A 144,179-nucleotide genomic window follows, 5' to 3' on the forward strand; every position below is an offset into this window, starting at 1 on the left:
ATTTTTATTACAATTATTGCATTTATAAACAATCTCAAAGTCTTCATACAAATACAATATAAATAATGTATATAAGTATATACAGTCATTTCATTTAATTGAATTATAGTGATATATATGAAGATATGTTCAAACAATTCTCTTCTTCAAATCAATTCTTACTATTAAAAATGCAATTATGACTAATAATGCTGGGAACATTACATGCAAAATTCTTTAATACTCTGATACTCTTGAACATGTGAACAAATTTTTGTAAATACTTTTTTGTTTTATGCATACACACCTCTTCAAAAAGTTGTCTGGCAAAATTATCTGGTAGGAACATCTACTCAAGGACTGGAGCAATTTTGTGATGATGGAGAGTGGGGCTTGGGGCTGTTAGACAATGTTAGAGGTATTCTTTTCACTAGAACTTTTGCAATGTTATATACGGCCTCTTGCCAGATCCTGTCAGAAGATACTTGGTTTCAGACCTAAAGTCCCCAAACCATTGATATTAAGTCTGTCTGATATCCAAAATTAGTTAATACTGAATCTTGTCTAATATCCAAACCTAGTCATCAACCTTTCTATCAGTCCAGAGGTAAATCAGGAATCAAAGGGACAAAATGATGGTAAATATGAGCAGAGTTTATTGTAGGTTTTTAATTGCATCTTTCTCCATGCTTAGTTGGACTTTGTCTGATGAGTAAAGCTCAAGAAATGTTAATATACCAAAGCAAGAGGAATGTAAAATTACTGCTTCACAAGAACATCCTGTGACATTGGAAAGCTTCAAATGGAGACATTCACTCTTATCTCTAACTTACTTGTGAAGACAATACAGCATACAACCTAAAACAGAATCAAAGTATAATTATATGAATTGAAAAGTAATTCATTAATAATGAGTGTTAAATGAAATGATTAACTATTAATAATGAGAGATAGAGAGAGAAAAAAACATTATTGACGTGAATTAAGCACAACACAGATGTATGTGAGCTCTCTCACAGCTACACAGGTTGCCATTTTAAAACTCTGATAAGATCCTTAGATCCTTCAGGGCTAAGAGTAGAACTTTGTATTGGACCTTTGTAGACCTATGTCAGAAATCCTAGCGACATCCCTAGTCCACATCATCATTAACCCTGTAGAGTCTGTAGTGTTTTTTGAGTTCTGGAAATGTTTTGACATTTGCACTTATTTAAAGTCTCAATGAATTCAACAAACTTTAGGCTACAATAATATGTGGGGAACACGTATGTTCACAATTGTACTTTTGAGAAAATCTAGATTAAACATGGCTATTAAAATAAAAGTAAAAAAAAAAAAAAAAAGCTTCACTGATAAATAGATAAATTAGTAAAATATTATAAGCTACTCCCAGCCTTTGGCCACTGATCAGCAGCATTTTTTCAAATTTTGTACACCCCTAAAATCCTATACAGCTTAAATGCATTATAGACATAACAACATGACTTTGTAAAGCTGATTTGAAACAATGTGTACTATTAAAAGCACTGAAAGGAAATTCTCTTATATCATGTACTCTTTTATATTATGAACTGCTATTAAGACACCTTAGATACGGGGAATACTGGGTTATAGTTTCTGTTTGTGTGTCTCTGTGCTATCAAATACCTATGATGAATGTATTCATTTAATTACCTCTTTGAATAAGCTGATCAACTGCCATCTTTATTATAGCTGAGACATGTATTTTCTATATCTTGAAGAGACTTATTTTCGTAGTGTGCTGTGTTTTGTCTAAATCTGTCTAGCACCTGCATAAGTAGAAATCCGCCTTCTACGCAATGCTGTTATCAATGTGTATAAAAACTCCTGCTCTAGACGAAATAAACGGGAAGTCTCTGTGAATAGCATGTGTCAGTGTGTGTTCATTTAGACTCCTCCAGGCGCGCCTGAACTCTCTGTGGTAAATCACACTTTCTAGCTCATAGCAGCACAGAACTAAGAGTTAAGTGAAATAAAAGGCTGTAAAGGGCTGACGGAGGTCTGGAAGACATAATCTGAGAGTCCTTGGATACATGGAAATCTAACAATTTGGTGTCAGAAGTGAGATACTCCGGACCAGGGTAAGTGTTTTTCTGTCTTCCCTGGTGCGGTGTATCCCGAACCCGTTGTGGTATAATTTATAATTATAACTGAGTGATTATCTCTGTCTGTCGATAATCTGTACTCTGGTCCGCTGTAACGTCATGTCTGCCTAATAATTGTGTTTATAAACTGTAGTATATTACGTAGAATTTGCAAGACCGTCTGTGTGGTTAACCTTAGATTGTTGTATTAGTATTATTGTGTTACTGTGCGTGTTGTTTTCCAAGTATGGGAGGGTCTCCGTCCACCACGGCTCCCCAGTCTCCTGGAATGACACCCCGAGACTGGATAGAAGCCGTGTTAGGCGGATTATATACGGTTCCATATTTAGATTGCTTACATGGCTGGTCAGAGGCATGCTCGCTGCAGCTCCAAATCATTTCACTCCGTGGTTCTTTTGAGCCGCGTGTATTTGCTCAGATCAAACGAATGATTTATGACAGGGAAAGTGATCCGGATTGGGATTATGAATATATGTCAAAATGTTATATGGAATGGCTTCTCCTACTCCCATTATGGAATAAACATTATAATTTAAAGGACAAACTACCTAAGGCGTTCCATGTGAATGATAACACACCTCGCGCACCACCATGTAGAACTAAAGTTCCGCTTACGTATGCCACGACTACGCGGAAAAAACCCACATTTTTGTCCGCTCCACAAGTACCTCGTAAATCTCATGCTAAACTCCCCCCACACACCCAGCGCGAGCGCTGTCCTGTCGTGCTCATCTCCAGTTGACCGGTCCTGATTATCGTTTAGGCACATCATGTCATTATAGTAAGAAACCTGGCCACTGGGCTCATGACTGTCGTGCTAAAAAACGAGATCAGCAGCAAGGGAGAGGTCAAGGTGGCCGTGGTCGTGGTTTTATGGTAAGAGGTGGCCTGCAGTATTTTCCTGCACAATCTGTCCCATATTATCAGCCTGGTCAATATCAGCCCGCTCCTCATATGTATGGCCCACCTCCCGTCCCCGCTGCTGCAGGGATGGCGAGGTCCCAACCAAACCATCAGTCAGATACGTTTCCACCACCACCTCCTGTACAGCAGGATTATTATTACCACAATCAATAGGGATGCCCACAGAGCTCTTGTATCCCAGTGTGCTGATCATACTTAAACATACCTTTTAATTCTAATTCTCTGTGTTTCCCTGTTTGGAAACTGAATGAAAGTGTTTTGAATTCCATGATGACGTTAATCTAAACACAGAGCGAGGGAGAGAGAGCGCGCGAGAGAGGGAGAAACGTGTGTGCTCTGTTGCTGCTCTCGCGGACAGAACGGCGTGCTGAAGGATGACGAACAGCTCCTTAACAGACCGTACCAACTGGTGGGAGGAGAAGAAGGGCACATTAACTGTAGTAGTTACGTCATTTTAACGCAAACGAAAGACTTTCTTATTATTTCCATTATATATAATATTCAGGGACTGTTATGAATATGAGTAAAAATTATTATAACGTTTGAATCATGAATTAATTTTCATGCATGAATCCGTAAATATGCCGGAGTGTCCTTTTAATCTCTTAGCGACTTAATGAGCACACTGCATCTCACACTTGCATTCTCGGGCTCTAAATTTCTACACCTCTGCTTGTGGAAACGGCAGTAAATTATCCTAAATCTCCTAAATCAGCTGTTCAATGTGTCTCACTTTCTCTGTTCTCTCACAAGGACTCAAGGTTACAGACTCTGCCTAACTTTCTGTGGGCAGACCACAAGGACGAGGTTTGGACATGTGTAGTGTGTTCCTTATCAGGCTAAATCAAAACATTCTCATCTTGTGTATGTAAAACAATATCCCTTATCTGAATCGAAAGCCTGTGAAAGATGTTATTGTTAATTCTCTGTTACAGCAAGGCGTTTTGAAGCCCTGTGTAGGCCCGTATAACACGCCTGTTAATCCTGTTCCCACGCCTGATGGCACGTGACGATTTACACAAGACCTCAGGCGGATCAAGTTGTAATACTGATTTCTCCTATTGTCCTGATGTGTCTTCTATTATTACATTAATACCTTCACACCATGCATGGTTTAACGTGGTGGATTTGTGTTCTGCCTTTTCAGTCTTCAGCCACTATTCGCATTCACGCATAGGGGACGCCAGCTGACCTGGACACGCCTGCCACAGGGCTACGTTGACCCCGTGTTTTCTCGTGTGGTGAGACTCCTTGCAAGATCTCCATGACAACGCCCGTGTACTACAATACAGGACAATCTCCTTATCACTGCTGAGTAAGAAGCTGCTGGACTGCAACCTTGAGACTGGTAGAACATCTGGCTCACAAACTATTCAAGGTTTCACGTACAAAATGGCGACTATGTAAAACAGAAGTCAAATATTTTTGTTTTCTCTTATCAAAAGGACAGAGAAGGCTGTCGGACGATCGGATATTGGGGTTGTGATGACTTCTCAGCTGCCCGCTACAAAACATGCAGTGCATGCAGTGGCTGGGAGTGCTCTGTTGGTAGCAGATGCAGAACGATTGCTTTTGTCACATCCTTTGGTGTTGCACACGGCTCATCAGGTGAAACAAGTATTATCCAACATTGAAACACAACATTGGTTATGAGTCCAAAATGCAAAATTTTAAGTAATGTTTAGTCAAGATTACTTGATTGTTTAAGTAAAGACATCATTAGGGTCTACAGTGAAGGGTCACAGTGGTAGCTTGGCAGTACTGGGGCTTGAACCCCCAACCTTCTGACCGGGAACCCAGATGACATTAACTGTTAAGACACTCCACCATCATAGTTTTAATCTCATTCACATTTTTTTTACTTAACTTTATCATTGCATATCAAACATACAATTTGTTTTAAATGCAATAACAATATCAAGGAGTAGAAAATCTACCATATTTTTCACATTCATAACCAAAGTTTTACAAAATTCACTAGGTGAAGATTAAGTAATAATCACAGTAGAAAACCAACACTGAAAGGTAAGCATTTTGTCATTTATTTCTTGCAGCAGCAGATCAAAGGATTTAATCTCATCATTTGGAAATCACTCACTGCTGCTGAGGATGGTCCCGTATGGACCGCCTGAAGATCATTGAGATTACTGAGTGTGGTACCACTTAACAACATTTATTTTAGTTCATGGTTGTCCAAAATTTAAGAACAGATAACATCTTTATGATAACTTTATATCTAATGATGCTGCAGTTCTTTTGAGAAAGTGTTTATCGCATCATGTCCTCATTCTCAGTGTGTCAATGTGCTTGTGTCGCAGAAGATTTCTGTTTGTCCTAAAACTCCTCCCACATTGTTAGCAGTGATGCGGTTTCTCTCCTGTGTGAATGCGCTGATGTTTATGGAGACTGTCCTCTCGATTAAAACTCTTCCCACACTCTGAACAGTGATACGGTTTATTTCCTGTGTGAATGAGCTGGTGTCGTTGGAGAATACTCATCTGTGTAAAACTCTTCCCACATTCTGAACAGTGATACGGTTTATTTCCTGTGTGGATGCGCTGGTGTCGTTGGAGATTAATCAATTGTACAAAACTCTTCCCACACTGTGAGCATTGATACGGTTTCTCTCCTGTGTGAATGCGCTGGTGTCGTTTGAGAATACTCATCTGTATAAAACTCTTCCCACACTGTGAGCATTGATACGGTTTCGCTCCCGTGTGAATGCGCAGGTGTTGTTGGAGCTGACCGTGGGTGTTAAAACTCTTCCCACATTGTGAACAGTAATACGGTTTCGCTCCTGTGTGAATGCGCTGGTGTCGTTGGAGTGTGTCCGCTCGATTAAAACTCTTTCCACACACTAAGCAGTGATACGGTTTCTCTCCGGTGTGAATGCGCAGATGGTTATGGAGAGAAGCCTTTCTATAGAAACTTTTCCCACACTGTGAGCAGTGATATGGTTTATCTCCTGTGTGAATGCGCTGATGGTTATGGAGATAATCCTTTTTACTGAAACTCTTCCCACACAATGAGCAGTGGTGAATTTCTTGTTTAATTGGTTTGGGAGAGGTGTTCATGTGGGAAATATCAGATGAGATTTGGCGATGATTGGAGCTCTCTGAGGGTTCGACATCCTCACATTTAATTTCATCTGATTTCATCCCAGTTGGATCTCTTGATATTCTTGTGGAGGTAAACTTACACTGCATATGCAACACAGCAGGAGAACACCTGCAACAGGACAGCAGTCATGCCTGGATCAGGAAAAAAAGACAAAGATGTCAGTGGTTCAATATTTTCAAAAAGTAAATCACATTGCTTTAATTTTAAGCTGAATTTAAGAGTTAAATAAGAGCTTTCCTGTGTGGACCCTGACTTGTGCATTCTGGAGGGGATTTCGGAAGTGCAAAAGAGATTAGTCACTCAGGGCGAACAGTAGCTGCTAACTGATGCTTGCTTGATGTTTAGTTGAAACCAGTTTTAGCATCGGCTGTCAGATAGGAGCTGTAACTGCGTTCCCTTGTTGCTATGAGCTGTTTACATGTTTCTAGATTAAACCGATTCAGTCATTCATATTCAGTTTCTGTCAGGAGTCACTCGTTAATGATTTGTGAGTTTGTTTTGGTAATTAAAGAGGAATGCTCAGCTGTGAAGCACTCCCACCACAGTACTTTAGAATTGGGAAAACGCATCAGTGGAAGCATCAGCCCTCGTGTGAAGCCCTTGTTGTGTGAAGGCCGAGCTTGTGACCTGTGAGAGTCCACTGAGCAAGGACACCGACATCACACCATTCACACCGCTAAGTAGCACTTTTTTCCTCTCTCTACACTTCATCAAAAAAAAAAAAAAAAAAGACAATTAGTACTTTGTCGCTCCTGCTCAGGCTTTTATGACGGCCTGAATTCTTTGAGGTGAAAAATGACTTCATCACTAAACCTATTTTCTATCACTGCAATGAGAAAAATGATTAAGATTTCAGTGTACACCTGTGCACTGACTGGTGAGGTCTCCCCTGGTCCTTTACCTGACATGAAACCCAATCTCACATGTTTCATTAGAACGGCACCAGACAAAAGTTCCAGCATTGAACATCACTTTCATCCAGTCATTCTCTTTAGACCACTGGAACTGTTTTTTCTTCTGTTTAGGTGTTAGTGCTGGTTTTTGTTTGGCTTTTCTATATGTAAATCCCATTTAATTCAGACGATTTCTTACAGTTCCATTACAAACACTGACTCCTGTTTCCCCCATTTGTTTTTCATTTGTTTTGTTGTGCATTTTCTATTTTCAAGGTCTACTGTTTTGAGTTTTCTATCCTGACATTTGCAGTCTTCCTTGGTCTACTCATATGTTTTCCTTTTATAAGTTTTTAATTTCTTCTGTTTTTCTGCATCTCTCACAATAAATAGTTTTAGATCTTAAAACAAAATACAACATAAAACAAAGGCAATCTGAGTAAACACACAACACAGTTTTTATTTATTTATTTTACTGAAAGAAAAAGTTATCCAACACCTATCAGTCTTTCACTTACTTCTAGGACTAGGACTTACTCCTGTGCTTTGGATCTTTGACTTTCAGTTGAGTTTCAGTTTACGGACTGAACGTCGTATGTGTTGGATTAATTTCTTGAAGGAGTTTTTAAATCCTTTCCATTGTTTCCATAGACGACTCTCTTGTTGAGGCAATGTTTCCTTTCAAAAAGTCCAAGGTTCAGGCCTGTAAGCGCTCTCTTTTAACTGCAGACTCATTTGCATTTTTAGACTTTAGACTGCTTTTAGTGCTGGTATTTGTTTTAGAAATGCAAATTACAATGTGATTCCATCATTTTCTCCTCTATTTGATCTGGAAAATAACGGGAAAACTGGTATAAACGGGACAATCCAGAGCTAGGTCTGCGTTACTTGTTTTGAATACACTCGGGGGACTTCTTTACCTCCCCGTGTGTAACGCGCTCCAATCCGTGGATTATCCCTTACTAAACCAGCTTTACTTTAAAGAATTTACCTTGATCTTTACAGCAGAACGCAGTTAACCTCCTCAAATACACCCACAACGGATCAGATGGAACTGTGGAGGTAAAACCCTGTCAGAAATATTTGAATGTAAAGATGCTTAGTAGAGTCGGAGAGCTCAGATCATCAATCAGCAAAACTGCCGCACGTCTTCTTCTATTTCTGTGAATGTGTGGCGGAACGCGACCTAGACGCTCACAGCGACACCTACTGGAGCATTGTATTAGTGCTCCTAATCACCATAACAACAGAAGGCTGTTTTGCTAATATATCCCCAGCTAGCAAGCAGGTACCGATCCACTGGATCATATTAGTCGGTCGGGACCACTGCAGGTCCACACGCAGACCAAATTAACGCTGATTTCAATCAATCAGTCAATTTTTATTTCTATAGCACATTTAAAAACAACAAATGTTGACAAAAGTGCTTCGCATAATAGCATAAACGGATCATATACATGTACATTTATTCATTTAGCAGACGCTTTTATCCAAACGCTTTTATCCACTTACAAATGAGGATAAGCGATATATCAAGCAGAGAACAATACAAGCAGTGCTGCTGAACAAGATCTTTTAATTGAGTTCCAGAAGAAGCAAAGTGCGCAGAGTAAAGGTGTAAGTGCAGAAATATATATATATATATATATATATATATATATATATATATATATATATATATATATATATATATATATATATATATTGTGTGTGTGTGTGTGTTGTAAGTTTGTGCTATTAATAAGTAAAGTTCCTGCAACGGATTATCTTTGTTGTGTGATTCTTTTCACGCCTCCACGGACACTTATAAGCCAAGTCGAAAGCACAACAGTATGTCTGAGTTATTGTAAAACATGTCAGTTCTTGTTGCCAGCAGGTGGCGCTATGAATATAACGGAACATTGGCATGTAGATATCCTCAGGCCATTATTCGATTGAACATTGTATGCTTGAGTTATAACAACTTCCTGTTTAATAGCAGTAACAGCACGCTTTACCACTTAGCTAAGTGTTGCTAGAATGTTCTAACATGTTTCTAGCATGTTGCTTCCATGTTTAGAATTTGCTGGCATACTTTTATATGTTGCTATTAATACATTAGTGTAAAACATGTCACTTCCTGTTGCCAGCAGGTGGCGGTATAATGAATGAATAATGGTATGTAGATGTCTTCAGGGCAGAATTCGTATCAAAGATGTGAAGTTTGGTGAAGATTGAACATTATGTCTGAGTTAGTGTAAAATATGTCACTTCCTGTTGCCAGTATGTGGCGCTGAGAAAAATCTAAATGCTGCCTTCCTGTTGACTTTAGGGCATGGGTTTAAGAGAAGTTTTTGTACGTATTGGCATGTTTGACATGTTTACTGAATTTCGTACATGTAGGTGAAACGCAGCGCGAGGTGCACATCTGTGAAGTTCTGTAGGTGGCGCTATCGAGCCATTTTGCCACACTCCATTCTGGAACCCCTATCAGATGTAAATTTTCACCGGTTCTGACGCATCTGCAAAGTTTCGTGAGTTTTCGGGTATGTTTAAGCCAGGGGTGTCCAATCTGATCCGGAAAGGGCCGGGTGTGGGTGCAGGTTTTCATTCCAACCAAGCAGAAGCCACATCAAAGGAAGACCAGGGCGAGCTATTTTAGTGAATCATGATTTTGAGTTCAGAACTCTTGAAATCTTAAGTTTGTGTATTTTGTAGGTAAATAAGTTAAACTAACTTATATTTTTGAGATATGAGCCCAAAATGCAAAATGTTAAGTAATGTTTAGTCAAGATTACTTGATTGTTTAAGTAAAGACATCATTAGGGTCTACAGTGAAGGGTCACAGTGGTGGGTCACAGTGGTAGCTCGGCAGTACTGGGGCTTGAACCCCCAACCTTCTGATCAGGAACCCAGATGACATTAACTGTTAAGACACCCCACCATCATAGTTTTAATCTCATTCACATTTTTTCCCCCGTCCAGTAGCTTAACTTTCTCATTGCATATCAAATATACAATTTGTTTTAAATGCAATAACAATATCAGCGAGTAGGAAATCTACCATATTTTTCACATTCATAACCAAAGTTTTACAAAATTCACTAGGTGAAGGTTAAGTAATAATCACAGTAGAAAATCAACACAGAAAGGTAAGCATTTTATCATTTATTTCTTGCAGTAGCAGATCAAAGGATTTAATCTCATCATTTGGAAATCACTCACTGCTGCTGAGGATGGTCCCGTATGGACCGCCTGAAGATCACTGAGATTACTGAGTGTGGTACCACTTAACAACATTTATTTTAGTTCATGGTTGTCCAAAAGTGTAACAATTATTCAGCAGTTATTTAACAATTCTGTCTTAGATTTCCAAAATTTAACAACAAATAACATCTTTATGATAACTTTATATCTAATGATGACGTGATAAACACTCTCTCAAGAACTGCAGCATGTTCTCATTCTCAGGTGTGTCTTGTGTCACAGAAAATTTCTGTTTGTACTAAAACTCCTCCCACATTGTTAGCAGTGATACGGTTTCTCTCCTGTGTGAATGCGCTGATGTTTATGGAGAGAACTCAACTGTTTAAAACTCCTCCCACATTGAGAACAGTAATACGGTTTCTCTCCTGTGTGAACGCGCTGATGGTTATGGAGACTGTCCTCTCGATTAAAACTCTTCCCACACTCTGAACAGTGATACGGTTTATTTCCTGTGTGAATGCGCTGGTGTCGCTGGAGATTAATCAATTGTACAAAACTCTTCCCACACTGTGAGCATTGATATGGTTTCTCTCCTGTGTGAATGCGCTGGTGTCGTTTGAGAATACTCATCTGTGTAAAACTCTTCCCACAGTATGAGCAGTGATACGGTTTCGCTCCTGTGTGAATGCGCAGGTGTTGTTGGAGCTGACCGTGGGTGTTAAAACTCCTCCCACATTGTGAACAGTAATACGGTTTTGCTCCTGTGTGAATGCGCTGGTGTCGTTGGAGTGTGTCTGCTCGATTAAAACTCTTTCCACACTCTAAGCAGTGATACGGTTTCTCTCCGGTGTGAATGCGCAGATGGTTATGGAGAGAAGCCTTTCTATAGAAACTCTTTCCACACTGTGAGCAGTGATACGGTTTCTCTCCTGTGTGAATGCGCTGATGGTTATGGAGATAATCCTTTTTACTGAAACTCTTCCCACACAATGAGCAGTGGTGAATTTCTTGTTTAATTGGTTTGGGAGAGGTGTTCATGTGGGAAATATCAGATGAGATTTGGCGATGATTGGAGCTCTCTGAGGGTTCGACATCCTCACATTTAATTTCATCTGATTTCATCCCAGTTGGATCTCTTGATATTCTTGTGGAAGTAAACTTACACAGCATATGCAAGACAGTAGGAGAACACCTGCAACAGGACAGCAGTAATGCCTGGATCAGGAAAAAAAAGACAAAGATGTCAGTGGTTCAATATTTTCAAAAAGTAAATCACATTGCTTTAATTTTAAGCTGAATTTAAGAGTTAAATAAGAGCTTTCCTGTCTGGAACCTGACTTGTGCATTCTGGAGGGGATTTTGGAAGTGCAAAAGAGATTAGTCACTCAGGGCAAACAGTAGCTGCTAATTGTTGCTTGCTTGATGTTTCGTTGAAACCAGTTTTAGCATCGGCTGTCAGATAGGAGCTGTAACTGCGCTCCCTTGTTGCTATGAGCTGTTTACACGTTGCTAGATTAAACCGATTCAGTTATTCATATTCAGTTTCTGCCAGGAGTCACTCGTTAATGATTCGAGTTTATTTTGGTAATTAAAGAGGCATGCTCAGGTGTGAAGCGCTCCCACCACAGTACTTTAGAATTAGGAAAACGCATCAGTGGAAGCATCAGCCCTCGTCTGAAGCCCTTGTTGTGTGAAGGCCGAGCTTGTGACCTGTGAGTCTACCTGTGTGAGTCCACTGAGCAAGGACACCGACATCACACCATTCACACCGCTAAGTAGCACTTTTTTCCTCTCTCTACACTTCATCAAAAAAAAGAAAAAGACAATTAGTACTTTGTTGCTCCTGCTCAGGCTTTTATGACGGCCTGAATTCTTTGAGGTGAAAAATGACTTCATCACTAAACCTATTTTCTATCACTGCAATGAGAAAAATGATCAAGATTTCAGTGTACACTTGTGCACTGACTGGTGAGGTCTCCCCTGGTCCTTTACCTGACATGAAACCCAATCTCACATGTTTCATTAGAACGGCACCAGACAAAAGTTCCAGCATCATCTCCTTGTCCAACACAGATTCGTGATTCATCACTGAACATTACTTTCATCCAATCATTCTCTTTAGACCACTGGAACTGTGTTTTCTTCTGTTTAGGTGGTAGTGCCAGTTTTTTTTGGGCTTTTCTATATGTAAATCCCATTTAATTCAGACAATTTCTTACAGTTCCGTCACAAACACTGACTCCTGTTTCCCCCATTTGTTTTTCATTTGTTTTGTTATGCATTTTCTATTTTCAAGGCATATTGCTTTGAGTTTTCTATCCTGACATTTGCAGTCTTCCTTGGTCTACCCATATGATTTCCTTTTATAAGTTTCCCATTTTGTTTATACAGTGCTGTGAAAAAGTATTTGCCCCATCCTAATTTCTTGTTTTTCCCCACATCTCTCACAATAAATAGTTTTAGATCTTCAAACAAAATACAACATAAAACAAAGGCAATCTGAGTAAACACACAATACAGTTTTTATTTATTTATTTTACTGAAAGAAAAAGTTATCCAACACCTATCAGTCTTTCACTTACTTCTAGGACTAGGACTTACTCCTGTGCTTTGGATCTTTGACTTTCAGTTGAGTTTCAGTTTACGGACTGAACGTCGTATGTGTTGGATTAATTTCTTGAAGGAGTTTTTAAATCCTTTCCATTGTTTCCATAGACAACTCTCTTGTTGAAGCCATGCTTCCTTTCAAAAAGTCCAAGGTTCAGGCCTGTAAGCGCTCTCTTTTAACTGCAGACTCATTTGCATTTTTAGATTTTAGACTACTTTTAGTGCTGGAATTTGTTTTAGAAATGCAAATTACAATGTGATTCCATCATTTTCTCCTCTATTTGATCTGGAAAATAACGGGATAACTGGTATAAACGGGATAATCCAGAGCTAGGTGTGCGTTACTTGTTTTGAATACACTCGGGAACTTCTTTACCTCCACGTGTGTAACGCGCTCCTATCCGTGGATTATCCCTTACTAAACCAGCCTTACTTTAATGAACTTACCTTGATCTTTACAGCAGAACGCAGTTAACCTCCTCAAATATACCCACAACGGATTAGATATAACTGTGGAGGTAAAACCCTGTCAGAAATATTTGAATGTAAAGATGATTAGTAGTCGGAGAGCTCAGCTCATCAATCAGCAAAACTGCCGCGCGTCTTCTTCTATTTCTGTGAATGTGTGGCGGAACGTGACCTAGACGCTCACAGTGACACCTCCTGGAGCATTGTATTAGTGCTCCTAATCACCATAACAACAGAAGGCTGTTTTGCTAATATAGCCCCAGACAGCAAGCAGGTACCGTTCCACTGGATCATATTCATCGGTCGGAACCACTGCTGGTCCACACGCAGACCAAATTAACGCTGACTTCAATCAATTAATCAATTATTATTTCTATAGCACATTTAAAAACACGTCGACCATGAAAAGTTTGCACTCAAGTCTCCATCAGTGAACACTGGATAAATTCAAGAAAACAGACTTCATGTAAAAACTGTTCTAACTGGACCTGATTTGTTGAATAAGTTTTGGGCAAAATCCCAGACCTCCATTTTAATTTTCATTTCCTAAAAAAAAATCAGAACAATTGCTTATTATTGACATGACCTTGTGCTAACACATTAGCATATCAAATCCTGACTTCTTAATAACAAAGTACACCATTTATTTTAGTTCATGGTTGTCCAAAGGTGTAACAATTATTCAGCAATTATTTAACAATTCTGTCTTAGAATTCCTAAATATAGGAACAGTTAAAATCTTTATGATAACTTTATTAACATCATTAGATATAAACACGTTCTCAAAACAACTACAGCATGTCCTCATTCTCAGGTGTGTCAATGTGCTTGTGTTGCTGAAAATTTCTGCTCGTACTAAAACTCCTCCCACATTGTTAGCAGTGATATGGTTTATTTCCTGTGTGAATGCGCTGGTGTTGTTTTAGATTACTCCTCTGTGAAAAACTCTTCCCACATTGTGAGCACTGATACGGTTTCTCTCCTGTGTGAACACGCAGGTGTTGTTGGAGATGACTCTGGCAAGTAAAACCCTTTCTACACTGTGAACAGTAATACGGTTTTTCTCCTGTGTGAATTCGTTGGTGTAATTGGAGACTGTCCTCTCGAGTAAAACTCTTTCCACATTGTAAGCAGTGATATGGTTTATCTCCTGTGTGAATGCGCTGATGTTTATGGAGCGAACTTGATTGTGTAAAACTCTTCCCACACTGTAAGCAGCAAAATGGCTTCTCTCCTGTGTGAATGTGTTGGTGTAATTGGAGACTGTCCTCTCGAGTGAAACTCTTTCCACACTCTAAGCAGTGATATGGCTTCTCTCCTGTGTGAATGCGCTGATGTCGCTGGAGAGAACTCTGGATAGTAAAACTCTTCCCACACTGTGAGCAGTTATATGGTTTATTTCCTGTGTGAATGTGCTGGTGTCTCTGGAGAGAATTCAATTGTGTGAAACTCTTCCCACACTGTGAACAGCAATACGGCTTCTCTCCTGTGTGAATCCGTTGGTGTTGTTTGAGATAACTCTTTTTACTGAAACTCTTCCCACACAATGAGCAGTGGTGAATTTCTTGTTTAATTGGTTTGGGAGAGGTGTTCATGTGGGAAATATCAGATGAGCTTTGGTGATGATTGGAGTTCTCTGAGGGTTCGACATCCTCACATTTAATTTCATCTGATTTCATCCCAGTTGGATCTCTTGATATTCTTGTGGAGGTAAATTTACACAGCATATGCAAGACAGCAGGAGAACACTTGCAACAGGACAGTAGTCATGCCTGGATCAGGAAAAAAAAAAGACAAAGATGTCAGTGGTTCAATATTTTCAAAAAGTAAAATCACATAGTTTTAATTTTAAGCTGAATTTAAGAGTTAAATAAGAGCTTTCCTGACTGGAACCTGACGTGCATTCTGGAGGGGATTTCGGAAGTGCAAAAGAGATTACTCACTCAGGGCGAACAGTAGCTGCTAACTGTTGCTTGCTTGATGTTTAGTTGAAACCAGTTTTAGCATTGGCTGTCAGACAGGAGCTGTAACTGCGCTCCCTTGTTGCTATGAGCTGTTTACACATTGCTAGATTAAACCGATTCAGTTATTCATATTCAGTTTCTGCCAGGAGTCACTCGTTAATGATTTGTGAGTTTGTTTTGCTTGAGTAGTCGCTGTGCTCTTGGAGGAATTTTGGAAGGTCGGCCACTTCTGGGAAGGTTCACTACAGTGCTGATTTTTTCCATATTGAGACAACGGCGCTCACTGTGGTATGTTGGAGTCCTAGAGCCTTTGAAATAGTTTTGTAACCCTTCCCAGACTGATGTATTTCAATCACCTTCCTAATCATTTCTGGAATTTCTTTCAACTTTGGCACAGTGTTACTCAGTAAGACTTTTTAACCAATTGCATGCTGCTGAAAAAGTTCAAGGTAAATGTTGATTTAATTGAACAGGGTTTGTTGGGTCTAGTCCAGCTGAACACCATTATCAATGCAGTTTCATAGATTTGGGGAATTAGTAACTACGAGGGCAAATACATTTTCACACAAGCCCAGTTGGTGTTGGATAACTTTTTTGCTTCAATAACAATTATCCAATAACATAAAAATCCAATAGCGACAATTATTGAAAAACTGCATTTTGTCTTTCCTCAAGTTGTTTTCGTTTTATCTCAGTTTTTATAATTTAGTAGGAGATATACAAAAAACAGGAGAAATCAATAGGGGCAAATACTTTTTCACAGCACTGTACTTGCACCAAATTTTAGACACAGCTGACTAGGAACAAACACCTTTTGCCACACTCCGTGTTGGATTTCCTTCTTGAAGGAGCTTTACAATTCTTTCCATTGTTTCTGGAATATAACGGGATAACTGGTATAAACTGGATAATCCAGAGCTAGGTGTGCGTTACATGTTTTGAATGCACTCGAGGACTTCTTTACCTCCACGTGTGTAACGCGCTCCTATCCGTGGATTATCCCTTACTAAACCAGCCTTACTTTAATGAACTTACCTTCATCTTTACAGCAGAACGCAGTTAACCTCCTCAAATACACCCACAACGGATTAGATGGAACTGTGGAGGTAAAATCCTGTCAGAAATATTTGAATGTAAAGATGATTAGTAGAGTCGGAGAGCTTAGATCATCAATCAGCAAAACTGCCGCATGTCTTCTTCTATTTCTGTGAATGTGTGGGGGAACGCGACCTAGACGCTCACAGCGACACCTACTGGAGCATTGTATTAGTGCTCCTAATCACCATAACAACAGAAGGCTGTTTTGCTAATATGGCCCCAACTATAGCCTCAACTAGCAAGCAGATACCGGTCCACTGGATCATTTTAGTCGGTCGGAACCACTGCTGGTCCACACGCAGACCAAATTAACGCTGACTTCAATTAATCAATTATTATTTCTATAGCACATTTAAAAACACGTTGACCAAAATGCTTCACATAATAGCATAAACGGATCACATACGAGGAGACAAGGGACAACATCTAAAGAAGATAAATTCTTTAGCCCGCTAGCATCACCTACCGCTAGCCTTGTTTACGTTTCACATTTCTCACTTACCGCTGTTCTGTTTTTAAAAAAAATAACAAATATGTCTGCTGTCTCTCCGGTTTTGAGTGCAGATGAGGACTCGCTCGAGCTTCACATGGTGCGGCTGGAACTGGAGGAAGTGGAGAAGCAGATCCGCGGCCTACTCGACAAGCAGGCCCAGCTGCTGGAGCGACAAACTGCGCTGGAAACATCTTGTGCCTCTGCCCACATATCCAAGGTAAGCACACAGCGTGGTATTTCCACTCCCAGCCCCTCTACGCCATGTGTTTCTCTGTGCAGGGACCGTGCACCTAGGACTTTCCCAGCCGTGGTCTCCGTCACGCCGGCGCCAACACACATCGGGTGAACCAGCGGCGAAAGGCGCGGGCTGGACCCTCTCCACCTCCGGTGTTCGAGATTCCAACCAGGAACCGCTTCGCCCCTCTCCGCCAGACCAGACCCAACGCTGTGATCGTCGGGGACTCCATTGTGCGGAACGTCCGTGTAGCCTCATCTAAAGGTAAGGTGCGCACACACTGTTTTTCTGGTGCTTGTGTCCTTGATGTCGCTGCGCAGGTATCCGGGATCCTGAAGAAGGACAAGTGCATTGGAGCGGTTGTGCTGCACGCGGGGACGAACGACACCAGGCTGCGGCAGACGGAGGTTCTGAAGAGGGACTTCTCCAGCCTGATCGAGACGGTACGAGGCAGATCACCCACCGCGAAGATCATCGTCTCTGGACCTCTTCCCACATACAGACGTGGAGCAGAAAAGTTCAGTAGACTTCTAGCATTAAATGATTGGTTAGTCTCTTGGTGTAATGAGCAGAATCTGGTGTTTGTCAATAACTGGAATCTGTTCTGGGAGCGTCCTAGGTTGTTTCGTCCTGATGGCCTGCACCCCAGCAGCCTTGGAGCGGAACTGCTTTCAGACAACATTTCCAAGGCGCTACACTCCAAGTGACTGCCTACCGTAAGTACATCTTCCAATAATAACATTCAGTATAATCAATGTTCAGTTAAAAATCCGGCAAAGGTAATACATACTATAGAGACTGTGTCTGTTCCCCGAGCTATACAAATATATAGAAAATCTCGGAAAGTCTATCTTCGTAACCTAATTAACATAAAATTAAATCATATTGAATGCACAGCCAGCACTTTTGATCTGAGGCTAGGACTATTAAACATTAGATCTCTTGCGTCTAAGGCTCTTATTGTTAACGACATCATTACTGATCAAGAATGTAATTTAATGTGTTTAACAGAAACTTGGATTAAACCAAAAAGAGTACATAGCATTAAATGAAGCCAGTCCTCCTGAATACAGTTATGTACATCAGCCTCGTTCAACTGGTAGAGGAGGAGGTGTTGGACTCATCCATAGTCATAATTATCTTTTTTCTCCCTCTCTCCTTTCGCCGAGCCCCACACGAATTTATGGAGATACTAGAGATCCAGATCCTTTCTGCCTCTGGATGGAGCTCAAATCTTCTTTAATTCCAGACTGCTGGGACTACGGCTGCTCTTAACACCATACAGACTTCATATAAATCCATAATGAACTTTTTCACAATATCTGTTGTTACCCAGATGAGGATGGGTTCCCTTCTGAGTCGGGTTCCTCTCAAGGTTTCTTCCTCTTAAAACATCTTGGGGAGTTTTTCCTTGCCACCGTCGCCACTCAGTGGCTTGCTCAGTTGGGATAAATTCACACCTTTAATATCTATATACCATGTTGATATTTCTGTAAAGCTGCTTTGAGACAATGTCTATTGTAAAAAGCGCTATACAAATAAAATTGAATTGAATTGAATTGAATTGAAATCCATAGTAAAAATATAGTCGTCACACAAAAACCTAAGCATAAATTTAATTCTTTTGAAATTCTTTATACCAGTATAAGTTATATAGCCACAAAAAATAAGTCAATTCCTCTAATTATTATTTACAGACCCCCAGGGCCATATACTGAATTTCTTAGTGAATTTGCAGACTTTGTCTCAAACCTGGTTGTGTCTGTAGATAAAGCATTAATCGTCGGAGACTTTAATATTCATTTTGATAACCTGGAAGACCCTCTAAGATTAGCGGTTGTGCCCATCTTAGATTCAGTAGGGATTAATCAGAACGTAATCGGGCCTACTCATAATGGTGGTCACACTCTTGACCTCATACTAACATACGGACTAAGTATAGAAAATATTATCATTTTTCCGCAGTCTGAAGTTGTCTCAGACCATTATCTTATCTCGTTCATAATACGTATCGATCATAATATTTCCACCTCGCCTCACTACCGCATAAAACGTACCTACACATCAGCTACTGCACCGAGCTTCATAAATAACCTCACAGAAACATCAATTAGATTTGGATCACCGTCAGATCACACAGAACTCGATCAGGCGACTGAAAGCTTGGAGTCAACACTCCGCTACACGCTAGATAGAGTGGCTCCACTCAAAAGGAAAATAATTAGAGAAAAAAAATTAGCACCCTGGTATAACGATCAAACGCGAACCTTAAAACAGACAACTCGACAATTAGAACGTAAATGGCTTCAAGCCAAACTGGTGATATTTCAAACTGCATGGAAGGAGAGCCTACTGAAATATAGGAAATCTCTTGGCGATGCTAGAAAAATATATTTCTCCACCTTAATAGGAGACAACAAAAACAATTCTAGATTCCTTTTCAACACAGTAGCAAAATTAACTAGGAATAAAACCACTACAGAGAGAAACACTCAATCATTACATAGCAGTGAAGATTTCATGAAATTTTTCATTGATAAGGTTGAAAATATTAGACGTGAAATACAGGCCATTAAATTAAAACTGGACGGTACTGTAACAAACCCATTACATGACAATGTAGCAATATCAGATCAATGTTTAGAGTGTTTTGCTCCTCTTAGAGAGACCGAACTAGCTACATTAATCTCTTCAGCCAATTCATCAACTTGCATACTAGATCCCGTACCTACATGTTTGTTTAAACAGATTTGTCCAGGAGTAATTGAACCACTTCTAAATATAATCAATTCTTCCCTAAGCACTGGCTATGTACCTAAATCACTTAAATTAGCAGTTATTAAACCCTTGATTAAAAAACCTGATCTTGACCCGTCTCAATTGTCCAACTATAGACCAATATCAAATCTCCCCTTCATCTCTAAGATTTTAGAAAAGGTTGTAGCAAAGCAGTTATGCTCGTACTTCGATAAGAATAACATTCATGAAATGTATCAGTCAGGATTTAGACCTCATCATAGCACAGAGACAGCGTTAGTTAAAGTAGTAAATGACCTTCTACTGACTTACGATCAGGGTTGTGTCTTGCTGCTTGTGTTACTCGACCTTAGTGCAGCTTTTGATACTATAGATCACACTATTCTACTTGATAGATTAGAAAATGTTGTTGGTATTAAGGGAACAGTCCTCTCCTGGCTCAGGTCTTATCTGACCGATCGTTATCAGTTCGTAGATGTAAATGGTGATTTCTCCATGCGTACTGAGGTTACTTTTGGAGTTCCACAGGGTTCTGTTTTAGGCCCACTGCTCTTTACTTTATATATGCTACCCCTAGGACAAATTATTCGTAAACATGGAATTAGCTTCCACTGTTATGCTGATGATACACAGTTGTATGTTTCAGTGAAGCCAGAGGACAGACAGAAGCTTAGTAAAGTTGAGGATTGTGTAAAGGACATTAGACATTGGATGTTAATTAACTTCCTTCTACTTAATTCTGATAAAACAGAAATACTTTTATTAGGCCCACGTGTAGCTAGAAGTATTCTTTCTGATCACATGGTTACTCTGGATGGTCTTTCTGTTTCATCATGTACAGCAGTTAAAGACCTTGGAGTAATTATTGACTCCAGCCTATCATTTGATGCTCATGTAGATAATATTACTAGGATAGCCTTCTTTCATCTCAGAAATATTTCTAAAATAAGAAACATATTGTCACTACATGATGCGGAAATACTAGTTCATGCATTCGTCACCTCTAGATTAGATTACTGTAATGCCATACTGTCTGGATGTTCCAGTAGGAATATAAATAAGCTCCAGTTAGTCCAGAATGCAGCTGCTAGAGTCCTAACTAGAACTAGAAGATACGACCATATCACAATGATATTATCAATACTGCATTGGCTCCCAGTAAAATCTCGCATTAATTATAAAATACTTTTATTAACCTATAAAGCACTAAATGGTCTCGTGCCACAATATCTAAGCGACCTTTTGGTTTCATATGATCCGCCACGCCTACTTAGGTCAAAAGATGCAGGCTATTTGACAGTACCTCGAATAGTGAAGGCTACAGCAGGGGGAAGAGCTTTCTCTTATAGAGCCCCACAGTTATGGAACAGTCTTCCTATTAGTGTTCGGGACTCAGACACAGTCTCAGTGTTTAAGTCTAAGCTTAAAACGTATTTGTTTACTCAAGCCTACCCTGACTAGATTCTGTTCTACTACTTCGCGGTCATAATTATCTTTTTTCTCCCTCTCTCCTTTCGCCGAGCCCCACACGAATTTATGGAGATACTAGAGATCCAGATCCTTTCTGCCTCTGGATGGAGCTCAAATCTTCTTTAATTCCAGACTGCTGGGACTACGGCTGCTCCTAACGCCATACAGACTTCATATAAATCCATAATGAACTTTTTCACACTAACTGTTGTTACCCAGATGAGGATGGGTTCCCTTCTGAGTCAGGTTCCTCTCAAGGTTTCTTCCTCTGAAAACATCTTAGGGAGTTTTTCCTTGCCACCGTCGCCACTCAGTGGCTTGCTCAGTTGGGATAAATTCGCACCTTTAATATCTGTATACCATGTTGATATTTCTGTAAAGCTGCTTTGAGACAATGTCTATTGTAAAAAGCGCTATACGAATAAAATTGAATTGAATAGAATAAATTAACAATTCATTAATTCATTTAAAATTAAATGCACTTACCTAGTTGTGTTTTTTTTGTTTTTTTTAAGAAGAAGAAGTCTATATTTTATACATTACAGCACAATGAAATGTTTTCTTTGCATATCTCACAGTACCCCTGGAGCAGGGGGAGTTAATGGTTTTACTCAAGGGCCACAGTGGTAGCTCGGCAGTACTGGGGCTTGAACCCCAACCTTCTGATCAGGAACCCAGATGAAATTAACTGTGTGGTACCACTTAACAACCATGAAGATGGTTTTGTATCTCAATTCATATGAACAGTTATGCTATGATAGCTTTAGATCTGCAATTACCACGAACAGTTTGCACTCAAGTCTCCATCAGTGAACACTGGATAAGTTCAAGAAAACAGACTTCATGTAAAAACTGTTCTAACTGGACCTGGTTCGTTGAATAAGTTTTGGGCAAAATCCCAGACCTCCCTTTTAATTTTCATTTCCTAAAAAAATCAGAACAATTGTTTAATATTATTCACATGACCTTGTGTTAACACATATTCGCATATCAAATCCTGACTTCTTAATTAAAAAAGTATACCATTTATTTTAGTTCATGGTTGTCCAAAGGTATAACAATTATTCAGCAATTATTTAACAATTCTGTCTTAGAATTCCACAATTTAGGAACAGATAAAATCTTTATGATAACTTTATTTTTATTGCATCATCATTAGATATAAACACGTTCTCAAAACAACTACAGCATGTCCTCATTCCCAGGTGTGTCAATGTGCTTATGTAACTGAAAATGTCTGTTTGTACTAAAACTCCTCCCACATTGTTAGCAGTGAAGCGGTTTTTGTCCTGTGTGAATGCGCTGGTGTTGTTTGAGATTACCCCTCTGTGAAAAACTCTTCCCACATTGAGAGCACTGATATGGTTTCTCTCCTGTGTGAACGCGCAGGTGTTGTTTGAGATGACATCTCTGTATAAAACTCTTCCCACAGTATAAGCACTGATACGGTTTCTCTCCTGTGTGAATGCGTTGGTGTAATTGTAGACTGTCGTCTCGAGTGAAACTCTTTCCACACTCTAAGCAGTGATACGGTTTATCTCCTGTGTGAATGCGCTGATGTTTACGGAGAGAACCCCACTGTGTAAAACTCTTCCCACAGTGTGAACAGTAATACGGTTTCTCTCCGGTGTGAACGTGTTGGTGTAAATGGAGACTGTCCTTTTGAGTAAAACTCTTTCCACACTGTAAACAGTGATATGGTTTATCTCCTGTGTGAATGCGCTGATGTTTACGGAGAGAACCCCACTGTGTAAAACACTTCTCACAGTGTGAACAGTAATACGGTTTCTCTCCTCTGTGAATGCGTTGGTGTAATTGGAGATTGTCATATCGAGTGAAGTTCTTTCCACACTCTAAGCAGTGATACGGTTTCTCTCCTGTGTGAATGCGCTGATGTTTATGGAGAGAACTCAATTGTGTAAAACGCTTCCCACATTGTGAACAGTAATATGGCTTTTCTCCTGTGTGAACGCGGTGATGTTTATGGAGACTGTCTTCTTGAGTAAAACTCTTTCCACACTCTAAGCAGTCATACGGCTTCTCTCCTGTGTGAATGCGCTGATGTCGCTGAAGAGAACTTTGGATAGCAAAACTCTTCCCACACTGTGAGCAGTTATATGGTTTATCTCCTGTGTGAATGCGCTGGTGTCTCTGGAGAGAATTCAATTGTGTGAAACTCTTTCCACACTGTGAACAGCAATACGGCTTCTCTCCTGTGTGAATCCGTTGGTGTTGTTTGAGATAACCCTTTTTACTGAAACTCTTCCCACACAATGAGCAGTGGTGAATTTCTTGTTTAATTGGTTTGGGAGAGTTGTTCATGTGGGAAATATTAGATGAGCTTTGGTGATGATTGGAGCTCTCTGAGGGTTCGACATCCTCACATTTAATTTCATCTGATTTCATCCCAGTTGGATCTCTTGATATTCTTGTGGAGGTAAACTTACACTGCATATGCAAGACAGCAGAAGAACACCTGCAACAGGACAGCAGTCATGCCTGGATCAGGAAAAAGACAAAGATGTCAGTGGTTCAATATTTTCAAAAAGTAAATCCCATTGCTTTAATTTTAAGCTGAATTTAAGAGTTAAATAAGAGCTTTCCTGTATGGAACTCAACGAATTCAACAGCCTGTCATCAATTATTCCTTACTTATTTCTGGAAAATCTAAATTGTCTGTCATTTTGTTTGTTGTTCGCTCAGTGTGCTGTGGTGAACAGCAGGCTAAATTTTCCGTTATTTCAGTTAACTCGGCGAAGTGATCTGGAACTGTAAAGTGGTCAAGACCTGACTGGATCTACTTCAGCTGTGCATTTACTGAAAAACAACTACACGCCTCAGGACGCCTGTCAGCCAATCAGAATCGAGAATTCAACAGCGTTGCGGTATAAAACAGTAAACACTACAGATAGTTCCGGTCCGTTTAATCACCGTTCTAAATTAATGCGCTGCCTATAAACAACTGTAAACGGGATAATCCAGAGGTAGGTGTGCGTTACATGTTTTTAATACACTCGGGGACTTCTTTACCTCCACGTCGTGTAACGCGCTCCTATCCGTGGATTATCCCTTACTAAACCAGCCTTACTTTAATGAACTTACCTCGATCTTTACAGCAGAACGCAGTTAACCTCCTCAAATACACCCACAACGGATCAGATGGAACTGTGGAGGTAAAACCCTGTCAGAAATATTTGAATGTAAAGATGATTAGTAGAGTCGGAGAGCTCAGATCATCAATCAGCAAAACTGCCGCACGTCTTCTTCTATTTCTGTGAATGTGTGTCGGAACGCGACCTTGACGCTCACAGCGACACATACTGGAGCATTGTATTAGTGCTCCTAATCACCATAACAACAGAAGGCTGTTTTGCTAATATAGCCCCAGCTAGCAAGCAGGTACCGGTCCACTAGATCATATTAGTCGGTTGGAACCACTGCTGGTCCACACGCAGAGCAAATTAACGCCGACGACTGAATAAATTAACAATTCGTTCATTTGTTTATAAATTAAATGTCCTTACATAGGTTTAATCTCATCCGGAGATTTTTATCCAGTAATTTTACTTTCTCGTCGCGTATCGAATATAGACTATAAATCTTTTTGAAAGTTAGTAACAGCAATAACAGGGAGCAGAAATTCTAACATATTTTCCAAATTCATAACCAATGTTTTTCAGAATTCACTAGGAAAAGATTGAGTAATAACCACAATAGAAAGCCAGCATTGAAAGTTAAGCAGTTTATAATTTATTTCTTGGAGCAGATCACGATTTTTAAAATCTCCCAGTCTAACTCAGAATTAAAATGAATAAGTTCACTAAATAAAATTCTATTTACTGTGTGCCTGAGTAGCGTTCTGTCTATCACAATCGACCTTATTCCCCTGCTTCTTAAGATGCTTCATGAAAACAACAACAACGAACACATAAATAAATGAAATGCAAAATGTACTGATTTTGAAATACTGAAATGCAAAACTTATTGATTGTGGTTGTGTGTACTGAACCAGACTGAAGGATTAAAGGCTCAGGAAACCTTTTTAGGTGTTTTGAGTTAATTATCTGATTAGAGTCTTCTCAGGTCGACATTTCTCTATTATAAACTCTTTATTCTAATATTTTGAGATATTGAATTTTTGATTTCTGTGAGCTGTAAGCCGTAATCATCAAGATTAAAAGAAAAAAAAGGCTTGAAATATTTCACTTTATGTGTAATGAATCTAGAATATATGAAAGTTCCATTTTTGATTAAATTAAGGTTAAAAAAACGAAATTTTCCATCTATCCATCCATCTTCTACCTCTTACTCCTTTTCAGGGTCACGGGGAACCTGGAGCCTATCCCAGGAAGCATCGGGCACAACGTGGGGTACACCCTGGACAGGGTGCCAGTCCATTGCAGGGCACAACGAACTTTTCCATGATATTCTAATTTTTTCTTTAGATGTACTTACATATGATTTGAACTAATGGTATGTGTATTTATACTGTATATTTTGTTACAGTAGCACATTAGAATACATTGTCAGCAAAACTAAGTTTAACTGTCCCAAATTTTGGGATTGATGTCCAAATATACCTCACTTCACCCTATATACAGTCAGGTTTATAAATATATGGACAAGTTATTGTTATTTTAGCTGTCTACCACAGTATACTGGAGTTGAAATTAAATAATGAATATGTGCTCAAAAATCAGACTTTTATTTGGATTTCCATCCAAATTATGAAGGTTGTAAGAATTACAGTACTTTTTATATTCAATTCAATTCAATTCAATTTTATTTGTATAGCGCTTTTTACAATAGACATTGTCTCAAAGCAGCTTTACAGAAATATCAACACGGTATACAGATATTAAAGGTGTGAATGAGTAAATGAGCACCAATTAGTCTAGGACTGGTCATCCCAGCAAATTCATCCCAAGAGCAGACCGTCTGATGCAAAAACAAGTCTCCAAGAACCCCAAAATTTCCATCACAGGATCTGCTGGTAAATCTTGAAAATGTTGCTTTTCAGGAGAAGTACCTCATACCAACTGTGAAGCAGTATGCATTCATTGATTCAACTATGAATTCTGCATCATATCAAAGAGTGCTTGAATATAATATGAAGCCATCTGTCCAAAAGTCCTAAGCACACGAGCAAATCCACCAAGGAATGGCTCAAAAAGAAGAAATGGAGGGTTATGGAATGGCCTAGTCAAAGCCAAGATGTGAACCCCATTCAAATGTTGTGAGAGGTTTTGAAACTGGCAGTAAATTCTCAAACATCTTGCAGCTGAAAAAATATTGTATGGAAGAGTGGTCAAAACTTCCAGCAAGGTGCACAATTATGCAAAACACCTAAAAGAAGTTATTTCTGCTAAAGGGGGCAATATAAGCTTCAGAGGCCAAGGGTGTACTTACTTTTTCCACAGAAGAATATCACATCTATTCTTTTGAATAAATGATTGAAAAAGCGAATTTTTCTCATGGTTATGTTCAAATATATCAACTTTTTAATAGATACTGTTTCAAAGATGATCAAATGTTTGCTTGTCCAAATATGCCAAAAACACCAACAATTTGCATGGGGTGTGCTTATTCTTTCCACATGACTGTAATTGCATGTCTGGTCAAATCCTGACTTCTTAATTAACAAAGTGTACCATTTATTTTAGTTCATGGTTGTCCAACGTTTTAACAATTATTCAGCAATTCTGTCTTAGAATTCCAAAATTTATGAACAGATAAAATCTTTATGATAACTTTATATCTAATGATGATGCGATAAACACTTTCTAAAAAGAATTGCAGCATGTCCTCATTCTCAGGTATGTCAATGTGCTTGTGTCGCTGAAAATTTCTGTTTGTCCTAAAACTCCTCCCACATTGTTAGCAGTGATACGGTTTCTCTCCTGTGTGAACACGCTGGTGTTGTTTGAGATTACTCCTCTGTGTAAACTTCTTTCCACACTGAGAACACTGATACGGTTTCTCTCCTGTGTGAATGCGCTGATGTCTTAGGAGATGACTCTGGCAAGTAAAACTCTTCCCACATTGTGAACAGTAATACGGTTTCTCTCCTGTGTGAACGCGTTGGTGTAATTGTAGACTGTCATCTCGAGTAAAACTCTTTCCACACTGTAAGCAGTGATATGGTTTATCTCCTGTGTGAATGCGCTGATGTTTATGAAGAGAACCCCACTGTGTAAAACTCTTCCCACAGTGTGAGCAGTAATATGGCTTCTCTCCTGTGTGAACGCGTTGGTGTAATTGTAGACTGTCCTCACGATTAAAACTCTTTCCACACTGTAAGCAGTGATACGGTTTATCTCCTGTGTGAATGCGCTGATGTTTATGGAGAGAACTCAATTGTATAAAACTCTTCCCACACTGTGAGCACTGATATGGCTTTTCTCCTGTGTGAATTCTCTGGTGCTTTATGAGAATACCACTTTCAATAAACCTCTTCTTGCACTTCAAACACTGATACGGTTTCTCTCCCGTGTGAATGAGCTGGTGTCGCTGGAGATGACTCTGGCTGGTAAAACGTTTCCCACACTGTGAGCAGTTATATGGTTTATTTTCCGTGTGAATCCGCTGGTGTTGTTTGAGATAACTCTTCTTACTGAAACTCTTCCCACACAATGAGCAGTGGTGAATTTCTTGTTTAATTGGTTTGGGAGAGGTGTTCATGTGGGAAAAATCAGATGAGCTTTGGTGATGATTGGAGCTCTCTGAGGGTTCGACATCCTCACATTTAATTTCATCTGATTTCATCCCAGTTGGATCTCTTGATATTCTTGTGGAGGTAAACTTACACTGCATATGCAAGACAGCAGAACACCTGCAACAGGACAGCAGTCATGCCTGGATCAGGAAAAAGACAAAGATGTCAGTGGTTCAATATTTTCAAAAAGTAAATCACATTGCTTTAATTTTAAGTTGAATTTACGAGTTAAATAAGAACTTTTATGTCTGGAACTCAACGAATTCAACAGCCAGTCGTCAATTATTCCTTACTTATTTCTGGAAAATCTAAATTGTCTGTCATTTTGTTTGTTGTTCGCTCAGTGTGCTGTGGTGAACAGCAGGCTAACTTTCAGTTAACTCGGCGAAGTGAGCTGGAACTGTAAAGTGGTCAAGACCTGATTGGATCTACTTCAGCTGTGCATTTACTGAAAAATAAATTGCACGCCTCAGAACGTCTGTCAGCCAATCAGAATCGAGAATTCAACAGCGCTGCGGTATAAAACAGTAAACACCACAGATATTTCCGGTCCGTTTAATCACCGTTCTAAATTAATGCGCTGCCTATAAACAACTGTAAACGGGATAATCCAGAGGTAGGTGTGCGTTACATGTTTTGAATGCACTCGGGGACTTCTTTACCTCCTCGTCGTGTAACGCGCTCCTATACGTGGATTATCGCTTACTAAACCAGCCTTACTTTAATGAATTTACCTCGGTCTTTACAGCAGAACGCAGTTAACCTCCTCAAATACACCCACAACGGATCAGATGGAACTGTGGAGGTAAAACCCTGTCAGAAATATTTGAATGTAAAGATGATTAGTAGAGTCGGAGAGCTCAGATCATCAATCAGCAAAACTGCCGCATGTCTTCTTCTATTTCTGTGAATGTGTGGCAGAACGCGACCTAGACGCTCACAGCAACACCTACTGGAGCATTGTATTAGCGCTCCTAATCACCATAACAACAGAAGGCTGTTTTGCTAATATATCCCCAGATAGCAAGCAGGTACCAGTCCACTGGATCATATTAGTCGGTCGGAACCACTTCTGGTTCACACGCAGACCAAATTAACGCTGACTACTGAATAAACTAGCAATCAATTAATTAATGTATAAATTAAATGTCCTTATCTAGTTTAATCTCAAGAGATTTTCATCCAGTAACTTTAGGTTCTCATCGTGTATCGAATATGCAAATATTTTTAATGCAATAACAGAGAGCAGAAAATCTACCATATTTTCCAAATTCATAACCAAGAATTCACTAGGAAAAAATTTAGTAATAATCACAATAGAAATATTCTAATATTTTGAGATACTGGATTTTTGATTTCCGTGAGCTGTAAGCCGTAATCATCAAGATTAAAACAACAACAAGGCTTGAAATATTTCACTTTATGTGTAATGAATCTAGAATACATGAAATTTCCACTTTTTGAATGAAATTATGGGGAAAAACCCCCTAACTTTTCTACTATATTCAAATTTTTTTAGATGTACCTATATATGATTTGAACTAAGTTGTATATTTATACAGTATATGTTGTTACAGTAGTACATTATAATACACTGACAGCAAAAAAAATAATCAAGTCTGATCTCCCAACAGTACACTCTCGGTACATAAAATACATCTGGAAAAGGGTCTTAAAAATGTCCTCAGACTCCAGTGGCCGGCTGTGGATCAGGTGGTAGAGCGGGATGTCCACCAATTGTAGGGTTGACAGTTCGATTCCCGGCCCACATGACTTCACATGCCTTGGGCAAGACACTGAATGCCATGTTGCTCCTGATGGCAAGTTAGCCCCTTGCATGGCAGCTCTGCGACTGTGTGCGTGTGAATGGGTGAATGAGAGACAGTGTAAAGCACTTTGGATAAAAGCATGATATAAGTGCAGATCATTTACCCTCCCACCCAGCACACGTCATACAGCATCTGGCCGTAAACGTATAAGGTGCTGTATACATACTGCACCTTTCCTTCTGCCATCAAAAAACTCAATGCACAACTGCTCACATCTCCAGTCACTACTGCTGCCATATTTATATATATATATATATAATAGGGCTGCACGATTATGGCCAAAATGGTAATCCCAATTATTTTGATCAATATTGAGATCTCGATTATTTATCACAATTATTAACTGATTTTAGTGAAAACATATTTTTATTGTACTTTCACATTTAATAAGTTTTCTCATGCAATATAACACACAAATAGGCATGAGAAAACTTGAGCTGGTCAATTATGACAGAATTTAGGAACATAGTATGAGCCATGACAAATTAATTTACCTTCTGATAAACTAAATGTAATATTTTCAGTTAATTTTACAGACTGTATGCAAAAAACAACTGTTAACCTGTTCCACCTTGTAAACAAATACAATAAACATCAATGTTCAGTGTTTGAAGTCTGCTCCTCTTAAATATATTTAAAGCTACACTATTAGACATTTTGCACTTTCATAGTTCTGGGCTGGAGTCAGTTATCGAACCACTCTGTGTATATTGTGTATATGTCTGAATAATCTCATATAGAATGTGATTGGGTGAGTTCATTTACTCGTCAGATGCAAAGCACTTTAATTTAATGGTGTTCATTACTGGTGCTCCGATCAGGATTTTTACAGCCAAAACCAATCCAGATACCAATCTTTTTTTGTTTAAACTTTAATCAGGAGGTCTGTCATAAACAGTTAAATGTAAGCTCTCTGCTCATGGTCACTGTTAATTGAGTTAAAATAATAGCAATGAGAAATACTGTTGGTTAATTGATAAATAAACAAGCATAAAATATTTATTTTTAAATATCTTAAACAATAGAGAGTCCTAATTTAAAATAGATTAACACAAGCATGATCCAAATTATGAAAAAGGCTAATAGCTTTCTAAGGAAATAGCGAACTAAGCTTAATGTCAAATTGATATTAAATGCAACAAATAGTAATTAAACATTATTTAATTTCTAATTTTATTCATATTTAATGAAGTTATTATAATAACTATTTTTATATTAAATGATTTATTTACAACTAAGCACATTTTCTGTCTTTACATTTTAGTAGTTTTATTTTTGTTTGTTTATCAGTTTTAGATTGGCTCCCAATCTAGTGTCCATGTCTGCTGATAATATTGTGTTTTGGTGGGGATTAAATAAAAACATGGAAACTGGTGTTGACTTTTCTAGTGATATCTGGCAACCGTAAGTTTAAATGAAGTGAATTAGAGTTAGTGAAGGAGAGCTACAGTGTACTGTATTCTTATACACCGAACAGTTGCTACTCTTGATTATGATTGGTGAGGAATTTTTTAATAAAGAAGTTTTAATTAAACCCACCTTGTAGCGCTAGCATTATTATTAATTTACTCCGCCTGACGCCACTGTGTCTACACGAGCAGGTGAAAGTTCAGGTCATTTTGCGGGATCGATAAAAGATGGTGGTTTGTGAGATCAGGAAGTTGAAGCAGATGTTCAGAGTTACTTGTCATCATAATGGCTTCTCTGCAGTATTTACACACTTGTTCGGTTGACTGAGGAGATGAAAAACAGTGTGAAAGTAACTGCTGTGCGGTGTAGATGTATTTTGGACTTCCTGTAGTTTTTATTCCGATTGTATTATACAACTCCGAACAGTTCACTCGCACCGGTGCGAATAAATATTTATTTACAGTCGCACAAAATACTTTTCAGTTGCAAATATGAGTGAAATGGTCGCACAGTAGAGCCCTGAGTTTATCTGCAAAGTTTTTTCCCGTTCGGCATGATGAGGTTTAATGGCCCCGACAACCTCTGTAGTGCCATTTAGCATCGTGCTAATTTCATGATTTCCCCGCACACAAGTGCTGGAGCTCGAAGCGAAGCTGGCAGCTCGAGTACTAAAATGCTAATGCCGTTTCAGGTTTTGGCACTACAAAATGACGTCATCCCTGCGCCGCTCTAGGGTGATTGGCTGTAAGTGTAGGAAGCGCTACGTGTGTGTGTGTGTGTGTGTGTGTGTGTGTGTGTGTGTGTGTGTATATATATATATATATATATATATATATATATATATATATATATATATATATATATATATATATATATATATATATATATATATATACACACACACAGTTGCAAAAAAATTATTTAAAAAAGGCTGAGTGTATTGCTCTATTTTTCCACCTAGTGCAATAAGAAAGCCTACTACTATTTTTAACCTGAATTACTTAAACGAGGGAATTTTAATTTAGAACACAAATTGTAATTACATTTTGTTATTTTTAAACATACTCATCTCTGTTCCACAAAATGTTCCTCTGTGTTATTCAGAGATGACTGCAATCCAAACAGTGGGGTGCTACACCCTGTTGGGGTACAGGTGAGTGGTGAGATGGAAAATACAAAAGAATTTATTTATAAGACTGCATCAGACCTGCCCACCTTCCTTAGAGTATGGTGGAAAGTACTTAGACGTAACACCACCAAGCTGCCACTGTTGGTCCTTTACCCTTTCTGTTCCAGGGGTACCGTATCATGTCTAACCCAAATGTCCTAACAAGCTGGTATATCTGATGAAGCTTTAGTAATCTTTACTCTTTAGTCAGCTCACCAGATGCCAAAGAGAAGTATTATTTTCAAAAGATAGATGGAACGGTGTTTGTTATTTTGAAGTATTATTCAATTTATTCCACATGTTCCTTCAATGTATTCCACTTTTCATATATACATGATAAATACTGTTCTTCCTGGACCTGATTTGTTGAATTTGGCAAAATCCTGGAAATACCTTTTAATTTTTTAAATTAAAAATTGTTTAATATTAAGGAAATGATCAGTAAATCTGTATCCTGTGTTTATATGTTTCTGTAAAGCTGCTTTGAGACTAATGGGCATTGTAAAAAGCACTATACAAATAAAATTTATTTGAATTGAATCTTGTTGCTAACACATACAGTCATGTGAAAAAATAAGTAAACTCAATGGAAATTGTTTTTAAAAAATCATATTTGGAAAAGCAAACATTTGATCCACTTTGAAATAATGCCTATTAATAAGGTTGATTATCAAATGACACATGAAATTGCCATTTTGTAGTCAAAATTTCCAATTTTAAATGAACAAAAAACAGTTCAGTCACATGGAAAAAGTAAATATTCAAATCCATAAAATTAGAATCAGGTGTTAAAGATTGGGTGCCTGTGGTCAGAACCTGCTTAGGGAGTGTAGGTGGAACCGGTCTTATTTATACCCCTCTCATATCCAGTGTCTGGTGTTCCCTTTGGTGTGTGGTGTGTCATCATGCCAAGATCTAAAATGCTCTGTAAGGTCTTCAGAAAAAAAGTTGTGGATGCCTTAAGAGTATGGCAAGGGATTTAAAAAGATCACCAAATTATTTACAGTTACATTTATTGATTTAGCAGACGCTTTTATCCAAAGTGACTTAGAAATGAGGAAATACAAGCAAAGCGATATATCAAGCAGAGAACAATACAAGTAGTGCTACCATACAAAATATATAACTGAGTTCTATAGAAGCAAAGTGTACAGAGTAGAGTTGTAAGAGCCAAAAATTTTATTAAAGATTAAAAAACCCAAAAAACTTTCTCAAAATAACTGCAGCATGTCCTCATTCTCAGGTGTGTCAATGTGCTTGTGTTGCTGAAAATTTCTGCTCGTACTAAAACTCCTCCCACATTGTTAGCAGTGATACGGTTTATTTCCTGTGTGAATGCGCTGGTGTTGTTTGAGATTACTCCTCTGTGTGAAACTCTTCCCACATTGTGAGCACTGATACGGTTTCTCTCCTGTGTGAACGCGCAGGTGTTGTTGGAGAATACCCCTTTGTGTAAAACTCTTCCCGCACTGTGAGCAGTGATACGGCTTCTCTCCTGTGTGAATTCTCTGGTGTGTTATGAGATTACCACTATCAATAAACCTCTTTCCACACTGAGAACAGTGATACGGTTTCTCTCCTGTGTGAATGCGCTGATGTCTTAGGAGATGACTATGGCAAGTAAAACTCTTCCCACATTGTGAACAGTAATACGGTTTCTCTCCTGTGTGAACGCGTTGGTGTAATTGGAGACTGTCATCTCGAGTGAAACTCTTTCCACACTGTAGGCAGTGATATGGTTTATCTCCTGTGTGAATGCGCTGATGTTTATGGAGAGAACCCCACTGTGTAAAACTCTTCCCACAGTGTGAACAGTAATATGGCTTCTCTCCATTGTGAATGCGTTTGTGTAATTGGAGATTGTCCTCTCGATTAAAACTCTTCCCACACTGTGAACAGTTATACGGCTTCTCTCCTGTGTGAATGCGCTGATGTTTATGGAGAGAACTCAACTGTGTAAAACTCTTCCCACACTCTAAACAGCGATACGGCTTCTCTCCGGTGTGAATGCGCTGATGTCGCTGGAGATGACTCTGGCTAGTAAAACTCTTCTGACATTGTAAGCAGTGATACGGTTCCTCTCCTCTGTGAATGCGCTGGTGTCGCTGGAGAGAATTCAATTGTGTAAAACTTTTCCCACACTGTGAGCAGTTATATGGTTTATTTTCTGTGTGAATCCGCTGGTGTTGTTTGAGATAACTCTTTTTACTGAAACTCTTCCCACACAATGAGCAGTGGTGAATTTCTTGTTTAATTGGTTTGGGAGAGGTGTTCATGTGGGAAATATCAGATGAGCTTTGGTGATGATTGGAGCTCTCTGAGGGTTCGACATCCTCACATTTAATTTCATCTGATTTCATCCCAGTTGGATCTCTTGCTATTCTTGTGGAGGTAAACTTACACTGCATATGCAACACAGCAGGAGAACACCTGCAACAGGACAGCAGTCATGCCTGGATCAGGAAAAAAAGACAAAGATGTCAGTGGCTCAATATTTTCAAAAAGTAAATCACATTATTTAATTTTCTAAGATGAATTTAAGCTCCATAACAGCATTCCTGTCTGGAATCTGACTTGTGCATTAAGGAGGGGATTTTGGCATGACATCAGCTAATAATGTTATGTTAAAAGGAATCTTGCTCCAATAACATATACAACTTGAAAAATACATGTGGATTTCATTCTTAAGTCAAAAGCTCAGCCAAATGAATAAATGTTAATTTCTGCTTAACCCACAACCTCCAGAGAATTCCTCCTAGGTATAGATAGCTACAGCTTTGGATCATTCACTGTGCTGTCATAGGACCATTGTAGTGTGCGATGCAGGACTAGATGCCCCAGAAAGATGAACTTTCATAAACTGCTACTGAGTTAATGCTGTAGTCTACCTAAACCAATTTAAGGCCTATATTGAGTCCTACTTAAAACTTATAGATACTATTGTGTTGTGTGGTTCAAGTCACAGAGATCGCACTTTTTACATTTACATTTATGGCATTTCGCAGACGGCCTTATCCAGAGCGACTTACAGAAGTGCTTTGAAGTCTCTATCAATAAATACATCCCAATACTGGTTCACTAGGTCACAGACTAAGAGTACGATCAGTCTTAAAACTCTGTTGGGAGGTAATATAGTATGAAAAACACACAGACAACACAATTTTATTTTAATTAATTTTTTTAATGAGAAGTGCTAATTTAAGTACTTTAGGAAGAAGTAGGTCTTTAGACGTGGTTTGAAGACCACCAATGACTCAGCTATTCAGATATCTATGGGAATGTTCATTCCACCACCTAGGTGCCAGAACAGAGAAGTGTCTTGATGCAGGTCTTCCTTGTACCCTAAGAGATGGTGGCACCAGTCTAGCAGTGCTAGAGGTTCGGAGGGAGTGTGGTGGAGTGCGGGGTGTGATAAGTGATTTGAGGTAAGTGGGTGCTGGTCCATTTTTGGCTTTGTAGGCAAGCATCAGTGTTTTAAATCTGATGCCGGCAGCTACAGGAAGCCAGTGGAGGGAGTGTAGCAATGGGGTGGTCTGAGAGAATTTAGGAAGGTTGAAAACAAGTTGAACAGCTGCATTCTGTATCAGTTGCAGAGGTTTAATGACACTCAGACGCATACCTGCCAGGAGTGAGCTGCAGTAGTCCAGTCTCAAAATGACAACAGACTGAACCAGCACCTGAGTGGCCTGTATGGATAGAAATGGACGAATCCTTCTGATGTTATAAAAGAAAAATTGACATGAGTGTGTCAGCTCAGCAATGTGAGAGGAAAAGGACACTTGATTGTCCATGGTTACCCCAAGGTTGCATGCAGTAACCAAAGGTGGGATCAGAGAGTTGTCCAGGGAGATCACAAGATCCTGACATGGTGATGAATCACCTGGGATGAACAGCAGTTCAGTTTCTGCTGATGAACTGCCATCCATGATGAGATGTCTGCCAGACATGCTGAGATCAGAGCAGAAACAAGAGGACCTGAGGGAGAGAAGGAGAGGGTGAGTTGAGTGTCATCTGCATAGCACTGGTATGAGAACCCATGTGAGGATATGACCTCACCAAGAGATCAAGTATAGAGGAAGAATAGAAGAGGATCATGAACTGAGCCTTGTGGGACACCAGTGGAGAGTCTGCGGGGCACAGATATGGATCCCCTCGATGTCACCTGGTATGAATGGCCTTCCATTTTGTAAGCAAACCACTGCCATGCTGCACCACGAATTCCAAGGCTCATGAGGGTGGACAAGAGAGTCTTGTGGTTGACTGTGTCAAACACTGCTGAAAGGTCAAGGAGGATGAGGACTGATGACAGTTTGGCTGATCTAGCAGCATGTAGCTTGTAGACAATCAAAAGGGCAGTCTCTGTGGAATGTGTCACTTTGAAGTCAGACTGGTTAGGATCTTGGAGGTTGTTCTGCGAGAGGTAAAGAGACAGTTGATTGTAGCCAGTGCGTTTGAGAATTTTAGAAAGAAAAGAGAGAAGTGATACTGGTCGGTAGTTGCCAATGTCAGAGGGATCCAGAGTGGATTTCTTCAGAATGGCAATAACCCTTGCTCTCTTGATAGTACTTGACCAGATGATATGGAGCCATTAATGATAGTCGTGATGAAGGGGAGGAGGTAAATGGTTTGCACTTATATATATATATATATATATATATATATATATATATATATATATATATATATATATATATCGCTTTTTCACCTTAGGAGTTAAAAACACATACTCGCACACTAGCAGGCACTGGCGTGCCATCAGGAGCACCTTGGGGTTCAGTGTCTTGCCCAAGGATGCTTCGGCATGTTGAGACATGTGGGCCGGAATTAAACTGCCAACTCTACGATTAGTGGACAACCCACTCTACCCGAGGTCTTCTGAGATGGTGTGAAGCATTGTGGAAGGGACTGAATCCAATGGGCAGATGGTAGGATTGCAGGTCAAGATGACCTGCAGGATCTCTTCTTCATTCTGATGTTTGATGTGAACATTAACTGAAGTGCATAACCTGTATCTGCATGATTTTATACATTGTGCTGCTGCCAAATAATTAGCTGATTAGATAACTACATAAATGATTATGTATTAAATTATTATGTTCCTAATAAAGTATACAGTGAGTATACATAATTTGTTACCATATATACCAACATGAAAACTAGAGAGCTGTCTATGGGAGAAAAGCAAGCCATGCCTTGAGAAAAGAGGGAAAATTAATTAGAGCCATTGCAGAAGCACTGGGCATAGCCAATACAACAATTTGGAATGTCCTGAAAAAGAAAGAAACTACCGGTGTACTAACAACCAGATATCGAACAGGTCAGCCAAGGAAAACAGCAACAGCTGATGACAGAAACATTGTGAGAGCTGTGAAGAAAAATCCAAAAACAACAGTCAGTCACATCACGACTTACACACAAGGCCATACCACAAGATGCCAACCACTCATCAGCAGTAAGAATCAGAAAGCCAGATTAGAATTTGCAAAGAAATACAGAGATGATCAACAAAATTTCTGGAATCAAAATTAACCTCTACCAAAGGCCAAAGAAAGGTTCTGCTCATTGGTGCCATTGCTACTGAAGAAGACGTGTGAGGCGAACGTGCTAACCACATATAAGTGTGTATATGCTGCTGCGAACTGCATCTCTGCAATCAGTATATAGATGGGTTTATATACACCAAGCACTATACATAGCCTACAATTAAGTTGTAATCATTGCCTTATAATTCACTGGATGACTGCACTTCTGTTCAGTGTGGACACAACTTGTATTACTCATAGGGCTATATGCATATTGTTCTAGGCCTATTAAAAATGTCTCATAGGCAATAATAATAATAGGCAATAATTTTATTTATTAATTCTTTAAACTTTGTTTACACCTCACAAAATGTAAATTGTTGCTTGCATGCACAGCTCGCGCTACAGCCTGGCAGAGGGCATATAAACTGAGGTTTGTGTCCAGCGCGCGCATAACGGTCGTCCCTGCAGAGAGGATCTCCACACAGCTGCGAGTTTTCCTGAGGTAAATACTTTCTACTTTACACATTTTTAACACATTTCTTTCATAAGTTACTTTTAAAACGTAAACCATTACCAATATGAATTAAATATAGCTAATATATGAAGAAAGTAAATAATAAAATCGAATTATAGGCTCTGGCTAACAGGACAGTCTGAGGGAACTGTTCGTTTTCCTCAAAAACCTCCGCTTACATATTAAACCCATTAAATTCTCATATAACTGACTGACTTCTCCAGTAGATTTACACAATCTAGTATTTACACCAACAATGTTTTCCGTCTTTTATACTTCCAGTTATGTTGTATTTTACTCCTCAATTAAATCAACACCGTTAAATGTGTGTGACGTCATTAGAAGCAGCGCGTTTATCTCTCTTTATCTCTCTCTGTCTGTCTCTGTCTCACGCTCTTTCTATGTCTATGTCTCTCTCTCTCTACTCTGTCTCTCGTATATAAAACTTACGCTAGTGTATACACCAGGGAAAAACGCAGGGGGAATTCAAGTAAAATTATTAATTAGTAAAATTAGTAAAATTAATTCAAGAATGAAAACGAATTCCTTATTATGTCTTCTTATTTCATATTAATTCATTTGTACATGTTATTGTATATATTGTTTATATTCTCCTCTATTATTTCAGTGTTGCTTGTCATCTGATTGTGTAAGTGATCAATCTAGTAGTCATCCTATAGATCTGTGATTTATCGTGTTCATACCATATAATCATTATTCAATAATCACTGATGATAAATGATGTTTCTTCTTTTTCTCTTTTGCCTGCGTCAACAGGAGACAACTTCACCCCAAAGACTCTTTTCAGAGTCACAGCACTGAGCATCTTCAGCTTTCTAAGTATACGTTTTGACTTCTAATCAGATGCATTATATGATTAACATCTTGTTACACATAACATTTTATTATTTCGACAATAATATAACTGCCTACATTTCTGCCTACTTGGCGTCCATTTATTATCTTGTGATTGTTTAATAGTCTCATGTGGGATTATAAACCACTGCATAACATGACAGTCAGTGGTTTAACAGTATGGAGGCCAGCCAAGACCAACTGGGATGTTTTGTTCATGATTCTTGTTGCCGATGTTTTTAAGATCTCTGCTGTTATTTCGTCTTATGAATTAAGTTATCTTTAAAAAAAATAAAAATAAAATAAAATAGTTGTATCACAAATTATATATATATATATATATATATATATATATATATATATATATATATATATATATATATATATATATGTGTGTGTGTGTGTGTGTGTGTATAGGATGTAACTGATAGTGACAGTGAATAGAAAATATACTGATGTACATGGACTCAAGTCACTTATTTGGAATTTATTAAATTCAATAACATTCATGTAAAATATTCAAAATAAAGTTACAGTAAGTTACAGGCAATAGTACTACCTGTAAATTACCTCAAAAATACAATAAAATGTCTAACAGTGTGCATGTATGGTGAACTTACAACATTTTCGTGTCAATCGTGTTCATTTTGACCAAGAACTATGCACTGCAAACAGAGTATGTGTGAATGAAATGAAGTTCATTTATTCATTTACACATTTTGGCTGATGCTTTTATCCAAAGTGAGTTACAGGTAAGCAATAAATGAGCAGTTCAGGGTTAAGGGTCTTGCTCAAGAGAACTAGAGAGTGTGTAAACACCACTATTTTATAGGCTGTGTAGTGCACTAGCACAGGAAATAGAAATCCATTTAGTATACAGCCACTGTTAGCCGAATTGAACTTACCTCGATCTTTACAGCAGAACGCAGTTAACCCAGTTCAGATGGAACTGTGGAGGTAAAACCCTGTCAGAAATATTTGAATGTATAGATGATTAGTAGAGTCGGAGAGCTCAGATCATCAATCAGCAAAACTGCCGCACGTCTTCTTCTATTTCTGTGAAAGTGTGGCGGCACGAGACCTAGACGCTCACAGCGACACCTACTGGAGCATTGTATTAGCGCTCATGAACCATCTTCTATACTGCTTATCCTTCAGGGTCACGGGGAACCTGGAACCTATCCCAGGGAGCATGGGGTACAAGGCGGAGTACACCCTAGACATGGTGCAAATCCATCGTAGGACACAATCTCACACACACACACACACACCCATTCATACACTACGGACACTTTGGATATGCCAATCAGCCTACCATGCATGTCTTTGGACTGGGGGAGGAAACGGGAGTACACGGAGGAAACCCCCGCAGCACATGCAAACTCCGCACACACTGGTGCCAATCCTGGAGGTGTGAGGTGAACGTGCTAACCACTAAGCCACCGTGCACCCCACTCATAAACCATCCATCCATCCATCCATCTTCTAACGCTTACTCCTTCTTCAGGGTTGGGGGGAACCTGGAGCCTATCCCAGGGAGCATCGGGCACAAGGCGGGGTACACCCTGGACAGGGTGCCAGTCCATCACAGGGCACAATCACATACACATTCACACACCCATTCATACACTACGGGCACTTTAGACACATCAATTAGCCTACCATGCATGTCTTTGGACTGGGGGAGGAAACCGGAGTACCTGGAGGAAACCCCCGCAGCATGGGGAGAACATGCAAACTCCGCACACACATGGCCCCGGCAGGAATCGAAGCCCGGACCCTGTGAGGCGAACGTGCTAACCACTAAGCCACCGTGCGCCCCACTCATAAACCAGTTAAGGGGAAAAAAATCACCCAGGTGAGACACCTGCGTGAAGTTGGCCCCCCCACCAACGCAAAAGGTCAGCAAAACAGTCTCAATCTCATAGATGGTGAGTGAGCAGTCTGATTAGCAATTTTATTTTTTAGAAGCAAACAGATGTCATTGTGATTATATGTTTCAAGCGTGGAATACCAGTCTCCAGAGCATATGTTTTAGCTGAAACAAATGAAGCAACTCCACTAGTGGTCCTCCATTTACTTTGCTTGTTTGGAAAAAGACCTTTCGTTTTTTATTTTGGTGCATGGTTGGTATCTGCCTAACAAAAAAAGGATTAAAATACATACGCTTGTAGGTTCAATAACCCTATAGCCAATGAAGGCACTTCTTTATAAGATGGTTATACAAGTAGCAATCAGTGCATTTCAGTATGCTCAGCACCAAACACATCCCTAGGTCATATCATTTTTATTCCAGAGTACATGTTAATACCTTCTTGTCAAGCTTCCTAGCAGTCTGCTAATTCACTCTTTCAAACCACACATGTCCGTATCTTTTCATAAACCTTCCACGGACTTCATGCCACGCATTCGTTCTGGTTCAATCCCACACGGCTTAATTGATTGAGTCACTCTTTACTAAGTCCAAAATAAACAATACCTTGAAAAATATTATTCATCTTGAGAGGTTTATGTTTGTTCCATTCATGGCATGTGCAAAAATGTACAGATTTACACTGCTCTGAGGTGTATGCAAAAGTTTTGTTTTTTAAAATTGGTAATCATATGTGGTGTTATTTGTATTTAAGATGTGAAATATGTGAAAGTTGAATAATGCACAAACGCTGTTTTTCTTTTATGTGTATGTTGATACACTACAGGGTCATCAAATGTGTGGAGACCTGACCATCGCACCCAGATGTGGAAATACATCTGGAATAGGATGTTCAACAAGCATATATGGGTATAATGGTCAGGGGTACACAAATTTTTGGCCATATACTGTAGAGTCAGTCACTTCTGCTATCCTCAATGTTTAGACACATCAGCAATCTTGATCGTCCTAATCCTAATGTCTCACAAATTCTGTTGTTTTCCAATTAAAATTCTAAATCAATTTAATAGACACCTGAACACAGTGTATAAACTTCTAATATTTTGATTATTACTGTAATCAATCGTTTTAAAAGTTTAGTATACTCTCAGCCTAGATGCTTTTCCCCCCGTGTAGTATTTCATGGACTACAGGTAAGAACATTGTTATAACCTCCTGTGTCCAGCTCTACAATATTGCCAATAGGAAAGTGCTGCCCAAACACAATGTGTAACAGTTAGTTCATGCATTTATAATCATGTCTCTGCAGAGCAATGCAGAGTCAAAAATGGAATTAAATATCATGCTCAGTACTTGCTGTAAATCTAAAAAGTCATTTTATAGAATCAAGGAGGGAAGTTTCAAGTAAAAAAGAACAGACAATAAAGACCAGGCATGAATGTCTTCATTATGACCAGCCTGATCCATGTCACCAGATGCCAAAGGGAGGTATTATTGTTTATATTTACAGTAGCTGGAAGAGTGTGAGGTATTTTAAAGTATTATTCATTTTATTACGCATTTATCTTCAATGTATACTACTTTATATCTATACATCACACAACGTGTTCTTGCTGGAACTGATTTGTTGAGTAATTCCTGTCATGCACAAACGTGGCTGGTCTGGACTCAGGCTTTAAAAAACTTCTCAAAACGTCTTACAGCCCAGATACCAAACGTGTACATTCACTTCTCATCAGTGTCAAACCAAGAAGACTTCAGTATCCAGCATCTGTTAAAAAAAAGCATAAATAAAGCCATGTGATGTCCTCACGAAGGCTGTCTAAGCACACAGTACTATTTAAGTTTATCAGGCATTTGGGAAAATTCCCAGACATCCCTTTATTTTTTTTCTTATAAAATCTATTACAGTGTTATGACAATTGTTTAATTTCATTATTATAACTGGAATTGTGGAGGAACATTTTACCACCCTTTTTACCACCTACCCAATATTCATATATCTGTTAAATCATTATTTTGAAAAATTTGCAATATACAAATTATTTTAGTTCATGGCTATCCAAAAGTATAATAATTATTCAGCAATAATTTGACTATTCTGTATTAGAATTCCAACTATTTCAGATATGATAGTCTTCATTATGTCTCGGTATAAATATATCCTATATACACACATTCTAGAGGTCGACTGATTGATTAGTTTAGCTGATTAATCAGTACCGATACACGGATAGGTTTTCCCGTTTGCCTCAGTTGCGGGTTCGCGATCATTATACAGCACGAGAGCGGCCTCTAGAGGCGAAAAAAAAAAACTATCACTGACATGTTTTGTTTTATCAGAAGTGTTTTTAATTCATTTTGGATGTCTCTACTTTTATTTATTTGGAGTGTTCAGTTTGGACATACATATACATACATATATATATTTATTTATTTATTTATTTTTTTATTTTGAGTGTCGTTTTCATTCCGTATCAATTTCAAAAACTATCGGTAAATTAATCGGTTATCGGAAGGCACTGTCCAATTTTATTATCGGTAAAATCCATTATCAGTCGACCTCTAATCCGTTCTTAATATATCCTGCTTTGGCCTTCATAATAATAAAACTCTAAAAGCATCTGCTCCTTTAGTTAGTGAACTTGGAATGCTTTTCAGAACATTACATTTCAGTCTAGAAGTTCACAGTTTCATAGTGATGAAAACCCCCATTGCCCCTCAAGTAAATAATAAGGAATATACAAAATTCTCCACCAGAATGTATCGAGTGGTCCAGCAATTTGGCCCAAAATAAGAATTTAGAATAGACCTAGTTAATTTGCACACTTTCTGATGAGAACTGCAACATGTCCTCAATCTCAGCAGTGGGAAGGTGTTTATGTCGCTGCAAATTACTTCGTCTAATAAAACTCTTCCCACACTGTAAGCAGTGATACGGTTTCTCTCCGGTGTGAATGCGCTGGTGTTCTCGGAGATTACTCTGGTTATTAAAGCTTTTCCCACACTGTGAACATTGATACGGCTTCTCTCCTGTGTGAATGCGCTCATGTTGCTGGAAACTTCTATGGGTAGTAAAACCCTTCCCACACTGAGGACAATAATAGGGCTTCTGCCCTGTGTGGATGTGTTGGTGTACTCGGAGAGCAGTCTTTTCTCTAAAACTCTTCCCACACTCTAAACACTGATATGGTTTATCTCCTGTATGAATAAGAAGGTGGTGTTGGAGGGTCCTCCTTTCTGTAAAACTCTTCCCACAGTTTAAGCACTGATACGGCTTCTCTCCGGTGTGAATGCGCTGGTGTTTTATGAGCTTACTCTTCTCAATAAAACTCTTTCCACACTGTGAACATGGATATGGCTTCTCTCCCTTGTGAATGCGCTGGTGTCGCTGGAGATTACTTAGTCTAGTAAAATTATTCCCACACTGTGAGCAATGATACGGCCTCTCTCCCGTGTGAATTAGCTGGTGTTTCACGAGATTACCGCTCTCAATAAAACTCTTCTCACACTGCGAGCACTGATACAGCTTCTCTCCCGTGTGAATCCGCTGGTGCTTTTTCAAATGACTCTTTTGATTGAAACTCGTCCCACACTGTGAACACTGATACGGCTTTTCTCCTGTGTGAATCCGCTGGTGTTTTTTGAGCGTGCTCCTTTGACTGAAACTTTTCCCACAATGTGAGCACGTATAAGGCTTCTCTCCAGTGTGCATGCGCTGGTGTTCTCGGAGACTACTCATTTGAGTGAAACTCTTTCCACACTGTGAGCACTGGTTACCTCCTTTTTGCATTCGTCTGCGAGAGGTGTTATTTTGGAAGGATGAGCTTTGTTGACTACTCTCTGTGGGCTCCAGAGTCTCACATTTAATCTTGTCTGACTTCATCCTAGTTGGATCTTGCGGAGATAAATTTATGATGTGTAGGAAAGAGGAAAGCAGGAGAAGACAGGACAACTCATATCTGGATCAGAAAGAGGCAAATATGTCAGTGGTTCAGTATTTTATAACAAATAAACCATTTTAGTTAATTTCATAAGGTGAAGGGTAGTAACCAAAATATACAGTCTACAGTGCATGATGTAGTACAGTATATGATAATTTTTCTTTTAAATGTATTGAAAATTAATTGTAATATTTTAATAAAGTGAAAAAAGTGTAAAAAGTGGTTGTTTGATAGGTGTCAGTACGTTAGATGACAGGCTTCGTATTAGCTGCGATCACAGAAATTAATGGCACAATATTTGGCGGAGCCAAATTTGGGCCAAGACGTGTCATGTGACGTCACACAAGCAGCCAAATGCGTATTCAGCCAAAGCCCTCTTCAAGTCAATTGTGTCGAACATGAGTACAGCTATAAAGTCTCATTTACCGACAAACATCACCGTGAAAGATCGTGCAAAACAATGTTGTGCAATTGCAATTTCACCAATTCAAGTAGTTTTCTGGAAAAAAAGGACAAAAAACTGCAAATTGCAACCCAAATTTTTTAAAAAGCTGCAGCAAACTCAAGCATTTTTGGGCACAGCAATCACAAAAAATAAAGTAACTGCTTTTGATACTATAGATCACACTATTCTACTTGATAGATTAGAAAATGTTGTTGGTATTAAGGGAACAGTCCTCTCCTGGCTCAGGTCTTATCTGACCGATCGTTATCAGGTCGTAGATGTAAATGGTGATTTCTCCATGCGTACTGAGGTTACTTTTGGAGTTCCACAGGGTTCTGTTTTAGGCCCACTGCTCTTTACTTTATATATGCTACCCCTAGGTCAAATTATTCGTAAACATGGAATTAGCTTCCACTGTTATGCTGATGATACACAGTTGTATGTTTCAGCGAAGCCAGAGGACAGACAGAAGCTTAGTAAAGTTGAGGATTGTGTAAAGGACATTAGACATTGGATGTTAATTAACTTCCTTCTACTTAATTCTGATAAAACAGAAATACTTTTATTAGGCCCACGTGTAGCTAGAAGTATTCTTTCTGATCACATGGTTACTCTGGATGGTCTTTCTGTTTCATCATGTACAGCAGTTAAAGACCTTGGAGTGATTATTGACTCCAGCCTATCATTTGATGCTCATGTAGGTAATATTACTAGGATAGCCTTCTTTCATCTCAGAAATATTTCTAAAATAAGAAACATATTGTCACTACATGATGCGGAAATACTAGTTCATGCATTTGTCACCTCTAGATTAGATTACTGTAATGCCATACTGTCTGGATGTTCCAGTAGGAATATAAATAAGCTCCAGTTAGTCCAGAATGCAGCTGCTAGAGTCCTAACTAGAACTAGAAGATACGACCATATCACACCGATATTATCAATACTGCATTGGCTCCCAGTAAAATCTCGCATTAACTATAAAATACTTTTATTAACCTATAAAGCACTAAATGGTCTCGTGCCACAATATCTAAGCGACCTTTTGGTTTTATATGATCCGCCACGCCTACTTAGGTCAAAAGATGCAGGCTATTTGACAGTACCTCGAATAGTGAAGGCTACAGCAGGGGGAAGAGCTTTCTCTTATAGAGCCCCACAGTTATGGAACAGTCTTCCTATTAGTGTTCGGGACTCAGACACAGTCTCAGTGTTTAAGTCTAAGCTTAAAACGTATTTGTTTACTCAAGCCTACCCTGACTAGATTCTGTTCTACTACTTCGCAGTCATAATTATCTTTTTTCTCCCTCTCTCCTTTCGCCGAGCCCCACACGAATTTATGGAGATACTAGAGATCCAGATCCTTTCTGCCTCTGGATGGAGCTCAAATCTTCTTTAATTCCAGACTGCTGGGACTACGGCTGCTCCTAACGCCATACAGACTTCATATAAATCCATAATGAACTTTTTCACACTAACTGTTGTTACCCAGATGAGGATGGGTTCCCTTCTGAGTCGGGTTCCTCTCAAGGTTTCTTCCTCTTAAAACATCTTAGGGAGTTTTTCCTTGTCACCGTCGCCACTCAGTGGCTTGCTCAGTTGGGATAAATTCGCACCTTTAATATCTGTATACCATGTTGATATTTCTGTAAAGCTGCTTTGAGACAATGTCTATTGTAAAAAGCGCTATACAAATAAAATTGAATTGAATTGAACTGGACAAACTAACAATTTTAAATTTAAGGATTATTTTTTAAACTTGGACACAAATCCTTTGAATTTTAAAACTCCCCGAAATCTGGAACCCATAGACATAACCAAATGCTGAGTTTCCTTCCTTGAGATGCTTTGCCAGGTCTTTATGTTTATAATCATGTTTGTTTGTCCATTTACTTTTGAGCCTGTGAAAATGGCTGTAATTCCTAACCAGTTAATGCAATGTTTTTGTTAAACCCCTTGAATTAAAGCTGAAAGTCAAACACTTCCGTTGTGCTGGTGTACAGAGGCAAAATCACACACAGTGTGTTACTGTCCAAATACTTATGGACCAACATGCCTGAGTGTAACGGGTATGGAAAGTATTCCATAAATTTACTATATAGAATTACACAAAAGGAAATGTATAACTGAAGTGACTGTCTGGATGTGTGCATCTTCCCCTTTAATTTTCTGACTGCAGCGGGTAAATGTTAACTTCATGTCTTTGCTCCTCCTCTTACCTTTCCTCAATGTGTTTGCATGGGAGAGGTAGGATTTTATTTAGCTCTGATAAATCTAATTTCATCTTTGCCTTAAAAATTACTTTTAAACTAACATTCTTTTTCTAAATCATATTTACTGCATTATTTCCCATGTATGATTTATTATTTTCATGTTTTTACTTTAAGATTATGATTAGTTTTATGCATCATCCGTGAACTTGAGGCGTGTTGATTGCAGTGGACTTCTAATTTATTTTACAGGAATGTTGAGGGTGAAAACACACATTGTTTGAGACCGTGTTATCTCTTTGTCAGAGAATAAACGAAGAGTCGACCCAGCTGCTGTCCACCTATTTATTTGGTAAAAAGAAAACACACAATGCAGACTACAACCAGTGACATGAGTGCCGATATTTCAGCAGAGACTGGGGAAGGTTTCAGTACTATGGAAAACATTGGTCTTGTACCAGTCCCATAGAAAACTTGTCCCAGTGGACTGAATGACTTTAGATCATGCGATGAAGACCTTAGAGTGACCTCTTGGTCCATTATGCACTGAATCCCATGCAATTTTCTTACCAGGATCTGGCTGGAGCTGAGAATGCCATCATCTACATGCCTACTCTCACTTGGATAAACTGGGGATGCTGTGAGAATCTTGTGGTTTGACTTTTCCAGCACCTTCAACACCATCCTGTCCCCCTGCTGAGGGAAAAGTTGATAGAGACAGAAGTGGATACCTACCTGATATCCTGGATTACAGACTACCTGACTGCTTTAACACTGCCATTGTGGAGTGCCTGAATAGGGGACAGGAGGAGAATTACAGGGGTCTAATCAGTAACTTCGTCACCTGGTGCAGCTGAACAGTTCCAAGACCAAGGAGACTTGGTCTTGGAACTTCTCAGAAGTCCAGCCTTCCCCTGCTGACAATCTCTATTGAGATATCCAATTCTATCAATTACTACAGCCGGTATAAAACCTCACACTTTATATTCAGACACGTCACCAGGGTTTTGATGTCATGACAATAATTTGTGATGAAAATATAAAACTCAGTGCAAAAACCTGATCTTCGCTCTTAGAGGATATATTTTATTAGACACCAGCCTGAGAACGTCTGAACTACGATATTAGATAGCACTGTCATCCGTTTCTTTTGCAAGCTATTATAAGATTTTAATTTCTTAATAATTGGGGTTGTAGTGCACTACAGAGTGTGTAAACACCACTATTTTATAGGCTGTGTAGTGCACTAGCACAGGAAGTAGAAATCCATTTAGGATTCAGCCACTGTTAGCCGAGCTGAACTTACCTTGATCTTTACAGCAGAACGCAGTTAACCTCCTCAAATACACCCACAACGGATCATATGGAACTGTGGAGGTAAAACCCTGTCAGAAATATTTGAATGTAAAGATGATTAGTAGAGTCGGAGAGCTCAGATCATCAATCAGCAATCAGCAAAACTGCCACACGTCTTCTTCTATTTCTGTGAATGTGTGGCAGAACGCGACCTAGACGCTCACAGCGACACCTACTGGAGCATTGTATCAGCGCTCCTAATCACCATAACAACAGAAGACTGTTTTGCTAATATAGCCCCAGACAGCAAGCAGGTACCGGTCAACTGGATCATATTAGTCCGTCGGAACCACTGCTGGTCCACACGCAGACCAAATCAACGCTGACTACTGAATAAAAACAATTTATAAATTAAATGCCTACCTAGTTGCTCTGATGCTACTGATTGACAGTTAGGATCTGTCTGAGGTGAAAGGTTTTAACGGTTAACAGACTGACGCGTTAAGGATCATCTCTTTAATCTAACTAACTAGTTTCCTAAAGTGTACACAAATGAAATCTTCACTAACACACTGACCTCTGAATACACTCAGACATGCACCGCAGTTTCATGGCCTTTCAGAATATCTAATGTTTTGCCTTATAATGAGGACAGAAGAGCTGTAATGTGAATTGTGCAGCACATTCTTAGAAAACAAAAGTATGAAGTGTGCCACTGTTTTATATACACTATATGGTCAAATGTATGTAGATAGTGTTTCAGTTATACCCATTGCTAACGGGTGCATAAAATCAAGCACACAGGTAGGCAAGCTCCATAGACAAACATTGGCAGTAAAATGGGTTGTATTGAGAAGCTCATTGACAGTAAATGTGGCACTGTTATAGGACTGCCACAAGACAATGCATAAAAATTTCTGTTCTGATTGATCTGCGAAGAAGTGTGATTATTGTAAATCTGGAAGCGTCTAGGAGCAACAACAGCTCAGCCAAACAGCGGGACAAGCAAGTGCCGAAGCTCATAGTGCATGAAACAACCAACATCAGTATGAGAACTCTACATCAGAAGCTTCATGAAATGGGTTTCCATGGCAAGCAGCTGCACACAAGCCACACACAATCACTATGCACAATGCCAAGTGTCAGCTAGAGTGGTGTAAAGCACTGACACTGGACTCTGGAGCAGTGGAAACATGTTCTCCGGAGTGATGAATCACGCTTCACTACCTGGAAGTCTGATGGATGAACCTGGGTTTGGTGGATACTAGGAGAACGCTACCTATAGGAATGCAGAGTGCCAAAAGTAAAGTTTTGTGGAGGAGGGGTAATGGTCTGGGGCTTTTTTACAGTATATGGGCCCCTTAGCTCCAAGGTTAATGCTACAGCATGCAAAGACATTTTATACAATTGTATAAAATGTTGCATTTAAATGGACTAAACACTGTATGTGAAGTCACCCTTATTATGCATAAGACGATACACTACAGCCACGATATGAGACATACCCTGATATACAGTAGGTAGAGCTTATAATGAATATTAAACGGAAACATTGCGATACACCTCAGAGAATCAAAATTTGTCTCACCAGTATTTTGTGTCACGATATTTGAGACAATGAAATTCTGTCTCATGCATACTTCTGAAATAATCTGTTTGGACTTGGGATTTATGGAATTCCTCAGAACTTTTTGCATTACTACAGTGAGGTGGCCAGAAATGTATGTTACCTAATCAGTCTCAAGCCAAGAGGACAGAAATATGAGTGGTTCCTCACTGCAGCCTGTAGTAGGATGATGTATTGGATTAGATAGAAGATATTTAGAAGATCTTCTAAATAGAAGATCGATTAAAATCGGAGAATCGATATTTTTTTAACCAGCCCTACTCACTGTACGTACTTTTAACCAGCCCTACTCACAGTACGTAGTGGATCTAATTCAATACGTCATCGCACTTCATGCTGCAGTGAGTAGGGCTGGTTAAAAAAATATCGATTCTCCGATTTTAATCGATCTTCTATTTAGCGAAACGATATTGATTCGGGAAATCCCCAAATCGATTCTTAATGCGCTTGCTTTATGTTAGAGGATGTGAATATTATCTGTAGTTCGCCTCTCGTCCTGAAGATGTCGTCCACTTCCATGTTTTGAATTTTGAAAATGGTCTTATTTCTTAAACATGTTTCAAGTTGTTAAAGAATTTCACTGTTGCACATTTACGTTTTTATTGTTGGTTTTCTTTACAGTAATGTGCAGTGTGCAGTTTGTGCTTACCTTCTGTGCACTGTATGCACATATATATGATTTCTTGTTGCAATGTTTGTTACTCAAAGTAAAAATAAAACGTAATTAAACATAATCTTGCGTGCCCTATTGTTACAGTAAATGTGTATTTCAGTAATATAGCTAAGTAGGAAAGTTTCAGTTACCAGCATTTATATTAAAACATGGATCCCATGTCTGCAAAACTAACATTTTAAATGAAATATTGATAACTAATCAATATTGAATCCAATCGAAATCTAATCAAAACCATATAAATAAGAATAAAATCAGATTGCCAACGTGGTCGCAATACCCAGCCCTAGCAGTGAGGACCTCTTGGAAATATCCAGCAGTGGTGAAAAAGGCCATAAAGGGAAGCCATGAGATATCCTCACAATGGAATTGTAAGCACAATATTTTGACTACCTATTTGTTTTAAAGAGTATTTTATGTATAAATCCACAAATTAATCCACAGATTATTTAGGTTCATAAGGCCTTGGGGTAAAATCCCACACTGTGTCAAAAATTATGATCTTTTTATTATTCCTTGTAGAAATATTGCTACAGCGTTATTAGTATTAATTTCATTACTCTTATTAGCATGGTAGAGGAACTTTTTTATTCATGGTTTTACATATCTGGTCATATCTTCAATTTCATTTAACAATAATAATAATAATAATAATTTAATAACATACACCCAATTTTAGTTTATGATTATCCAAATTATGATTAGCAATTATTCACCAACTAGTCAATCATGCAGTCTTAGAATTTCAAAAATGTAAGAAATGTATCAAATCTAGAGGATGATTTACATGATCAATATATCCAACTTGAGCATGCATGAAGAATAAAATAATAAAAACTATCTGGTTCTTTAAAGATTGAACTTGAAGTGCTTTGGAATAGTACATTGATATTTTCCGTACTGTACATTCAGACAGTACAAAGTGGTTCAGGATTTTAGAATAAAACAAGTTCCTACACTTTTTTCATGAGAACTGCAGCATGTCCTCATTCACAGCCCTGTGAATGTGCTTGTGTTCTCTCGCCACACTCTCGCCACACTCCGAGCAGCGATGCGGCTTCTCTCCTGTGTGAACACGCTGGTGTTGCTGGAGATGACCTATTTGTGTGAAACTCTTCCCACACAGCGAGCAGTGATACGGCTTCTCTCCTGTATGAATTCTCTGATGGTTTTTGAGAGTATCGCTAGAACTAAAACTCTTCTCACACTCTGAGCACTGATACGGCCTCTCTCCTGTGTGAATACGCTGGTGTTGTTTGAGATTACTCAGACTACTGAAATTCCTCCCACACTCTGAACAATAATAGGGTTTAACCCCTGTATGAATCTGTTGGTGTAACTGAAGAGTGTACTCTCGATTGAAACTCTTCCCACACACTGAGCAGTAATATGGTTTGTCTCCTCTGTGAATGTGCAGGTGTTGGAGGAGATTAAATCTTTGTGTAAAACTCTTCCCACAGTGTGAGCAGCGATGTGGCTTCTCTCCCGTGTGAATTTTCTGGTGTTTTATCAGATTACCTTTATCGATAAAACTCTTTCCGCACTGCGGACACTGATACGGCTTCTCTCCTTTGTGAATGCGCTGGTGTCGCTTAAGATTGCTGAGGCAATTAAAGCTATAACCGCACAGTGCGCAGCGACAGACCTTCTCTCCTGTGTGAATTCGTTGGTGTTTTATGAGACTGCTGCAGTCAATAAAACTCTTCTCACACTGAGAACACCGATACGGTTTTTCTCCTGTGTGAATGTGCTGGTGTCGTACGAGATGAACCTTTTGAGTGAAACTCGTACTACACTGTGAGCACTGATACGGCTTCTCTCCTGTGTGAACAAGCTGGTGCTGCTTGAGATTACTCCTTTTAGTGAAACTCTTCTCACACTGTGAGCACTGATACGGCTTCTCTCCTGTGTGAACAAGCTGGTGCTGTTTCAGATTACTCCTTTTAGTGAAACTTTTTCCACACACTGAGCAGTGGTGACATTCGTTCTGCACCCGTCTATGAGCGGTGTCACCAGTTAAAGCAGCACATGCCCTTTGAGGACTACTGGAGCTTCTGGTGGGTTCCAGATACTCGTATTCAATCTCGGACTTCATCGGGGTTGGATCTCTTGATGTTCTTGCACACATAAACTTGGTTTGTAGGAAAGGGGACAGCAGGAGAAGACACCACTCAGACCTGGATCAAAATAAAGGACACAATTGACAATGGTTAAATATTTTTTAACAAACAACCAACTTGGTTAATTTTATAAACTGAAATTCATAGCTATGCAACAGTCTCAAAACTGACTTGTGTCCTTTGGAGGGAATTTTCAGAAGTCGTTGAGTTATAAGCAGACCCTAACAAAATCATAGCGGTTTAAATGAATGCTGTTACAGTAACATATCCAACTCGTATCCAACTTGAAAGTCACGTGGATTACAATATCCTTTAGTGAGTCCGAACTATCTGTCTTATTAATAAATGGTCATTGCTGCTCTTTAGTTTTGATGGAAAAGAACAACAAGAACCTCAGATGAGCCTAACATAAAGCAACAGGTGATAAGTAACAAACTATTGATTAAGACCCCTAACTTTAATCCATGTTTATTGTCAAAGTAAAATCTCACTGAAAGCATTTTCACTCATCTGTATTTAGCGGTCTTGCACTGATGCACTTTAACTAGTGTAATTCAATCAATTATTGTATTATATTACAATAATTAGATTAATGCTGTCCATGCAAACGTAGTCACTGACTACATTTACATGGACGGCAGTAATCTAATTATTGACTTTATTCTGAATAAGATAATATTCTGATTAAGGTGTTTACATGAGTCGCTTTTAGAATATTCCTTTCATGTTTAACGAGAAACAAAGCTCATCAGCGTACATTAAATCGCTAAACATTTTACAGTTCGACTTGGAAATCTTCCAGATGTACATAAGATACGCAGCAAGCACGTTAACAATAATGCCACTCGCGTCAAGTATAAACATGAGCACGTGGATCCAGCCCACTGGACTACAATGTTCAGATGTTGCAGCAGTCCTTTATTATAAATCTAGAATTGTAAAAATGTAGGGTGGTCAAGGCTTGCGGTGGCAGAAATTACATAACGTCAATTTATTAGTCGTTTGCCCAAAAGGTTTGGGAACCCAGCTGAGTTGACTGTCATCCAACCCCAAAACTGTCACTCACCTCATCAACCACGCCCTTTTAATCATCATCAAATATCGCATTAAAAAAAAAAAAATATATATATATATATATATATATATATATATATATATATATATATATATATATATATATATATATATATATATATATATATACACACACACTATATTTTATAGGCTGTGTAGTGTACTAGCACAGGAAGTAGAAATCCATTTAGGATTCAGCCACTGTTAGCCGAGCTGAACTTACCTTGATCTTTACAGCAGAACGCAGTTAACCTCCTCAAATACACTCACAACGGATCATATGGAACTGTGGAAGTAAAACCCTGTCAGAAATATCTGAATGTAAAGATGATTAGTAGAGTCGGAGAGCTCAGATCATCAATCAGCAAAACTGCCGCACGTCTTCTTCTGTTTCTGTGAATGTGTGGCGGAACGCGACCTAGACGTTCACAGCGACACCTACTGGAGTATTGTATTAGCGCTCATGAACAGGTTAGCAAAAGGATAACCGATACTAAATTAAAACAATATCACAGACGTGTAAAAAAATAACTAGTAAGGCTTTATTTTGAAATATTTTGAAGTGGCGAGTCTATTTAAATGTCTCAAGTGTTCTGACAGTAATACACTGACCTCTGGGCTGTTAGGAAGTAGCAGGGACGGAACATGTGTCTGTTTAGAAATGTTTACGGTGTCTTAAATGAGGACAGAAGGGCTGCAAATGTCCGTTTTTACCAAACAAGTAAATATAAGTTAAAAAATAAAAAAAAGGTTTGAAGCTTGACAGAATCCTATATAGTTAGAATAATTACCCCATTGTTTTTAATATACGAGCATACAACCCCAATTCTGAAAAAGTTGGGACAATATGGAAAATGTAAAAAATAAATAAATTTGAAAGTAATCTGAAAATTCTATTCACCCTCTACTATATTGAAAACACATTATTTGATGTTTTACTTTGTGAATTTAATTTAGTTTAGCAGCTCGCACAAACAAAAGTGTTGCATGTAGCCTAAAAATACTTGTGATATCGGGTTCACTTTCTTGCAGTCAGGCCAAATCACTTTCTCACTACAACACAACAACCACACGTGAGCTTGCTCAAAAGCTCTTGGATCGAAGTGCAATTGTTCTCATTTGCCTAAAGAACTGTACTGAGGGCCGAATGCAAAATGATTCCATTCCAGTGGACACTGCATATGCGAAGGCATCCTTATTTACATATATTATTAATTCTATTATACATTTTTCCTTTAATACTTAAAAAAAACTAAAAACCCTTATTTATACATCATGTGGGGTTAGACAAGACATCTACATCCATGCCAGACCTAATTTGTTGAATAACGTCTGACATGGACATCTTTGGCCATTTAGATTCACGATATATGAAATTCCTTAAAAATTCTCTCATTATTATTTTTAGCCAAGAGGCCAGAAGTGTACAGATAATCAATCTCTAAGCAACAGAAGCACTATATCCAGCAGTGAATGAATGAAAAAGGACATAAGAAGGAGGGCATGTGATCTCCAAGCATTGGATAAGTAAGCATACAGTATTTTGACTGCCTGTTTTTCTATGGATTCTTTAGGTTCATTGGGCATAGGGGCAAAATCCCAGACAGTTTAAAAGAAGATTACCGGAATCATAAATGCTTGCACACAAAACCATTACAGTGGTATTATAATTATTTGCATGAGTGAGGAACTGTTTATTCACCTAGTAAAATCTTATCAAAAGTAAAACAATAGTTAGTTAATAAGTCAAACATATATCCATTTTCTATACCTATACCATGTGAAGCGAACATGCTAACCACTAAGCCCCTGTGCGCCCTAAGATGCCTCCAAAAATAATGAAATTAAATGTTTCTACATTTTAAAAAAATACTGTGAAGCACAATAAACAGTAATAAATGAAACAAAGTCAATATCTGATGTGACGAGCCTTTGCTTAAAAAAAAACCGAGTAGTCTCAGGTACAATTTGTGCCGTTTTATAAGGAAATTGGATGTACATTTTACTGAGTATCTTACAGAACCAGTCACAGCTATTCTAGAGAAGTTGACAGTCGCACTCACTTCTTAATTTTGCTGTGAAACCCAGCAGCCTTCATTATGTGTTCTCTTACGTAATACGCTGCTTTCTTTACTGACATACAAACATTTTTTCTGTAACATTTATGTTTGTGCTGGAAAACTAATGTTTGGAAACCTAAAATGTTTCAGTACTGACTCGCTAACGTAGAAATCATCAAATAAAAATCTATAACAAAGATCATACTAAAAAAAAAAACAAGGTACCTAAGACTTTTGGACAGTATTGTATGTAATATTTCTCAAATTCCAATCATTTCTCGAAAGTTACATGCATTCCCGAGCTACTAATTTACATTAGAAAAAACAAGTAGGCCTAATGCTTTTGTTTAAGCTGCAGCATAATACTAAGTCGATTTCACGCTATTAATTAGCAGCATACGCTAGTTATATAAACAGTGAGGTTGTGTTAGATAGTTAATTGTAGCAGTAGACCAACTTCTGGCAATCTGTGATCCATTGATATATCTTATAAAATTTGGTTAACTAACCACAAAACAAGTGCTTCACTTACATTTGTAACCAAACTTCTATAATGGAGCGACAGACTGTTCTGCCATATTTGTCAAAACTGTCAGAAATCTGGTCCAGAAAATCTGGCAAACTGATTCAAGGGATTGTTTTGTGAGGAGGGTGTGATGATGAATGCCAGGGACAGTCCTTTTATTGTTAGCATGCAAACACTGCCCCTTAAGAAGGCGGCACTTCTTAGGACGATGCCTTCAGATTGGAAGACACTGGAAGGTTTTCCTAAGCAGTCTTACCAGGTGCAATGAAAGCTATCATTGTTAAAAGATAGACAGTAGAGCGTTGGGGATTTTCCAGTTATTGCTTCATTTTATTCTGTTTTTCATCCATGTATTTTACTTTTTGCCTATACATCACACAGTGTTCTTCCTGGAACTAATTTGCTGAATAACATCTGACATGGACAGCTTTGACCTGTGGAATCTTTGTGGAAAATTTCTTATATTACTACTTACAGCAAAGAGGCCGGTACAGGATATTTTACACAGTATGTTAACTCTATGTTAGGATTAAATGAGTGTTTTTAAGTGCTAATTGAGGTAAATGATCCACAAACACTACCCAAAAGTATAACAACTATTCACAAACTATGTGACCATTCTGACTTTAAATAAAAAACAAACTAACATATTGTCTTAATGATGTCTTACATGATCAAATATCAAAACCTGGGCATGCATTACGACTAATATAGTCAGACATCCACTGCTGTAATGAGTTAAACACTACGGAATAGTTGACTTCACAAACTGTATAAAGGTCACAGTTTCATGTTGATGAGAACTCCACGGCTCCCTTCAGTAAATAGCAAAGAAAACTCCAGTATTCTCAAGAACATACAAAACTCTCCATCAGCTGTAGAATGAAATAAATTCCCATTTGAGACAAAGTACGTCTTTAGAACTGGTGCAGTTACACTTTTTCATAAAAACCCGTCACCTGTCTTCATTCATAGCTGTGTGAATGCACTGGTGCCGTCGGAAATTACTCTGGAAAGTGAAATGTTTTCCACACTCCAAACAGTAATAGGGCTTCTCCCCTGTGTGAATGCGTTGGTGTAATTGAAGAACATTCTGCCGATTAAAACTCTTCCCACACTCCAAGCAGTAATACGGTTTATCTCCGGTGTGAATGCGTTGGTGTTGCTGGAGATTACTTCTTTGTGTAAAACTCTTCCCGCAGTCTGCGCAGTGATACGGCTTCTCTCCCGTGTGAGTTCGCAGGTGGTTTATGAGACTACCGCTCTCAATAAAACTCTTTGCACAATGAGAACACTGATACGGCTTCTCTCCTGTATGAATGCGCTGGTGTCGCTGGAGAGTACTCTGGCTAGTAAAACTCTTCGCACAAACCGAGCACTGATACGGCCTCTCTCCGGTGTGAATGCGCTGATGACGCCGGAGATTACAGTAGTAACTGAAGCTGTTACCACACTGTGAGCAGTGATACGGCTTCTCTCCCGTATGAATGCGCTGGTGTGTTTGGAGATTACTCATTTGACCGAAACTCTTCCCACACTGTGAGCACTGGTGAATTTCTTTTTTAACTTGTCTATGAGAAGCCTTAGCGCAGAAAGTACCAGATGACCTTTGAGGACTATCGGAGCTCTCTATGGCTTCCAGATTCTCAAGTTTCATCTCTTCCGATTTCATCCTAGTTGTGTCTCGTGATGTTCTTACTCCAGATGTGTAGAAAAACCACTTGAACCTGGATCAGACAAAAGAGATGGGTAATAGTTGAATATTATTTAACAAACAAACCATTCTGCTTGCATTTATAAACTGAAATTCAGAGCTACACTATAGTTTTCCTGTCTGAACACCAACTTGTGTTCAGAAGTGTACCCTAATACAGGGGTTCCCAAACTTTTCCAGGGATAACCCCCCCCAGCGGCTTTGACATTTGACCGAGGCCCCCCAAATGGCCTTAACATTTGACCGAGGCCCCCCTTTTGCAAGATGTCTTTAAAATACATTAAAAATACAGTCTTCTGAATATATCCCCCTTTTTAATTAATAATTACATCTCACATCTTTACATTACATTAGGAATTGATTGTGTGTGGTTGTCTGAGAGTGAGAATTTATTTTTCACACCAAATTGTTGAGGACCCCCCGGGCACCCCCTGGCAGGCCCCACTTTGAAAACCACTGCCCTAATGTACCTTATGATTGAGGAGCTGGCTGGTGTGTGAGAAAAGTCATCTGAAGAATTTGGGTTGAAAATGGAGACGTTTAAAAATAAAATCTCTATGGTCATAGAAAAGGTTGTAGCTCAGCAGTTAAGTTCATGCTTTCACAAGAAAAACATTACATTTATCGATCAGGATTTAGGTTATCTCAATACTAAAGCAGTGTGGGTTACAATGGTAAATGACCTGCCACTGGCTGCATATCAGGGTTAAACTCTGTGTGAACTCAGTGCAGCTTTTACGACCATACCTTCAATATCACGCATCACAATATTCTAAACCGACTAGAAAATGTAAGATAACAGCCTGGATTGATCTTTTTGTGCATGCAAAAGTGAAGTTCAATTAAACATGATGGTCCAATTAGGTCATCATTTCCCTGGAGGAATTTCCATGGCTGTAGACATATCTTCCCGATGCTTCTCTGAAGAGGAACCGAGATGATTACTAGTCACTGGGCTATAACTTGGGCTAGGACTTGGGTAGTGTATAAAAACATCACAGGAGGTATAGGAGATAAAAGCAGAGGAGAGTCTATACCCAGCTTTGAAGTGTAGGTCTATATGGTGTACACATGACATGAGAAGAAGAAAGTGAAAGATGGATTTATGACAGTGATATTTATTGGAAAATACTGTCATTATATGAGTTAGAAGGGCTCTACATTTGTGCCCATACAAACAATGGGCATCAAGGAGAATCCAGGAAACAGAACCAGGATAAAATCAGTGAGAAGTCATGGACACATCTGCAACCATCAAGACAGATATCTGGTTAGCTTTGTAAAATTATTTAATACGCTAAAATAACAGAATATTACTTTGATTTAAACTCATGACATGCATTTACAAATGACGTTTATTTAAAAAACATATCTCATAAAATCCATTTGGGATTCAGCCACTGTTAGCCGAGTTGAACTTACCTCGATCTTTACAGCAGAACTCAGTTAACCTCCTCAAATACACCCACAGCGGATCAGATGGAACTGTGGAGGTAAAACCCTGTCAGAAATATTTGAATGTAAAGATGATTAGTAGAGTCGGAGAGCTCAGATCATCAATCAGCAAAACTGCAGCACGTCTTCTTCTATTACTGTGGATGTGTGGCGGAACGGGACCTAGACGCTCACAGCGACACCTACTGGAACATTGTATTAGCGCTCATGAGCAGTGTTAAGATAAGTTCTGTCTCTTCTAATTGGTGTATGAATGTAAATGCTTTACCATTTAAGGTGGAAAGAACATTTCAAATGATAAACTGGCGAATTTAAGGCTCAATCAATTATGGAGAAACAGCTAACTCGATTAACAGGCTGTGAATGAGAAACCAACCTCAGTCACTCAGAGTCCAAAGCAGAATAAAAGGCTAATAACATTTAAAAATAATAATAATAACAACAATAATAATAATAATAATCCGACCACTTAGTTGTTGTTTTAAAACAATTCAAGTGCACAGAATTATATTATAAATACCAGCTGGTACACAATCTACTGTGGCTTATCTGAGGAGACAATATATAGACCAGTAACAGAACAGACATTATACAAATATTAATTCTCATAAAGTCATCATTCACAACTTTGTACTCTTTAAATATGCCTATGGATCTACTCAGATCCCACACTTATAAGATCTGTTGTTTGTCCACATTCATAGCTGGGTGAGCATTCTGGTATTTCTGAAGATTATCTACAGTTTATCTCCACTGTGTTTGTACTGGTGGTCTCGGAGACTATTCCTAGGTCTAAAACTCTTCCCACACTGCGAACAGAAATACGGCTTCTCTCCTGTATGAATCAGACAGTGTTGTTTGAGATTACACTTCTACTAAAGATCTTCTCATATTGTGAGCACTGGTGAGTTTCTTTCTGCGCTTGCCTGTTACAGGCATCAGTGTGGAAAGCACCAGATGAAATTGGGTGACTACTAGAGGTCTCTGTGGGATTCAGATTCTCACATTTAATCTCATCTGACATCATCCTAGTTGTGTGTTGTGATGTTCTTGCTGACATTAATGTAAGATGTTTAGGAAAGAGGACAGCAGGAGTAGACAGGACATCACTCACCTCTGGATCAGGAAAAGGGAAATATGTTCAACAGTTCAATATTTCTAATAATTTGCTTAAATATATGAACTGAAATTCAGAGCTACACAAAAGCTTTTTGGTACGTTCTGGGAGGAGATAGAAATAAATAAAAATATGATAAATAAATAAAACGCTAATAGCCATTCTTGGAAAAAGGTCTAAAAAGAGTGAAAAGAATTTCAGATGGACCTATCATAAACAAAACTTCAGTTCCTGCCATTGGCAGATGATCACGGGCATCTGTGAACTCACGTACAAGATACCTTTTGCACACACATCTATACTTTTTACATAGATACATATACACTGATTTCTAAATATCTTTACAGTTTTATACATTTGTATAGGTTTTTATTTATTATAATTATTTATAAAACACTCTTATGCTGTCTTCTACAATCTTATCTTGTACCTAACAAATATTCACATATCTGGGTAAATACTCCATTTTTATTTAACATCAAAATTTCTTTTAGTTCACAGTCAACCAAAAGTTAAAAACAAATGACCATTCACCAAGTATTGTACCATTCTGAATGCAAATAAATAAACAATAAGAATAGATATACAGTGCTGTGAAAAAGTATTTCTTCTGTTTTTGCGTATATCTCATACTAAATAGTTTTAGATCTTCAAATTAAATACAACATAAAACAAACACTACCTGACTAAACACAAAACAGTTTTTATTTATTTATTTGTTCATTTCAAGTCTTGCTGTAGAATCCAGTTCTGCTCGAGTTTCAGCTTACAGACTGAAGACCAGACATTCTCCTTTAGGATTTTCTGGTAGAGAGCAGAATTCATGTTTCCCTCAGTTACTGCAAGTTGTCCAGTCCCTGAAGCAGCAAAGCATCCCCACACCATCACACTTCCTCCACCATGCTTGACCGTAGGTATGATGATCTTTTTGGGGAATTCTGTGTTTAGTTTACGCCAGATGTAGCGGGACCCCTTACTTCCAAACAGTTCCACTTTCTACTCATCAGTCCACAGAACATTCTCCCAAAAGGTTTGAGGATCATCAAGGTGTGTTTTGGTGAAATTCAGACGAGTCTTAAATGTTCTTCTGGGTTAGCAGTGGTTTTCACCTCGCCACTCTTCCATGGAGTCATTTTCCCCCAGTGTCTTTCTGATAGTGGAGTCATGAACAGTGACCTTTATTGATGCAAGAGAGGCCTGTAGGTCTTGTTTTGCTTGATGTTGTGCTTGGCTGGGTAAGACCTTTTAACCAACTTCATGCTGTTGAAAAAGTTCTATTTAAGTGTAGGTGTGATTGAACAGGGTTTACAGTAATCATAACCTAAGCCTGGTTGTGTCTCATGAAGGTGAACCCCATTATCAATGCACTTTCATAGATCTGGGGGAATTAGGTTGCCTTTCTTTTATCTTAGATTTTGTTTTAATACCAATTTAGTATGAGATCTACGCAAACACAGAAGAAATCAGGAGACTTTTTCACAGCACTGTAACGATCTTAATCTTAACATTATCAACATATCCAACCCGGGCATGTACGAAGACATCAGTTCTGGAATAGTATACTGTTACTTTCAACACTATATAAAGTCCCATTTTTATTACACAGTAAAGGAATTAGGGACTTCAGAGTAAAGACTCATGTTGGAAATAAGTTTTCAGGAACATGCACAATTCTCCATCAGCCATAGAATGAAAACACATTCTGTAAAAAGCTCCTATTTGGCACAAAATAAGTCTTTGGGACTACCTGATTCCCACACTTTCTCGTAAGAACTGTTCCCTATCCATGTTCATATCCGTATGAACGCACTGGTGGTGCTGGAGATTACTCCGGCTAGTAAAACGCTTTCCACACTCTGAACAGGAACACGGTTCACCTTCAGTGTGAATCCGCTGGTGTTGTTGTAGATGGCCCCTTCTTTTAAAATGTTTACCACACTGTGAACATCCATGCGGCTTCTCTCCAGTGTGAACGTTCTGGTGCTGTCGGAGACTCTTCCTTTGTGTAAAACTTTTCCCACACTGTGAGCAGTGATGCCGCTTCTCTCCAGTATGAACGAGTTGGTGTTGTCGGAGAGTACCGCTTTGTGTAAAACACTTCCCACATTGTGAACACTGATGAGGCTTCTCTCCAGTGTGAATGTACTGGTGTTGTTGTAGACTTATTCTTTGGGTAAAACTCTTCCCGCACTGAGGGCACTGATACGGCTTCTCTCCAGTGTGAACGTGCTGGTGGTGTCGGAGGCTGTTCCTATGTGGAAAACTCTTCCCGCACTGCGAGCAGCGATACGACTTCTCTCCGGTGTGAAGGCGCTCGTGTTGTTGGAGAGTACCCTTATGTGTAAAACTCTTCCCACACAGTGAGCACTGATGTGGCTTCTCTCCAGTGTGAATGCGTTGGTGTATTTGAAGATTACGCTGGCTAGTGAAATTCTTCCAACACAGTGAGCAGTAATACGGCTTCTCTCCAGCGTGAACACGCTGGTGCTTTTGGAAATTACTCTTTTGACTGAAACTTTTCCCACAGTGGGAACAGGAATATGGTTTTTCTCCTGTGTGAATGTGGTGGTGTTCTTTCAGGTGATACTTTTCGTGGTAACTCTTCCCACACTGTGTGCAGCGATACGGCTTTTCTTTTGCATGAATCCGTTGATGCTTTTGGAGATTACTCTTTTGTCTGAAACTCTTCCCACACTGTGAGCAGGAATAAGGTTTTTCTCCGGTGTGAATGTGGTGGTGTTCATTGAGATTACCCTTTTGACTGAAACTCTTCCCGCACTGTGAGCAGTGATACAGCTTCCCTCCTGTGTGAATTCGCTGGTGTTTTTTCAGATTACTCTTTTGATGGAAAATCTTCTCACAGTGTGAGCATTGGTGAATTTCTTTTTCTACTTGTCTGTGAGAAGTGTTAGCATGGAACGTACAAGATGAAATTCGGTGACTATAGGGGGTCTCTGTGGGTTCCAGATTCTCAAGTTTAATCTCACCTGACTTCATCTTCGTTTCTTCTCGTGATGTGGAGGTACATTTAACTTGTGCAGGAAATTGGAGAACAGGAGCAGACAAGACACCACTGAAATCCAGATTATAACAAGAAAAGATGGTCAATAGTTAAATAGTAACACAAAACATTTTGCTTATTTTTTATAAAATGAAATTCAGGGCTAAACAACAGCTTTCCCATCTGCAAACACATATCTTAATGACATCAGTTCCAGCAACATATCCAACTTGAAAAATTCATGCGGATTACATCATGATTTGCTGGTAGGTAATTTCTGCCAAATGAAGAAATTGTAACTGCTGCATTTTAGGTTAGATAGAAAATGCCTGAAGAGGGCAAAGAGCAAGAAGAATCTCACATGGGCCTACCATACAGCAACCTGTGGCAAGAGACAAACTATTGGTTAAGAAACCTAACCTTGATTCATTATTTGAGGCCAATTTCACATTTCCCCTTCGACCTTCAAAAGTCTTAGAAAGGTTTTTAACTCGGCAGGTAAGCTCATACTTGCAAATGAATCACAAACTTTAAATGTTCATAATTTAGTTTTCATCACAATACTAAGTCAGCACTGGTTAAAGTAGAAAATGACCCACCACTGGCCTCATTTCAGGTGTTTTTCCCCTCTCTACTGGAGTTACCTGATCTCAGTGCTGCTTTTGAGAACACACCTTTGATACTAGAGATTATAGTGTTCTTCTAGATTGGTTGAAGTTGGAAAACAGGCTGGATCAGAACCTGATAGAATGTTATCAGTGTGTAAATAGTAATGGTGATGTCCTGGTACATGAAAAAGCAAAGTTTAAATCAAATTCTAGGGACATTGCTTTTTTGCTGATTCAACAGGAGTAATCAGGTTCCTGACGGGTTGAAATTTAATTATTATTATTATTATTATTATTATTATGAATTATCATTATGAATTATTATTATTTTTTTAACGTTCTGATTAAGTTGACACTTACATATCTCCATTTTCATTAGCAGACATGTAACTGTGAGAACACAAATGTTTTATGTTTTAGTACAAATTAAAGTACAGTCCGGTTTCATTTTGAATCAATTTGCAAACTTCAATACTGTTACACACATCATATCCAAGTTCCATGTACCAGGAGCTCACGTGTTTAACACTGTTTTCCAGACAGACCGGTCACATTCTTCAGTTGACGATTCATTCTGCCAATTTTTATGTCAGAGTATGACATAAAAAATTCCGTTCTCGTACAGATCGGCAATTACGGTTACCCCTTTAAACTGCCATTGTTTCCAAAACACCCCTGCTTTACCTATAAAAAAATTCAGTATTACTCCACATTGATGCATATGACTGTCTATAATGTGAGGTCATGCACATTTAACAAATTTTGCTCCAAACATGTCTTGAAAGTATCGTCACTGGATTCGAGTCTCATTTATCTCCAGAGCAGTGCGAAATGATGTTTCTGTTCCACCTCGATCCAGTCCAATTCAGAATCTGCCTCGTCACGTTTAGCCAGTTTAGCCATTTCAAAGGTGAAATTATACATTGTGTGTGTATACATTATACACAGATTGCAATACATCTAATTTACGTAGCATAAATTAAACATAATATTAGAAAAAAATTTTTTTTCAGTTTTTCTCCATCCAGACGACCTGAAGACATATATAAATGTTTATAGAACTTCTGAAAAGCCTCTTGTATTTCTTGTATTATCTGTCAATGACACCATAGTATCTCCTTTCTTAAAGTGATTTTAAAGTCTCTGGGCCAATGGTTTCTTCCAGGTCCTCATTTATACCTGTAATCCTTCCAGCATTACTAGATCCCTAAGCCAAGCCAATACATGACGAGCCTAATAACATGAATCACATAACCCCAGCACCTTATTTAAGTCCTTGACTCATAAGTTGGAGTTTCTCTTTATGAGGTCAAATCATACATAAAAGACTTTCCTGTATGTTTTTACATTTAAATTAATTTTTCTAGAAACACAAAACTAGCTACTCCTGAGGTGCACCTTTATAAGTTATGGGAATCATTCTGAAAAAACAAAACAAAACAAAAGAGAGACAAGATCAATATTGCAGTCTAGAAATGAAAAATAAGCTTCCTAAACAAAATCAGCCCCACTGCATTGTTTGGAGTTTTACTTATTTTAGATGTTAGATACATCACGTTACTAATTTAAACTATATCAGGATCTCTCTAAGGATTAGCTGATGAGGACAATGCTAGCTTGTTAAACTGTAATCCTTAGCTACCTCATTAGCAATGCCGGAGACCCACAGCATCTATTTACCAAAACACAGATTAGTGTAAAGCAACCAACCCAACCAACCAAACACTAATTAGCTGCACAGACTGTAACCGTTCATTAATAGCACTGGAATAGAAATCATTTAGAATTCAGCCACTGTTAGCCGAGTAATTTACCTTGATCTTTACAGCAGAACGCAGTTAACCTCCTCAAATACACCCACAACGGATCAGAGAGAACTGTGGAGGTAAAACCCTGTCAGAAATATTTGAATAACAATCAGCAAAATGCCGGAAGTCGTCTTCTATTTCTGTGAATGTGTGGTAGAACGCGACCTAGACGCTCACAGCGACACCTACTGGAGCATCGTATTTGCGCTCCTCAGCAATGCTGCCAACTCTCTAAAGGAAAGAAGAGGCTCGGTAGGCATCAACATTTAAATCTATATCAGGATTTCTATAAAGCTGCATCATCAACGTACAATCACTATATAAAGAAGACTGAATTGAATGTTATCGTAGGCTAATTTCATTATTCATTGTTCTAATTTGCATTTCCAACAGGCCTAATATTTTAGGTTAGACGAATAAATAAGATAAGATTTTCTGAATACACTGATAAAATAGAACAGGATATACAATAGACTACAGTCTGATTGGAATAGATAAATAATAGATTATAACATTTTTATATAGAAAAATATATGTTTGGTCACAGCAACAGAACAAAACCAACTATTTATGTATAAATGCAGACAAAATTAAGCAGTGGTAGCGATGAGCTGGGAAATATAGACAGTGGGAAAATTTATGGGTGGAATAACGTGCTACCAAAGAACGGTTAAAGAAGAATAAAGTTAATGTTTTGGAATGGCCAAGTCAAAGTCCTGACCTTAATCCAGTAGAAATGTTGTGGAAGAACCTGAAGCAAGCAGTTCATGTGAGGAAACACACCAACATCCCAGAGTTGAAGCTGTTCTGGACTGAGGAACGGGATAAAATTCCTCCAAGTCGATACCCCAAATGTTTATCTGCAGTTATTACTGCACAACGGGCTCACACCACATACTGAAAGCAAAGGTACACATACTTTTACCGCTCACAGATATGTAATACTGGATCATTTCACTCAACAAATAAATGACTAAGTGTAATATTTTTTATCTCGTTTGTTTAATTGGGTTCTCTTTATCTAATTTTAGGACTTGTGCAAAACTCTGACGATGTTTTAGGTCATATTTATGCAGATATACAGAAAATCCACAAACTTTCAAGCACCACTGTATATATGGATACAGGAGCAGATTATTATCAGCACCGGTACTCCTCAGGAGACAGGTCTGGCACCCTTCCTCTTCACTTTTTACACCTCAGATTTCAGGTACAACGCTGAGACATGTCATCTACAGAAGTTCTCAGATATCATGGCTGTGGTGAGGTGTATTAACAAGGGGAGGAGGAGAAAAACAGCAGTGTGATTGACAGCTTAGTTGTTTCAGCATAAACACCTTCAACTGAACACAAGAAAAAATAAGATGATGCGCAGTTTATTTTTATTTTATTGTTTAACACCCTTCTGCTGCGATACTGTCTTTTATATTTTTATTGTCTCTTGTCTGCAATACTGGAATTTTCTATCTGGGATTAATAATAATAATAATAATAATAATAATAATAATAATAATGTGCTCTTATCTTATACCTTAGAAATATTCATGTATCTGAGCAAATAGTCACTTTTAAATTACCAAAAACATACGATTGTTTTTAGGTCATGGCTAACCAAAAGTACAGCAAGTATAGTATTTGACCATTCTGGCATAGAATTAAAATAAATAAAGAATGGATATTAAATGGTCTTTCAGAATGAAAAAAAAATTCTGTAGAAAGATGGTGATGTTATCATCATATGGTATGACCACCCATCATAACCAATAACTTCAGTACCTGTATTAAAATTCAAAATAAAACTTAAATTCTGTGGCTGACACAATATGCTCAAGTGAATGTTAACCTTTAATAGTTTTTACATTTTAAGCAGTTTTGTGTTTAAATTTAAAAACAAGTCAGGAAACCGTATTCGCCGGCAGGGCATGGTCATAAAACAGACGTAAATATGATCATTCGCAGACTCAAAAGAAATTCATTACATATGTATGCATGTTTTATACAGACATTACTGTACTTGTAATACTTTTCACCTTTAAACATTAAGGATTACATATTATATAAAGGATAATATATTATTTGAAGGGAAAACCACAGTTGCCCCACATGACCATTTTTATGACCGTGGATGAAGAAAACTTAAAAACTAAATTGACCTAACCGTATGTATGTTTTTATATAAATATTAGTACGACATTGCAAATGTTTCAACAATTACCAAAAGTATGCTCGATTTTTCTATTTTAAAAATTGCCTGTCAAAACCAAACGCTTATTCGTCAAACTTCCCACAGACAAAACTCTCCACAAGCGGCAGAATTAAACATATTCAATACAAAGGGGTTCAAGGTCACCATTTGACCCCGAAAAAACTCATTAGAACCGCAAAATGTCCTCGTTCTCGGTTGCGTGTATGTGCTTGTGTCGCTGAAAATTCCTCTGGTCGCTGAAACTCTTCCCGCACTCTGAGCAGAAGTACGGCTTCTCGCCCGTGTGGACGCGCTGGTGACGCTGAAAATTTTTATGGTCCCTAAAGCTCTTCCCACACTCCGAGCAGTAGTAAGGCTTCTCCCCCGTGTGAATGCGCTGGTGTACTTGGAGACTACTCTGTCGAGTAAAATTCTTCCCACACTGCGAGCAGTGATACGGCTTCTCTCCCGTGTGAACACGCTGGTGCACTTGGAGAGTATTCCCTCGATTGAAACTCTTCCCACAGTCTAAGCAGCGATACGGTTTATCCCCCGTGTGAATGCGCAGGTGTTGTTGGAGAGCGCTCCTTTCTGTAAAACTCGTCCCGCAGTGTGAGCAGCGATACGGCTTCTCTCCTGTATGAATCCTCTCGTGTTTTATGAGGTTCCCTCTCTCGATAAAGCTCTTCCCGCACTGTGGACACTGATACGGCTTCTCTCCTGTGTGAATGCGTTGGTGTTTTTTCAGAGTACTCTTTTGAGTGAAACTCTTCCCACAGTGCGAGCAGAGGTACGGCTTCTCCCCGGTGTGGATCTGCTGGTGTTGTTCGAGATTACTCTTTACAGAGAAACTCTTCCCGCACCGTGGGCACAGATACGGCTTCTCTCCTGTGTGAATCCGGTGGTGTTCTTTGAGATGACTCTTCCGAGTGAAGCTCTTCCCACAATGCGAGCACTGGTGAATTTCTCTCTGCCCCGGTGCATTCAAGGTGTTCGTGTAGAACGTACCGGACGACGTCGGTTGACTAGTGGAGCTCTCTGTGGGTTCCACGGTCTCACACTTAATCTCATCTACTTTCATCCTAGATGGATCTCTTGATGTTCTTGCAGAGTTAAGTTGGAGATGTGAAAAACAGAAGACAGCAGGAGAACACCTGAAACAGGAATACGCTCATATCTAGATGAGGGGAAAAAAGTGAGAATTGGTCAATGGTTCGATAACAAAACATTACACTACTTTGGTAGCACTGGTTACAATAACAAATATTGCACTACCGGCCTCACAGGGTCAGGGTTCAGTCTCTTGGACAGAGCTCCTCTCATCCTCCAGACATGACTTAATAATCCAGGTTCTCTACTCCCCTGCTTCGTAATCTGGGAGCGAACTATACTTATGACGCAACTTCTGTTGCTGTAGATAATCTCACCTGTAGAGTATGTCCCCAACATTATTCAAATTAAAATGCTAATTATAAACTGCTGATTCAACCGTATAGTCTATTATACCTAGCACTATCCATAACACTCCCGTTCGAGTATGGCTCCTCTCAAAGTTTCTTCTTTTTTCCTTGCTCACTCGGGATCTAAATGTACATCCAGATTTCAGCAACGCTGCTTGCTTACAATCTCTATTGCTAAAAGCTCTATATAAATAAAATATAATTAAAATGCAAATTCATGGTCCATTCAATCAAGGTAAGTTTTGCAATATTGAAAAAGTTACAGTAATTTGCTATTATACTCTCATCCCCCGCACCTAAACCCTCCACTATCACGCAACAGCTATGAGGAAACAGGGAGAGTAAAGCCTAGCAGATGCTTTTTCCAAGACACATGAAGACAGACGCTATGTCTTTCAGAGTTGCTGCTCATACTACATCACAGGGTGATGTTGCTGAACATTTGGAGGAAAGCACCATCTACTCTCCTCTCCTCCACAAACATGAGCTCACAGTCACCCAGGATTGACAGCAGAAAGAAGAACATCATCCCCCCCACCCAGAGAGCTCTCTTGGAACCTCAGCCATGATTAGCTGTGGCACTATCAGAATTTGAACTCGTCATCTTCCAACAATATGTGGAACACATTTCTGTTGCACCAGTCTGTTTCTGTGAGCCCTTCTCGGCAAATCATTTTCATATCTGGGACACCATTTCCAGGTGCAAAGGTCACTGCCCTGGCGATATGCTCTCTAACAACAACGCATCTGATGCACCCCTGGTTTTATTGATAACACATATGAATGGGTTAACCTGATGAAATAATTTGCGAAACGAACAAAGATATACAATGAGGAAGAAGAAAAACGTTAACAGTTTTGAGCTTCGTTTTGCCAATCATGGTTTATGAACGCACTGCCAGAATTTTCATTTGCAAGTTTACTTTCGTCATTCTGGCACAAACTGTATACACGTTGTATATTTTTATTCGTTTGTTAAAAAGTTAGGTATAATACTTTTGACACTAATCTAATCCCAGATCATGCTGCCCTGATGGTGGACATAGCTGACACTCAGGACACTGTCTGAGAGAACATAAGCATTAAAAAGTAGTAGGCAGGAAAAGGGACAGAAGGACACTCCTTAATTCCATCTGGTCGATGTGATCTAAATTTAAAGGTGCCAGACAGGACCTATACCAAAGTGCTTCCAGAAACCACACCCTGTAATTGCACACCCATGGTGACTTGGAGATCTCCAAGGGGGCACCATTCCAAAGTAAATACCTTTTGTTGGAAAAGCCTTGAGTCCCCTTTGCTTAGACACAGATGCACCGTCATTTGCAGTGTTCAGGATCCATCTGTAAGCCTGCTAGCTCAAGGGAATTACCAGTGCAGCTGCTGTCTCTTGGCTTAGCATACTCAACAGATGGTTGTACCCAACATGATGACCTGGCAATCATAACAATATTGAGATGACCAGGTGGTTAGTAATAATATGCATAAGGAGGGTGGCTGTGTCCTGAATGGCTTGTGATCCATCATCTTAACTAGGATGAGTGCCACATGGTTCAGGCAAGGTTTAGCTTTCCTTATAACTACCCATTTAAAGCTCTCAAGAAAATCCTCACACTGTGGGAGTGCATTACAACTGGTGTTGGTCGTGAAAAGAATTCATTTGATCCTGTGGGTATCATAACAACGTCTAACCTCGAGGCCTGACAGCCAAATATGGCCTCCGCCTCCTTTCATTCAGTTTGCAACAATTAATATTGAACCAGCCTGCTGTATCTACTACAACATCTTCTCACTGTTTAGAATTCACACCGGACCCGTAGTGTAACCACTGCCTAGCACACAAGCACTCAAAATGCTCAAATGGAGGTTCAAATCAGTGCCTATCTCCATCGTGTCATGTCTGATGTGGAAACGTACTACATGAATTCATGATCTTCAAGATGACATACTCATGCATTTCAGTTGGATGCAAACGGCAGGAGAGGTTATGGCACAAATTTGCTATTTAATAGTTGAATGCAAGATCTACCATCATACTAGATTGCCAATTTAATAATGTTGCTTAAAAAAAAGACAACACACCTTCACTATTACATTTCCACTTTAAACAATTAAAATAACATGAAATGGTACTGTAGGCGACTTATTTCATCATTTATGAACATTCGTGTTATTTATTATAGCACAGTTACTGGGAAAAACAATGCTACTTGTAACACATACTGTATCAGCTGCACTGCATGTTTGCTATGCTAATCCCCATGAATAAACATTTGGAACGGTCACAAAATATTACAGGAGGTTCAACTCTTAAATCCCCCCTTCCTTCCTTAACCTGTCTCTGGGTGGGTATATAATCACCCACAATGTAGAAATCTATAAATGTGTCTGGAGGGAAAAAAAGGAGAAAAGTTGCTGGGGTACAAATTCAAAGGAAATGGGAGACTAAAGACATGTATGAGCTAGAACTGGCTTGTGATTAACAATCATTTAGTAATCAATCAACGAGGTAACAACTAACTTTAATTAGCACAAACTGTATTGTTTCAGTAGTGGTGAATTCCAAATGAGTCCTAATTAATTACAGTAGTGTGTAAACACCACTATTTTATAGGCTGTGTAGTGTACTAGCACAGGAAGTAGAAATCCAATTAGGATTCAGCCACTGTTAGCCGAGTTGAACTTACCTTGATCTTTACAGCAGAACGCAGTTAACCTCCTCAAATACACCCACAACGGATCAGATGGAACTGTGGAGGTAAAACCCTGTCAGAAATATTTGAATGTAAAGATGATTAGTAGAGTCGGAGAGCTCAGCTCATCAATCAGCAAAACCGCCGCACGTCTTCTTCTATTTCTGTGAATGTGTGACGGAACGCGACCTAGACGCTGACAGCGACACCTACTGGAGCATTGTATTAGCGCTCATGAACCCTCATCAATATCACACACACGTTCAAACAATCCGTAACAACGAATATGATGTTGTCCAGTCATGAACTGTATACAAAAATGATATATATATAATATGTGTGTGTGTGGGTGTGTGTACATATTTATATTATATATAAGTATGATTCAATACTGTTTCAATCTTATTATTAAATGTACATCACTATACTATAGGTTCTTTGACTGTCTATGCCAAAACTGTAATGGGATAGTCCTTTCATAATCCTTAAATAAACAACAAAAACAAACAAAACAAAACTAGCACTGTTATGCCCCAGTCTAGAATTAGGATAGTAACAAAAAATATGAATAGTTTTTGTTTTTATATAATTTTGGGGGTATGTACAAAATGCGCTCAATGGTGACTTCCTTACAAGTTATTTAAGGCATATATCTGGCCAAGGTATCACCACGTTGGGGTGACCTGCCAATAAGGAAAAACACAAACCAATGAATCTGATTCTCCATACCTGAACTCCCTTCCTAGCCAATACTCAAAGACAAAAAAACAAAACAAAACACTCAAGCCCAAGAAAATTAGCAGGCAAATCCTACAACTAGAACAGGGATGATACAAACACAAAAACAGTGAAGTATGTACAGGAAATAAACAATATCTACAAAAGAAATACATATTATGTACTAAATACAATAAATCAAGCACGTATAAGTCAAAAGTGGTTATCAGGCTGCTGCATCCACTCCGACAATCCCTTAAGCGCTGTCTTGAAGATGATGCTCAGATGACTGGGAAATGACGTGGCACGATGTAAGAGCACAATACGGCACAGACATGCAGCTCTGAACCTAGACACTGGACATACACAGATAAAGAAGAGCAGGAAAAAAACTGCACAGCTGCCAAATCCTTAGTGGTTAGCACGTTCGCCTCACACCTCCATAACACTCGCAACTTTCTCACGAGAGCTGCAGCATGTCCTCGTTCTCAGCTGTGTGAACGTGCTCATGTTGCTGAAAATTTCTCCCGATTACTCGTCCAACACTGTCGGCTTCTCTCCTGTGTGAACGCGCTGGTGTTTTTGCAGATTATGTTGGCGAGTATAACTCTTCCCACATTCCGAGCACCGATACGGCTTCTCTCCCGTGTGAACGCGCTGGTGTACTCGGAGATAACTCTGGTTGCTAAATCTCTTCTCACAGTCCGAGCACTGATACGGCTTCTCTCCTGTGTGAACGCGCCGGTGGTTTCTCAGAGTGCTCCCTTGCCTAAAACTCCTCCCGCAGTCCGAGCAGCGATACGGCTTCTCTCCTGTATGGATTCTCAGGTGCTGTATGAGACAGCTGCTCTCACTAAAACTCCTCTCACACTGAGGACACTGAAAGGGTCTCTCTCCTGTGTGAATGCGGAGATGTACCTGGAGATTAGACAGGTGGATAAAACTCTTCCCGCACTGCGAGCAGTGGCACGGCTTCTGCCCTGTGTGAACGTGTTGGTGTAACGTTAGAGAAATCCTGTGTCTAAAACTCTTCCCACACTCCGAGCAAGAATAAGGTTTAGTTCCTGTGTGAATATTCAGGTGTTGTCGGAGAGCATTACGTTGTGCGAAGCTCCTTTCACACTGTGAGCACCGGTATGGTTTTTCTCCTGTATGAATTCGCTGGTGTTCTTTGAGGGTACGACTCTCACTAAAGCTCTTTTCACAGAGGGAACACAGATACGGCCTCTCTCCGGTGTGAATCCTTTGATGACGCCGGTAATTATGGTGGTATTTAAAGCTTTTACCACACTGTGAGCAGTAATACGGCTTCTCTCCTGTGTGACTGCGCTGGTGGGAAAGGAGAGCACTCTGGTTGTTAAAGCTCTTCCCACACTCTGAGCACTCATAGGGCTTTTCTCCTGTGTGAATTCGTTGGTGTTTTATGAGACAGTTCTTCCGAGTGAAACTCTTCCCACACTGCGAGCACTGATACGGCTTCTCTCCTGTGTGAATCCGCTGGTGCTCTTTGAAACTATGCTTTCGCGTGAAACTCTTCCCACACTGTGAACAGTGGTGAATTTCACCACTTTCTTGTTTGAGAGAGACATTAGTGTGAACAGATGACATTTGGTGATTACCGGAACTCTCTGTAGGATCCAGACTCTCACATTTAACCTCATCTGTCTTCATCCTCGTTGGATCCCTTGATGTTATTGCAGACATAAATGTAATGTGTAGGAATGAGGACAACAGGAGAAGACAGGACACCACTAGTAACTAGAGCAGAAAAGGGGGGAAAATAGGTCAATGTTTTAACAACTAAAACCTGAAATTCTGTGAAAGCTGCACAGCCATGAATATGTGAAAATGAGCATCTTCCACTACCTCAATCATCACAAGATCTGTTCATTTAATTTTTCTTGCCCCGAACATAATGTCATTTTCTGATATAGGGCCTATATATATATATATATATATATATATATATATATATATATATATATATATATATATATATATATATATATAACATCTACTTCTCTATATAATGGCACTCACCACCATCTCTATACGATCCCTATAGGAGACAAACAACATCGTCACGCATTTTTTAAAGAAAGATCAACTTTATGTCTCTTATTTCACCTCAAAGAATTTTCTTGCAAATTTCAAACAAAAAGTTGTGCTGTACACACTGTGGCCATCACTATTTCTTGCCCAACAATCTCCAAAGAACTCCTACAGTGATTGTGAAAAAGTATTTCCCCCATTCCTGATTTCTTCTGTTTGTGTATATCTCATACTAAATGGTTTTAGAAATGAAAACAAAATCTAAGATAAAGCAAACACAAACTGAGTAAACACAAAATACAGTTTTTAAATGATGTTATTTATTGAAGCTTGTGTGAATTTGTGAGTATCAACACCCCCCCCCCCCCCCCAAAAAAAAAAAAAAAAAACTCTTCTCTAATACCAACCCACACATTTCTTAATATACACTAAAGTAATAGATTACTTTTACTTAAACTCAGAATCAAAAACAGCTATACTGGCCAAATGAGCTCACACACACAAGAAATGTTTCTGGTTTACAGGTGTTTCAGGTGCTTACACAGAGTAAATACACATACAGTTCCCCCTGAATGTACTGGAAGGCAAGGCCAATTCTAATGTTTTTATTATACACTGGAGACATTTGGGTTTGAAATTAAAAGATGATTATGAGATAATTGATCACAATTTCAGCTTTCGTTTCCTGATATTTATATCTAGATAGATGTTCAACAACTTCGAACATGGCACCTTTGGTGGCAGGACTCCCAATTCTTCAGGTGAGCAAAAGTATTGGCCTTAGAGTAACACAAAATAAATAACGCTTAATATTTGGTTGCATATCCCTTTCTTGCAATAACTTCATCACTTCTGTGACCCAGTGACATCACCAAACCGTTGCATTCTTCTTTTGTGATGCTTATTGAGTTGTTTGTTTGTTTGAGGGGGTGTCTCCGCTTCAGGAGTCTCTAGATGACGTCACAGACTAATATGCCTTTGACTAAATCAGCCATGTTAATTTGACCATCACTTGCTTGGGATTAAGGAGACCATCCCGAGTTGCGAGATCGTTTTTTTGTCTCCCTCTTCCTGTCTTCTTTAAAAGAAAGCGTTAACTCGATTATACAGTAGTTAGCATCAATTTAATAATCACTTAACCAATTAATAATTATCTGCACACACTGTAAGGTTTCACAAGGGCTGAATTCCAATTGAGTTCTGATAGCACATATAGTGCACTACAGAGTGTGTAAACACCACTATTGTATAGGCTATGTAGTGCACTAGCAAAGGGAAGTAGAAATCCATTTAGGATTCAGCCACTGTTAGCCGAGTTGAACTTACCTTGATCTTTACAGCAGAACGCAGTTAACCTCCTCAAATACACCCACAACGGATCAGATGGAACTGTGGAGGTAAAACCCTGTCAGAAATATTTGAATGACAAGCAGCAAAATACCGGAAGTCGTCTTCTATTTCTGTAAATGTGTTCCGGAACACTACCTAGACGCTCACAGCGACACCTACTGGAGCACGTATTAGCGCTCATGAGCCGGTTAGCAAAGGAGATTAAAACTAAAGTGAGCACTTTCACAGTACAGCGTATACAATCATTTATAAAGTCTTAGACACCATAGAGTTTTATTTAAATAAACATTTAAATTTCTGCATTATTGAGTCAGTGGAAAAGAACAAATTCTAGACTTCCACATAGTCAAAGAGGACGCTTTAGTAAATCGTACATAAATAAATGCTTGTTAGTTATTATTACACAATGCATTCTTAAGAAAAAAAGTTTCACTGTGAAGCATAATCATTCGACTCCAATTATTCAGAAGAATGCCGTTGGTAGTAAAAGGTAAACTGTGCTTGCCAACCTATGAAAAAGAAAGTAAATAGAGAATAGTTTACAGAACCGTAATATTTTAGATTAACTAGGTAAACTCTACCAGGCAACTTAACTAAAACCGAAAGCGAGTGAGACTCTTCCTCTTGGTTCAAAGACTCTGGGATCTTCACTGTGAAATTGACAACTTTTGCTAAAATGATATTGGGAATGTACCAGTGAATCTGGGGCTGATGTACAAGAACAATGTATAAACAGCAAGCAGATGGGACACGTTGAATAACAGTGAGAATTAACAAACACACCATATTTACTGAAACTTGATTGCACACTGAAGTATAGTATACACCAATCTGATTCTCATGACATGAAATCTGATGTCATGGGCAAACAATACAGACAAAAACGGAATTAGAATCTAGATTACCATCTTAACTAGTGTTAATGCTTGGCTTTGGTCCTTGGATTGTTGACTATGAGGCCCGACTGAGGTTTCACCTGCTGTCAAATACCAGAATTAGCTATGTAGTTTGCAAAATTATTTATAAATAAAAAATTTAAAAGTTGTGACTGCATAAGTACTAAGTACCCCTGTTGTTGTGAAACCAAAAGCCATCAGAAATCACCTAATTAACTGAATGGAGTTCACTTATACATTCCTGCAAGAACCCAGAGTTTTTCTGAGAACATACCTAAACAAACAGCATCATCAAAACAAGTTCAGGACAAAGTTTAGCAAAAAATAAATATAGATTTTGAGCACCATTAATTCCATTATTAAAAATGAGAAGACTAGGTGAACTTTTTAGCCTTAGTGCTACGTTCATATCTTCATTTTGCTTGCTGGCTCTGTCTCTCTGTGTGTGTGTGTGAAGCAAATGTTGGCTCAAATTTAGCCTATTACCCAAAAACATTTAAAATTCAACTTAGAAGCCAATACTCACATCTACCTCTGAGCCCAGTTGGAGATAGAAAAAATACACCAGCCGTGAGTGAGAAGAAGCAAGGGTCCAGCTTTATTGTTCCGTTCCACCACACGAGATCCACACCGATGAGAATTCTCAGAGGTGATCCCAATACCCTGAGCTTAAGCTCCAGTATTTATACTGTATTTACACACTAAATAACCCATATGTTTCAAGAAGACTATGATCTCACTACCAATAGGGTTAAAAAAGAGCTCATTTACCTTACTCTTATGTTCCAGAAAAGGGCTATTTCACTTACACATAGAATTGAAACCAGGGGTTTTAATTTACACATAATATCAGAACCCAGGCATTTCTAATAACCCAGAAAATAAAAACCCTGAGTTTCTAGTTACTCAGAGGATCAGAAACCATAATTTTCAGTTACCTTAGGGCATCAGAAACCATAATTCTCAGTTACCTTAGGGCCTCAGAGTGCATATCCTACTATTCTGTTTTTTTATAGAGTTTCTCTATTACTATAAGATATTATTAAAGTTATTCGTGTGTGTATGAGAAAGAGAGAGTGTGTGTGTATGTTGTGTCTACTTGCCTGCAGTTGACTGTACGAGCGTGTGTGTGTGTGTGTGTGTATTAGCCCTCCTCAGCTCAGCTCGTATACCTCTTTTTGACTTTTTTGACTATTACTGCTCTTAAAGATCTTTAAAGTGTAATTCCAATTTGTCAATGTCCGCCTAATACCGCTTCTATGTGTCTAGGTGCCCGTCTTTTCTTCTTCTCCCCTTTGCTGGATGCTAGGTCTCCCTTATGTTTATTTTATGACATTTTTTATCCACAACACAAACTGTTTTCAGTATGTTGAGTAAACTCCAAATATTTTGGGCTGACTCTTAGTTTTCAATGCCTGGAATCAGTGAATCGACTAATCAACTCATCAGTAATGAAAATGGTTGCTAACTCTTTGTATAATTGAATTTGATTTGTCAGTTAGTTGTTGAAGCCCTAATCAACTTTGACCTGCATTAAAAGTAAAATGCTAGAACATTTGTCCTTGTATACAAGTTCATTCATGGTGATGAAAACTCCACTGCTTCCTCTAGTAAACAGCCAGGAAATCTGCTGTGGCAGAGCAAGAACTCCTTCAGGAAAAGTGCTCTGAGGAATATACAAAACTCTCCACTAGCTGTGGAATGAAACAAAACATTATGTGTAAATTATTTCAAATATTCAATCTGACCCAAAATAAATATTCAGATTAAATCTAGTTAATTGGCACACTTCACTGGCATTTCATTCACGTGCACTTGTGCCGCCTAAAATTGGTCTGGTCACTAAATCTCTTCCCGCACTGTGAGCAGTGATATGGCTTCTCTCCAGTGTGAATGCGTTGGTGTCGCTGGAGACTACTCTGACTAGTGAAATTCTTTCCACAGTCTGTACAGAAATACGGCTTCTCTCCTGTGTGACTTCGCTGGTGTTTTACGAGATGGCCACTCTCAATAAAACTCTTCTCACACTGGGAACACTGATACGGCTTCTCTCCTGTGTGAATGCGCTGGTGTCGCTTGAGATGAATCTTTTGATTGAAACTCATCCCGCACTGTGAGCACTGATACGGCTTCTCTCCTGTATGAGTTCGCCGGTGTTTTATCAGACTACCTCGGTCAATAAAACTCTTCTCACACTGCGAACACCGATACGGCCTCTCTCCCGTGTGAATGCGCTGATGTCGCCGGAGATTACAGTAATAATTAAAACTCTTCCCACACTGCGAGCAGCAATATGGCTTCTCTCCCGTGTGCATCCGCTGGTGTTGTTGGAAATTACCATGTTGAGCGAAACTCCTCCCACAATGCAAGCAGTGATACGGCTTTTCGCCCGTGTGAACACGCTGGTGTTGCTTGAGATGACTCTTCTGAATGAAAGTCTTCCCACACTGGGAGCACTGGTGGTTTCGTTTTTGCGCTCGTCTGCATGAAGTACCAGATGACCTTCGCTTACTACAGGGGCGCTCTGTTGTTTCCAGATCCTCGCATTTAATCTCATCTTCCCTCATCCTACCTGGATCTCTTGAGGTTCTTGTGGAGGTCAATTTCAGATGTGTAAGAAAGATGACAGCAGGAGAAGAGGTGCAACAAGACACCATTCACATCTGGAGTGAGGAAAAAAGAGAAAATGGTTAATGCTTCAATATGTTAAACAAGTACTTCTGAGATTTTCTGTCTGGGATCTGATTGGTTTATTCTGGAAGGAATTTTGTAGTGACTCAGGCATTACATACACACCCTAATGACACCAAGTCTAAGAGGTTGGTACAGGAACATGTGGACATTCTCACTCTTTATGCTGCTTTGTTTTGTCTCGTGTTTTCTTTATCACTTACAATATTTTTCATAGTATTTATTCTATTGTATTTGTCTTTGTTGTTTTGCAAAACAAGCACCACTGATGTTATCGGCATCAGAATTTAATTGTATTGTGTATGATGACATTAAAGGAATTCTTGTCTAAACCTCTAGAAAAGGTTTGACAAAGGTAAGAGCAAATGGTCCTAACATACAGTAACATATGGTCAGTATCAAAGCATTATTTAAGAAATCTAACCATGTAAATCATCAATGCACTGGTTTTAAATCTCCACATTATCTCCAAGATGAAAAAAAAGAAGTCATAACTTAACAGTTCATATTTGCATAGGAATCACATACATAAAATATTTCAGTGAGGGCCTCACAGCGCTGGTTAAAGTAGTAAATTACCTGTTACCGGGGTCCGATTAAGCAGTTGTCTTTCTAGTTTTTCGCTATCACAGAATAGGCAGGATTACTTATACCTGTAAATCCCCTCACCAATACCAGTGGCCTAAAAACAATGCATTAAAGGGCCTTATCTTACCTAGTGAGATCAGAAATCTATGTCCAATACACTCCAGCATATGAAATAAGCCACGCCCCCTGTTTAAGGTCACAGTCCATGACCCATGCCTAACAATGTTACTTTTCTTCAAACTAAAGTATTAAAATAAGAGAACTCAGATTAAGATCACGTTATGGCTGCATCATAAAACCGGCTTGATCAGTTTCTGAACAATGAAAATGACTCCTGCCCTTATAGTCTGATAATGGATCAGGAAAGGTAAATATTTCCCACTGGTAACCGCAGCTTCTTCATGTTTCTGGATTTTGTTTGCTTACATTTTTCTAGGGAACTTTCACAGCACAATGTAATGCCTTTCTGACATAAACTGCACTTTAGTGTGTCTATTATTTTGGACACATTACTGACCAGATTACAATACCTTCTTGCTAAAATCTAGCTAATAAAGTGTTGATGAGATAAACTTACTTTGCTACTTAATCCTCGGCAGTGCTAGTCACCTACTGCACCTGTTATATAGAAATTAATGTTAGCATCAGTTTAATAAATAATCAACCAACCAACCAACGAACCAATAATTCTCTACACACATCATAACATTTTGGTTGAAGCCTAAATGCAGAGTGTGCAAACACCACTATTTTATAGACTGTGTAGTGCACTAGCACAGGAAGTAGAAATCCATTTAGGATTCAGCCACTGTTAGCCGAGTTGAATTTACCTCTGTCAGGAATATTTAAATGTAAAGATGATTATATATGATCAGCTCATCAATCAGCAAAACAACCCGTGCTTAGTCTTCTTCTTCGACTTAATGGCGGTTGGAAACCAATGTTACTGTGCAATACCGCCACCAGCTGGACTGGAAAATGAACTGTCAATGTGGAAAGACTACTCGTGTAATAAAGTCTTAAAAAAACCACAAAACCTTACTCTGGACATTCTGTTAGCTACATATATTTTCTTAAACAACTAATGTTGATCTCTTATGTTCTGTCCAGGAGATTTGCTGCTCAGAATTTTTTCTAGTGTGATGTCTGTAATTCCTGGAAGTTGGTCATGATAGCGTCTCATTCTTTTCTACATGCAGTCATTAGGCATAATGTGCTATATATACAGATGTATGAGCAACCTCCCAGAATGTTTCCCCAAAAATAGTGGTATTTATTTGGCTATTCTGGGCCAAAAGGTGGCAGCGAGGAACCACTATCATGTTTCCTGGCCTCATCTTTCTTCCTGTTGACTACAGAATTAAAGTGAAGTAACCCATTATGCAGGGTTCAAGATTTATTATTGATCAGAAAACCCAGACTATTACAGCACATCCATGATGTATTCCCATTTCATGCCCAGTGTTCTGGGGCAGGCTCCGTATCCACCACGGTCTTTTTCATTGAGGGGTGGAGCTCCCTCTGCTGGCTCATCCTAACATTTCCTCCTCTAAAGATCTAAAAGGTAAAAACATTACTAGATTGGATAGACCCGTGTTAAGCATACAAAACAACTAAATCGGCTAATAAGTATATTCTTTATAAGTAATAAATCATTAAGGCTAAGTACTTGTTTTAATCTGTCAGTGGCACACTGGATTAAATTTGGACTTATGATAAAAATGAACATGAAATAAAATCATATGCAAGTGGGACTGCTTCCCTTTGGCTTGAAGACTCTGGGATGTTCATGTGAAATTGACAAAATCTTTAGAATTCTATGGTGAAATAAGAGAGACACTGGATTAGAATAGAATACAAGTTTAAGAGTAATTGTCAACAACTACAGGGATAATACAGAATATATAAGACCAAACCACATACAAAGAGGATGTGACAAGTAAAACAACAGTAACAGTCAGGATTTATCACACATTATTACTGATTAATATTTGATTACACACTGGAAGATAGCACAGACCAATCTGTTTCTGATGACATGAAAAACAAAAACCCCAAAACAATAGCAACTAAGTCTAAATTAAATACTTAAATAAGTGTTAATCCAATGAGAGACGTTTTTCCAACCTACTCTGGAAAAATTTTGTCTTTAGGTTGAGTTTATCTGTCCTTGAGTTGGTGAAGCTGAGGCGTCAATCTAGCCAACCTCTTATGTTGAATTGTGCTGAAAATTCAGAAGTTTCACATGAATCACTTTCGTACTGTCAAACACCACATCAGTCCGAGGCTGCAGCTGAAAATTCAACCCAAACAGTCAAACATTTTGAATTTACAGAACTTCTGACGGTGCATTATGTAAAAGTTTAAATCTACAGCCAGGCTGCATCCAATATCAGTAGCACTGAGAAAAGCAGCATGTTACTTAAACATTACTTCCTATGTAGGAAGTTTACACAACTGTACGATCCTTTCTTTCAGTTTTTGATTATTCATGTATGTACATGATTGCAAGATTATAATTTTTTTTGCTATTTTTATATGTCTACAGTTACTGCATATGACATGTATTTAAAGAACTATCCAGCTGCAGTCTAGTAGCTCATGGCTGACCATTATACGCTATATTAATTAGCCATGGAAGCCGTAACATGCATGAAATTATATTTACTCTTCTGGACTGTACAAAAGGTCTCTCAGTGATGAACATGTCTCTTCTGTACTGTAAATATCAAACAAATTTGTGTTTGAAGAGCAATACCTGCTGTTGGAAAAGTATTTTCAGGAATATACAAAAACTGTGCAACCATCATAGAGTCAAATGCATTCAGTACAATGTTAACACACTTCAAAATAAACATTTTAAATGAAAGTAGTTATATTTTTAAATAGTAATTACACACCATAGACTCGGATGACTTAACACATCTGATAGGGAAGGAGGAGGAAACTCATGATATTGTCGGTATAAAGAAAGGGCTTAGAATGAAACTGGGATGGTTGGGCTGCTGTGTGATCTGGTGCAACCAGGTCAGGTTCAGTCTTTCAGCCATTAGCTAAAGTTAAACACTACCTACAGTGCCTTGAACTTCTCCATTGTTTGTAGTGTTACAACCTGGAACTGAAATGGCCTAAATTGGGATTTTATGTCATGAATCTACACAAAACCCAGAATATTGAGGTGGAGCAAAACATAGTTTGAAAAAATATTTACAAATATTAGTTTTTACATAAGTCACTAGTTCTACACTAGTTCTGGTACAACCAGCAGAAGTCATATAATGAGTTGAGTTGAGTTGAGTAGACCTTTGTGCAATTAAAGTGTGACCAGATCTCAATATAAATACACCTGTTCCTGTAAGAATGCAGAGTTTGTTGTAGAGTATGCCTAAACAAAAGAGCGTCATAAAACAGCGAGGAGCTCTTAAAACAGTCAAAGTTCTGTCCTGGAAAAAGTATCAATCAGGGTTTGGTTATAAAATAAAATTCCAAACTTCGAACATCCTGCAGAGCAACATCCAGCCATCCATCCATCTTTAATACCTGTACAGCTTATCCTACACAAGGTTACAGACAATTTGGAAATGACAATCAGCCTACAATGCATGCCTTTGGACTAAGGGAGGTACCCGGAGGAAACCCCCGAAGCACGGGGAGAACATGCAAACTCTACACACACAGGGCCGAGGCAGGATTCAAACCACCAACCCTTGAGGTGCGAGGTAAACAAGCATGACCACTAAACCACTACCTGCAGAGTGACATTATTACAAAATCCATTATAATAAAAAAAAAAGTTACACATGACTTGAGGCTATCCACCAAAAGTCAGTGATGGGGTAACGAGGATGTTAGTCATGGAAGATACTTAGAAGCAAAGGGTACCTCTGAAGAAGCTGGAGAGTTCCACAGCTAAGATGGAAGAAGCTGTTCACGCCATAAGGTGGGCTATGGAGGCATGTTTCTAAGTTCTCTGGTTTGACGACACCAAAACTTTTTGCCCTTTGGACAAAGTATTATGTCTGGCAGAAACTCAACACTGCTCATCACCCTGAGAACACAATCCCCACAGCATTATACTGATAATCAGTACAAACTTGGAAACTAATCAGGGTTGAGGGCAAGATAGTTGAAGCCAAATAGAGAGGAATCCTAGAAAACCTGTTCCAGTCTGCAAGAGTGTTGAAACTGGGACAGAGGCTCTCCAACATCAGGACAATGACCTTACTATGAGCATACTGCCAAAGCTACACTGGAGTGTTTATAAACCATGAACCTGAACGTGTTAAAACAGCCCCGTAAAATCCAAATGAGAATCTGTGGCAAGAGCTGAAAATTACTGTTTGTCAAAGGACTCTTCGACTTCACGCGATAGAGCTCGGGCAATTTTACTGAGAAGAACGGGCAAACCCATAAGACTTGCAGCTGAAAGAGCAACCAAATGTGTGGTTCTACCTAGTACAGACCAAAGGTGTTGCCTTGAAATGTTAGGCATATGTTGTGTAAACCTAGCAAAAAAATCACAATTCAGTCCTAGGTTGTAACACTCAAGTGGGGTGATCCTTATGCAAGACACTGCATAATAGGTTGTAGTCATATAGCACCTTTCTCACACTCAAGGTCACTTTGCGAACAATTCAAAATAAAACAAGCACACACAAAAAAGTCATATAGCACCTTTCTCACACACAAGGTCACTTTGCAAATCAATTCAAAAAGAAACAAAAGCACAATTTTTTTAATGGAAGCTCATTATCATGTCAGCATTGTTTTGTGGTTCACAGTCGAACGGCAGGATGTCTTCATTCACAGCTCTCTGACGGTGCTGGGGTACCTGGAGGTGACACCGCTCGGTAAAACTCTTCCCACACGATCAGCTCTGATACGACTTCTCCCATGTGAATGCGCTGGTGACGCTGGAGATGACACTGCTGTGTAAAACTCTTCCCGCACTGGGGGCAGGGAAACGGCCTCTCCCCGGTGTGAATGCGCTGGTGGACTTGGAGATGACAGTGCTGAGTAAAACCCTTCCCACAGTGTGAGCAGATGTACGGCTTCTCTCCTGAGTGAATGCGACGGTGCTGGCGGAGATTACTCTGGTCGCTAAAATTCTTCCCACACTCTGGGCAGTGGTACGGCTTCTCGCCCGTGTGACTGCACTGGTGTACTTGGAGAGCCGTCTCCCGATTAAAACTCTTCCCACACTCGAGGCAGTAAAACGGTTTATCCCCCGTGTGAATGCGCTCGTGCTGTTGGAGATTGCACCTTTGCGTAAAACTCATTTCGCAGTACGAGCACTCGAATGGCTTTGCCCCCGTATGAATTCTCTGGTGTTTCAAGAGACTCCCTCTCTCGGTAAAACTCTTCCCACACTCCAAACACTCGTACGGCTTCTCTCCTGTGTGAATGCGCTGGTGTCTTATGAGACCGTCTTTCTCGCTGAACCTCTTCTTGCACTGCGAACACTGATACGGCCTCTCTCCTGTGTGAGTGCGCTGGTGTCGCTGGAGATTACAGAGGTAATTAAAGTTTTTACCGCAAAGTGAGCAGTGATACGGCTTCTCCTGAGTGTGAATCTGCAGGTGTTTCGTGATGTGACCCTTCTGGGTAAAACACTTCCCGCACTCGGAGCACTGATACGGCTTCTCTCCCGTATGGATCCGAAGGTGCTTTATGAGACTACTGCGATCGTTGAAACACTTCTCACACTCGGAGCACTCGTACGGCTTGCCTTTTACGTGAACGCACTGGTGCGTCTGGAGGTGACTCAGGTGCGGAAAGCTCTTCCCGCACCGTGAGCAGATGTGCATTTCGTTTTCCAGTTGTTCGGACGACTGCTCCGGACTACTGGAACTCGTCGTGGGTTCCGCGTCCTCGCACTTAATCTCGTCTGACGTCATCATAGTGAGGTCTCTCGTTCTTGAAGATGGTCTTCAAGACGTGTCTGAAAAAATGAGCACGGAAGACGGCTTATGATAGGACACCATTCGTATCTGGAGCGGGAAAAGGGAAACATGCTCAGTGGTTTACTTCCATTTTTGACCGACAGAAAAACCAGAACTACACAATTTTTAAATGGCTCTCGAGTACAAGTATTTGTTTTAGATCAATTGACTTGTTTTATATATATTCGATTCACTTAATCCTAAAACATCTACGATACAGTTCACTGTTTGAGGAGGAAAGTATACTTCACTCCTCACAGTTAATTGCCTAGTTTTGGGGGGGATTTTTTGCCTATTTTGACAGGAATAAACATTCTGATTATGTAGTACCTCTTGATAGCCTTTCAATCACACCATATCTGACAGCAAGGAACTTTCCTTGTTGTGTTCAGTCTGATAAACATGGTGGGAACGGTCGACCTGTCAGTAACATTAACAGTTCAGCCAGAATGACAAGTCAAGCTGATATCCATCCGTTTTCCATCCGGCTTATCCTACACAGGGTCACGGGGGAGCCTGGAGCCTATCGCAGGGAATTCTGGGTACAAGGCAGGGGACACTCCCATCACAGGGCACAATCACACACTGCAGACGATTTGGAAATCTGCCTACAGTGCATGTCATTGGACTAGGGGAGGAAACTGGAGTGCCCAGAGGAAACCCCCGAAGCACAGGGAGAGAATGCAAACCACACACACAAGGCGGAGACAGGATTCAAACCTCCAACCGTGAGGGTGCGAGGCAAACATGCTAACCACTAAGCCCCCCTCCCCCTCCCCTAGTAATAACATCATAATGTCTTCAATTATACATTATAGAAATCATAAGATAAAACACCAGCACACCTCCCCAATTATTTAAACATCATGTAAAATTATTTTAAAAAGCTCATGAGTTTGTAATTTATATGTAGATAAGAATTTAAAGAGTATAAAATGTACCTTCCTTTTGTTCTCTGCCCTTGACCAAATGCCCAAAACTACACTATCTAAAGTGCACTTTCATAGCTCAATGTAATCATAAACAAATAAAAAATACTAATAAAGTTAGTAACCAAGCCAGACGCACTCCAGTCTTTAGACTTTTCTTTGTCTTGGTCTTGGATATATTAAGTTACTAGCCAGATAAAATTACCTCAGCATGTCGCTAAGGTTTAGCTAAAGGACAATGTTAGCAAGCTAAACTTTATTTAGCGAACTATCCGTCTGGTCCTATTAGCCAAAAAGGTTCCGAATAACCGTCGCTTGCTCACAGACTTGGTTTAATAATAGGTTAATCAATATTTAGGTGTAAACACCGTAATGTTTTATGACCGAATGGCGCCCCATTTGGCAGCCAGCCACTTCAGCCGAATAGCTCGGCTAGCAAGCGTTTAGCTTATCTTCATCTTGATATTTAAAGCAGAATATACACAACCACATTAAACACACCGACAAAAAACAAGTCTTTACTTTTAACTAAAATCAGAGCTAATTACAGAGATGATTTTAATAATAATTTAAAAAAAAAAAAACCGTCCAAAACAGCGTCGAGATTAGGATTAGATCTCACCTGGTAAAACGGGAAACTGAGCCCTAGTGATGTGTCGCTGTAACGAATCGACCCTTTGAACCGAATCTTTTAGGGAAATTGACTCGCATATCAGAATCCGAATCATTTGATTCGCCATATACATTTACATGTATTAGACATTCAACACACAGGTTACAAAAAAACACCACAACACATTTAACATCCCAATATACAAAGTTTGCATCTTAAACGCAAATGGTAGGCTGAGTTGTAATTTCCATTACAGTGGAGGTAAATAACAGTTCAGGGTGCCTTAAATGGACTGTAGCAATTGTGTATATATAATAAATAATAATGGCAATATTAATCAGAGTTTTTTTTTGCGATTGTTGCAGCTAAAATGCTTGATTTTGCGTCGGCTTTTTAATAAATGTTTGAATCAATTTTGTGTGTTTTCTGTGGAAAACTACTTGAATTTCTGAAATCGCAAATTGCACGAAAATGTTTTGGCCGATTCAAATGTATTTGGACTTTTTCTAAAAGTTACTAAAAGGCCTGCAATTTGTGTAGAAAGTAGAAAGTTTAGACACAAATGCCTGAGACACGTTGTTATTTGTAAACTGTTGTCTTATCTATTTCTGTTGCATTTACAATAATAAAATAAAAATAAGAATAATATATGTATTAACTATTAATAGCTACTTTTCTAGAATGAATAATATAAACATCTGAATTGTTTGGGACAGCCCACTAAGAGTAAACAAAATACGTTGTACCTGGGTTTACATTAGAGTTTGCATCCCCTAAACGGTTCGTGAATAGATTTTTATAATCGTTTAGGGTTAGGGTTAGAATATACATGTAAACACAAACAAAACTTGGTAACGAGCCGTTTGAGAGCCGAAAGAGTCGACTCTTATTGATGAGCGGATCCGATGCTTCTGTGGATACCCGATCCGCTTCCCCGCCGGATTTACATTGCGCATGCGCACCATTATCGCGCATGCGCACATTTTATCACGCATATATGAATAAGAAACAAACTCAACCACCACCATTTTTTAGCGAGGAGAAGGATTTTTAATGGAAACCTTTCAAAGTACAGTAACTCTGTTAGAAACAGCATCAAGTACACAGCAAATTCTCATTTAGTAACTGGAATGTTAAGTATTTTAGGATTTGAAAACGAATAAAATATTGTTAGTAAATCAATTATGGGATATACATTATATATATATATATATATATATATATATATATATATATATATATATATATATATATATATATATATATATATATATATATATAAAATCCTGGTTATTACAGCTAATTTAATGTTTATAGATTAGGTCTTAACATATTTGTTTATGGAAACTTGAGAGTTTAATTGGTAGTTTTGTTTCGTTGTGCGTAACAAAAAGTTTGTTCACTATAAACCTGGAGAAAAATATTACATTAAATTTTTTTTTTTTTACAATACTAGTACAAGATTACAGTTGTATCCTCAGTGTATTTATCGAGGAAGTATAGAGCACCATACTCAATACTATTCAAAACAGACTTTTTATGCCTTTTATGTTCTGATAAGCATTCATATTGCATTGCATTTAGGTTAGAAACGTGTAGTGTGAAAATGTATGTGGGGTGCCATGTGAGGCACTGGCCACTACCCTGACCAGCATAAGGCGCTTACTGAAGATAAATAAAAAAAAAAAGCCTGTGCCAGCCACCTCTAACCTTTTTTTTGGCCATAGTGAGTGTATTGTTAATTATTTTTTTCTAGTGAAACTCTGTGGTGGGCATTTTATTTATTTTGTCTTTGTTAGCACTGGTACCCTTATTAGCCATCATTCACTTTTTGGCTTCTCTTGGCATTATCTCCTCCAAGTATTTCACATCCCCTGCCCTCTAGCCTACCAGCAAGCCTGTGGCAACACTGGCTACACAGATTTGAGCAAAATGTGATGCTAATTTACACCTGGTTTAATTAGATGGTCAAAATCACACACAAAACTGTTCACAAAGCATCAACAGTAGGCTATGTGGATACAAAACTAAATCAGTTATAAAAAAAATAAATAAATAAAACGAGGAGTTTTTTGTAATTGTTGTGGCCAAAAACACTTGATTGTGCTTTTAACATTTTTTATTATTGTTTTGGTGTTTTTTTTGCGGAAAACTACTCGAATTGGCGAAATCGCAATCTCATGAAGTTGTTTTGCACGGTGTTTCACAGTGATGTTTGCTGGTAAATGAGACCTTTTAGCTCTACTCATGTTCAAAGCAAGTGAATCGAAGAAAGCTTTGGCTGAATGCGCATTGTGATAATTTCACATGATGCGTCTTGGCCCGTATCTGTGGAAAATCTGCAGCAATTTTGAAAAATTGCAAGTTTCTCTGAACATTGCAGAGTTTGCTTGATTTTTTTTTAGTTAATTTCTGCAATCACAAAAGGCAAAGTCCTGGAGGGACTGTCTATTAGGTATTTTGTTAACAATAGTTGATATTTCATCCAAAACACAAGGCTGCTCTGAATTGGACTATTGTGACAATTATTAATGTTGTCGCAGCACAAATGTGGTTTATATGATGGTGAGATTAATTGAACAGAGATCAACTGAAAGAATATACAGTGCCCTCCATTAATATTGGTACCCTTGGTAAATATGAGCAAAGAAGGCTGTGAAAATTTATCTTTATTGTTTAATTTTTTCATCTTTTGTTAAAAAAAAATCACAAAATACTCTGTTCTCATGGATATCAAAAACTGCAAACAAAACAGGTTAATAAAAAATGTTAAATATAGGTGTGCACCAAATATTGATACCGTTTTAGTCAATTTAGTCAACCATTTTGTGCTAGCTCCATTTGCCAAGATAACAGCACTGAGTCTTCTCCTATAATGCCTGATGAGGTTGGAGAATATATGGTGAAGGATCTGAGACCGTTCCTCCGTACAGAACCTCTCCAGATCCTTCACTTTTCGAGGTCCACGCTGGTGGACTCTCCTCTTCAGTTCACTCCACAGGTTTTCTATGGGGTTCAGGTCAGGGGACTGGGATGGTCATGGCAGGACCTTGATTTTGTGGTCAGTAAACCATTTCTGTGTTGATTTTGATGTATGTTTTGGATCATTGTCTTGCTGGAAGATCCAACCACAGCCCATTTGAAGCTTTCTGGCAGAGGCAGTCAGGTTTTCATTTAATATCTGTTGATATTTGATAGAGTCCATGATGCCATGCATCCTAACAAAATCCAGGTCCTCTGGCAGAAAAACAGCCTCAAAACATTAAAGATCCTCCTCCATATTTAACCGTGGGCATGAGGTACTTTTCCATATGGCTACCTCTCTGTGCGCTCCAAAACCACCTCTGGTGTTTATTACCAAAAAGCTCTATTTTGGTTTCATGTGACCATAGAACCCAATCCCATTTGAAGTTCCAGTAGTGTCTGGCAAACTGAACCGTTCAAACGATACGTGAGGGAAAAAACAACATGGGTGTTTTGTTATAGGCAAATAATCCATGATGGGCTGATGTGATTAGGTCTGTCTTGAAGCAAAGAGGATTATTTCCATATAATAGCATAGCCTGAAGAGTGTTATTGCTCCATTGGAGTGTTATTCCTTACTTACTGCAGGCAAGACCACTGAAACCAACTTCACACTGATCTCACAGGAGATTGCATAAGGAACCATAACTTTCAGAAATATCTTGGTACTTTATTTTGGTACGCTATTTTGCAGTGTACAAAACTGCTACACATGAGGCATTTTGGTGCTCCTTGTTATTTACAGTCACACTTGTAAATCCTTATTCATTAAACCTTTCGGCATATAGTCTTGTTCGTTTTCTTGACTTTTGTTCCACTGAGAAAGACGCTCTCAGATTTGAAGTCAGTAAGGAACTAGCATAGGTAAATAGACAGAAAATTTGTCCACTCTATTGTACTTCACTCCTACACACATCCCTGTGAATGAGTTACAGTGGTGCTTGAAAGTTTGTGAACCCTTTAGAATTTTCTATATATCTGCAGAAATATGACCTAAAACATCATCAGATTTTCACACGAGTCCTAAAAGTAGATAAAGAGAACCCGATTAAACAAATGACACAAAAATATTATACTTGATCATCTATTTATTGAGGAAAATGGTCCAATATTATATATGTTTAATATATTATATATGTTTAAATAGGTTCTTGCTGTTTAGGACTTGTGTGAAAATCTAATGATGTTTTAAATAATATTTTTTTTTAACTTTACATCATATTGTTTGTGATTACCTGTTGCTGTTGACTATTCAGGAGTCGGAGCACATCACTTTTTTAAGTAATGCGCCGAAGAGATTCAAGAAGCTACTGAACCCAGATTACCCAGCATGCACTGAGAGGGAGGTGGAGGATGTGGAAGATGAGCCCAGCGTTAGAGAGCTTGAACATGTACTGAAGAACATGAACCAGACAGATCTCGCTAACACACTGCGGAAGAGTATGAACTCAGGACATTGTTCCTTTACCCTAACTTTAAAGGAAGAACAATTAAATCATACATATCAAGTATGTTGGTCAAGGATCATTTGTCCATATTATGTAGATAATAAATCTATATATACAGCAGAGAACAGACATTAGATTTCTGACAGATTACATATGAGGCTGTACAAATCAGTAGCTGACATTGATGCTTCAAGACATTCATAGTGTTCATACTGATGAATAGGACATAATTTAGGAACATTCTGCAGATTTACCAAATATTTTACATTATATTTAGCAGCCATTCATTAAAATAATAGCCTATTCCTCTGTTTCTTAGAGTTGGAACTGGTCTCTGTGAAAAAAATCAAATCCAAACTAAAAAAGAAATTTAACAGGATTAATGAAAGAATCTCACAGCATGGAAACTCTGCACTTCTGAATGAGACCTACACAGAGCTCTACATCACAAAAGGCTGGAATGGAAACACCAACTATGAACATGAGGTGAGACAGATTCAGATGCCATCGAAGAGACCAGGATCAAAGGAGACACCCATCAAATGTAATGAGCTCTTTAAAGACAAGTCCATCAGAAGTGTGCTGAATAAAGGAGTAGCTGGAATTGGAAAAACAGTCTCAGTGCAGAAGTTCATTTTTGACTGGACTGAAGGAATAGCAAATCAGGACGTCACCTTCATGTTTCCACTTCCCTTTAGAGAGCTGAATTTAATGAAGGAGAAAAATCTCAGTTTGATGAGCCTTCTTCATCACTTTGTCCCAGAAACAAAAGACCTGCATTTAATAAACTGTGAGGCCTCATAAAGAGATGTTCATCTTTGATGGTCTTGATGAGTGTCTCTTTCCTCTAAATTTCCAGAAGAATGAGATGTTGTGTGATGTGACAGAGTCAGCCTCAGTGGATGTGCTGCTGACGAACCTCATCAAGGGGAATCTGCTTCCCTCTGCTCTCCTCTGGATAACCTCTCGACCAGCAGCAACCAGTCAGATCCCTCCTCAGTGTGTAGACCAGGTAACAGAGGTATGAGGGTTCAGTGATCCTCAGAAAGAGGAGTACTTCAGGAAGAGGATCAGTGATCGGAGCCTGGCCGATAAAATCATCTCACACATGAAGTCTTCAAGAAGCCTCCACATCATGTGCCACATCCCAGTCTTCTGCTGGATCTCAGCCACTGTTCTAGAGAGAATGTTGGGTGAAGCAGAGCGTGGAGAGATCCCCAAGACTCTGATTCAAATGTTCACACACTTCCTGATCTTTCAGAAAGTACCATCAGAAATGTGATCCTGATCCTCAGAAGACCAGAGAGAGTATCCTGGCACTGGGAAAACTGGCTTTCCAACAGCTGGAGAAAGGAAACCAACCTGATCTTCTATGAGGAAGACCTGAGCGAGTGTGGCATTGATGTGAGAGAAGCGTCAGTGTACTCAGGAGTGTATACCGAAATCTTCAGAGAGGATTTTGAGCTTCACCTGGGGAAGGTGTTCAGCTTTGTACATCTGAGTGTTCAGGAGTTTCTGACTGCTTTATACACATTTCTCCACTTCATCAACAAAAATCTAACAGAACAACAAACCTCTGATCTGTCTGATCTTATCACCAAATCAAGCATGTCTGATTTCCTCACAAGTGAACAAGGCCATACAGAGTGAGAATGGACACCTGGATCTTTTCCTCTGCTTCCTTCTGGGTCTCTCACTGGAGTCTAATCAGACTGTGTATGAGACCTCCTGCCTCAGACAGGAAGCAGCTCTCACAACAAACAGGAAACAGTAAAGTACATCAAGGAGAAGATCATCTAGAATCCATCTCCAGAGAAATCCATCAATCTGTCTGAATGAACTGAATGACCATTCCCTAGTGCAAGAAGTACAAACTTACCTAAAAAGCGGAGGCCCGTGCCATCTCCATGGAGCCTCCATGGAGTCTCTCTTCTGCTCAGTGGTCAGATCTGGTGTTTGTCATACTGAACTCAGAACAGGAGCTGCATAAGCTGGAATTTAACTCGAGTAAATATTAACCTTCAGAGGAATGCCTCCTCAAGACTACCAGTTGTCAAAACACATATAAAAGTATAAAAGTGTGTTAGTATTTATATATATATATATATATATATATATATATATATATATATATATATATATATATTTATATATTTAAATACTAACATACTATATATATATATATATATATATATATATATATATATATATATATATATATATATATATATATATATATATATATTACTGTAGTCTTCATTCATTTATCCATTCCCTTCATCTTCAGTAACAGATTTATTCTTGCGATGAATTCAGATCAGATCCTCTGGGAGCTCTGGGCACAAGCTGGAACACACCTTAAATGGGACTACTGCAGTGTTTATTATAATTGTTACTGTAAACGCTAGGGATAGTTCAATAATGAAAGTTGTTCATTTATTATTCTTTATAAAACATTAGTAATTTTTTTCACTTAGACAGTGTAAGATTCACAAACATCAGATCAGTAATAGGGTTGCGAGCTTGACAGTCTTGGAGAACATCAGAGTGAGTTGTCAGTTTGAGGTGGTTTGAGCACCTTACAAAGACAAGCTGCATAATTCACATCCCAATGTTTGGTAACCCCATACAGTTGGTATAGGAACATCTAGGGATCCCCTAGGAGGAGCTGGAATCTGTAGAAAAGGGAATAGAGACATCACTGCTGATCTGCTCAACATATTGCTACCTACAGCCGGGAAAGTGGAAGGAAAATAAATAAAATAATTATTTTTGTTACATTATCGTTTTGATTGTATAAACAGCAGCATTTTTTTTTTTGCAGTTTTCTTTAGGCAGTAGCATTACTTCAAGTCGTTATTAGTGTAACTATATTGCATCACTACCTTTACAATTGAGTAGCTTGTAAGTTATACTGAAGGTATTATTTCAGTCTGCTTAATAGTATGATACATGATGTGTCCATATATGATGTGAGATGTCAGTGTTTTCGTCATTTCGTCCTCAGGCTTTCTCACTGCAGCCTCACAAAGGAAAGCTGTGCGGTTTCGTCCTTGGTTCTCATCTCAAACCCCATGCTGACAGAGCTGGACCTAAATGAGAATAACCTGAAGGATTCAGGATTGACCGAGCTCTGTGATGGACTGAAGAATACACGCTGTAAACTGAGGAAACACTGGTGACGTAACTGATTTCTAAAGATATAAATGAATGAATATTTTTGTGTAAATGTACAGTTTCCCCATAGTTGCTCAACACACTGTTCAGAAGATCAGTTGCTATATGAAAAAGAGACAATTGAAAAACATGCTGTTAGGTGGATTGGCTACACTAAAATGCCCCAGGTGGGAATACGTGTATGCATCCAGGGTGTATCCCTGACTTATTCCTGAGACCAGTGTTCCTGGATTTACATTAGACTAATTTGACATTCAAATTAAGACATTAATAATTCAAAGTGACTTACAAGTGAGGCAGTATACAATTCACGTATTGGACTGCTTGAAGTGCTCACAGGCAATCATTGCCACAATATGGAACCTGATGATACCATCATTGATAAATCCTAGCTTTATTTTGCTGTCATGTTGACTTGAGGGACTTTCTGAGATGACAAATAGTTTTCCCTTTGAAAGTTTGCGTTGGAGGTCCTGATACATCATTAAGGCTGAGATACATTCATGGGAAAAAGAAAGTACACCCTCCTTTAATTCAACCTGGGAAAGGCCATAAAGCCATCTCCAAACTACTTGAAATTCACCAATGCTCAGAAATATAAAGAAAAACCCGAGCTACATTAAGTGACTTACAGGCCACTGCAAGCAAATTCAATTTTAATGCTCATGACAGCATAATCAGAAAAAGACTAAATAAGCACTGCTTTCACGGAAGGCTGGCTAGGAAAAAGTTCCTTCTCTCCAAAAAGAATATGGAGCATGACTTTTGCAAAATTGCATCTGAACAAACCACAAAGGTAGAATCGGTCAAAATTTCTCCAGAATGATGTGAGAGACTGCCAAAGTCATCCAGAAAACGTTTACTTCAAGTTGTTGTTGCTAAAGGTGGTGCTATATATTACTGAATTATAGGGTGTACTTACTTAATCCCACCTGATTTCCGAATGTTGGTTTATTTTTGTGAAGAAATGACTACGTATTGAAAGCTGTTGTGTTTTTTTGTTGTTGTTGTCACCTGAGACACCTATTTGTTTGTTTATAGAAGTTTGTTATAATTTGTTGAACAAATTATTGCACATTGTAAAAACATGAGCTTTTATCATTTTACTGTACTAAGGTGGCCTAACAAGGTAGGCGTGTCTTAGGGGGACTTTCACATCTCTTAGTCCATTTGTTGACCCCAAAATCACAGAGAAATTGCTACTTTTGGTTTGTTTGTTATTTGGTTTGGCATGGTTCTATTTTCTACCATTGGGTCGATTCAGAATCACTTTCTCACTGCAATTGAACCATGCTAGACATCATTAGGAAGTGGACACAGACCACCTTGCTCAGACACTCTCAGACCGGTAATTTTGGTCTGCCACCTGAGTGAGACTGCTGTGTTCTAACCTGCCTAAAGAACCACACAGATGGAGAGAACGCTCCAGGGTTCCATTCAAATGGACTAAACACTATATGTGTACATAATGCTTAAAGACCCATCACACTGGATACTACGACTACATTAAGAATGGTCTGTATGGTAGTTTAACCTAAAATGTGGCAAGTGATTGTGTCAAAGTTTACTTGAAGTGGCTTCTGATGATAATTGCGTTATCATGTGATTACTTTGTGCTATGCAATGTTTTGCAGAATTCTGTCTTGATGGGAGGATCGAGTCTTAGAGCACACACACACACACACACACACACACACACACACACACACACACACACACACACACACACACACACACACACACACACACGTACAGTATGCAGTTTACCATTGTTACAGAGCTGCAGCACAAGACTGTGGCAAGGAAGTGACATTGCCGCTTCCTGTACACTGGTACCTACAGCAACCGCCAGAAAAATCTCATTCCAGGTTAAATGTTAATACATGTTCACAAACAACAGTACAACACCCGTGGGTGCTAAAACTGCAGAGTGCTTTTCTACAGCAGTTGTTAGAACGATAATGATAAGTTCTTAAGAGTTTTTTTCAGGCAAAGAGAGTTCTTCCACAAAGTTCTTATCTGGTTCATGAGCATGCTAATCTAATTAATCAAGTAAGCTATCAGTTCTTTTTGTAATACAAACCATTATATATTTCTTTATATCTGTTTTAGGTAGTTATGGTATTTTTAACAACAGAAAACAGAAAGTAAGTGCCTGTCATCACAGTAAGACAATTAAATCATGCAAATGTTGTAAATGGTCTGCACTTATATAGTGGTTTTTTAACCTTAGTGGTTCCAAAGCTGGCGCACGGCGGCTTAGTGGTTAGCACTAAGGTCTCCTCACACCTCCAGGGTCGGGGGTTCGATTCCCACTGTGGCCCTGTGGGTGCGGAGTTTGCATGTTCTCCCTGTGCTGCGGAGGTTTCCTCCGGGTACTCCGGATTCCTCCCCCAGTCCAAAGACATGCATGGTAGGCTGATTGGCATGTCCAAAGTGTCTGTAATGTATGAATGGGTACGAATGTGTATGTGAGTTTGCGATGGATTGGCACCCTATCCAGGGTGTACCCCGCCTTGTGCCCGATGCTCCCTGGGATAGGCTCCAGGTTCTCCGTGACCCTGAAAGGGAAAGTGCTTTACACTGGTTCTCATTCACACACACACACCAATGGTAGCAGACTTCTCATCGGGAGCAACTTGAGGTTGGAGGACAAGGACACTTCGTATGTGGAGTCATTTGGACCAGGACGCGAACCGCCAACCCTACGATTAGTGGACATCCCGCTCTACCACCTGAACCACAGCTGCCCAATGATGTGCATTACTTGCTGTGATACAGAATGTGTTTGTTGATTGAAAGAAGCCGAGCACTGCCAATTCACCAGCCAACTCACCATGTTTGTTGATCTACTGCCATCTAGTGGTTGAGCACAAGTGCACCAGCTTACAAGCTACAATTATGTCATACCGTTTTTAACACTGGGGAATCCTTAAATATATAATGTAAAGTATTAAGTACTTATACAATGTAAAGTATTTAGGGGAATTCGTACTTTACCAGAATGTGTATAATTGAACATTAATAGTTGTACTCTTACTCATATACATTTATCTTCTTACATTGTCATTTACTCATTACACATTTTAAAGAACATAAGTCAAATATATTTTTCTTTTTCACATTTCTGAAATATGTTTCAATATGGTCAATAAAATCTTTACCAATTTATACAGAATCCAGAACTTCTGGATCCTCAGTTCCAGTGTCTGTCCATACATTAACGATACCGTTAAACATTTGCATGCTTTGAATCCTTTTCTTGTGTTTTTGCATGTTGGCAGAAAAGAATAGTTAAAAGAATAGCAGGTATAATGTGTTGAGTCATGCCTGGCCAGTGACATAAATGTGACACCAGCTACCACAGTTTCTATCTCAATTTCCCAAAATGCTTCAAATATCATGCACAGGTATGTCTAAGGTACAAAGTAGTCCAGGTACAAATCACATGTATACATTAATGTGCTCGTTCTAATGCATTATCGTTACTATAGTAACAGCTCATTCACAGGGACACCCCACATAAACAGATTTAAAAAGCGTTTAATCATTGGGAATATTTTCAGTACAGTAAGTCGACACATATTGAAATGTAACATGTATGGAAGGAGTCCCAGTGTCAGTGCTTTGTAACAGTCAGAAGTAAAGCTGTAACTTAAAATTTTCAGGACAGAGGGGTTTACACTAATATGACATTCAAGAGAGAAAAAAGAGAAGCTGGTGAGGGAAAGTAAAATGTCTGTTTAATACATTTAAAATTGTAATTGTTGCAAATTGCAGTGATTATAAAATGAATAAAACACTTGGGGATGTTCTGGTAATCAACCTTGGGGTGATAACAGTACCTTTATTTTACTATAACAGAAACACACACAGTGGTTTATTACCTACATTATTACTTACATGCTGCTTGGACTTACTGGGAATTAAATGGGAGGTCTTTTGGCCTTTCATCCGCTTTAACATAACTTTAAAATGCAAACCTGCAAAACAGTGCAGTCGAAGTACAATTACTGCACGCGTTCCACAAGATATATGTTTTACTTGAATGCGATAGTTACGACCTTTAAGAAAAGATGTGGTCTAGCAATAGACCTCTTTACGGGTGTGTATGTAGGCTGAGAGTCATCACACTCTCGTATCTGTGGATAATCGCGCTGTAATAGACAGTGGGTGGAGGCAAAAAAAAAAAGGGCTAAAGGGCACCATAAAACAAATAATGTGTAGCCTGTAGATATGACTGGAACGTGCAATATCGACAGGCATGGTGGAAGGGCATTTAATGAAAGTGTGTGATTTACTGAATTGTAAAATCTTTCAGCCATAAGTGCACATAAGATACATAAAGAAAGAGTTGTGGTGAGGCTGTGCACTTTACACACACACACACACACACACACACACACACACACACACACACACACACACACACACACACACACTCTTTTTTTTGGTCATAATCGCATAACAGTTAAGATAACTGGATTACTGTGATACTCTTCTTAGTAATTTCAGAGATGGTTAATGTGTGACATTCACCCTTGCAACACTATCACCACCACCTTTACAACCAACTAATCACCTCGCCTTGTTCTGCTCGCTGTCTCCTATAAAAGAGAGTGTAGTTTGGCACACCAACCATCTTCACCTCCACTCCATCGCCCTCCAGTTACACCCATCCGAGGTCCACCATGAAGAAGACACTAAGGACGACGGGTGAAAGCTCCTACAGCAGTCGCTCCTACACCGGCCCCGTGTCCAGCACCATGAGGAAGAGCTACTCTGTGCGCAGCTCCCATGGAGGCACCGGGGGTATGGTTAGGATGGTTGGAGGGCAGCTCATAAACTCAGATGTGTATGCTGGGAGTCTGGATTACATGTATAGAGCAGGAATGGGTCCGCGGGTGGGTCGGGGTCCTGTTGTGCGCCCCCCACTGACAGCTGTAACTGTCAACAAGAGCCTCCTGACTCCACTGAACCTGGAGATTGACTCTAACATCCAAAGCATCAAAATGCAGGAGAAAGAAGAGATCAAGATCCTCAACAACCGATTTGCCTCTTTTATTGATAAAGTAAGATATTTTCGACTGTTATCCTGATTTTGGTCCTTTCTACATCCTTTTTTTTTGCCCCTTGTTCTGTCAGTCAAAGTGTGCGTCCAAACTTTAGTATGTTAAGTTTTCATTGGAACTTCTGAACACTAATTTGTCATGATAAATTATCCTTTTTTGTATTTTAACTAAATTGGATGACTATGTTATGAGGCCTTAAATTGGTGCAGAGCTCCATCACGCATGGTTTCTATTCAATGCAAGCAGGGCCAAACTCTGGTTTGACGGAAATGTAAATAGTAACTGGGTTGAATGGTAATTACAATGATGATAAAAAACATTTTATAAATAAAATATGTAGCAAGGGGCCAATGGCATTTGTAATATATTTTCAGATTATTTCTGTCATAGAAATTCGTAAGAAGAAAGAAGAGAGTCTATTCTTTCCTCTTACGAATTTCTATGACAGAAATACCCTGAAAATATACTTCAAAATTTAAATTATAAATGTCAATGAAACACCATATAATAAAAATAAATGGTATTGTTGGTGACATTCACAGTGGGAACCATACTCTACATATTATCTGTTCTTATCGTATACTTTTCGTTTGCTGCTTGTTAATAAGTTAGCTTTTATCCTGTTATTGCTTCACACCCTCTACAGTCAGACAATCTTCCAAAGGCTAATGTTTACTTTCAGTCATAAATGCCAAATAGTGTGTCCTTCAGCACATAAGTTATCACCTTCGAAAAACTGACACACCTTCCCTCCTGTATCTTTAGCCTATAAAACCACTCCCATCCTCACAAACCATCCATCTTATAAAATAAAGTGTAGCTGAGAGCTAACAGTCTCAGTGTTAATGAGCAAACTGATTACAAGAATTAAACTATGAAGAAATCTCCCTTCAGGACTGTGTGCATTAATTAAAGAATAACAAGAAAAAAGTATGAGGGGGTGTGATATACACCAATCTCACCATAACATTAAAACCACCTGTTTAATAATGTTTAGGTCCCCCTTGTTCTGCCATAACAACTCTGACCTGTCGAGGCATGGACTCCACAAGACCTCTGAAGGTGTACTGTGTTATCTTAGCAGCAGATCCTTTAAGTCCTGTAAGTTGCGAGGTGGAGCCTCCATGGATCGGACTTGTTTGTCCAGAACGTCCCACAGACGCTCTATCGGACTGAGATCTGGGGAATTTGGAGGCCGAGTCAACACCTTGAACTCTTTGTCATGTTCCTCAAACCGTTCCTGAACGTTTTTTGTAGTGTGGCAGGGCGCATTATCCTACCATGAAGTTGTACTCGGTCTTCAGCAGTGTTTAGGTAGCTGGTACATGTCAAAGTAACATCCACATGAATGCCAGGATCCAAGGTTTCTCAGCAGAACATTTTCCAGTGCATCACACTGCCTCCACCAGCTTTCCTTCTTCCCATAGTGCATCCTGGTGCCGTCTCTTTCCCAGGTAAGTGGCACACACACACCCGACCTCCACATGATGTAAAAGAAAACCTGATTCATCAGACAGGACCATCTTCTTCCATCGCTCCATGGTCCAGTTCTGATGCCCTTTGTAGGTGTTTCAGTGGTGTACAGGGGTCAGCATGGGCACTCTGACCGCTCTGCAGCTACACAGCTCCATACGCAGCAAGCTATGATGCACTCTGTGTTCTGACTCCTTTCTATCAGAACCAGCATGAACATTTTCAGCTATTTGTACTACAGTAGCTCTTCAGTGGGTTTGGAGCAGATGGGCTAGCCTTCTCTCCCCATGACCCTGTCATCAATTCAGCGGTTGTCCTTCCTTGGACCACTTTCGGTAGGTACTATCTGCTGCATACCGGAACAACCCACAAGACCTGCCGCTTTGGAGATGCTCTGACCCAGTCATGTAGCCATCACAATTTGGCCCATCTCTCAAAAGTCAAAGTCAAAGTCACTCAGATCCTTATGCTTGCCCTTTTTTCCTACTTCTATCACATCAACTTCGAGAACTGACTGTTCACTTGCTGCCTAATATATCCCACCCCTTTACAGATGCCATAGTACTGAGATAACCAATGCTATTCATTTCACCTGTCAGTGGTTTTAATGGTATGGCTGATCAGTTTAGGTGTGTAAGTAGTTGATTTAGCTGGATTGATGGCAATGACAATTCAACTATGATTGAATTGAGGAAACGATCATAAATGGATTATTATTTTAAATAGATATATTATTATTATTATTACTATTATTATTAATAATAATATTATTAATAATAATACTAATAAAAAAATTCTAAGCAAGATTATTTTATAATGTAGGGCAGTTTGACTTTTAATTGGAAGGTCATGAATTCAAATCCCAGCACCACCAAGCTGCCACTACTGGGCCCTTGAACAAGGCCCTTAACCCTTAATGAGATGAATGTAAGTCACTTTGGATAAGGGCATCTGTCAAATGTCACACAGGTGGGCAGAGTAAGGAAAGAGTAAGGAAAGACTCAGGAATCACAATAATGAATGATTAAGCACTCATTTATATGTTTGATGCCCCATCGTAGGTGTGCTTTCTGGAGCAGGAGAACAAACGTTTGCAAACCAAGTGGAGCCTTCTGCAAGAACAGACCACCTCCCACTCTAAAATCAATGGCATGTTTGAGAACCACATCGCTAAACTACGCAGACACCTGGATGGCCTGGGCAATGAAGAACAGTACCTGGAAGGTGAACTGAATAACGTGAAGAGCTTGGTGGAGGACTTCAAAAAAAAGTAGGAAAGCAGTCAAAACCACAATAATGAATACACTTACAACCTTAAAGCGTTGTTCAGTTCATCTCTATGGGGTAACCCTTAAGAAACATACAACAAAGAGTCTCCCTTTCAGATAAGTTTCCAAACAAAACCCAACCATCTAGGGACTCATTTCATCCCCCAAGAGCATATGCATGAAGTTTGCTTTAAAGGGTTCCTCAAAGGTTTTTTTTGGGTAATATTCTTAGAACCAACCAAGGTTCTACATATACCCTTAAAGCAATGGAACCATTTAGGGTTCTAGATTTAACAGAACCTATCAGACAAATGCTATTATTTTAGACTTGGGAATCTGCTCCAATTACATTAGGAGGAAACAAACAAACAAACAAATATATATATATATATATATATATATATATATATATATATATATATATATATATATATATATATATATATATACATATATTTAAATTGAGAGTGTGTCTTACAGGTATGAAGATGAGATCAACAAGCGTACCGACTCCGAGAACACCTTTGTGGTCTTAAAAAAGGTTAAGTACATCATTTATTTTCAGACTGTATTGCAAACAACATCTGCATTTGAAGAAATTAGAGTATTTGAAACTTGAATGGAGAGTGTGGTTCTGTCTGCTATGCTTTTCAGAATGCTGATCTGGCCTTCATGAATATGGTAGAGCTGGAGACATCACTGCACAGCCTCGACGATGAGATTGAGTTCCTAAAACTGATCTATAAGCAGGTGCAGTCCTATTTCTTACTATAGTAAAGAACTCTGTAAGTATGTTAAATAAGTAATAAAACAGTGTGTGTTGCTATTGTAGTACAACACTGAGTCCCGGGGTGGTGAGATGAACCCGAGTCACTGTTCCCACCCGAAAGCTGATTATTTTCCTATAACAGCACATGCACAAGTGTTGCACTCCTCTTATAGCACAGAAATTTGACAACAATCACAACTTTTTATTTATTAAAGAACGACACATCATCCTTGTATCTGTTTATAGTTAATTTAATGTTGCCGAAGGTCCGCAATACAAGTTAGTTCCTGTTCTCGCTTACGTTATAACAGCTATAAACCGTCATTTCTTCACCATTCTCTATTTTTTTTCTCGCTTAAAGGCAACACGTAAACTCCTCTGTCCTGAAGATAACTGTAGTAAACCTACAGTTACAGCTTTACCTCTCACTGTTACAAAGCACTGACACTGGAGACTCCTTCCATACACATTACATAAACATCTCCTTACAGAAAACTTCACCGTATCAACCATTACATACATGTTACGAATCTGTTAATGTGAAGCGTCTGTTGCACAAGTCCCTGTGAATGAGCTGTTGCTATAGAAACGATAGCGCATTAATATAAACCTGAGCTGCTGTTATAGAAATTTAACCATACCCTCTGACCAATCACAATCCAGGACTCAACAGGGTGTGGCATAAATGTTCTTTTAAACACAACACTTCTTATAGTTTAAACCCAGAGCTGTCTTTCTGTTCGCAGGAGCTAGAGGAGCTGAAATCTCTGAGCGGAGAAACATCCGTGGTTGTAGAGATGGACAACAGAAGGGACCTGGACATGGATGCTATCGTGGCTGAGGTGCGAGCGCAGTACGAGGAAATCGCCAACCGCAGCCGAGCTGAGGTCGAGAGCTGGTACAAACAGAAGGTGGGAGTGCTACCATGCCTTTTTTTCCCAAATCTTATTGCCATAGTTTAAATTGTGTTACACTATTAGACACAAGGTTAAATCCGGAAGCATTAAGGGCATGTCTATGTAGAATCCAGAGTGCCAGAGAGGGCTCTAGTAACTGAAGAACCCTTAACTATTTAAAGAACCCTTCAAATATTCTTTGTTACAAAGAATTGCTCATGTTTTTGAAAGCTTTTTACACGACAACAGATTTTACTGTTCAAGAAAACAATCAGCAGAGGAAAATACCCTTAGTTAGACTTGAGTGAACATTAAATGTCTAAGTGTAAATACATGTTTAAAAGTAAAAGGTAATCACACAGATTAGAAGTGAGGACAAGATCCTTGCACTCTTCTAACAATTCCAGTGACTCAATTTGCATGAAAAAAAGCTTCTATAATGGTATAAATCTCCCTCATTCACTAAAACTTGTACAACCTGTATGTGTGTGTTTGTGTGTGTTAGTATGAAGAGCTGCAAGTAACGGTCACGCAATATGGAGAAAACATGAGAACCACCAAAGCTGAAATCGCTGAATATAACCGCAAAATCCTACGCCTGCGGTCTGAGGCCGACGCCATCAAGGGACTGGTAAGAGACACATATTCACGTAATCATTCTTGTCTGCTTTAACAAGTAGAGCAGCCACTTTCCATTTTAAGGAACATTTTAGGTGTTACCCCATCATCAAGCCATTACAACTAGTATCGTAGTGTTTTTCTAGGAAGAAAGATGCTATAGCAATTAATAAGAAAGTGTATATGTAAACATCTCTACTGTCTACAACAGACTAGCAGCACCGTTTTCCCCTCCAAGCAACTTCTGCTTACCGTAAAACCCACATATATATATATATATATATATATATATATATATATATATATATATATTATCTATCTATCTATCTATCTATCTATCTATCTATCTATATATATATATATATATATATATATATATATATATATATATATATATATATATATATATATATAGACAGATGAAGTTGATGCAGGCAAAAAACACAAACTAGGTCAGGCAAGGTACAAACAGGATAACCCGGGCTTGGGCAAAATACAGGATCAAAAGCAAGGCTTGGAAAAGTTCAGATGATTACACAAACTGAGCACTGATTTCACACTGATATAGTGTGTGTGAAAGTCCAATACATAGTGCCGGTAATGATTAATGACAAGTGAGCGTGGTTAGAAGTAAGGTGACAGTGAGCATGCTAAAGTGCATGTGTGTTTGGATGTGTAGTTTGTGGCGGCCATGTTTTTAGGCCAGGGTGTTTTCTGGGAAACTGAGTTTACTGACTGTGACGTCCTGACACACACACTTCAGTATTATGACAGGCTTCACCATGCTGTTTCAATGTGCCTGGCCTGACCAGTGCCTTTTTAATCGCTTTCTAATAATCATTAAGAATAAAAAAAATTGTAAAGTATTAGACTTGATACTTCTTTGTAGGCCAATTTGATTCTTTAATTATATCCATTTACTTGAATAATTTCATTCTAATTCATTTTTACCTAATAAGTATGATATTAGCTATATGCTTGCTTATTGTTACCTGAGTTAACCTTACATGATTTTATTTCACATTAATGAGCACAAAACTTTCACCACTTACTATGAGAGAAAGAGAGGATGCATCTTTTAAGCGTGAAAACCTTGTTGCATGAGCACAAGCCGAAATAATGATAATAATGAGTCTTTATTAATCACATATACATTATTGCACAGTGAATGTTGCTAATATGAGACGGTAGAGAAGGGAGCTGAGCTTTCAGGGGGCGGTTAATATAGGGGAGTTCAAAACACCTACACAACTGTCAATCACTGCAGACTCATATGCCGATTGTCTCATCTACTTTTTTGTATTGGGGGAAAAGAATACTGCTCTTTCGGCAAATTTTTGTGATAACTCATAGCATGTTTTTCCTTCCACATGGTCCCAGTACACAAGTCAGAAGCTTCAGGTCAAAGAGGCTGAGGAACGGGGTGAAGCAGCAGTGAAGGAGGCGAAACACCGTGTGCAGGAGCTCGAAGAGGCTCTTCAGAGAGCTAAACACGACATGGCCCGACAAGTGCGCGAGTACCAGTCACTCATGAACATCAAACTGGCCCTGGACATTGAGATCGCCACCTACAGGAAACTTCTGGAAGGAGAGGAGAGCAGGTAGGATGGAGCATGTAGCCTTCACACCATGTTCCACATGTTCTTTTTAATCAGAACGTTCTCAGTATTATTAAATGCTCTACTCATATTTCATTATTTATGCTTGAACGATTCCTTGGACCAATCCTGTGGCGTGTGTGGTCTTTGATCCCACACTTTACTTCCCACCTGCCATTAATTCCTGTTTACGGTTTGATTCGCAAAAACCGAATAAGAACTTTTAACCATGGGTTTATTCTGTCATATACGGTGTGACTTTTCATTAAATACCCATGAAGACATTCCAAAGAAAAAAAAAAGCTAGGAAGGAAGTAGCAGAGATCACTAGTTGCTAAGCTCCCAATGAAGCTAAGCATGTAATGATAATGATAATGAGTCTTTATTAATCACGTATACATTACAGCACAGTGAAATTCTTTTCTTCACATACCCCAGCATGTCAGTAAGTTGGGGTCAGAGTGCAGGGGCAGCCATGATACAGCACCCCCTGGGGCAGAGAGGGTTAAGGGCCTTGCAGTGGCAGCTTGAACCCCCGACCTTCTGATCAGAAACCCACTGCCTCTTTTGATGTAAATCAAACAACCAATTTCCACACATGTATTAGAGCATTATTTAATTTGTGTTTAACTAGTTAGAGGTAATATATAGTCACAAGCATTTTTCATCTGAACTAAACAAACAAACAAACAAAAACTCTGCACAGGCCACACCCACAAGCGACAACAGTAGCGGTTGCTACACGCTCACAAGAAACAATCTACAAGTGACATGAATGACCTGAAGCCCATTAGTGTGAATATCGGGTTTAACATTATTTAAAATTTTTAATGTCTTTATCCCCCACAGATTAATGCGTGGAATCCAGTCCGTCAGTATCTCCAGATAGACCTGTGAGCGTCCTTGTGTGTTTCTCTCTAATCTTATCTGTGCTGTTTAAACTTTATATTATTGTGATGTTTAAATGACTTTTCCTTTATCTCTCAGCTTATCAGCCTCATCTGCTGGAAAGCAGCACCTTCACGTCCTCCACTGCTCGTGCCGCGGGTATAAGCAGTGAGACGACTGCCATTCACACCGATTAGACCCATTACAGTCCTGGTCCGAAAGGCAAGACAGAATCTCCACAAGGCAGGGAAGAACTGAAGACCCTAAGAAATGATCTCATTCAACATATTGATAATAAAAGCCATACATTCCCTCCTAGTGTTTTTACTGTCTCGCCAGTGATGCCTTAGTATTTCAATACATGTACAAATATTACTTTTTTTTTTTTAAAACTTGGTGTCTAAACTATGGCCTGCTGGATTTTTGAACCACAAGAAGACTTCTTTCTATATTAAAAAAAAATAAAAATAGTTATAATCAATTAAGCTTAATTTCTATTCTAGAAAATCTTCCAACTTCACATGCAAATGATCCTGGTGATGTAATTCATATGTAAACGAGTATATGATGTCATTTAGTGACTTTTTAAGCATTCGCTACTTTCCCCTGAAAAGTGCTGAAAATACTGGTACAAATACAAATACTGGTCTCTTTGGTGTCAAACAATAAAGTGAAAGCTGGTTATAACGATGGTAGTATTAGCTAACTGGGTACTATTAGCTACTTCATTTAGTAAAACATTAATTTAGTGTAAAGCCCAGTTTGGATTTGATTGGTTTATCAGGCGGACTACTGTAAACATTTTTTACACGTCTTCTGTGATAAAACTCTCAGATCCAGACAGCAATAAAATTCCCACAAGAAATGCTAGCAAGTTTTAGCAGGTTTCTAGCAGGTTGTATTTTCTGTGAACCCGGACATTTGTGTCGTGTGTGTCATTAGGCATTTAATACAACTACCATTATTGATAAAACACTAAAAGTTGATGAAGTAATGCTTTATATCTGTAGCTGCTGTTATATTCAGCCTGCAATATCTCGCTTTTCTCAATGATGTATGATGAGTATCTTTCTCCTCCCAGGTATCATGTGTAGATGAGGTTTTACCACCCAGAACAGTATATGGTCAAGCGCCTCTTCTAATAGGTTTATTTTTCGTCTGGTGATTCGGGAAGTATGTAAAATCTGGGTGAGGGGCACTGATACGCTCGGCTAGGAGATCAAATGTGCTTCTGAATCATTTTAGACATTGGAGTGTGACCACCAAGCAGTTCCTGACATGATGGCGTATGCCAATTTATGGTAATTACCCTTCAAATGGTTACGCTACGGATCTGCTGTGAATTCCAGATAGTGTGAAAATGTTGAGTAGTGTATATACTGCAGGCCGCTTCAGTTCACGCAGGCTGAATGAAATGAGGCTGTGTTCTGTGTGCTACTACCTCTGCTACTGCCACCTAGTGTGTAGGATGAGGTAGATAGGACGAAAACACATACTGAAACCACAAGGTGGCGCTAGCAGCCATCTGTTCATGCCATAGTCATCAGCTTTCCTACATTCTACACAAAAACCCACCCCAGTGCAACCTGGATATGTAAAACTTAATATAAAATATAGAAAAATGGGCACAAACAACATGGTTTTCATGTTTATATATTCAAGTTCTTTTTTCAGACAGATAGTGCTGATTTCAAGTTTTAACTTCTGAAAAGATATGCTAAGAAAATGAGAAAATGTGTTGAAATCTGTTTAATAATCAGAAATAGCTGTTAATATTAGATAGATGTACTTTTATCAGTCTGTTTATTTACTTGTTAAGATATAATTTTGCAGTGTAATATACTTTTCTAGGGCTGTGGTGATCATTCAGGTTATTATGGTTGTGTGCTGTCAGTAAATAATAATAATTATTATTATAATTATTCACCTGCACTGCCACAAGAGGGCGCACAGACGCAACGTCTTGGTAACAACAAAGTCTATTAACCTATAATTAATTAGCCAAGCATTTCTAAATAAAGCAATAATGCTTTGATGTGTGCAGTGAGTAGACTTTTATGTGTGTACAATTTAAACAAACTTCAAAATATTGATTTACTAACACTTTTTCCTTTTTTTTTTCCACCCAACACTGTTTTTATGGGTTAGTGCTCACACATGGGCTGGCAAACCCTTACAGTTTCACCGTCTACTCTTTAAAGCGTGTGAAGTCTTCATGCAAACAGCTTCCTAATATTAATGCATCAGTTTATACAAACTTTATTCAAATGTTTGATTTATACTCAGTGACTTGATAATGACCACAACACACCTCGTTATGAAAGTGTTTTTTGTGCATTTATTTTTGTCTAGTCATTTTCCACATGTGTATATATATATGCATTCATTGTTGTGAGTCACACTCAGGCTTATGCAGTAGGTGTTAAAACTTCTTGTGCAAGGGATTTCATTTTGCAAAAAGTCGTACCTTCTTGTGAGAAATTTTTTGGACATTTCAACAAACTTGGCCGTAGTTTCTTTGTGCAGCTGCCGATCAGATGCAGTGTTTTAATGTTGTTTCAAACTTTTTTTGCATCCCTTGAAACATGAAAAAGATCCAAATAAATGATATACCCCTGATTTAACCAGAAGCCGAACTTCCTCACAGACAAAAAGCAGTGCAATAGACCTGGAGCTGCAAGTCACGGCCTGTACTGAGACGTGTACATGAACATATTATTGAGTTACTGTACATGGGCTCAGATGAACCAGTCTAATGCTGATGAGTGCTATTATTAAAAGAATGGGGCTGGGAAGAAAGGACAGGGAGTATAAAAGAATAATTAAAAAAAAGATATCGAAATTCTTCACATTTCCATACCTGGGCAAAGCCGCTGTGATTTTTCTGAAGAGTGACACATATTTGCCTTGAGCAGTTCCACCTCAGATCCACCCCACCCTCTCTCTCCCTCTCTCTCTCTCTCTCTCTCTCTCTCTCTGTCTCTCTCTCTCTCTCTCTCTCTCAAGCCATCTATCTCTATTTCTTTTTTGCTTTTTGCCCCTTGCCTGAACAAGTATCTACAGGTCTAATCCTCCCTTCAGCAGCACCAACAGAAACTCAGGGGATTAGTCGCTCTGCTTTCCAAGCCCTGACACACAGTGGACAAATTATGAAAACTTTCCGAAGGGAATGATGAGTAAAGTGACATTTAGAAACTAGGTTCTTTTCTTTAAAGTTCAAGAAAGTAAAGGTTAGCACAACCGACGACCTTTAAATGTTTTATTACCTTAATGTCATTTCCATCCATTCATCTGTGTTCTGTAGCATTTATCCTAAACAAGGTCACGGGGAGCCTGGAGCCTGTTCCACAATGCCAACCCATCGCAGGGCACAATCACACACACACACACAATTTAGGGATGCCAGTCAGACTATAATGCGTGTCTTTGTACTGGAGGAGGACACCTGAGTACCCAGAAGAAACCCCCCAATCACAAGCAAATGTGCATTCATCCGGGATCTGAAACCCCAAACCCAGAGGCAAACGTGTTAACCATTAAACCACCGTGCTCCGATAGTGTCATTTCACAACCGGGGGAAAAGACATTCATTTAACCCGGGCAGCCATAAAGAAAGCTCTATATGAATCAGTCCATACAGGACTTCCTGGAGTTTTTGTGTGATTGTTGTTGCCAGAAATGCTCGATTTTGTACTTTTTTTATTGCAGAAAACTAATCGCAGTCGCACGAAATCGTTTTGTTGTTCACAGTGGCGTTTGTTGGTAAACAAACCTTGTAGCTGTACACGTGTTCGACGCATGTGAATTGAAAGGGGTTTTGGCTGAACGTGCGTTGTGATGACGTCACACGATGTGTCATGGCCGAAGCTGCAGAAAATCTGTGGTAATAATTTTTGTAAAAATCGCAAACTCGTCCGAATAATCGTGTTTTTGCATGATTGTGTGTTCATTTCATGTCACTGTCACTCTTGCCACATTACTTACATTTATGTATAGATTATTTATATATAAGACAAACATAAACAAATAAATACATCCTAAAACATTTATATATATATATATATATATATATATATATATATATATATATATATATATATATATATATATATATATATACACACACACATACTTTTAATGTCATTTATTAAATATATATTTTTTAAAACTGTCTTATAACGTTTTTAATCAATAACAATACATATTTTTGCATTATTTTAATACTGCTTAAAGTCATTATGTCCCACTTTTAGGTTAATTTTGCTATTGTTTCAGGTGCAGTATTCAGTATTCAGTATTGATTTATTATCCAGTAAATGCAACGACGTGACACGTTTCCAAGCACAATATCAGTGATTTAAATCTTTAGAAACATTTCACTAATATCAATTTATTAAATAATGATTTGTTATTCATCCAGTATTTATTCTCACACTGTAGCACTTAACATGGTGCAGATATAACTTACTGCAGATATCATTATGTATGTGTGTGTGTGTGTGTGTGTGTGTGTGTGTGTGTGTGTGTGTGTGTGTGTGTGTGTGTGCGTGTGTGTGTGTGTGTGTGTGTGTGTGTGTGTGCGTGTGTGTGATTGCATAAGTATAGATACCCCTGGAGGTTTTGTGGCCCATAAGTAGTTATTAATTAGTTTCACCTGCACCAAGAACTTTCTTTCTTTCTTTCTTTCTTTCTTTCTTTCTTTCTTTCCCTCACATAAAATTTGCATAAATTTTTATTACACGTGTAAGAGCAAATATGTTTTGCATAATCTTTTAAAGTCTCTTTCTGTTTATTGAAATCATTTTTAATTGCATGTTGCTGCATTTAAAAGGCAGTGGTGTCTCAGTGGTTAAAGGCTCTGGGTTATGGATCAGAAGGTTGTGAGTTCAAGCCCCAGCACCACCAAGCTGCCACTACTGGGCCCTTGAGTGAGGCCCTCAACTGCTCGGATATATAAATGCGATAAAAGTAAGTCACTCTGGATAAGGGCGTCTGCCAATTGCCATAAAATGTGAATGTAAAAATGCTGCAGAGAATTGGACGAACATTTCTATAATTCTGCTTTTCTAAACATTACGGTTCTAGAAACTTCTCAGAATGTCTTTTGCATAACATTTATATGTTCTCTTAAAGGTTAAGAGATTTTGGCTGTAATAACGATGAACGTTTTCATGTCGCACCAGAACAAACACCTTCTACACCTGCACCTATTTCTCAACGTTTGTTGTAGAAACGTCCGAGAAAGACTTCATGTAAATGTCCTCACAACGTTGCTGAAACATTTTTTTAACGTTTCCATGTTCATTGCAGCAGATACTTTTAGGAATGTTGCAGGAATTTCATTTGCTGAATGCCTAAGAAATGTTCTGTATCTGTGTCTGTAAATGTTCTGAAATACATCTCTCTCTCTCTCTCTCTCTCTCTCTCTCTCTCTCTCTCTCTCGCTCTCTCGCTTTGCACCTGTTTAACTCTTGGCATTTTTATTTAATTTTTTATAACTCCCTACACTGGAATTCTTTAAGAAGTGTAGTGAAACCACATGAATGAGAATTGTGCAACCATCTCTCTCTCTCACTCTCTCTCTCTCTTACATTCTTTCTTTACCTCTCTTTGTCCTCAAGATGTTTGGATACTTCATGTGGGTGTGTCATGCTCTGTCTAATAATGAAAGCAAGTATTTCAACCTGGCACACGTCCACATTCTCACACTTTTCAAGCTCAACAGTTGCTCCAATGCTGACACGCACAAAAAAGGAGAAAAGAACATTTAAAAATCCCTTCTTTGTCTGCTTTGTGTAATTATAGAAATGATTAATGCATGTGTTTATTTCTGTCTAAACTGTACTTGCGCCTGCACTGGTGTTCTGTGATTCACATTTCTAAACATATTAACCTTTATATAAACGTAAATCTTTACGGGAAACGTATCAAGGCATGTGCAATGCATAAAGTCAGTATAATCAATAAATATCACAGGTCACGTCAGTGTAAAGTAGTTTACTATTAAACTGATCCCTGTTGAGAAAGCAGGTTCGTGGTTTTTAATAAAGGGAGGTAGCTGTTCAACAAAAATGTGGCACACCCAGTGGGGGTGTGTGTGTGTGTGTGTGTGTGTGTGTGTACATATTTACTGCAGTGAAAGTATTATGTGATGTGACATGTAATATTAAATATTAAAAGTGCAGCGCTTTTGGATAACGTACTGCATAGAGCGTTTGTGTTATGCTTTGTTAACATATTGCTACATTTACCTTTTTATATATAAACCACAGCCTTTCTCAGTACATCTGTGGAAAGACTGGTTTGGGGCAGAGCTACACATGATCTCAGATTATGATGTCACAAAATCAACTGCTTTGAACCAATCACATCCGATATGCAAATTCCTACAGGATAATGGCATGGCGGTATGGACACTGGACCCTTGTGTGCTTATCTAGCTGGATGACTAGCTATGTAACAGTGGATATAAAAAGTCTACACACACCTGTAAAAAGGCAGGTTTTTAATCTAAAATGAAGATAAATTCATGTCAGAACTTTTTCCACCCTCAATGTGAAATTACAACGTATAAACATTGTGTGGAAAAACAATCAAAAAACATTTGAGGGAAAAATAAAAATGAAGTTAATAATAACTTGGTGCATAAGTGTGCCCATTCTTTTGTATAGCTGTGTTCAGAATGAATCACTCACATTCAGTATCATGTTCTACAGTATTTATTATACCGCTGTCATCAATTAAATTATTCTGATTAATCCCAAATAAAGACCAGATGTTTCTGCAGCATTGTCTTCACATCTTCTTGGTTTCAGGAGAGGGGTACATTAAAGGAGCTGCAGGAATGTCTGGCAAGATAAGTTGTTTCTGAATGTGACAGCAATCTCTTGTGTTCTTCACATGTCTGGGCTATGTGTTAGGCTGACTAGACAGAATCCCTTTCTCACAAAAAAAACAAACACCCGAGCTCAAATAAATCACCCCAAATCATATGTATTATGGTCTGATGAGACCCATTCCAAAAGTAGAATAATTCCATAAGGTGTGTTTGGCAGCAAAAAAAAATCACATCACCAGAACACCATAGTGTGTAAGGTGAAGCACGATGGTGGCAGCATAATGCATTAGAGCTGATTTTCTTCATCCAGAACTGGGGCTTTTATCAAGGTGGAGGTAAAATCACGTATAGCTACAAATACCATCTGATTTTAATCCAAAACCTTCAGGCGTCTGCTAGTGAGCTGAAGATGAGATTTTCCCTTTCAGCATGACAATGACCTAAAAAGCACACACCCAAATCAACAAAGGAACGGCTTCAACACAAGAAGATCAATGTTTTTGAATGACCTAGCCCGAGCCCAGACCTGAATCCAACTATAAATCTGTGGCATGACCTGAAGCGGGCTGTGCACAGAAGATACCCCAACAATCTGACTGATCTAGGATGTTTTTGAGAAAAGAAAGAGTGAGAAAATATCGCTAAGTCAAGATAAGATACTGATGGACCCTTACCCCAAAAATACTGAGTGGTGTAATAACATCAAAAGGTGCTTCAACAAAGTATTAGTTTAGGGGTTTGAACACTTACGCAACTAGATTATTGTAAGGTGTGTTTTTTTTTTGGTAATTTTTTTCCCCTAAAAAGCTTTCTGATCAGATTGTTTTTCATTTTATTTGTAGACTTTGCAATTTCACATTGAAGGTGAGAGAAATGATCTGAGACGATTGATCTTAGTTCCATTCTTTTACTTCACAAAAACCTGCCATTTTAACAGACTTTTTATATCCACTGTATCTCAGGTGAGTGCCTTGATGAACAGGTTGCCATGATAACACTGAAATATACCGGCAGGTTTGCGCTGCTGTTACAGTCGTACGCATCGACGTGTGACTAACGTTAGAGCGTTTAATCGGCTAGTGGTTAAAGATTCGCCATTTGCATATCATGTATACTGGTTCCTGGCATTAAGGTGAAGGTGTGGCATTTCTCTGGGTTTAAAAAACAAAACAAAACAAAAAGGTTATGCAGAATTTTTTTAATTGAACAGATTGCATTTGAGCTCAAGTGTGTGATGTTATTCTGTGATGACACGAATTGCTTTACAAACCTTACAGAAATGTGAGAAACATGACACGCTTATGCTTCATTCCAAAGTAAAACTTTTTTTTTTAACCTTGTGGCTACTACAGTATGAGCTATATTACTAGCAGCAAGATAAATGGCTAGCTATTTTAAAAATGTGCATACCATGCATATTTATATATCCTGGAATTTTTAATGAGGATAAAGGTGTAGAGATGTTCCTCTGATATTTTTAGTATTTCTTGGATTTAATATATATATGTTAGTTATGCAGATTATTTTAGCAATTTCATATTATTAGAGGTTTCGGAGTGCTTTAATCTCCATGTGTTGAGTAGTATATTTAGTTTTTTTTTAGGCAGAGATCATCTGATGTTGTGACAGGATTGAGATGAGCATTTTGTTGATATGACATGAAAACATTTGTCACATTGTTCCTTCTGTCACACCCCAGACCTTCTGCAGGCTTTTGTACACACCAGAGTCATGTGAGTGACAGATAAACCCGTGTCCAATACAAAGATAAAACATTAAGATCGATGGAGCTCTCAACATGGACACTAGGGCCTAATAAGTGAGACCTTTCCAAGCGTTACTGACATTCCTGCTCTTGCTCAATCATGTAAAGGCCTGTCTGACCTATTACTGTCACTGTGTGTGTGTGTGTGTGTGTGTGTGTGTGTGTGTGTGTGTGTGTGTGTGTGTGTGTATGCAGGCTCAGCTTCTAACATGCAAATCATTGTTAAGGTCACTGAAAATATTACAGAAACAGAATTTATATATATATATATATATATATATATATATATATATATATATATATATATATATATATATATATATATATATATATATATATTGATCTCGTACCTCAGTAGTTTTTCTTTACATCACAATTATAAAGCTTTATGACTCTTTTATGAAATATCCGCCGCCATCTTAAATTCGGTAATTACTGTATTTACTTAATCCAGTAGCATGAAATGATCATGATCAAAACATCATCAAAAGTGTTATAAAGTGTTACCATGACAACACAACTCCACTCATTTACGAAACTTTTCTGTCAGCTGAATGAACCGCAGCGTATAGGAACCACGTCCTCGACTTAAACCGATCATTCATTTTATGTTTATTAAACAATTTTATGAAGCAGCTACAGCATCACCTATTGAGATTCCCTTATGTCAGCTGAATGAATAACTTGACCTGAAGTCCTGGACCAGAAGTGATCACCAGTTTTGCGAAACGAATTCAGACGAAGGAAATACCGGAGAACGGATACTTCATACGCTCTTGGGGTGGGGGTGGTGGGATGGTTAGGGACTGGGGGGCAGTCGGATCTTGAGTTGTCTGCCAGCGTGAACCCTTAATGGTGTTATACAGAACCTTTTATCAGTATCAAAAAGGGTTCCAAACTAGAACTCGCTTGGGAGCCTAGCAATACAATGATCCCTGTAAAAAACCCTTTATAAATGCTTTATTCTTTATGAAAAGTTGAAAAGTTTTTGACTATGTGCTTCTTATACAAGTGAAAATGTGGAAGGTGTACATAATTCTTCATAACAGGGTTATGTATCACCACTTAAGTTTGAGGACATGAACATCATTCATACGGCTGGTGCAAGAACTATAGAGTATAAATAAAAAAATAAAACTTGTATCGGAATGATGCATCGTAATAGATTTTAACGCACGTTCAACTTACGCTATGCAGGACGCAAGGTGATGTAGATCCATTATAGAAGAGACTCAAAGATTCATAACTATGCTGTTATAAGACAAACTAATCACGTGCGACATAAGGATTCAAAATTACACACGACAGTCTGAACAATCGACCTGCGATGATAACTGAAGCCTTTCTCTACGTCATGTCGAGAAAAAGAGTCCTCAACGGTCACCACTCAATGACTCGATATAAGACGTAGATCCTCATATGTCCTCCAGCACCGCTTTATAATGGACTATGTAATGTATATGAACATGTTATGAAGTCCCAATGAGGGACTCGTGAAATAAAGCACTACCAAATCTGTAATTCTGCATCATGTGCATTATATATTATATTATACATGCAAAATCTGCTGACAAAATCTGGCACACTGTACATTCCAGAACAGACTGTGATTTCTTAGAATTGCAGATGTTCGTAAGCTGAAGGCTTTCATTTCAATGTGGCACATAAATCTACTTTTGACTTGAGCCTCAAGTGAAATTTTAAACCTGTTAGGTAATTTTCGTGTTTGTGTTTGTGTGTGTGTGTGTGTGTGTGTGTGTGTGTGTGTGTGTGTGTGTGTGTGTGTGTGTGTGTGTGTGTGTGTGTGTGTGTGTGTGTGTGTGTACGCATGCCCCTAAGCAAGTAAACTGTCAAGTGTGTGAAGGAGTTGTGGGTGGAGAGAAAGTAGAATAAAGTATATTATAACGTATACGTTGAGTATGAGAAGTAGGAGCTCAGCGGTTAAGACGTTGGACGTCTGATGGGAAGGTTGTGAGTTCAAACCCCAACACTGCCGAGCTGCCACTGTTGGGCCCCTGAGCAAGGCCCTTAACCCTCCACTGCTCAGTTGTATAAATGAGATAATTGTAAGTCGCTCTGGATAAGGGCATCTGCCAAATGCTGTAATGTAATAAGTATTGTGAATCTCCTGAATACTTAATGAATATTGGGTGTAGATACACATTCCAGAAGCGATGAAGGCTTATCGCTAGCCAAGGTGTACACCAGTGTTTTTCACCCTAAGCTCACTCCTCCCCGTGTGTAGTGGTGTAGTATGGTACATACGTGGGCGGATAATATAGATGAGAATTTTGTCCACATGTTTTCCTGCACTGAGAAAAGAACAGAAAACCTGTTTATGGCAACCTCACTGATCTGAGAATGGAAGCCTAAGGACCGATATTTAATTTTTTTTGTCTCCACACTTTGATGGACTCTTCAGTTAAAGGTTTTTGCATGTAAATGAGGTTGTAAATGTGCCGAAATCGAAACCACAAAGCATAAACTCCTATTTTTAAGATGTTGGAGAATTTAAGACTTATTTACCACTGATGACTCCTTCCATAAATGTTAAATAAACATGTCTTGGCAGAAAACTTATTGATGATGCACAACCTGTTGATGTGAGGTGTCTACTCTACACGTACCTGTGTATGAGCTGCTTTTAACAGAAATGATAACCAGCAGCATGGCATAATATATTTTATTTGTATATTTTATTTGTAATATCTTTCTCATTTGTAAGTCACTTTGGATAAAAGCGTCTGCTAAGTGAATAAATGTAAATGTAAATAATATATTTTATTTAATTTCTGTTCTACATTCCAGCAGAACTGCTGCTCTTCTAGATGTTAGGTTTATAAATCAGTACTTTATTTATTTTATGTTTCTGTAATGATATTTTAATGGAATATCATGCTCCTCATGGCTCGTGGCTCGTGGCTCATGGCGTATCTCATTGTATTCTGATGTTAATTCCTGGTTGGAGGTCCTATTGTGTTCCGGTGGAGTTTAACAGTAACCAGAACATGTTTTAACATAAAGCATTCAGACAATTCACGTTACGTAGAGAAATCACTGAGATTTTCTCAGTGTTTTCTTTTAGCAAGGCTCGTATAAACTATCAACCTACTTCCAGAGAAAGAGTACACTTTTTTATTGTTGAGTCGTGAAGAGTTGTGAAGAGTCCACACCCAAAATTCCTGCCCACATGGGATTAAACATTGACTGAAAAACTACTGTAGCACGGCTGTGTTTGAACTATGCCTGTAATTTGACTTCTGTATGCCATACAACCTTTTTAAATGGCAAACGACTATCTAAACGAGTATCCTTCAGCTGTAAATCTGACTTCAAGAAAGAAAAAAAAAGGAAATAAAACTGAACAGCAGAACCAGTGGCGTGAACTGGTGCTTCAGATTTGCGGGATCTTTTCAGGCTGAGTCACTCTTGTGGTCCTGATATATAATTCCAGGAAGAGTGTAAACACAGTCTGGATGAAAGCTCACTGTGTTACTCTGTACAGGAAGTCACACACACTCCCATACTAAGCGGTTGCTATGGAGACCAAACAATGAAAACAACAGCAAAAGTGGCGAAAGTGTGTGTCTGTAGTTACAAGGCAAATCCAGTCAAAATCATACTAGAGCCCCTTCATTGCTGCTTCTCTCTCTCTCTCTCTCTCTCTCTCTCTCTCTCTCTCTCTCTCTCTCTGTCTGACTTCTGTAGTATTACAGAACACATAGCATATAATGTTCAGGTTGAACTGTTTGATTTTTCTGAAGCATTTCAGTGAGTGACAATGATGAAGTGCTTTTGACTCATTCTAGCAAACAGGGTGCATTTGTTTTGGCAACACCCACGAACACACACAAAGCACTGATTGTATGGTGCAGGTTAAAGAGTGCCAAGTTATAAATTCAGCTTATAACTCGGACACGGTAATGCAGGTGGTATTTTTGTGCACTGTAGTGATCGTTATATGAATAAATAACTTCGGAGTGAATAAGACGAAACAATGAAAGTCCTCCTTGTACCTTAAGCGATCTGTCTCTTATGTCTGATGTTTCATATCGTTTATCCGCAGTCAGAGGCTGTATGAGTAGATGGGTAATTTCTTAAAGATACGAATGGGGCAGCACTAAACATGGCTAAATGTGGTACCAAAAATCACATTCAGATTCAGCTAAATGTGTTATCAGCCAATCAGATTCTTATGCTGACTCATTTGCTCTATTAGGTATGAATAAACATGTGCACATTATACGGTATTTTTTATTTATGGTGAACATACTAAATACTTACTATCAGTTGTAGATACACATTCAGAAGCTGCTGTTTTTCTTACATGTAATCTTACTTCTGAAAGAGAGCTACATTGTTGTCGTTTTCATTTATTTATTATTATTTTCAGTGATTAATTAATATTTGAACCTGGTAAGCTTTTTGCATTGATTGCTTCTTTTTTCAGGTTCTATTAAAGGAGAATTTGGAGACATTTGCCTGAAAGGAGTAGAACGTACAAAAATAGACGATCACTTTGTTGGTTAAGAGGTTAGCAGAAAGTGCCTAGCCTATCAGGTTCTTGCTCTGCTTTTTTATGGAGAAACATGCATGAAGTAGCTGAGCAATTGTTACTGGAGCCACGGACACCATTTTTGTCGGCCATTTCAAATCCAGTGGTTAAAATGTTGTTTCCTCATTCAGATAGGTTGGAACCTGGCCTTGCAGAACTCAAAAGAACTTCCTATGGAGGTCACAAGATGGCCAATGATTGGCTTTTACTAGAAGTACTGCAGGTGGGCAAAGCAAAATGGGCAGAACAGCAATCGAGATACTGTAAGGTGTGCTACCACACATCACACACCCAGCCGACATTAACCAAAGAACTTCTCAGTGCTGATTTCCAGCTACTTTAGTTTGCAAACTTGCTAGGAAACCAGCAGAAATGAGAACGTGGTGTGACGGTGAACAGAAGGTATTTCTTTCCTGGCAAGGTGTTGTTGCAGTCCATTGATCTTATATCAAACATGATTTGCTCCTCATCTGACCACAGCAAATGTGAATTTCAAGCATTTTGAGATCACCAGACCGGCCAAATTGAGCCTCTGTATATTAACAGATAATATGAGTGTGTCTGCGGCACTCCCAGGTTACTAGCAAAAGTAATCATCATCTTAATCATCGCTAATAAAAATTACTGAGCAGTTCTCCACTTAGCTCCTGCTCAGTTCAGAACAAGATAATTTGGGTTTGGGTACAGGCTTAAAGGATTGGCTTGGACCACACCCCTGTGGTAAATCACGGCTGTGATGACAAGATCTCATGTCACCATTTTCTTGCTTGGTTTGCTAAAGCCTAAGTATCCTGTTACACACTGGGCAGACTTTCACAAAGAAAAATATTTCAGTTTGTATTACTGCACCCTCTGAGTCAGACGATAATTATTCTGTACACTTTCTCATAACTGTTTTAATATCCACTGGCTTCAAAGACAAGCTCTCAGGATAAACACAATCTGTGTCAATATTGGATATTGAGATTCAAATCAAAGCGAGTGAACTCAAGCCCAGTAGCATTGATTAAATGCACAATATATTAAATTAAATGTTAAGTATCCATCAAAATATATCTATTAATTTATCTTCAGAAACCGCTAGACAGGGTGGTGGTGGATCCGGAGCCTATCCCAGGAATACACCCTAGATAGAACGCCAGTCTACCATTCACACACTCATTCACGCCTAGGGCCAATTAAGCATTGCCAAGTCACCTTCTGTCACGTGTTTGGAAGGACAGCAGAGAACCCCATGTGGAAAAGGGGAGAACAATACACACAGTGGAGCTCAGGGATGATCCCAGGACCCTGGAGCTGTGTCTGACGTCTCTTACTGGCTGATGAACAATGCATGCAAGTGCTAAAAACTTAGGCTATATTGTCTGTTACAAAAGAGGACTTGTTGGTAGAATATTCACAGTGGATCTCATGTGTCAACCAATAAGAGCCAGTCAAGGGGCGAAACTGAGAAAACTGTGGAGAAAATCATCAATTACTCAACATCAATTAAATACATATAAACAATTCTCCTAAAATTGAGTTCCCATGCCCACAACTTTCCAGCAACACACATCGATGGATTTATGTCAAAAAGTCTTCAAATCAACCCATCCATTTTCCATAGTGTTTATCGTGCACAGGGTCACGGGGAGTCTAGAGCCTATTCCAGGGAACTCAGGGAGCAAGGTGGGGGACACCCTGGATGGGGTGCCAACTCATCACAGGTCACATGTGCACACACATTCACACACTGTGGACAATTTAGAGATTCCATTCAGCCTACAATGCATGTCTTTGGACTGGGGGAGGAAACTGTCTAGGTTACGCATGTAACCCTGTTCCCCGAGAAGGGAACGAGAAGTTGTGTGAGCTCCACACTTTGGGAAGCTCCCTCACGCGTGACCGGCATCTGAAGCTTGTGTAACATCATGCCTATTTATAGGCCTGCCATGATCAGGTGACGTGGCAATTAAGTATGTCGCATGATATATAAAGGACACCCGTGAACCGCGCCGTCAGCCTTTATTATCTGAAGCGAAGACGCAATTCACAGGCCTGCCCTGGTATAACAAAGCTATGCAACGTCTCGTACAGGGTTACATGTATAAACCAGATGCTCCCTTTCAAAGGGAACTCAACCTTGCGTGAACTCCATGCTGTGGGAAAGAGAATACCCACTCCGTCATACTGAGGGTATGGCCTGTATAAAAAGATCTGAGCACGAGGGTCACTGCAAGACACTCGAGCCCGGGGTGGAATGTATATCCAGGCTGTAATATCGAATGAATGTGTGTGGCATAGACCACCCCGCTGCAACACAAACATCCTGTAAGGGTACCCCTTTAGACAAAGCATTGAAAAGTCGACACCCCTAGTGGAATGAGCCCTTATGCCCAGAGGCGTAGCGAGACCATGCGCCTCATAAGCGATAGAGATTGCAGCCACTATCCAATTAGAGATACGCTGCTTTTAGAAAGTATCACCCCTACAGTCACCGCCAAAGCCGACCAGCAGCTGCTCTGACTTTCACCACTGTCCGGAGCGGTGGATGTAAGTACAGAGAGCCCTTACTGGACACAGTAGGTGCAATTTCTCTTGTTCCGGTGTGAGGAATGGAGGAGGGCAAAAGCCTGCAACACTACTGGCTGGGGAGCAGACGTAGGCACTTTATACACACTGAATATAATCCAGTCTAGGATATAGGAAGGCCTTGGCTAATCCAGGGGCAATGTCAAGGCAGGAAGGGGCAACAGAGAGAGCTTGCAGATCTCCTACTCACTTGAGAGATGCTAGGTCCAGCCAAAGAGCTACCTTTAGAGTCATAAGCTTCTAATGACACCACACATAAACCTCGAAGTTAGAGGATGTTGCCCCACAGAGGCTCCATTAATAGGGGCATAGCTGACCGAAATGGCAGCTATGTAGATCCTGATTGCAGAAGGAGCCAACCCTGCTGAGAAATGTCCTCGTAAGAACTCCAGGACTGTAGCTATTGCGCAGTTCACTGGGTCTAGCTGACGTTCCTCACACCATGAGACAAAAGGTCGCTACTTGAGCGCATACAATTTCCTCATGGATGATGCTCTAGCATTCAACATGGTCTCTACAATCTCAGTTGTGAAACCAGAATTTATGAGCTGGTGTCCCTCAGGGGCCAGACCCACAGTTTCCATGTCACCTAATCACGGCAGGCCTATAAATTTACATTTATTCATTTAGCAGATGCTTTTGTCCAAAGCGACTTACAAATGAGAAGTCATGATGATAGGCATGATGTTACACAAGCTTCAGATGCTGATCACGCACGGGGGAGCTTCCCACAGCATAAAGTTCACGCAACGTTGAGTTCACTTTGAAGGGGAACAGAGTACCCAGAGGAAATCCCCAAAGCATGGGGAGAAAATGCAAGCTCCATGCACACAGGGTGGAGGCATGGTTCGAGCCACCAACTCTGGACGTGCGAGGCAAACGTGCTAACCACTAAGCCATTTTACCCCCCAGGAATGCCAATTCCTCTGAAAAACAGTAGGCATTAGTGTATACAGACTGTGACACAACAAATCAGGAAGATTAAGAATGTGTCATGTGGCAGTTAATTCACTTTTCCAGTGCTTGTTAATGCTCGTCGTAGCTGCTAATTCATTGTTCAGGGACACACCTTAATTGTCTCTGGGTTTGAATTGACTCACAACTGTCCAGACTAAAGTAGGGCTGTCATAACAATTTTATTTTTTTTATGTATTGCCAATTTGTTCCTTTTTTTAACATGAAATGTTAAACACTTACTAACTAGATATTCATTGATTTCCTATAGCTGACTGTTTAATATTAGCCACCTCAAATTTTATCAAAAGAAATTTGCTCATTGTAATATTAAATTGATATAATTCTTCACCCTCTCTCTTTGCTCTCATCCACTGCAATATATTAAAAATGTAGCACCTCCTCTGTCTTAAATGATGCCATCCTATTTTCCCATTGATGCATGCCTGATTTGGAGACTGGTGTGCTTACTGCAGCATCTGCTTTACAACCTGCTGATGGACCCTCTCCAGACACCTGACATCACCTGGAGGATCCAATTAATCATTCATATCTTCCTCGGGGGATTACCTCAACTTGGGACTGATCCATACAATTTCCTTGCAACACACAATGTGTAGTAACATGCTATAAACCAAAGGCATAATCATACTTTACGCCAGACTTGACTTCCTGATGGATAAACTAGATTTTTTGTCTAACCATGTTTTCACACATTTGTGACGTAACAAAGCAAATGTAAATCACTCATTTTTAGTGATATCTACTGATTTCTGGGAGGTGAAGTGAAGTGGGTGGTAAAGATTATATACATTCCCGAACCTCTGACTCACCATACTGCTACAAGCTTGAATTTTATATTTTTTTAAATGTACCCAAATACTGTACAACAGCACTGGTGTACACGATGAGGCTAGGAATAAACACAAAACAAAGACCATAACACAACACCAAAAACAACGGCAAAGAAAGACAAAAGTGCACCGCAAACTGTGGTTATATATACCTGTAAGTGCTCATTAACGTGAATGAAGTTCAGGTGCAGGTGGTCATGTGACCATGACACAGCGGTGCAGTGGCTGCTGGGAAGTGAAGTCCAGCGTTCCCCCAAGCATTTCATGACAGTGCACAAATAGAACTTATACACAAATGATTTCCTTAGGAAATCAGTTCCTTTTTACGGTATCTAGAGTACATCTGATTTATGGTCAAATAATAGCTTTTGCATGTGTTCTCTAGCTATGTAGATTTGCACTAAAGAGGTGTTTCCAGGACAATCAAGGCAATCAGACGTCAAGATAAGACACGTTCACAGACAACCAGAGTGATTTGAGTGCACCTTATATCTCTAGGAGTTTGTGAGTTCAATTCCTGAGAATGTGAGAGAAGATAACTTGCCAGTCATAGATCTGTAACAGATTATAAATGCAGAATGTTGCAGGTAGTGTCTTCTCCAGAGTTGGGTGTAACTGTTACTGTATTCGAATGACTTTTTCTGATAACGTAGTAATGTAACATGCATTACATTTTAAATTTGTCATTTGATTACAGTTAACGATGTCAATAAAATCACGTTACTTGCATTACAAATTTATTGTTAAGAGTACAACGCTAAGTAAAATACATTTTTAAAATAAACCCTGTTTTGCACGGTTGTCAGGGTTGTAACCTGGCCTGGGCGTTGGGTGCTGTAGCCCCAAAGATTTATTTTCTTTAGCAACGAATAATTCTCCACGTGGAGCAGTTTGTCACTATGTAACTAAACTTCATCTTCAGTGAACGGACCAATCAGACAGCGTTTACAGGAAAATACGTGTCAACACTCGCGTCTTATTGGCTAACGGTTTCTCAATTCTGCCAAATGCTAGCTCACAGTCAGTGTGAGGAAAAATGGATATATGTCGATTATTTATTTAAACCAGTAAATGCGTTGAAACTGAAGCAGGTTGAAACTGAATCCTCTGATGCTGAGCAGGAAAACAAGGTGTATAAATAGCTACGTTTACATGGACAACAATAATCCACTCTTAATCCGATTAAGACCATACTTTGATTAAGAAACTACCATGTAAACAGCAGTTTTTACTTACCTTAATCTAATTAAGGTCATAATCGAAGTAATCACTAATCAAATTAAGACAGGTGGAGTACTCCTGTTTTAGTCGCATTATGGACGTGTATTACAGACATGTAAACACCTTAATCACATTATGAACATTGTGTGAGAGTTTTCACTGCATTTTGCGACAGGACACAATCACACACGGCAGTTTTACGTTTTACAGCGAACAAGAGAGTTCGGCTGTGTCCCAAACTGCATACTTTCCTACTATAGGCCTGTAGTGGGGGGAAAAATACATGTATCTCGGCTATTATATAGACGGTAAGTATGCGGTTTGAGACGCAGCCCATGGCTTCAAGCAGTCGTCTATTTGCACGTATAGCATGACTAATAATTAACCGCACTTAAAGTGTGCGTAAAAAAAATTAAATAAAAACACCCAAAAGTGTATACGGTACCATAACGAAGACAAACTGTATGTTGATACGTGAAATTCTGGAGGGATGTCGGACGGCGTGGCGCAGTGACGTAATGACATGTGCTGTTAATCTAATTATGTTCTATAACATGTAAAATGGGAACATGACAGGAGTATTCTAAAAGCGACTCATATAAACACCTTAATCACATTATTATCTAACACAGAGTAGGGTCAATAATTAGATTACTGCTGTCCATGTAAACGGAGTCAATGTCTATATGAGTTCCAGTTTACGTGAACATGATGTGAGCAGAAGGTAATGGAAGATAATGAACACTACATGGCTCTGTAGCAGCTAAACCCATACAGTGATGGCTTAGCTGTGTGAGTTTCACTTTGTAGTGTATTTTTGTAGGGTTGAGAGGTTTTGAAAGTAACATGAAAGTAAAGTAATTAGTAATCTGATTAATGTTTACATGCAGGAATCAGTCATGTAATCAGATTATCAGTAAAGTAGTAATTGGTCATCTGTATTGGATTACTTTTTTTTGAGTAACTTACCCAACACTGGTCTTATTCAATAATGTTATGTTAAAAAAAAACAAATGGTATCTGTTGGAAAACTTGGGCATTTAACCAATCTTTATGTTCGACTTGATTCTCCAGGTTCATCTGCAGGCCACAGAATCTTTCGTCTAAATGAGGGTGTCTTTGAGTGTGGGCGTGCCTTGGAGTCAACGCCAAAATTATTGGACTATTTTATAAAAATGAGTAAAAATCAATATATAAAATGAACAATGCATGCACTAAGTGACGCCTCCATGGAGACAATAACACCCACTAAGGCTTGTGCACGTGTTATGTTATGTTTAAGTTTGCACATGCGCAGAAATCACGTCTGCTCAATGATGCTGCCGTCGTGGTCCATTTTCCATTAAGGCACGGGGCAGATGGGGTGCCATTATTTCCTGGACTACTGTGAGCAATCGTGTACCTGCATTTGTTCCTGTAGTAATATTATCACGTATTCAGGTGAGACAGCTGAGTTACAGTTTAAAGACTTTGACCACACCCGTGAGCACAGAGCAGCTTGTGTGCAGGCATGCAAACGTGATCCAGTTGAACGAGTCTGGCGTGCTCTGCTTCTCTGCTCCACCTTACAAGAACAGAGTACACACACACACACACACACACACACACATAGTAAAGATACACATGCAGTACATATAAGTGGACAGTAGGTGCCCTGTAATCATGCCTCACATATAAGAGCAGCTTTGGCTTTATTCCACTCTGCGTTTTAAAGCCAGAAGCAGAATAAATTCACATGCTTTCCAAGTTTACTCAATTGATCCAGGTTTCCAGACTTACATTTACTTTCCTGTAAATGTAATAATTTCTAACTTTTACACAGTTTAGTAGTGAACCCTTCTACAGAAACTGCTGTATGTATGAGCATGTATGAACAGGTCACTGCTAATAACCTAAAGTCACACACAGAGCCCGAATGCAGTTATATAATGTTTGGTAATATTTTATGCTAACATTATCATTTTCTGCATTAGTTAATGTTGAAGTTAAGATTTAATGCAACATAAAAACTTATAAATGATTAATAAAAACTGCTTGTTTTGCTGTTCTAGTGAAATATGAAGTGACGGGTCGGTGTGATGAAGTTAATGTTACCACCTCACAATGTTTTATTCCTCTTATACCACGGCATTGTGCCAAAGATTACAATATTTTATCCTATTATAGCTACCTTTATTGTTCCACGAAACAAGCGAGTTCCTCTTCTCTTCATCTTATAGCAGCTATAAACAGTCTACACCAGTCCTCACCAAAACCTAAGTTTCAGCTTTACCTCTGCTCGGTGCAAAGTGCTGACACTGGAGACTCCTTCCATTAATGTTATATAAACATCTCCTTATCAACCATATCAAACGATTGAGCGTCTGCCGTATAAGTACCTCTGAACGAGCCGTTGCTATAGAAACAATAACACATCAGAACGAGCACGTTAATATAAACTCATGCTACTGTCAGAGCCGCTGTTCTAGAGAATTAATCAACACCTTCTGACCACTCAGGATCCAGAATAAAAGAGCAGCACTCTGTGACCGAAACTAAAGTCTGTGTAAATGGTGGTAAACATGCTGTAACTCTGATAATAAGGGATTGTTTTTTTTTTTTTTGCACATAAAATAAGCATTATATAACTTGGTTTAATGTTGATTACCGTGTTAACATAGGTGATGATGTACAAATGCTGAAGCTCGTTGTTAATGATACGGAATGCAGTAAAATAACAATGTTTTCAGTCACTTATTTTAACTCCAGCATTTTTGGATCTGTGCCAAATTTAGCAAGAACTAAACCAACAGCTCAACTCCACCTGTCAATCAACCTGTCCACTAAATTCACCATCGTAAAACACACACACACACACACACACACACACACACACACACACACACACACACACACCCACACCCACACCCACACACTTTCTCACTCAAGTTACATAAAGCCGCTCTACCAGTTAGAAGCAAGTAAAACACAACCTCATAATGATGCACATATAAAGACATGTACACTTTCATGCATTATGATTGGTCCGGTTTAGAGGTGCACCTCAGGCTCAGGGCTGGGATCACGTGGGACTGGAAAAAAAGATGTGGCAACCAAAGGTGATTCTAGAGCCTGTGAGGACTGATTAGATGGTCAGGTGGACACCATCATGGTTGGAGCTAAAGTCTTCAGGAAGGAAGATCTCCAGGAACAGGGTCGGTGATCACTGAGCTATCAAGAAAATTTGAGTAAAATGAAAGCCAGACCTTTTCTGGCTTCTAGTTGTCTTCATTTTTTTTAAAGTGCATGCTAATTCAAATTGGACTTGCACATGCTAGTGAGATATGGCCCCCTTTAAGGGTTCCTGGTAGTGCATTGCAGGTAACCCATTGGACTCTCTGTCGGAGTTCTGCACTTTGACATTTTCATGAACTTAGTTTCAGCCTTCAGGGGACCTCCACAAGAACCCGAGGCACATCATCAGGTAGAGTGGTCTCCAACCCTGTTCCTGGAGCTCTACCTTCCTGAAGAATTTAATGGTGCTTACCTTACCGTTGAATCATCACCTTAAGAAATTCTTGATCAACTAAAACAGGTGTGTTAGATTTTAGTTTGAGAGGAAGATCTCAAGGAAGAAGGTTGCTCTAGATTTTATCTGCAACTCTCAATGCAATGCTTTAAACATATCACTTATCTGGTACCCTTTTCGTTTGTACTGCACCTGTAATATGTACACTATAAAGCCAAAAGAATGTGCACCCCTTGCCATCACACCCATATGTTCTTCTTCTCCAAACTGTTAAAATGCTAAATGGTCTGCATTTATATAGCGCTTTTATCCAAAGCGCTTCACACTGTGTCTCATTCACCCATTCACACACACACACCAATGGTAGCAGAGCTGCTGTGCAAGGTGCTAACTTGCCATCGGGAGCAACTTGGGGTTCAATGTCTTGCCCAAGGACACTTCGGCACGTGGAGTCATGTGGGCTGGGAATCGAACTGCCAACCCTATGATTAGTGGACAACCCGCTCTACCACCTGAACCACAGCCACCCCACAACGTATTGTGCTGTATAGAATGTCTTTCCCTAAGAACTAAGAGGTCCGAACCTGTCCCAGCATGACGATGCTCCTGTGCACAAAGTGAGCTCCATGAACACCTGGTGTGTTGAGGTCAGAGTGGAAGAACTTGGATGTCCTGCACAGAGCCCTGACCTCATCAACCCCACAGAACACCTTTCTAATGAACTGAAACGCCGACTGCACTGAATTGCTGAATAATAAACAAGGACTCCAGGGATTTTAAAACTTGTGACACTTTCTTCATGTACTCTACACTGACTTTGCTTATGTTGCATTTCACGTTTAATCCCAAATCCAATGCACTGAAATGAATACATGTTTACATCAACCTCGACGTTGTAGATTTCGCTGCTTTCAGCGTGGAAATGTATGCGTGTACTGTATCTCTGTGGTTTTGTGTTTGCGCTTCTACAGAAGTGAGAAATTTGTTTCTCGCCGTAGGGAATTAAATGTAATGGGCGTGATCTTTTTAACCCTAGGGGTTGGTTGTTATGCTGTAAGTATGAAATATGAAAAAAGACGCAGAATGACCGACATCGGATATGAGCCGATATTCGATTATATTCGGCTATGACAGCAAGATTTGACTATAAACCTGTTAGACATTTTTACTAAATGGAAGGTACACGTTTGAAAATGAATAAGGTTAATTACGGTCACAAACATTTCCATAGCAGGTAAATAATAAGCAGTACATATTTGACATTTTTACTCATGAATCAAAGTTTTTCTTCAGTGATGCGTGATGAAGAATGATCTGATGGGTGTGGACACTCAGAGCAATAGAGAGAGATGAGGAATTCGTCTCTGTGTGACGGGACAGCTGGTCGGACGACATTTCTGACTCGGATAAACATGCCTGTGCAGTTAAATCTCTGAGAAAACCTTCACCAGCGTGATCAATACCCACCCAAATCCAAAAACGCTGCAGTTTCTACTTCTGTATTCGCATCAAAATAAACAGCTTTGTGATGTGACCTTTTATGACCTTTTTATTTTAATAAGTAATGACTATCAAGACTTTAATATGAAGGTCAGATCAAATTACAGTCAGTGCAATTTCACATGAACTTTTAGCTACTATTAAAATCAGCTATTGTCGTTTTAGTATATTAGCAGTATCATGTATGGGCAAAGACACACCCAAACTCTCTCTCTCACACACACACGCACACACCCACACACACACACCAAAACACACATATCCATTTCGTAAATTGTATCTGCAACCAGTATTCAGATTCACGACTCTGATGAAATACTTTGTATACACTTTATTCCCACTTTCCTCATACACACACTTGTCAGTATAAAAGCACTATACACACATTTGTCTTGCTATCCTTGTGAGGACCTTCCATTAATTACCATTGCAGCTACTTAATGAAAGCTACACTTAATTCTAACCCTGACCTTAACCTCTGTAATTGCAGGAAAGGAAAAAGTTACCCCCACCCCCCCACCCCCCGCACCGCACATACAGTTGTGATCTCAGTTCAGTTTGTGTTCAGTGTAAAAGTGTTATCTCGCTCTCACGTCTGTGCAGAAGGACAGGTGTGATGAACTCACCGCCGGAGTCCGGCGAGTCCGGACTCGCAGCTACGACCCGAACCTCTGCGTTTACTCATCATCAAAATACAAAAAGACTCGGCCAAGAGCAGCAAGCGGAGACTCGACACAAGCAAGTTCCTCGCCACACACATTTCACAACGAAAGCACGAAAAGTGACTCACCGTCTCTCATTTCAGACCTTTCACATCTTTACTGACATCATGAGAGAAAGTTTACTCGTTAGTAATCGCATGCTCCAACACACCAGTGAAGTACTTCTACACCCACTAGTGGAACACCGCTTACAGAAAACGCTGCTCGGGTCACATTGTAAAATTTACATGTAAAATAATTTTTCTACACGATTCGTTTACTTTCACCTGTGATATTTTTTTTACATAGACCTTTTCAAGCTGGTGTTCACACTGTGCCGAAGATCGGCGTAACACACCCGGTGGAATGTGCCGTCTTCTACCTACCTGAGAAAGTCTGAACCAGAAAGTCAGACTGTGCAGACAAGGACTAGCTGAGGTCAAGCCACGACTGAGTCTTCATTCAGTTCAGATTTATTAGTGTAGCGTGTTTAACAGTGGACGTTGTCCCAGAGCAGCGTTACAGAAATATATAAATTCAGGATATAGATGTTAAATATATGAATTTATCTGTAATGAGCAGCCAGAGGCGACGGTGGTGAGGAAAAACTCCCTGAGACAATATGAGGAAGAAACCTTGAGAGGAACCAGACTCAGAAGGAACCCATCCTTATCTGGCTGACACTGGATAGTGCAATTATAAATAAATACACCCCTTCTATAAATGTGCTAATACTACATGCTGAATACACATAGTGCAGTTGTGTAACCAGGAAATTCATTACAGTTTTCACATGAAGTCTGTTTTGAGTCACAGAAGTCTTAAGTGGGTTGAGGCCAAAGACCAAGATTATACTGAAAGCTATCAAATACTTTTTGAGGCCAAGCCGTTACTCAAACTATTTGGTTTCATTCATACATTTCACCAACAATTATTCGGTTTTCTAGAAGAAAAAATGAGTTCTTGTCAAACTTTGTGCATACAAAAATACTAAACATTATTTTTCACAAACTCTCAGTTGAGACCAAGACCATATTTAGTTAACACCAATGCCCAAGACCGAGACAGGTCCAGGTCAATACAGAGTCCTACAGCACTATTCCAGCGGGCTGTAACCCCCAACAATGTTCCTGAAGCTCTTGGATGAAGAAGAATGAAATGGAAGGGTGTAGACAGCTGCAAACAGGCCAATACTGCATGTCCTGAGATGAACTCGTTTTCACGTGTAATTAACTATCACTCACATAAGCTATTCGTGAGTTTGGAGGTTCTGTATGTTTATTAACCCCTTTAATATCTAACAAATAACATAATGTTTTTGTTAGTTTTATGCAAATGAAGGTGTGTAATTATTTCAAATGGTTGTCAATAAATGTGCAGCTGAAGGTGTCTTAAAGAGTTCAATGATAAAATGTGATCGAAATTTTTTTTAAATTAATTATTTATTTATTTTTAAGCATTTTTAGCACTTTACGAACGGATGAAGAAGTGTGTGCTTTGATCACACTATAGACGTCCTCTGATTCAGATTTTCAGATTTTACACCACATATCGAACGTATTGATACTATGAAAGAAAAACGACCTGAAATACAGTGCAAAAGTCTCAGGAGCTCTATTTTATTTTACTACAAACTTTGTTATCGATTTTTATTTGACGACTCCTACGTTATCAAGTCAGTACTGAAACATTTCAGATTCTCAAACATTAGTTTTCCAGCACAAACTTGTCTGTACGTCAGTAAAGAAAGCAGCGTATTAAGAGGTAAGAGACACTTTTCAGACAAAAGAACACAATGAAGGCTGCTGGGTTTTGCTGCAAAAATAAGACACGAGTCTCCAGAAGAACCGAGTCTGGTTCTGTAAGATACTCAACAAAACTTACAGCTCATTTACCTCATAAAACTTTAGAAAGTGTACCTGAGAATACTCTTTTTTTTTAATTAAAAAAAGCAAAGGCTCGTCAAATTTAATATTGACTTTGTTTCATTTATTAGTTTATTACTGCACTTTATATTATCTTTCCAAAGTAGAAACGTTTAAATTCTTTATCTTTGCTGTACAGGATTTCTTTGCACGTGCCACGTGTCATTTTTAATGCATTATCAATCAAAAACCCCAGTAAATATCTACAGTAAATAAAAGATGAAAGACGACCCGCATGCAGACTTCACCACTTGTGCATGAAATATTTTTGTTCAGGGTGGAGTAATAATATATGATATTAATAATAATAGTTATTAACTTTTTTTCTCCTGTTTATTCTCCTTTGATGCACATTTTACAGCCTGTTGATATTTCATACGAGATGATAATGGTGGATAAAGTGTTAAATGAAGCAGCGTGTCTGGAAACATCTGAGTGTTTTTACGGCGTTTCTGTACTCTGTGCTCTACAGTGGCTAGAGCTCATGGAAAAAAGTCATTCATAAGTGTAAGAGGAGCGCTGCACTGCCCCACCCTACTGAGCAGAGCAAAGGGTGAGCTCATACTCTCCTTCTGCTTCTGCTCTGACTTTCACCCAACCAACCAGGCTCGCAGATGCAGCACCACCCACCGGCATGTGTTTATGGCAGCATTCCTTTTTTCCCCCCCTTTTTTTAATGTGCTAAAAAGTACAAGTGGAATCCCGCTTCTCTGCTTGTCCTGTGTGTTAGTCTGTGTCTGTGCTTGCAGCGAGGCCCGAGGCAGGGTGTAACTCTTCTTATCTTTCCACTCTCACTCTATACCTGTTTGACAGGTAGGGTGTGTCTGAGAGTGGGCCGGCCCTCCAGCAGGCTGTGTGATGGTATAAAAGGAGAAGCCAGCAGCAGAACAGCACACAGAGGGACTTCAATTCTCCTTTGTGAGCGACCTCCTCCTTCTCCTCCACTCAACGCTTCTGCAAGCTCCTGATCACTTTCTCTAGCTCGCTTCTCCAGCACCAAACACCAACCATGTCAGTAAGAAGCGTGAGGAAGTCCTACTCCAGCCAGTCGGCCTACAATGTCCCGGTCGGTTCCAGCCGGATGAGCATAACCAGCACACGTCGCTCTGGTGTTGGCTCTGGGTTCAGCCAAGGCGGTGGCGGTGGCGGCGGCTACAGCTTCAGCAGCAGCAGCATCGGTGGAGGTGGTGGAGGCTATGGGTTCGGCGGCGGTGCTGGCTACGGTGGAGGCTTTGGTGGAGGCCTTGGTGGAGGCCTTGGTGGAGGCTTCGGTGGAGGCTACGGTGGAGGCTTCGGTGGAGGTTCCTCCGCAGGTGGCTTTGTCCCAGCTCCCATCACCGCTGTGACGGTGAACCAGAGTCTGCTGCAGCCACTCAACCTGGAGATTGACCCCAACATCCAGGCCGTCCGCACCCAGGAGAAAGAACAGATCAAGACCCTCAACAACCGCTTCGCTTCTTTCATCGACAAGGTGAGACTCAACCTTCATCTCATTTTCATAATGCGTTTTACAGCTCCACCATATCTTCACTATCACTTCCTCCATTGTTTCTGTCCAACTTTGCACTCTGTCATGTCGCCAGGAAGGGCTTTAGATTATTTTACCTTTTTCTTACCAGCTGTAAAAATAAATAAATAAATAAATAAATAAATAAATATAACATACGATCAATATGCAGGTTTGTTGCAAGACTGAACAAATCAAATAACCATCACACACATCTGAGTTAGAAGCTCAATGTTAGGACGAAAGCCATATATCAACAGCACAGCAGTGTGTGTGTGTGTGTGTGTGTGTGTGTGTGTGTGTGTGTGTGTGTGTGTGTGTGTGTGTGTGTGTGTGTGTGTGTGTGTCTGTGTGTGTATGTGTGTGTGTGTGTGTAGAGTTTTTGTTTGTTAACTAGCCAAACAGAGAGAGTGTGGATAGAGGACACACCTAAATTTCTACTGAGCACAAATTCAGCACACACACACACACACACACACACACACACACACACACACACACACACACACACACACACACACACACAAGCACACACACCTGTATTTAATGTGGCTATGGGAAACAGTGTGACTCGCAGGAGTTATCTGGGTTGTAGACATTACACACCCACACAAAGGCGAACACACACACATAACACACACACACACACACACACACACACACACACACACACACACACACACACACACACACACAAGACACACACACTGAGTCCTTAAAACTTTAAATTCTAAGCTTTTTACAAATGCATGTGAAGTCTGAAGTCTAAATGGAACGTTAAAGCACACAGCTTTCTCTGAACAGCTCACCATGAGCTCGTAAAAAGTCAGGCGACGTGGACAGGGTGTGTCTCACATTACTACATGACCCATCATCTGCCTGCATGAGGGTGTGGCCGTAAACCTGCCTGTCTGATCTGTGTTATATGGTTCCATCTGTGCAGCAATGCAGGTCTAGGCGTAGCCCCAGGCAATAGGGGCTTTTTTTTATTCTCCGTCCCTTCAGGAGATCATGGTTCATGTCTCATGGACACACCCTGTTAGTCTACTCTTTTTCACTCCCTTCCTCTCCCTTTTTCACCCCACCCTGTGGAAAAATTCATGGTTGGGATGACTCATGGGCCATTAACGATTCCTCACAATAATCCAGAAGGAAACATAAAAGAGGCAGAAGTACAAAAGAGCTATACAAGCAGCACAATTACACGTTTCCTCCACACATTTTCCCAACATGCAGCTTTATTGAATGTTTTCACAGAATGAAAGAATTAAAACCTGTTTCTTTCCCTCATAGGTGCGCTTCCTGGAACAGCAGAACAAAATGTTGGAGACCAAGTGGAGCCTCCTGCAGGAACAGACCACCACCCGCTCCAACATTGACGCCATGTTTGAGGCCTACATCGCCAACCTGCGCAGACAGCTGGATGGCCTGGGCAATGAGAAGGTCAAGCTGGAGGGAGAACTCAAGAACATGCAGGTTCTTGTTGAGGACTTCAAGAAGAAGTAAGAACACACCATGAAAATTTTCATGGCAACAGTCTGAATATTCCAAAAGTTATCCACATTTACGGTTCTTCTTCCATCTTTGCAGATATGAGGATGAGATCAACAAGCGTGCAGCTGCTGAAAACGAGTTTGTCCTCCTGAAGAAGGTACTGAAATCATACTGAATTTTTATTGAACATTTTAAGATGTTACTCAACCAAGGATGAAAATGAAAGCTCTTGTCTGCTGATCTTCTCAGGATGTCGACGCAGCCTACATGAACAAGATTGAACTCGAGGCCAAGGTCGATGCTCTCCAGGATGAAATCAACTTCCTCAGGGCAGTCTACGAGGCTGTAAGTGACTTTTTTTTTTTTTTACTTTAGTGTTGCTGTCTATGGAAAAACCTGACCTGAATGATCTTTGCAGGAGCTGCGTGAGCTGCAGTCTCAGATCAAGGACACTTCAGTTGTGGTGGAGATGGACAACAGCAGGAACCTGGACATGGACGCCATTGTGAATGAAGTCCGTGCTCAGTACGAAGATATCGCCAACAAAAGCCGTGCTGAGGCCGAAAGCTGGTACAAACAGAAGGTGGGTGATTTGTGAATAAGTGTTTCTTCATCGCTCATGACTTTCAGAATTTTGAATTTGGAAACTTGATTTTCCTCAATGTTTGTTTCAGTTTGAGGAGTTGCAGTCCTCCGCTGGTAGTTATGGTGAGGACCTGCGCTCTACCAAGGCTGAGATCGCTGACCTGAATAGAATGATCGCCCGCCTGCAGAACGAGATCGAGGCCGTCAAGGGACAGGTAGCCACGAAGGAAGTTATTGTGTCTTAAATGGACTCCATTTCTTAGCAAAGATCCTGATTTTAGGTCTCGTTCTTTTCATTCTCAGCGTGCCAACCTGGAGGCCCAGATTGCTGAGGCAGAGGAGCGTGGTGAGCGGGCAGTGAAGGAAGCCATGCTCCGCATCAAGGAACTGGAGGATGCTCTCCACAGAGCTAAGCAGGACATGGCCAGGCAGGTGCGCGAGTACCAGGAGCTCATGAACGTCAAGCTGGCTCTGGACATCGAGATCGCCACCTACAGGAAACTCCTGGAGGGAGAGGAGACCAGGTATGTAGCTTTTGGTCTTTTGTGATTCGTGCAATGTTCAGAAGATTTTGAAATGAACTCATTTTGATCATGTTTCTTCTCAGAATCTCTTCTGGTGGATCAGCTGCCACCATCCATGTGCAGCAGACCTCTGGAGGTAAGTGAATTCACCTTCAAAACAAAAGTGTCTATTCATATTTATTTGCTTATTCTCCTGTTGATCTGACGTCTTTAAACTCTTATACAGGCTATGGCGGCGGATTGTCAAGCGGATACGGAGGAGGATTCGGCAGTGGTGGTGGCTTCGGCAGTGGTGGTGGCTTCAGCAGCGGTGGTGGTGGTGGCTTCAGCAGCGGTGGTGGCTTCAGCAGCGGTGGTGGCTTCAGCAGCGGTGGTGGCTTCAGCAGTGGTGGTGGCACAAGCATCAGCAGAACCTCTGTGAAAAGCGTTAGCAGCCAAAGGCGCTACTAATCAGAAGCTTCCCAATTTTCCCTGCACCTTCATCAACAACACATCAATGGTGCTAAATGCTAGCGACAAGCCCAACCTGAACCATCAAACCATTTTCTGAATACTGTTCTGTTTTTTTTTCACTAGATAAAAAAAGATTAGGATGATATTTTAGGGGGTAGATGTTAATCGATGACACTTCCTCTGAATTTTTATCTAAATGTAGACCAAAAGGAAACCAAGAAGAATGTAAAGGGAAATCTTTGATTCTCTTTAACCCTGCTGAAATTCTTTATTTTCTGCACTGATATGTTCTGGGGAAAAGGAAGACTAGATAGGTGTAAAGGTTAAAAAGACCAAAGCTGTTTGTTAAAACCACTGAAGCCAAACTTAGAATAGCGCGAGTGCTAATGTGACAGTAGGTGAGAGATTTTCAAAACGTGTCCCATTGTGATAGACGTTTTCAGCCAGCACAAGGCTGCTTCCAGTGATAAACACAATCACTGTATTTTTTTTAATGATGGACGCGTACGTTTACACTGTGAGCAGATCTGTTTTGACGTAAACCGCATCACCTATGGGTTCCTGATGACGATCCTCTACTCTCCTCACGTTCTAATTCGGCAGCTGTTTGTTAACTTACATCATTGACCAACTACACAAGCTTTTGTCCTCCTCGTAGGCTCGACTTTCCTTCTAGAGTACAATTGAGGACTGCAATCCCTCGCTCCCAGTCTGTCCCAGATCTGTTTCCATCTCTTTTTTTTTTCTCAGACAAAAAAAAAATTCAGACAAAAAGCAGACGATAGGACCAGGTTTATTGTTTGTCAAATGACATTGTGACACCATCAAAACCTGCATGCAATAAATCTGAGCACTATATTGACTGTGTGTGGCTTTTCATTCCTACCATCAATGCACTACATGCTACCTTTTTAAATACAAACAAGAATTTTGATACAAATCCACGTTTTTGATAACACGCCATCATCTTATTCTCTTTCATTTAAAGTTGAAATTTGAAACAAGAAAAAAACAAAACTTTCAAATAAAAAACCTATAATACTGAAAATAAAACTCTTAAAATACACTCTTATTTAGTCAATGCTTTTAAGCAACTCAAATGCAATCCAAGCACAATGTTAATACAGTCACAATACAGATGTTCTTTCATTCAATCATTCATTCATTCATTCATTCATCCATGCATCATTTCACACGTTCAAGACGTTCCATTTGTTCTTAATTTAAAATGTAAAGTGATTCCAAAAAAACAAAAACAAAAAAAAACAAACAAACATTCATATCTCTTACAATATAATCTACTGTAATCCTGGCTGTAATCAGGAAAAGCATTTAATTATAATAAAGAACAACTTGCAATGTTAAAATATATCAGCTAGCTTTAACTGATACTGTACAGGATTAATGTGGAAGAGTCACGATAGATTAATATAATTTTTACGTGGTATTTTTAGTTGTTAAACTTGTTTTGCTGCTATATTTAAGATCACAAAACAAGTTCATTTGAGGATAAATAAGTACCAGCGATACTAGCATCAGGCATCCATGCTAATCGCATTAAGAACGTTCTAAGTTTGATATTTTATTATAATAATAATAATAATAATAATAATAATAATAATAATTGTTTTTGTTGTTGTTGTTATTGCTATTATTACTATTAGTTTAAATGAATTATTTATCATTTTGTCTATAATTTGGATAACTTGTATGCTTCCAGCTTGTAAGTTCAGTGTCCTCACCAGCCAATATCACGATATCATACAACTAACAGACCGTGATCTTCAGGAAATTTGTGATGCAACTTCCTGTTGAACAAGTATGGAATATTCCAGATATGTATATATCATAGGGGTGAATGTGTTCAGGTAACAGGAAAACAGAAATATACATTTTTCATAATCTGTAATGGACACTGAAATATTTAAAAGAATATATCAGAAGATACACAATTTGTGGTTAGTGTGGACGTGGATATTCAAAACTGAGGTTTAATTAATGCTTTAAATTATTTACAAGAAACAGGAGCAAAGGTGGTTGAGATGAAAACATTTCCTCTGTTTAAAATGTCTTTTTCCTTTACATAGAGATTAATACGTGTAATTCGTGGACCCGTGTGATACGTTTTTTTCACGATATTTTCCATTGTGCTCTTTGGGAACCCCATGTGGTGGAGTTGTATTATTGCCACTCAGTGAAGATCTCGTACGTCTTACTCACTGGCACCATAAATACAGAGGAGTACAAGGATTATGACACCTACGATTGTGGTGATGACACCAGCAGCAACTGCTCCAGCAGGTGGAGGATCATAAACTGCAGAAAGACGAGAAGTACAAGGGGAAGAGCATTAAAACATTGATAATATTTACAACATTATATCACATAACAACGTATGACTTCTATAATAAAGAAACTAGCACCATCTGAGAAAATGTGTTATTAATTTTTTTTTTTATAATTTGGTTTTGCTTATTATTATTATTATTATTATTATTTACATTTAATTAATACATTTGTATTTTAATATTTTTATATAATTTTCACAATATAGCGTAAACTCTTCCATCCTGAAGACTTTCCTTTGCTTTCCTGCGCTTACAACTGAGTTGCCACATCAACAGTTATAAGTTTTGCTTTGTTAAACACGTTTAACGTAAATCCGTTTATTATTAGTCTTAGATTGTGTGGCGCGACCGCTGTACGAGTCCCTGTGAATGAGCCGTTACTATGGAAACAATAAAGTATTATAACGAGAACATTAATATAAACCTGTTGTTCATGTTACAGCCGGAACTACTTCCCGAGCCATGCTGTTATACAGAAATAATACACACCTTCAGATTAGAGAATTCAACCATGCTGCAGTTTAAATATATTATACTATATCATATTCTATTATATTTTAGTTTAGTTTAATATATACATATTACGGCTCTGGTTGTTAAGATTGTCTTAACTGATAAAGAGCGAGAGTTCAATGTGATGCTCAGTTTACCACTGTGCTGCGGTGAACAAATATCAGCATGTGAAATCTTAACTTTGTCTGTAACTGTAATGTTTATCAATATGTGGGAGAAGATATTTCCCTTTCCAAAGAAATATGACTGAAGACTTGGTTAACTTTTCGATTTGTTCATTTGTATTGTCGGCTTGTCCATATGGGCAGGTGGAGCAGAGTTGCTCAACAAATATTAGTCTTCATAAAGTCCACTTTCACAACTCCATACATTTTAAGTTCCATTCAAAAAAATACTAATTACTTCTTTTGTGTGACTGACAATTTTTTTAAAAATTGTGCTTTTGTTGTGCTTCAGATAATGTTCCACTGATTTGCTCACCCTTCTAGATGGAGATGCAGCGTTCTCACTGCCTCAATGAGCTCCATAGAGTTATTATTGTACCTAGTGGTCATAAATGGGAACTGCAACAAGCGCTAATAAACAGAGGCCCATTTTGACAGCAATGAAGCTGCAGTATGATTGAGGGTGGAGCAGGGGACACGACAGTTAATGACAGGGTTGCCAGAGTCACAGAAATTTACCCCAAATTGTATTGGGAGCACGAAAGGACAATTATGGAGTAAATGACGTGGACGTCAGAAATGCGTGTGCACTACGGTGACCCTGGTCCCCATGTGTCTCCTGCCCGTGGCTGAAGTTTTGATATATTTTCATGTCTTTGTGTTGTTACTGGGTTGGAAATTAGGCTGAAACATGGCAAAGGCGCCTGCTGTGTCAAACACAGTTAAAGAAGTAGGTCTGAAATGGGGGGAATAGTATAGAAATGGTACGTACTGTAGATGCCTATCACGTTGCTGCTTTCTGTCCTGTACACCTTGAATCCTCGTGTATGTACGTAGCAGGCGTACTCTCCCTCATTCACTGTGTTACGTAATATCCACGTCACCCTGTGTCCAGGTAGGGTTCTTTCGGTGTAAAGGTCATTTCCGTCGCGTGTGAGGGTGATGTACGCCTGGAAAAGGAATGCGAT

The 144,179-nt window shown here is 39.2% G+C and overlaps 9 protein-coding genes and 1 pseudogene across 9 annotated transcripts in view; 2 read left to right on the forward strand and 8 right to left on the reverse strand.

The window, feature by feature from the left end:
- Positions 1–5,048: 5,048 nt before the first annotated feature.
- Positions 5,049–8,248, reverse strand: LOC108272237 (zinc finger protein 239). Its single transcript, XM_053683623.1, has 2 exons — positions 8,034–8,248; positions 5,049–6,280 (listed from the first exon to the last, which is right to left on the reverse strand). The coding sequence occupies exon 2, from the start codon at positions 6,233–6,235 to the stop codon at positions 5,384–5,386; it is 852 nt and encodes a 283-aa protein (XP_053539598.1). The 5' UTR covers positions 6,236–6,280; positions 8,034–8,248; the 3' UTR covers positions 5,049–5,383.
- A 2,108-nt stretch (positions 8,249–10,356) lies between these two features.
- Positions 10,357–24,634, reverse strand: LOC108272236 (zinc finger protein 850-like; annotated as a pseudogene).
- Positions 24,635–26,084: 1,450 nt separating this feature from the next.
- Positions 26,085–28,943, reverse strand: LOC108272224 (zinc finger protein 239). The gene is made up of 2 exons (XM_017480521.3): positions 28,770–28,943; positions 26,085–28,175 (listed from the first exon to the last, which is right to left on the reverse strand). Exon 2 carries the CDS (start codon positions 28,131–28,133, stop codon positions 27,198–27,200), a length of 936 nt encoding a protein of 311 aa, XP_017336010.1. The 5' UTR covers positions 28,134–28,175; positions 28,770–28,943; the 3' UTR covers positions 26,085–27,197.
- A 3,813-nt stretch (positions 28,944–32,756) lies between these two features.
- On the reverse strand, positions 32,757–40,408 carry LOC108272219 (zinc finger protein 239). The gene is made up of 2 exons (XM_053683618.1): positions 40,242–40,408; positions 32,757–34,895 (listed from the first exon to the last, which is right to left on the reverse strand). Exon 2 carries the CDS (start codon positions 34,848–34,850, stop codon positions 33,747–33,749), a length of 1,104 nt encoding a protein of 367 aa, XP_053539593.1. The 5' UTR covers positions 34,851–34,895; positions 40,242–40,408; the 3' UTR covers positions 32,757–33,746.
- Positions 40,409–43,054: 2,646 nt separating this feature from the next.
- LOC108272247 (zinc finger protein 271) lies at positions 43,055–61,743 on the reverse strand. Its single transcript, XM_053683550.1, has 5 exons — positions 60,321–61,743; positions 58,141–58,911; positions 52,372–53,581; positions 48,568–48,599; positions 43,055–45,171 (listed from the first exon to the last, which is right to left on the reverse strand). Exons 2-5 carry the CDS (start codon positions 58,854–58,856, stop codon positions 44,022–44,024), a joined length of 3,108 nt encoding a protein of 1,035 aa, XP_053539525.1. The 5' UTR covers positions 58,857–58,911; positions 60,321–61,743; the 3' UTR covers positions 43,055–44,021.
- A 177-nt stretch (positions 61,744–61,920) lies between these two features.
- LOC124628669 (zinc finger protein OZF) lies at positions 61,921–67,064 on the reverse strand. The gene is made up of 2 exons (XM_047158738.2): positions 66,894–67,064; positions 61,921–64,543 (listed from the first exon to the last, which is right to left on the reverse strand). Exon 2 carries the CDS (start codon positions 64,465–64,467, stop codon positions 63,214–63,216), a length of 1,254 nt encoding a protein of 417 aa, XP_047014694.1. The 5' UTR covers positions 64,468–64,543; positions 66,894–67,064; the 3' UTR covers positions 61,921–63,213.
- Positions 67,065–68,714: 1,650 nt separating this feature from the next.
- On the reverse strand, positions 68,715–88,995 carry LOC108272241 (zinc finger protein 850). Its single transcript, XM_053683551.1, has 6 exons — positions 87,789–88,995; positions 86,480–87,506; positions 80,053–80,698; positions 75,980–75,998; positions 74,475–75,697; positions 68,715–70,244 (listed from the first exon to the last, which is right to left on the reverse strand). The coding sequence occupies exons 2-6, from the start codon at positions 87,414–87,416 to the stop codon at positions 69,260–69,262; spliced, it is 3,810 nt and encodes a 1,269-aa protein (XP_053539526.1). The 5' UTR covers positions 87,417–87,506; positions 87,789–88,995; the 3' UTR covers positions 68,715–69,259.
- A 12,273-nt stretch (positions 88,996–101,268) lies between these two features.
- Positions 101,269–109,544, forward strand: LOC108272215 (keratin, type II cytoskeletal 8). Its single transcript, XM_017480508.3, has 9 exons — positions 101,269–101,721; positions 104,256–104,464; positions 104,943–105,003; positions 105,117–105,212; positions 105,978–106,142; positions 106,633–106,758; positions 108,126–108,346; positions 109,193–109,236; positions 109,331–109,544. Exons 1-8 carry the CDS (start codon positions 101,341–101,343, stop codon positions 109,230–109,232), a joined length of 1,299 nt encoding a protein of 432 aa, XP_017335997.2. The 5' UTR covers positions 101,269–101,340; the 3' UTR covers positions 109,233–109,236; positions 109,331–109,544.
- Positions 109,545–136,496: 26,952 nt separating this feature from the next.
- LOC108272212 (intermediate filament protein ON3) lies at positions 136,497–141,044 on the forward strand. Its single transcript, XM_017480504.3, has 9 exons — positions 136,497–137,094; positions 138,424–138,632; positions 138,721–138,781; positions 138,874–138,969; positions 139,043–139,207; positions 139,299–139,424; positions 139,513–139,733; positions 139,817–139,869; positions 139,960–141,044. Exons 1-9 carry the CDS (start codon positions 136,633–136,635, stop codon positions 140,181–140,183), a joined length of 1,617 nt encoding a protein of 538 aa, XP_017335993.2. The 5' UTR covers positions 136,497–136,632; the 3' UTR covers positions 140,184–141,044.
- Positions 140,912–144,179, reverse strand: part of si:dkey-195m11.11 (uncharacterized) — a 9,048-nt gene continuing 5,780 nt past the window's right edge. The window contains exons 7-8 of the mRNA XM_017480505.3: positions 143,984–144,161; positions 140,912–142,502 (exon numbers count right to left, since the gene is read on the reverse strand). Coding sequence (XP_017335994.1) covers positions 142,399–142,502; positions 143,984–144,161 — 282 coding nt within the window. The 3' untranslated portion in view covers positions 140,912–142,398. The remainder of the gene's footprint in view (positions 142,503–143,983; positions 144,162–144,179) is intronic.

Source organism: Ictalurus punctatus, chromosome 11 (assembly GCF_001660625.3).
Source record: "Ictalurus punctatus breed USDA103 chromosome 11, Coco_2.0, whole genome shotgun sequence".
Classification (NCBI taxonomy): domain Eukaryota; kingdom Metazoa; phylum Chordata; class Actinopteri; order Siluriformes; family Ictaluridae; genus Ictalurus; species Ictalurus punctatus.

Coding starts and splice junctions, on each gene's coding strand:
- LOC108272224 (XM_017480521.3), bottom strand. CDS start 28,133: ATGCAGTGTAAGTTTACCTCCACAAGAATATCAAGAGATCCAACTGGG.
- LOC108272241 (XM_053683551.1), bottom strand. CDS start 87,416: ATGATGACGTCAGACGAGATTAAGTGCGAGGACGCGGAACCCACGACG. Junction 80,699..86,479: donor TCACACCGGGGAGAGGCCGT/TTCCCTGCCCCC, acceptor AAAAACGAAACC/ACCAGTGCTCCCAGTGTGGG. Junction 70,245..74,474: donor AAGCCGACAGTGTTGGACGA/GTAATCGGGAGA, acceptor CATCTAGATATG/AGCGTATTCCTGTTTCAGGT.
- LOC108272219 (XM_053683618.1), bottom strand. CDS start 34,850: ATGCAGTGTAAGTTTACCTCCACAAGAATAGCAAGAGATCCAACTGGG.
- LOC108272212 (XM_017480504.3), top strand. CDS start 136,633: ATGTCAGTAAGAAGCGTGAGGAAGTCCTACTCCAGCCAGTCGGCCTAC. Junction 138,782..138,873: donor AGTTTGTCCTCCTGAAGAAG/GTACTGAAATCA, acceptor TGATCTTCTCAG/GATGTCGACGCAGCCTACAT. Junction 139,734..139,816: donor CTGGAGGGAGAGGAGACCAG/GTATGTAGCTTT, acceptor GTTTCTTCTCAG/AATCTCTTCTGGTGGATCAG.
- LOC124628669 (XM_047158738.2), bottom strand. CDS start 64,467: ATGAAGTCAGGTGAGATTAAACTTGAGAATCTGGAACCCACAGAGACC.
- LOC108272247 (XM_053683550.1), bottom strand. CDS start 58,856: ATGAAATCGGAAGAGATGAAACTTGAGAATCTGGAAGCCATAGAGAGC. Junction 53,582..58,140: donor GCTATGAATGAAGACAGGTG/ACGGGTTTTTAT, acceptor ATTTTGATCCAG/GTCTGAGTGGTGTCTTCTCC. Junction 48,600..52,371: donor AGGACATGCTGCAGTTCTCA/TGAAAAAAGTGT, acceptor TCCCCTATTCAG/GCACTCCACAATGGCAGTGT.
- LOC108272237 (XM_053683623.1), bottom strand. CDS start 6,235: ATGCAGTGTAAGTTTACCTCCACAAGAATATCAAGAGATCCAACTGGG.
- LOC108272215 (XM_017480508.3), top strand. CDS start 101,341: ATGAAGAAGACACTAAGGACGACGGGTGAAAGCTCCTACAGCAGTCGC. Junction 104,465..104,942: donor GTGGAGGACTTCAAAAAAAA/GTAGGAAAGCAG, acceptor TGTGTCTTACAG/GTATGAAGATGAGATCAACA. Junction 105,213..105,977: donor TAAAACTGATCTATAAGCAG/GTGCAGTCCTAT, acceptor TTCTGTTCGCAG/GAGCTAGAGGAGCTGAAATC.